The sequence below is a fragment of the Schistocerca piceifrons genome, chromosome 2, assembly GCF_021461385.2.
Source record: "Schistocerca piceifrons isolate TAMUIC-IGC-003096 chromosome 2, iqSchPice1.1, whole genome shotgun sequence".
NCBI classification, from domain to species: Eukaryota; Metazoa; Arthropoda; class Insecta; order Orthoptera; family Acrididae; genus Schistocerca; species Schistocerca piceifrons.
In genome coordinates, this window is record NC_060139.1 from 193,401,247 (window position 1) to 193,545,425 (window position 144,179).

General features: G+C 42.0%; 1 pseudogene; it reads left to right on the forward strand.

The window, feature by feature from the left end:
* The first annotated feature begins 28,201 nt into the window (after nucleotides 1-28,201).
* LOC124778300 lies at nucleotides 28,202-28,318 on the forward strand (annotated as a pseudogene).
* The last annotated feature ends 115,861 nt before the right edge of the window (nucleotides 28,319-144,179 follow it).

A 144,179-nucleotide genomic window follows, 5' to 3' on the forward strand; every position in this document is an offset into this window, starting at 1 on the left:
GAGTAAATCTCGGAGATGACGGGATTCCACAAATTATCCATCTGGTAGCCGCTGTCACAGTTCACTAGATTTTCCGCGATGCGTATTTTAACGGATTCTTTTATAATGGAGTCCCAAAAAGATGTAGCTGTGGCTACAAATTAATGTTTTATCATACGCCATCGAATGTCCGTTGGAGATACAATGTTCCGAACTTGAAGCCTTGCTGGGTTGCAAAAGGCGAGTACAACGTTTATGTTTTCTTGCACTGTGTGTGTTGTTTGTCCTTTATAGGCCATATCATACTGGCAAGGTATTTTGTAAATTCACGCCTTCCGCAACAACAAATTATCCTTCACTGATACCAGCGGCTCAGAAATCTTAGATAGTGGGAGGAAAATCACTTTCACCTGAAAATTGCTAAAGATTCTGGCTATTTTGAAGGAAGTATTTACAACAAGAAGGGAAAAGCTAGGGACGATGATGTCGCGTTTTCCTCTTTATCCACTTCCCGGTTCTTAGTTTTAGCTGAGAATGTGCTGTTAATTTTCCGTATAGAGTATCCTTTCTGAACACTGTGTTAAAATGTGCAAGCTCTTTAGGCAAACTATCTGCTTCCGAAACTGTATGGGCTCTGTGTGCAAGGGTTTTAAGCACATTCATGGTTTGGGTGGGATAGGTGATGGCAACTTGAAGAGCGGAAATTCATATTAATGTGAGTGGTGCGCTGTTAATTTTCCGTATAGAGTATCCTCTCTGAACACTGTGTTAAAATGTGCAAGCTCTTTAGGCAAACTATCTGCTTCCGAAACTGTATGGGCTCTGTGTACAAGGGTTTTAAGCACTTTCATGGTTTGGGTGGGATAGGCGATGGCAACTTGAAGAGCGGAAGTTCATATCAATGTGAGAGGACTTATGATAAACAGAATGTCCCAGAGAGGCGTCACTCTTCTGTCTAAGCGAAACACTCAGGATTGGGAGACAACCGTCTTTATCTAATTCCATAGTGAATCGAATGGAGTTAAGATGATGTAAAAATTTCATTAACTTATCTTCTCCGTGGGGCCACATTATGAAAGTATCATCCCCGTAGCTCCAAAAAACGGTTTAAGAACCCCTGATTCAAGTGCTCTTCCCTCAAAATCCTCCATAATATTGCCTTGGCAATCCCTATGGGAACGATAGTTAGGGGGCTGTAATATGTTCATGACTTAAGGTTGAATGTAGATACCTTCGAAGTAGGTTTCCACGGTAGTCCGCCAGTTCACTTCTTTCAGCACCTTCATAGCACACTCCTCGTGCGTCAAACAAACCTGTGATTGACACAAGAAAATTGGACGGATGCGAAACAGGACTCGCCGTCTGGGGGTTCCGTACAAATTTATCATCTGTACAGACAGTTCATCCATCCTGCGAGTCGAGAATCTTGACAGTTTCTGACAGTTATCGACATTGATACTGGCAAGATTTCGGTTCCGGGAATGTTTTATTTTTAAGCTTAAAGTCAGATAACAAACGAGAAAATAAAGAAAAGTGCGAAATTAGCAAATATCTGATTTTTTTCTTTATTTGTACTCCGAAACCTTGCTTTTTACACTCTCAATGGATCATAGGCCTTAGCATGTGATATAAATTTCAAGTTGATAGTTCTACCCTTTCATAAAGAAAAGGGGTCTTGGAAGACGGACGGAGAGACACGCAGTCGGAAAACAAATGTTTAAAAAAATTCATGTGAAACGTCCCCTTAGAAAAATTATACATCACTGTGCTTAAACTGACACACAATATTTTTTTAGCGCAACGCAATCTGACTTTCAGTAATCTCTACAAGAGAATGGCCCTGACTAAATTAACCTATACGTTTCACAAATCACTTACCTCACAAAAATCTTCGTTACTCGAACTACTGCAATACAGCGAGCGCCACTACTGCCAGCTAAATAAAAGATTCTAACTACTGAAGGCACTAACTACTGATAGGCATAGTTAGCAAATGAAAGATTTTGATAGAGGACAAACAATGTATTTACCTTAATAGTGTTGAAAAATCATAATATACATGGCAGTTCATGACATCCAGTCTTACAAATTTCAAAACTCCGCCATTTCTCTCCCCACATCCACCACTGCTGGCGGCTCACCTCCAGCTGCGCAACGCTACGCGCTGTTAACATCCAGCTGCCCAACACTACAATGGCAGACAACAATGCAAACTAGCCACAGACTGCACACAGCACAGCCAGTGATTTTCATACAGAGCGCTACGTAACGTTGCCAATAAGAAAACATAAACAGCCTACTTACACATGTAATATAATTACAAATTAACGATTTTCGGATTTTTTCCTTCAGTTGCCAAATTTCATGGTTTAATATCAATGGGAAGTAACCTACAGGTTTTGAGGAGTGAGTTTTGGAGTATCGAATAAAACGACACAAATAGTGGTATCTTTTGATTGCATTTTTCTAGAAGCTTCAATTTTCTACACCACCAAGGGACCATAGACCTTCGTTGTGACATAAATTTCAACTTGACACGTCTACCATTTCCAGAGAAAAGGGCAGACAGACAAACAAACAAACAAACAGACTGAGAACAAAGTGATACTACAAGGGTTCCATTTTTACCAGTTGAGGTAAAATATGCGAGGAACTGCTGACAAATAATTTATTCATGTCACCTGATCTCATTAGGGCCATCAAGCCACCACATGTATTTATTCTGTTCTGAATACTAGTTGAGGTATTACATGTCATGCATATTATGATGACACAAATTACTAGGGGCGATGAGGGATGAAAAATCAATCAGTTTATCAGACAGAACCTTGTTACGGAAACGACTGCTTCGAAAGATACTAATCCAGACGTGTTCTGAAATAACTCACAACGAATAAGATGCCCGTCATAAAGTTATTTGTACGATGTTGTAAACTGATTTATTATGGATATAATTGCAAACTGTAATTGTTGACTGTAGTTGCTAACTGTATTTGCTGACTACGTAATGTAGGAAAACGTGATCAAACATAGGCCAATACTATAAGACCAAAAAACATCCGGAGACCTATTAGTGGATATTAATATCGTGTGTCAGTCCTCCGCCTTTATGATGGCTTTACCTCTGCCGGAGCCGGCCGCGGTGGGCTAGCGGTTCTACGCGCTCAGTCCGGAACCGCGCGACTGCTACGGTCGCAGGTTCGAATCCTGCCTCGGGCATGGATGTGTGTGATGTCCATAGGTTAGTTAGGTTTAAGTAGTTCTAAGTTCTAGGGGACTGATGACCACAGATGTTAAGTCCCATAGTGCTCAGAGCCATTTGAACCTACCTCTGCCGGGGACAAGTTCAGTGAATGTCTGCGGGGGAATGGCAGACAATTGTTCCTCAAGAGCCGAACCTGGAGAAGGTGGAAAAGTTGCACACTGGGACATGAAGCGAAGTCGACATTCTGACGTATTCCAATCGTGTTTCACTGGTTTCAGGTGGCGGCGAAATAAATAATGCGATTGCTACTGTCATTTTGAATAATTGTTTTGCAGTCCAAATTACTCTTCTGAAGCGCGGCAGATCCGAGTCTGTGCTTGGGATACGGACAAAAAATTTTCTGATTTTTAGCAGATAAACGTAATTCTCCGCCCCCGCCCTCCCCCCGCTCACCGTGAACCACGCCGTTGGTGGGGAGGCTTGCATGACTCAACGATACAAATAACCGTACTGTAGGTACAACCACAACGGAGTAGTATCTGTTGAGAGGCCAGACAAGCGTGTGCTTCATTTAGACGGGCAGCGGCCTTTTCAGTAGTTGGAATGGCAACACTCTGGATGATTGACTGATCTGGCCATGTAATATCAACCAAAACGGCCTTGCTGTACTGGAATTCGATAGTAGGAAAGTGAAGAGAAGGGAAAGCAGTAGGGGAATTTGGACTGGGGGAAAGGAATGAAATAGGAAGCCACCTGGTAGAATTTGCACAATGTAAACACAGCTAACATTTGGTGTAAGAAACACGAGAGAAGATCGTGCACGTGGAAGAGACCTGGAGACACAGGAAGGTTTCAGAGTGATTATATAATGGTAATGGTCAGACAGAGATTTAGAAACCAGGATTTAAATTTTAAGACATTTCCAGGGACAGATGTGAACTCTGACCACAATTTATTAGGCAGGAATTTAGGGGGATGGGACCTGGATGAACTGAAAGAACCAGGTTGTAGAGGGTTTCAGAGGAAGCATTAGGGAACGATTGACAAGAACAAGTGGAAATGAACGCAATAGGAGAAAATTGGTAGCTTTGAGAGATGAAACTGTAAAGGCGGCACAGGATCAAGTAGGTAAGAAGACGAGGGCTAGTAGAAATCCTTGAGTAACTGAAGAGACACTGAATTTAATCGAGGAAAGGAGAAAATATAAAAATGAAATAAATAAAGCAGGCGAAAGGGAATACAAACGTCTAAAAAATGAGATCGACAGGGAGTGCAAAATGGCTATGCAGGAATGGCTCGAGGACAAAGGTAAGGATGTAGAAGCATATGTATGTCACAAGGGTTAAGATAGATACTGTCTACAGGAAAACTAACGAGACCTGTATGAATATCAAGAGTCCAGATGGTAAAACAGTGCTAAGCAAAGAAGGAAAAGCAGAAAGACAGGAGTATATAGCGGGCCTATACAAGGGAGATGTAGTTGTGGGCAAGGTTATGGAAATGAAAGAGGACGTAGAGGAAGGTGAGAAGTGTGATATGATACTGCGTGAAGAATTTGATAAAACACTCAAATACTTAAGTCAAAACAAAACCCCGGGAGTAGACAACATACTGTTATAGCTACTGGTAGGCTTGGGAGAGCCAGCCATGACAAAACTCTTCCATCTGGTGAGCAAGGTGTATGAGACAGGGGAAACACCCTCAGACTTCAAGAAGAATATAATAACTCCAATTCCGAAAAAAGCAAGTGTTGACAGATGTGAAAAGTCCCGAACTCTCAGTAGAATGATTGTCAGTTGCAAAATGCTAACATGAATCTTTTACAGAAGACTGGAAAAACTGGTAGAAGCTGACCTTGGGGAAGTTCAGTTTGGTTTCCGGAGAAATGTAGGAACACGCGAGGCGATACTGACCTTACGACTTATCTTAGAAGACAGCTTAAGGAAAGGCAAACCTACATTTCTAGCATTTGTAGACTTAGAGAAAGCTTTCGACAACGTTGGTTGGAATACTCCCTTTCAAATTCTGAAGGTGGCAGGGGTAAAATACAACGAGTGAAAGGCTATTTGCAATTTTTACAAAATCGAAATGGCAGTTATAAAACTTGAGGGGTGCGAAAGGGAAGCAGTGGTTGGGAAGGGAGTGAGACAGGGTTGTGGCCTATCCCCGATGTTATTCAATCTGTAAAGGCAACAAAACAAAAATTCGGAATAGGATTTAAAATCCATGGAGAAGAAATAAAAACTTTGAGGTTCGCTGATGACATTGGAATTCTGTCAGAGACAGCAAAGGACCTGGAAGAGCTGCTGAATGATGGACAGTATCTTGAAAGAAGGATAAAAGATGAACATCAAAAAAAGCAGAACGAGGATAATGGAATGTAGTCTAATTAAATCACGTGATGCTGAGGGAATTGGATTAGTAAATTAGACACTTAAAGTAGTAAACGAATATTGCTATTTGGGAAGCAAAATAACTGATGATGTTCGAAGTAGGGAGGACATAAAATGTAGACTGGCAAAGGCGAGGAAACCTTTTCTGACGAAGAGAAACTTGTTGACGTTGAGTATGGATTCAAGTGTCATGAAGTCCTTCCAGAAAGTATTTGTATGGAGTACAGCCATGTATGAAGTGAAACATGGAGGGTAAATAGACAAGAAGAGAATAGAAGCCTTTGAAATGTGGTGCTACAGAAAAATTCTGAAGACTAAATGGGTAGATCACATAAGTAATTAGAAGATGCTGAACAGAACTGGGGAGAACTGAGTAAAAGAAGGGATTGGTTGGTATGACACATTCTGAGGCATCAAGGGACCACCATTTTGTACTGGAGGGAAGCATGGGTGGTAAAAATCGTAGAGGGAGACCAAAAGATGAATACAGTAAGTAGATTCAGACAGTTGTAGGTTGCAGTAGTTACTCGAAGATAAAGAGACTTGCACAGGATAGAGTAGCATGGAGACCTGCATCAAACCAGTCTTTTGACTGAAGACCACAACAACAACAAACGTTATTTGACTTTGGACTACTTTGCGGTAGTGTGCCCCTCCTAAGAACCTTCAGGCGCTTTTCTCTGCTATTTCGGTTGATATCTGTAAGTTCACTTCTGTAGTGGGTATATAGTGTCAGGCCAAATAAATAACGTCCGATACGTGTTTCACACGATACCTAATGACAACGGAGAACGCCAGTTTATTCGTCGTTAGAAATAAAGGTTTGTTCAAATGGGATTTTATGTGGCCATACGATAGAGAGGTCTCAAATTAGTGGGATACTCGTTTTAGCGACATGAATTAACAGTGATAGAAAAACTCGAAAAAGGAGTGGTATACTCCTGCAACGACTGGGTAGTGTTGCTGCGTGGCTGTAGCAGAAAACGCGACGCAGTCTGGGCTTCGAGACGTGGGAGATCACCACCACCTAGAGACAAGCTGGTGGTGGGGAGATCGGGCAAGGGGTGCGTCCAAATAAGTTTTTACCGAGATGAACATTGTTGCTCTAGAGACAGCTGTTTTATTTGTTTATTTAGTAATTTTTAATCACAAAATATTGTAAAATGCAAGAGATATTACCGTGTTAGTGGTGCTGAAACAAACACCCGCAAAAATTATTGAAAGTTATACTGAAACGGGATGTATTAGAGCTGTGGTTCCGTGGCTTTCTCTCTATGTGTCTCTAATGTCACTGCTTCTAAAGATCGATAAATGTTTGTCCGATACGTTTTCATAAACGTGTACACGGTTAACTAAGGTGACAAGAGTCATGGGATGGCGATATGCACATGGCGGTAATATCACTTACAAAAGGTATAAAATGGAACTACATTATCGGTGCTGTCAGTTGTATTCAGGTTATTCGTGTGAAAAGATTTCTGACGAGACTGCGGCCGGACGACGGGAACTAACAGGCTCTGAACGCGGAATGGGCTTGGCGATAGAGGCATGGGCATTTCGTTGCGGAAGTCGTTAAGGAATTCAGTATTCCGAGATCCACAGTGTGCCGAGAATACTAAATTTAAAGCATTATCTCTCAACACTAACAGGCGATTAACGACCGAGAGCAGTGGCGTTTGTGTAGAGTTGTCAGTGGCAACAGACATGCAACGCTGGGTGAAATAACCGCAGAAATCGCTGTGGGACGTACGACGAACGTCTCTGTTTGAATACTATGACGGAATAGGGCGTTAATTGGGTATGGCAGCAGTCGAAACAGCACGTAATCATCTGCAGCGCCTCTCCTGGACTCGTGACCATATTGGTTGGACCCTAGACAAGTGGGAAACTGTGGCCTGGACAGATGAGTCCAGATTTCAGTTGGTAAGAGCCGATGGTAGGCACTGAATGTGGCCCATACCCCACCAAGCCATGAAACTGCGAACAAGACACTGTGCAAGCTGGTGATGGCTCCATAATGGTTTGGGCTGTGTTTACATAGAGCAGACTGGGCCTCTGGTCCAGCTGAACCGATCGCTGATTGGAAACAGCTATGTTTGGCTACTTGGAATCCATTTGCAGCTATTTATGGACTTCATGTCACCAAACAAAGATGTAATTTTTATGAGTGACAATATGCCAAGTCACCAGACCACAATTGCTCACGATTGGTTAGCAAAACATTCTGGACAATTCTAGAAAATTATCTGGCCACCCATTAAACAATTGATGGGACGTAATCGAGAGATCAGTTCCTGCACAAAATCCTGCATCACTTCCGCAATTATGGACCGCTATGAAGGCATCATGGCTCAATATTTCTTCAGGGGAGTTTCAGTGACTTGTTGAATCCATGCCACATCGAGATTGTGTAACACACCGTGTAAGAGGTATGCGATGTATGCGCTGCCTGCAACAGGCAAGACTTAGGAGAGTCTCTGACCAGAGAGCAGTATGTAGTTAGTTGTTGCTTGTCGTGAGTCGGCAGTAGTCTGCGTGAGTCGGCAGTTGTCGACAGTAGTTTGCGTGAGTCTGCAGTAGTGTGCAGTAGTCTGCGTGTCGGGAGTCTGCTCTGGTCGGGACTCTGGAGGATGGAGTGTTATTGTAGAAGGTAAAGAAGCAGCCTTGCGCATATCTGGTAATGTATTTTAACTGTCATCCAATTTCTTTCAAAAATGCCCCAATAATAATTTTTATAATATAAAGTAATTTTTTTCAAAAAAAAGCATTCATTTCAATTTAAAGATTTTATTCAATGGATTATCTTTCCTTTCATGAATCACAAAGCATAGGCCAGCATTGCACGGAGCTGCGCCGAAAATTTTTTGTGTAAGAGCAGATATATTCGCAGTTTTTATTGAGGTAAGAATTTTTGCTTTTTTTATGCAGAGTACAGGGCCGAGGCGCAGAGCTGCTGTCGTCATAAAATTTACCAGGTTACTGAATTTTTTTATTATTTTGGTGTTTAGGAATTTTTCTGTTTCGAACTTAACATTAAGTGAGAAAAGAATTTTGTGGGTACATTAAATGTGAATGCATTTCTGCACGGAGATTATAAATGGGAACTAATTTTGTTCAGAGGTTACATTAAATAAGAATCACATTCTTTATTCATCTTTTATTTTTTTGTGGGGAGGTTACACTTGGTTCATGGTTCATATTCATTTTTATATTTTTGTGGGGAGGCTACACTTGGCGACATCCGGCCAGGACCGTATTTCTTTGTGAATCTTCTGATAAGTAGTCATATATCTGCTCTTACATAAAAAATTTTCGGCGCAGCTCCGTGCAATGCTGGCCTATGCTTTGTGATTTATGAAAGGAAAGATAATCCATTGAATAAAATCTTTAAATTGAAATGAATGCTTTTTTTTAAAAAAAATTACTTTATATTATAAAAATTATTATTGGGGCATTTTTGAAAGAAATTGGATGACAGTTAACATACATTACTAGATATGCGCAAGGCTGCTTCTTTACCTTCTACAATAATACTCATCCTCCAGAGTCCCGACCAGAGCAGACTGCCGACACGCAGACTACTGCAGACTCACGCAGACTACTGTCGACAACTGTCGACTCACGCAGACTACTGCCGACTCACACAGACTACTGTCGACTCACGACAAGCAACAACTAACTACATACTGCTCTCTGGTCAGAGACTCTCCTAAGTCTTGCCTGTTGCAGGCAGCGCATACATCGCATACCTCTTAACCGGACAAAAGGAGGTCCAACACGATATTAGGAGGTATCCCATGACTTTTGTCACCTCATTGTATAGACTAATGGTAGCTATTATCTAAGGTCTTACGCTTACCATAATCTCTGCGTCACCTTGTATGAGCTCCTGCCATGGGCGCCAGACCGTATAAGGTGGCAGATTAAATGAAGTTCAATTTCGCACCTTACATGAGAGTTCTTATACATCGTAACAGGAAGGTGAATATAACCTAACGTACTTTGGTGCAAATGAGTAATTTTCCTCTAAGTATGTAATGCAAAGCGATGACACTCAATTGACGGTATTAACACACCGTTCCTATATACTGCATGTTAATGAGCAAGAGGTGAAACAGGTAGAGGAAACGTTTTGTTTGAAAGCAGGTGCGAGCAGGCGTGAAGGGCGCACCACGGGCAGTACAACGGAAAGCACTTCGGTGTCCCATGGTGAGAGTCAACGAACGGGCACTCGGTGACTCATGCAGAAGAGCAAGTAGCGGGCCACCGGAGTAAGATGGAAACAAGCTTTAGAAATCTGTGTTTCTGAATTTCCAAATGGATACGAACAAACCAGTGATGCAGTTGATCACGTGAACAGTGTGTGGTAAGCTCATGCTGTACGCATGTAACTTTTAGGCGTCTGGAGCAGGCACAAAATGTCCAGTTGGCGGAAACGAACTAGGAAGGAGTACAGTGCCGAGATTTCGACGCAGTTTAATGGTAGGGCCTTAGCGATTGGCAGAGAGAGTTTCCACAAAATAAGAGGAACGCTCCTATTGGTTGGAAAAAGCTGTGATGTGGAGCACGAAAGGACCCAGGTGGGGACAGTTTTGCTGCGAGAAAGACAAGACCGAAATTTTCGTGGACACTCTCCTCTGAACTGGCGTCAAGTGCAGAACGGGGCACATAACACTTTTTACGATACACAGGAGAAATTTCTGTGAACACTGGGTTCACTGCGAGCTGACATTCAGCTAGGTATTAGCGTCGTTGAGCTCCAATTGGTGAGAAACTAAGCAGCCACTTAGTTAATTGTTCTTGTTAAAAGTGAGAGGGCATTGTAATATGCACGCTGCTCCAGCCATGCGCATGCATATCGCCGTATTCCAAGACAAGGGAGGCGTGCGCGTTTTCTCGCCTCACGAGAAACATAGGAGAATTTCTCCTGACAAAATCAGCAAAGATTTTGGTTAGCTTTCATAGGAATTTCAGAGGACGAGAGCAGCCGTGAGGATGACACCTCATCATAGCTGAGGTAAATACTGCGAGCAGAGGTGTAACTTGCTGGTTCGCCAGCTTGCGACCACTATGAACTCGAGGGACCCTTTGCTCAGCTTGTCGCTAAATTAACCATCCTCTGTAGACTTGATTATCATCCTAAATAGTACCGAACTTAGAACCGGAACCGGATGATTTGCCATAATATTGGCCAACTTCATGACGTATTAGTAAGAATAATGTTGTAAAGAAACCTCTAGTTAAAATTTGATATTGTTGTGTTATTTCACTTACTCAGGACGAGATGCGTTATCTTGACAACTATCCTAACATTGTCAATTTGCAAACTGTGTAAATTCGTTTATTTCTGTGAAAAAATTTCAGCATTAAAAACCAATTTGTTTACAGCTTAAACACCGTTGTGATCTGTCATAGAATAAGGGTCCACTCCTTACTCCAGTCATTTATTCTACAGACGAATGCGCACTCAAAGAGTCTTTATGCTGACTTCTGATGGAGAAAATGGTTCAAATGACTCTAAGCACTTTGGGACTTAACATCTGAGGTCATCGGTCCCCTAGACGTAGAACTACTTAAACCTAACTAACCTAAGGACATCACACACATCCATGCCCGTGGCAGGATTAGAACCTGCGACCGTAGCAGCAGCGCGGTTCCGGACTGAAGCGCCTAGAACCGCTCGGCCACAACGGCCGGCGACTTCTGATGAACGAGGAAAGGAGTGAAGTGTCAGAACCTTTATACGTTTGATCAACGTTTTCACTTGGTGTCGGGAGGGAACTGCGCAGAACATTTCAACTGAAACAGAAAAAGACATAAAATTTATTTTGTATAACTTAATTTACAATTCTTCAGTTAAAACTTCCGGGCTGAGAGGCCGTGGTCGATGTATAAAATTTCCACCTGACGTTTCGTCTCCATCTGCGGGTGACATCTTCTGAGGTCGTCCGGCTACTGCCACTGAGGGCACCACCATTCGTCACGTGATGCCGACGGTATGCCTATCTTTGGAAGGCGTCATCATTCTCGATTAAGAGTAATCGATTGTCATTCTGCTGGCGCAACGTCGACATCCATATTTTGTCCAACTTTAAAACTTCCTCTTTTCTACTGAAATTGTTGTGGTGTTTGTGAAATTCTATTGCTTCTCTATACATGCGCGCATGATAATGGGATGTTCGTGCTAGAACGCTTGTCTCATTAAATTTAATTTCATGATTCCCATCCCGAAAAACATGCTACATTGTATGATTAATTTACAATTAATTGTGAGTTAAAATGCCCAGTGAACTGAGGATCGCTTGAACAACATCAGAAGTGTAGAAGTGCCTTACGTGGTTTACCATTTGTGAGGAATTCTGCTGCTGCTGCGGCTACCTGAGTGGGTCCTTTTTCCGGCCCAGTGTGTCAGTGGTCCGAGAAGTGAACAAACAGTGGACCTGCACTCGGTCGCTAGAGTCTGGTGTGTGTCTGGTGACTGCGTGCTCGCCAGTCACTGCCTTCAGGTCTCAAGTCCGAGCCATCTCATCACGTGCAACAGGTTTCGCGGGTACATTACGTGTTTCCACATCTCGCTATACAAGGCTACGTCCAGCATCTTGTGAACAACGTTTTGGTGCTCCAGGTGTATTGGTGAGAGGAGGCAAAATTTCGAATGGGTGTACCGATCTCCAAATTTCTGAACACGGTACACTCATCGGCCGACGTTGTTGTGACGCTCTACTCTCTCTCATCGTGTGGCTTCTCTGGAGTTCATACGGCTGTGACTTCATTTTTATGGATAACACATCGAACTGTGGAGGTGAAGAAGCTCTTGAAATGAGAGGGTATTCGGCGAACTGACTAGCCGGCTCCTTCCCTCGACGATGAATCCCATCGAGCACATTTGGGATGCGTTGGGGAGACATACTGCAGCGCCGGCCGGTGTGGCCGACCGGTTCTAGGCGCTACAGTTGTAACCTCCCCCTCACTTATCGACCTTAATGACAGTGAAAAATTAAACCGCGTGTACCTGACGGAAATTTGGGAAAAGCAATCGTCACCGAAGTTAATTCGTCGGTAAAGAGGGAGGAAAGGGTTACATCTAAATGAAAGGAAAAATGCAAAAGAAACTGGTGGAAATAAATTTTGAAAAGGGGTAAAGTTAATAAAGAAAGTAAATGTGCGGCCGTTACGTTAACAATCAACTAGCGATAATTAGATATTTGAGACTTGGGGAAAATTACGGTCGCCAGTCCTATGGAAAATTACTATAGTAACTGAAAAAGAAGGGTTATTGCACATATAATTAGCACTAGAAGCGTGGCAACTGAAGGTTGACACGTGTAGTGTGAAAACTGAATGTTTGTCAGAAGTAATAAATTTCGCGACACTCTGACTTAATTTAGCAAAAGAATTAATAAAACCGGAAAATTGAAAGTTAATTTAGTGACTGAAATTAATTGTGAGCTTTGTTTCTGAAGGACATCGAAATTCAGTAAAATACGGTTAGTCTTGGGCTACCTCAACAACCATTTCAAAAGCTACTTGAATCTACGCAATTTAGAAATAAGGGATTTAACTTCGAACTTGAATTAAATGATTCTGAACAATTAACAATAATAAAATTTAGTACGTACCAAGCTGAGATGCAGTCACAGGTAAGCTAAAATACGGTAACAAAACTCGCACTCTTAATTTGTGCTTGTGTAATCTAAATATTGTAGCCAGCTATGAATACCTTAACTGAACTTTGAAATTAAAGTAGTGAAATCGAATGATATTACTTTAATGGTGGCGTTTGAATTTCAACAACACTCGCGTTCATTCCTGAAAAGGAAGGGACCCTGCTTGGTAATGTAATTGGGACAATGAGCAACAAAGGTTCATGCTACGTTGCTGTAATTTAGTGAGAAAAATTTAACAGTTTGAAAAGCTGAAGTCTGCCATACAGTTCTAAAACTTTACGTGCTACCAGTCTTCCTTATTGGTTGATTGAAGGTTTGAAGTCGTCGATCGAGGAGGTGGCGACAGTCACTCATTGTCGGCCGTCGCTGTTGCAGAAGCTGGATGTTGGCGCGCCTTCTTCTCGACACGGTCTCGAGCCGAAACGGGCTCTTGATGTGTGCCAGCTAACGCTTCCCGTCCGCGACACCATGTCAGAAACTAACATAGCAAGTCGAGCGCAATTACATTCTGCCAAACCCCGAAAGCGCGGCAACTCGCGGGAGCGTCAGACAACACACCTCCTCAATCGCACTACTCCAGCCAGACTCTGTCTGCTCTGCCCGCGCTCCACGCAGCAGAGTTAACACTACCAAAGAACCTAAACACTTTGGTTCTCCACACGACCTATCGATGTATTCGTTCGATAGCATCGTTTTCCCTAGGCAAGACCCAGCGTAAAAATACAAATAGTATTTACAAAACAAACCAATTATACATCGACATAAATGCATATATATATATATATATATATATATATATATATATATATATATATATATATAAACAGTAAAACAATTACAATATATAAAGAGACAGAAAAGTCTTATCTTCAGGTGACAAAATAAGGAAAAATATTTATAGTAGAATAGATGCATTTCCGGCGTTACACAGTCTGGAACCGCGCGACCGCTACGGTCGCAGGTTCGAATCCTGCCTCGGGCATGGGTGTGTGTGATGTCCTTAGGTTAGTTAGATTTAAGTAGCTCTACGTTCTAGGGGACTGATGACTTCAGATGTTAAGTCCCATAGTGCTCAGAGCCATTTGTACCATTTGAACGTACTGCAGCCCGCTCACGAGCACTAACGACCATCCAGCTGGAGGAATGAAATGCCTCACCACATGAACTCCTTACCAACGTTGTGGCTAGCATCGTAGCACGTTGCAGAGCATGCATTGGACAATTTCCAGCCTCTGGCCGGTTCTGTATGGAACATAGGCCTCTCCATCGTCTTCTGTCTTGCCACCATCTCTCCGTCTTCATCTTGGTCCAGTCTTCTCCTTTCTTCTGGACGCATTCCTCTATTCCTTTCAGCCATCAGTCTCTCGGTCTCCCTCTTGGTCTCTTTCCTTCCAGTTTCATCTCGTTTACCCTCCTGGGTATCCCCATCTCCCTTTCTGAGCCCCGTTCTATTTTTGAAAGCAGAAATCATAATCCACTACTGGCTTGCTGGGACTATCGTGGTAATAACACACCCAGTTAAGAACTACGTCCCACCTTTTGTAACGCCCCGGGAATCAGCAAGGATCGTTGTGACATCCGTTTAATTACTGTCTTTTAATAAAAGTAACGTTTCCAGTGATGAAATTTACTCACTGGTCAGCTGAGTGGTGGCGTCATCTTGTCGTGATGTTTCAATGAGAGTCGTACCTGAATACGCAGAGGAAGCTCACAATGACGGTGTCATTTTCCTTCGTCTCCTTACGCATTTATTTCACTTGCTTTCTGAACTATACTGAAGCAGCCCTGGTTTTAGTTTCATAGAGCTAGTTTTCTATGCATAAGTTTTTCATAGAGCTAGTTTTCTATGCATAAGTTCCTTTCGTCCTTAAGTATATACATAAAATCTTAATGACATTTACAAAGCAGCACAATCTGTAATTGTTGGTCCGCGATGCATGGGAGTGGAGAGGAATGTAAGTATTTCAACGCCACTGTTTCTAAAAATTCATCGGACTTCGAAAATCATATTCTGGAATGAGCGTGGGCTATTTTAGGAATCATGCAATATCTGCTTAAGGCTGCCACAATAGCATCTGTGCATTAGTGACACAATTCCGTAAAATACATTCAAAAATATTCTAAGGACAGGAAATATTAGTAAGATTAAACTAAATTAATTAAGCTTTAGATCATATGTAATGAATCTGAACTGTACAACAGCATTACCCTCTAATGTCCGTTCAGACAGATAAGGCGGCAAGAGATAAGTGGTACAAGGAGAAGTGGGTTAGACATATCAAATGATTTTTCAGACAAAATAGCAACGAGAATATCAGAGAGATTCTAATTTCTACAACAGATATAGTAGAATATATTACATATATTGTATGTGTATTATATATGTTACAGAAATTAGAATCTCTGTGATATTTTACTTGTGATTTTGTCTTTAAAAAACATTTGAAACATTTGATACGTTTAGCCCACTTCTCCTTTATATATGCCGGGTATCCAAAAAGGCAGTATAAATTTGAAAACTGAATAAAACACGGAACAATGTAGATAGAGAGGTACGAATTGACACACATGCTTGGAATGACATCGGGTTTTATTAGAACCAAAAAAATACAAAAGTTCAAAAAATGTCCTACCGATGGCGCTTTATCTGATCAGAATAGCAATAATTAGCATAACAAAAGGAAGACAAAGCAAATATGATGTTCTTTACAGGAAATTCTCAATATGTCCACCATCATTCCTCAACAATAGCTGTAGTCGAGGAATAATGTTGTGAACAGCACTGTAAAGCATGTCCGGAGTTATGGTGAGGCATTGGCGTCGGATGTTGTCTTTCAGCATCCCTAGAGATGTCGGTCGATCACGATACACTTGCGACTTCAGGTAACCCCAAAGCCAATAATCGTACGGACTGAGGTCTGGGGACCTGGGAGGCCAAGCATGACAAAAGTGGTGGCTGAGCACACGACCATCACCAAACGACGCGCGCAACAGATCTGTCGGACATTTTGTGAACTTTGCTTTTTTTTTTGGTTCTAATAAAACCCCATGTCATTCCAAGCATGTGTGTCAATTTTTACCTCTCTATCTACATTATTCCCTGGTTTATTAAGTTTTCAAATTTATACTGATTTTTTTAATGTGTGTATGTTTTTTACAACTTACCTCCACGCATTCAAATGATTTCCTGCGTTTCGAAGGTATATTCACAGTGAAACTCAAGTTACGTGCATGTGGTAGCGAGAGAGGGCTGTCGCGACATTCTAACACGGCCAAGGTGCCTTTGTCCGCGGCTGGCAGTACCTGAAAACATGCATAAACAGAGCACAACCGGACGTGTGGTAGCAAAGTGAAGAAACATTGCATCTGTCTGCGGCTGCGTCAGCTTCCTGGATTACGAAGCGGGTGCATAACTGCCTGGTACCGCAGAGATGTGAATCACCGCTTGTACAATCCGCTTCTTGCTGTTTATCCTCTTACTTGTTAGCCGCGTTACTCTGTTCTTATCTGCTTTTAACGCAAACGATCACTCGTTACACCCGTCGGAATTCTATCCTAGCTCATCTTCGCTCACAGTTTCCTGGAACACTGTAAATAATAGCATTCTCTGAGGAAGCCTCTTGTAGTCAGAAATACCTAAATACCTCCAGAAATCGTGAAGATATGTTTTTATCCACACACACACACGCACACACACACACACACACACAAGATCTCTCCGACAGGATTTCACGTCATTCGCGTGTTTAATCGAAGCATCATATACGAGATAACTAGACCAGTTCTGATTCTCAAGATATCCTTTAACACAAGTCGAAGTTCTACTGAAGCGTGTTTCCGTCGTCGGTAGACAGCAAAGAAGCGAGTCGAAGAAGTTACCGAAATGATAAGATGATGTCTATCCGTAGAAATGAGAGTCATCTGATTTTTGTAGGAATATCATCAACAGAATAATAACTGACTCATGAAATTTCTGCTTTTGACTCCCTCTAATGACGTTGCTGTCAATTTATTACTTTTCTTCCATAGGGAAGAAGTCGTTTCAGGCGTGTGGTGAAAGAATTTTACAAGCCTATCGCCGACTGGCGCCAACTGCGCAAATTGGAGGCGAGACCCAAAAGTAGCAAAAATTCGCCTATGGACTGAGGGCCTATAGTGAGTACTTCTTTTCGCTCTAGCTACCTTTGCTACACACCGGTTTTAATCAGTTGACCGACTGTCGTCATCTGTGCAGAAGCATCGCTTATCTGGGCTCTTTATTTTCCTAATCACTGTTGAGAGGGTCGCCTTTACAAACTATCATTAAATGACGCTGTTAAGATGATGTAATCTGCCACTCCTTTCAAAACCATACACGAGAGTTCGCGCAAAGCGAGGAACACAATTTATGCCCTGAAATACTCTGTCAGACAGAAAATGTGATCCAATGATACGGTGATTTGACCTTTTAATACCAACAGAAGATGGCAAGAGCACGCAAAGTGCAACGAATAAGTGAAGCTGTTGCATGTTGAACACATACATGACCTGCTAACTGCGTGCTACACAACTTCATTGTACATTAAATCCTACCTTATAGGTCCGATTTTTGAAAACACAAATATTTCTGTCGTTGACCGCATACATTACCTAATAACCTCTCAACATATGGCATGTGCGGTGAATACAACGAAATGAAATTACGCAGTCTCAGTCGCAAGAAATCCCGGAGAAACTGCATGAGCACCAATTTACCCAGTTTCCTGAAACTTGGAAAAACAGGAAATTCCAGTATGGAACCCATGTGCATCGTAGCCCTAAATCAAATGCAATACAAGTCTGGGAAACACACAACCCCATGAAAATAAGTAAGAATTCCAACATGGAGACAAATACACGTTGCGGAAATCGTAATCGTAAGAAAAGATGTAAGTTAATGAATATGCGAATTCGAAATGCAACAGAAATTCGGTATAATTTACAAGTAGATATTGCATACAATCTCACCGTGGTGATTGAACATCGAGTCAGAGTACATCATATCTCTTCCGAACAACCTCTGAGAATAACAAAAGACAAAACATTACAAATGACTTGAAAACATCATCGTGAGTTAAAAATCTGCTTGTAAGTCACTTCAATATACAGGTGTATGGTACACAGATGGATTCAGGTTACTAAGTGTTCTCAATCAACTGCAAATGTGATCAGAGATCATATATTTTGAACGCTAAACCCTCATGTGAAAGACAACGCGGAAAAGGCACAACATTACTTTACTTCAATTTTATCATAGTTACTATTACATTAAAGTTACTGCAAAGCTCACAGTTCGCTTCTGTCTCATCATTGCACTGAAGATTGCTGGATATTAAGGCTAGACAACTGCCTGAAATACTGATGACTACCATGTGCTAGGCCGGGTGTAAGAAAAGCGTACTGGAATCCAAAAGAAATCTGCCGCATAGCGTTTTTAATCGCTGGACCAGTTCAAAGCGATTGAGTGAGGGAAGATTTTGTTTAACGTCTCATCGACATTCAGGTCACTAGAGACGGAATACAAGCTCGGATGTGTCAAGGTTGGGGAAGGAAATCGACCGTGCCCTTTGAAAGGAATCATCCCGACATTTGGCTGGAGCGATTTAGGGAAATCATGGAAAAACTAAATCTGAACGGCTGGACGCGGATTTGAACCGCCGTCCTCTGCTAGCTACTGCGCCACCTCGCTCGGTCAAAGTGTTTGGCCTTCCAGCAAGATACAGTAGTGCTTCCTTGTTTCTACCGAAGGTGAGTTCCTCTCGTGGCCAGAGGAAGCTCATGACTGGCTGCAGTGATCAACAAGGGACTCAGGCCAAGCGTGGTGCACTTCTGTGCTGTATGAAATGCGCTCGTCCCGAAGTGTGACATTGCTATTGTTTCAAATTTGTGCTTTATTACTGGAATGAGCAAGTTATGCCCCAAGGAATTTCTAAGAAGGGAAGGCTTGCCTCTTCGGATGCTAATCTGTGAAAAATGTGCAAAAATTCATTTCCTGCAAAAAATATGTTCAGAAATTTAGATCAATAATCATACACACATCACCATCACATTTTAGAATTTTCTGAAAATTTTAATTAAATGCGAAAATTTTGGTGGAGCAAAATCATAAAAATTCAGGTTTCTGGTAAATTGCAAAAGAAGATTTAGAAACTTATTAGCTAAACTCTATGTAACTTTAGAAAATACAAGCTGCAAATTCCTGTTGGCCATGTGTCTTTTTATCCTCCATACTGTTCATCTCCTTGTTTATCCCAGTCTCCTTGGTAACAGCTTCTGCTGCTTTCTTCACTACAGTCACTGACAGCCGATCAACAACAGTTAGAACATAAAACATATTCCTTACTGTGTGACAGCTAATGTTTCCAGAACATTTATCTTAGAAATTACACCACCGTCGAAAGTTATTACTAACTATTACACCTATCTTCAACAAAGTCAATTTAACATAAACAGTTTTCGGTATTCGTTCCCTACGCAGCTGTTCAAGCTTTGGTTGGGATACTTACAGATATTTCCTAGGAAGACTTGTACTTGTCAGATCCCTTTATTTATGCATAAGAGCTTCCATAATAGCAAGGAGTGCTTTTGAGTGTATTATACGCCTGTACACCCAATTTCTGTTGAACTAAATGATGTGTATTATTCGATGTTGCTTTGAACCAGTTGCCTCGAAGCCTCCATTTGGTGTTAAATTTCTTTATTATCAGCATTTATAACACAGAAAGCACATACACGGACGTAGAACAACACAGCATCAACTATGAAACATGGTGTCTAAAATTCCGAAAGTAAGAAGTAAACGATTATACATAAGGTCTTTGGTTGCAGCTAAGCCACAGCCTTCTAGATACGTCAGTGCTTATAGGCTATGGTAGTCAGAGCCTTCTACAATACACCTGTGTTTACGTTCAATCTCTAAAATCCGAAAAAAATAGGGAAAAGAGGAATACATCATATTTTATGACTGAGTTTAAAATTACAGAACGGCATGGCAATTGGCACCTATGAGGCTTTACGTTTAAACTAATTTTACGAACAAATGAAAAATGAAAATGTCTGTAAACTATACATTTTGCCAATCAGCATGAAATACTCTTCTCCATAGAGTAGAAATATTTTTTTTTAATTTTTTGTCATTTTTCACGGGCAGGTCCCCTTAACGCCTGAGCATTCAGAAAAATACACTCATACAGTTTTACAAGAATTAGTATTCACACTCAAGCGTAGTTACACCAAGTATGTGCGTATGGGAATGGTGGCCGGGAGACCCCTCGCTGGGCGGTTCGGCCGCCGCTACACAAGTTCTCTAACGCCACTACGGCGGCGACTTGCGAGTGAATGAGGATGAAATGATGATGAAAGACACAAACACCCAGTCATCTCGAGGCAGAGAAAATCCCTGACCCCGCCGGGAATCGAACCCGGGACACGGTGCGCGGGAAGCGAGAACGCTACCGCAAGACCACGAGCCGCGGACGTTACACCAAGTAATAATGAGATTTGAACTACGCAAAATATACGCCTTTTTACGAGAGTCATACAAACTTGAGCGTGTTCCAGTTATTAAGGATGCTGATCACCATTTAAATCACAAGCCAAACTGATGACCACTATCGAGCCGGCCGTAGTGGCCGAGCGGTTCTTGGCGCTTCAGTCTCGAACCGCGCGACCGCTACGGTCGCAGGTTCGAATCCTGCCTCGGGCATGAATGTTAGTTAGGTTTAAGTAGTTCTAAGTTCTAGGGGACTGATGACCTTAGAAGTTAAGTCCTATAGTGTTCAGAGCCATTTGAACCATTTTTGAACCACTATCGAAAGATACACAAAGCTATAGGCGAGAACCCAAAATAAATTTCAGTGACAAGGGGTTTTCGTAAAGCACACCCAACACTTAATCCACGCAAGATAAGGTGCTCGCCTTTTATTTCAGTGCCGGCTGTTGGTGAAATGAGGACTGCAGACAGGACCATATCAACCAACCAAGGTAACAGAAATAGGGACTTTGACGTCTCATAAGACGAAATCTGCGATCACCAAGGCAGAGGAAAGCAGTGATTCTTCAAATGGCGTAGGCAAACTCTTCATGGTAAACAATCACCACCTACAACAAGGCGATCGGACCTCCTCGCAGGCGAGCGTCCCTGTTAGCGTCCGGAATAGCCAGCAACACAAATTCGCGCAGAGAGCCACATGTGCGACTAAATGTTTTCAAAGAGTCGCTAGGTTGCCCCCTCACGAGACGCCAAGGAAGACGTCGCTAGGAAATGAATACCAGAGAATCAGAATCGATTTGAGTACGTGCATGGCTAAAAATTTATTCGAAGAATTTCGTCGTCGTGGTTTAGCAATACGTTTCGTGATGGTCGATCAAAAACGGTCGCTGTTTCAAAAATATCGATGCTGTGTGTAATATGATTGAAAAGAATATGCAAGTGATAACGTGACATATTGGCAATTCGAAGACTGCAGTTCTACATTCGATTTTGGACTGATATTCAGCTGTCAAAAGGTCTACTCCCGATCGATTCCGCATTATTTGACCTGAGTCAGAAACAGGCTCGTGTGAATTAGTTTAAAGATGTACTGAAAATATGTCCATCAAAGAAATGCAAAATACATACACAACATCGCAACAGGAGAATAAATTTTAATTCAGCAGCATTCAACAATTTGCACTCCTAGGATGTACAGAAACCAACAAAAGTGATTGGTTCATACACAAATCACGAAAATGGACGCATGCTCCTTTGTTTATATTGTCGTGCCCACTGCTTTAGAAGGCAATGGCCTTTCCGCAGTGGATACAGCAGTAAATGTTTCTAATCACAAATCTCAAAAAGTTTTTTATCGAATGCTTTGAAATTTTGACACAATGTTGCTCTGGAATACGCCGGTGTTTTCATATACCACTTTTTTAATACATAGAATATATAATTTTTTGTAAATTTAGTATTAGGGAAACGTTGTTACATAAAACATCTCAAAAAGTTACATGTATATTAATATTTATTTAAGAAAGAGTTACCTAAAAATACGCATGTATTAATATAAAGCGTTTTGCCAGAATTTCAAAGCAATTGGTCAAGAATTTCTGGCGATACACGATTTTGAACATACGAACATTTATATTTTTATTTGTGTAGATGTACAGATGGTGCGTGCAAAATCATGTAAACTTAAGGGAGAGTGTTTTCGGAAACAGTAAAACAATTTTAACAAAAATGAGTTTTCCCATTGTTAACCCAAAAGATTTAAAGTTTGCCTTCGTTTCATTTCATCTACGAACAGAGAACTTAAGTTCTAAATAAAAGAAGATAGCCGCAAGCTGCAAGATTTGGCGATTAAGGCCAGGCAATACTGCTGTCATTTTGTTTTCAGGCAAAAACTGTATGACAATCAGCGCTGTGTGATCGAGCGCGTTGTTGGTTAAGAGCCAACACTTTGGTCGCCACAATGCAGGTCGTATGTTGTGTAGCTGTGTTACCTCGGGAAACAAATTGATCGATTCAGTCGAAAAAAAAACCAAATTTCTTTTGTAAATGACATCTTAGTCGCCTTTGAGTGTAGAATTGAATAATAATTTGTACAAACCCATCATCATCATCATCATCAGTGTTCTGCCTAAAGGCAGGTTTTAACATGGTAGTTCTCCAGGCTGTCCGGTCTTCTGCCATCCTCTTCAGGTCTGCATGATTTCCTCTTCCCTTTATGTCGTCTATCACCTCGTATCTCCTTCTTCCTCTCAGTCTTCTCCCACAATCCAATCCTTCCAAAGCATCTACTAGCAAGCACTCCCTTCTCAATGAATGTCACAACCAGTTCTTTTTCCTTTCCCTTACAACCTTCAGCAGACATCTTCTCTCACCAACCCTTTCCAATACTTTATCATTACTCACTCTTTCCATCCATCTTATTCTCTCCATTCTCCTCCACATCCACATCTCAAATGCTTCTAACCTTTTTTCATCCTCTCGTCTCAGTGTCCATGTTTCTGCCCCATATAGTGCCACACTCCAGACAAAACATTTACCAAGCCTTTTCCTTAGTCATTTATCTAATTTGCCACATAAGAGTCTTCTCTTTCTGTTGAATGCCTCCTTCGCTATAGCAATTCGAGTTTTCACCTCCTGGTGACATCTCAAGTCTTCAGTTATTGTGCTTCCGAGATATTTAAATTCACTTACTTGGCAAATGGTAGATTGCCCTATTTTAATATTGGACAGTCTGCGTCTTGTACTGATGACCATACTCTTTGTTTTTGCTGTGTTTATTTGCATCCCATGTTCCACACAAGCTTCATTCAGATCTTTGAGCATGTTATTCACTGCCCGCTCACTTTCTGCCACTAATACCATATCATCAGCAAATCTTATACATTCTATTCTCTTTCCACCAAAACATATTCCTCTTTTCCCCTCTAAACTTTTCGCAATAATCTCTTCAAGGTATACGTTAAACAACAGTGGGGAAAGGCAACAACCTTCTCTAACACCTCGTCCAATGCTGATTCCTTCTGACATTTCATTTCCAATCCTTATTCTTACTTTCTGGTGTAAATATATATTCTGTATCAGTCGTCTCTCTTTCCAATCTACTCCTTTCCTCTTCAAGATATCCATCAGCTTTTTATTCTGAACTCTGTCAAAAGCCTTTTCTAAATCTATAAAAACCGCAAAGATTTCTCTACCCTTTTCCTTATATCTTTCCCCTATAGTTCTTAGCAGGCCAATAGCATCTCTTGTCCCTTTTCCTCTTCTAAATCCGAACTGATCCTCTGCAATAAAAAAAAAAATTTTGATGTATATAGTTTTTAGTTTTTGATACCTGCCGAAGCAGAATATAGTGAGCTGTGTGCATCAGTTCGTGTGCGTCTGACAGCTTAACAGTCTTGCTACTTCTCTGGTCAAATCCCACAATTAGACTCCAAATCAGTTCTGTTGGGTTCATATTGTACAGTATCAAAAGTAAAAATGCAGCATTAGTATGATGTGGTTGATGCTGTGAAAATGATTGTTTTTCACGTTACTACGACACTTATCTACCTCTGTGGTATAAAACGATGAACATAGTGCAAATAAAGAGGATTTGATTATTTTTGCCTTAAAAAATTAAATTATTATGTTTTCTTAATTTAAGCACCTTTTATGAACAGTCTTTCATAAAACATCGATAATTAAGAATTTGTATTTGAAATGAAAACAGGAATGTGCAATTAGAAACAAGAAAACGTGCATTATTCATAAAAATAATGATGAGTTTAATAATTACGCGATGTGGGATTTCAAACTGAATGAGGAAAAAAAAATGATAGTGGAGTGATTTGAACCAACGAGTATCTGAGTAAATTTATGAAAAACATTTAACGTAACTTATGAATAATATATCTAATACGTAAGTAGGGCCTACTTCCAAGAGCGTAACAACAAGGGTGTACGTGTGCTACGGCTTCTGACCAATCATCGCGTTTGTGTTTGTTTACATCAGGTTTATTCTTATGATGAACGGATTATAGTAATACCATTCACCAGTCCGAATTACAACTTTTTATCATTATCTGCTATCTTAAAACTAGAGATATCGAAAGTGCGTACTGAGATGAGTAAACTGTATTACAAGTACAATTAATATACGATCAGAAAGAATAACCTAGATGAGACATAATTACTTGTATGATCAGTCGCCATTACAGCTCTTCTTTTTTTATCACTTCCGGTTCTGCTGATTGCTACAATACGTCACAATAAAATAATACGTCACAGTAAATCTTTGGATGGATAGTTCACCCAGAATCTTACTTAAAATGAAAGCAATTTGGGTGTAATGAGAACTATATTTAGCCTTAATTAACTGTGCATTGAACATTTACGGCATCAGTCTTTCAGGAAGCTAACTGCTTTTTCTGCTGGTGACACCCAGATTTCTGTAGCTGTGATAGAATCATGCTGGCGAATGCCAAACGTCAAGCCAGTGCATAGGGTGGCCACATGCCGAAGCCAAAACAAGCCACCTCCGATTTCTTTTCAATCTCTCGTGTCGCAGTTTGGAGAACAGGTCTGTATAAGCACGAAACAAGGACAATGGGGAGTACAAAAAGAAACGATTAGAAGCCATTGAAGTGAGGAATTTGTTAAAGACCAGGTGGATTTATCGAGTAAGAAATGAAGATACACTGCAAAGAGTCAGTGAGGAAAAAAAGTCTGATAAAGAACGCGAAGAAACGAAGACTAGTTTGGCATGCATTATGACGTGAGCTGAAAACAGTAGTAGTAGGGATGCTAGCAGGTACGCAGGCCTAAACATATCTATGGAAGTTCGCCAGTGACGTGAGATCCAGCAGTTGAGCTGAAATGAAGGAGTTCAGCTGCCTGGTGTAAAGCTTTCTATTTGACGCCACTTTGGCGTCTTGCGCGTGGACGAAGATGAGACAAGCGACAGAAAACCAAACAGACCCTAGAGCTGCTGAATGAAACGACTGCACGTGTAATCCATCCACAACTAAAACGTACTGCGTGGTTATAATTAAACTGCAGCTGCCCTCGGAGGACCAGTGTGGGCTGTAATTGTCACATGGCAACGAGACTTAGTATATATGCTAACACGATAATGCGGAACCGATTTATGCTGGAAAAAATTAGTTCCAGTTTTGACCACCAGGCGTCAATCTGGCGCTGAACACTGTATGACGATATCACATCCACGCTGTCATTTGACAAGCCATAACGTGAGTGAACAGTACGGCTATCGGGAAGAGAGACCGTGCGCTGTTAGTGAAACTGTTTTAGGTGAACAGCATCAATTACAGTGCTGCGCTGACAGAATCGCCAAATGAAAGAGTTGAGGAGATGCCATTAAATGATTTAAAGAGGCTGATAATGGAATTCGAAAACACAAGTGAACTTGGTGTGGCACCTGCAAGAGGAAGGCGACCAACCTATCCCGGGAGAAGTTACTGACAAGGTTGCAGTTGCAACAAACTCAACACGCACGCCAGGTTGTGCTAAAGTTCGTGCAGTATCACGAGAATTGTCCGTCCCAAGGTCAACAGTAAGGAAATTGGTAACTGTACACGAAAATTAGTCTACTTTGTTTATTTTCATTCGCTAATGTCGTATGGTATCATATTTTGGGGTAACTCTTCTCATTCTAAAAGGATATTTTTGGATCAGAAACGGGCGGTTCGGGCAATAAGTGGTGTTAAGTCCGCGATCGACCCCTATTCACTACTCTGGGTATTTTGACATTGGCTTCTCAATATATATGTACTTTACTGTAATTTATTGTTAACAATAGTAGCTTATTCCCAGGAATAAGCAGCTTTCACTCAGTTAATACCCGGCAGCAATCCAACATGCATTTTAATCGGACTTCGTTAACTCTTGTGCAGAAAGGTGTGCAGTATACTGCTGCATCCATTTTCAATAAGCTACCACAAGAATTCAAAAATTTTATCAGTAATCCACGCTCTTTCAAATCGAAACTGAAGAGTTTTCTCATGGGTCACTCCTTCTATTCTGTTGAGGAGTTCCTTGAAAAATTAATCTGATTCCCTTGTTATATTGTTGATTGCCTTTACTGAAACTTTTTTGGTTCATAAATATTTTATTCTTATCTGTTATTACTTTTATGTTGTAATTTCATGTACTGACACGTTCAGTGACCTTGGAGATTTGCTCCTCAATTTGGTCCTACGGAACTTGTGTAAATAAGTAAATAAATCCAGCTCTCGGCTTCGAGTATAATTTGAGTGCGACGGATTTCTTGGAGGGCGGTAATTTCAGGTATTTTTTTACGAATGCTTCGACAATTTATTGTTAAAATTTAGACATTCTAAATGCTTTTACTTTGAACGCGATCTGATTTCGCACTCTGCGTATCGCTTGGCGGGTTTTCGTCTGACGACCTCAAACTATCGCCTACCCTAAACAAGCACCATGCCCTCCACAAGTATTCTTCCATCCGAGTAGCTGCTTCTTTTGTGTAGTTCGCCCGCAACCTGTCCAGGGGAGTCTTATAATTCTCCGCTTCATAACGCAAGTCCAGAACTCTGCAAACAAGATCGTTACAGAATCGCCGGAGCTTCTGGTTGAGATATTCCACTCGACTCCAAACCGAAGGATCCCCATCAAACTTCTGAGTTCCATCTCTTATAAATAGAATGGGACTGCGGCTCGTCGATGACTTCAAGAAAATAGATACCAACAGCCGTAATTTTATGAATTATTTTATTGGACTATTAGTTTCGGTGCCTCATTGGCACAGTCTTCAGGCCACTGTATAAATCGACGAAAATCAAGCTCAAAACAGACAACGAATCTATTCTGTTTGCACACGTTTGTGCAGCGGTTCTAAGAGTTGACAAATATTGGTTCACATCCTGTCTTATTTATATTATTCAGTCTCTCTTGTTCCACAGTTCGTACACTCATATTTTGTTGAGGATCTGTTGTCATTATTTTAAGATATCAGTTTTCTTCATAAACTATTTTATTACTAGCCATTACAGCTTGTGACGACTGACAAGGTTTTTACTACAATAATTCTCATATTACATTGTATAGTGATAGCTACTGTAAGGGTTGACTGCGTTTTAAAGCTTACTTCCTCTATGCTTCTAAAGCAGCATTCACGGCTTGAGAGTTTACTTCGTTGAAGACTTCTGGTTTTATTTTCTTGCGTTTTATACCTCTTGTTATATTTTAAAATTTAGTTCTTTGTCGATAAGATGCAAATGTGATAGGGCATGTCAATTACAGCTTCATACGGGAAAAAATAGTTTTTCGATCGTAGGCTCCTACTTTTAACTAAATCCGTGGTTCATTTCTGGTTTTCTAGTCTTTTTTACTGTTATGACATTCCTTCACAGTTCTGTTAGGGTTACTTTGCTCTATTCGTTTATCATGTTTACGCAATCATTGTTTCGGTTCCCTTTCTTCAGTATTAGGCAACGGCCTTGCCGCAGTGGATACACCGGTTCCCGTGAGATCACCGAAGTTAAGCGCTGTCGGGCGTGGTCGGCACTTCGATGGGTGACCATCCAGCCGCCATGCGCTGTTGCCGTTTTTCGGGGTGCACTCAGCCTCGTGATGCCAAATGAGAGCTACTCGACCGAATAGTAGCGGCTTCGGTCAAAGAAAACCATCATAACGACAGGGTGAGCGGTGTGCTGACCACACGCCCCTCCTATCCGCATCCTCAGCTGAGGATGATATGGCGGTCTGATGGTCCCGATGGGCCACTTGCGGCCTGAAGACGGAGTGGTTTCTTCAGTATTTATATACTGAGACAGATTCTCTGTCTTCAAAACATTTTGTTACAGTACGACCACTGTATGTCATACCACTGTTTGTACAACATGGCTTAGAATATTTTTTCAATGAAGGTTTTTCTAATTACAACAGTTTGAGAACTGTTACCGTATTCCGTAATATTACTTTACCATTGTATTTCATACGGTTTTTATTAATGCGGTTAATGGGTATATGACAATCCTGTGACCAATGTTTATATGTCATGCATTTCAGTTTACCATCTTGATATCTTTGACCTATTTTCTTTTGCTTTATGCTAATGTATATCTATGGTTAATTTTATTTAAATAATTACAACTGAAGTTGCAGATCAGATTTGTTGTCTGTTTGATTTTGTCGATTTACACAGAAGACGGTGCCAATGGGGCACCGAAGCTGATAGTTCAATAAAATAATTATGAAACGTCGCCTTTGAACAATTTATACAGGACTGTCCTTCAACTGACACACAATATTTTGTTAGCGCAACGCAATCTGACTTTCAAAATTCTCTACAAAAGAATGGCCCTGACTAACATTAAACTATACCTTTCACAAATCACTTACCTCACAAAAATCTTCGCTGCTCAAGCTACTGCTATACAGCGAGCGCCACTACTGCCAGCTAAATAAAAGATTCAAACTATGGAAGGCACTAACTACTGATAGGGATAGTTAGCAAATGAAAGAAATTAATAGAGAACAAACAATGTATTTACCTTGATATCATCATGTATAAATATCAGTTCATGACAAATTACAAAACTCCGCCATCTCTCTCCCCACATCCACCACTGCTGGCGGCTCACCTCCAACTGCTCAACGCTACGCGCTGTTCACATCCAGCTGCCGCTGCCCAACACTACAATGGCAGACAACAATGCAAACTAGCCATAGACTGCACACAGCACAGCCAGTGATTTTCATATTGAGCGCTACGTAACGTTGCCAATAAGAAAACATAAACAGCCTACTTACATAGAGAAACCATAAACAGCCTACTTACATAGAGAAAACATAAACAGCCTACTTACATAGCCCCCATGCTCCCCACAAAAAATTTTTACAAATGGTGTTGGGCACTGGCCAATACAGATTTGACAAAAATTTTTCACAATTACAGTAACAAAGATATAAAATGCACACACTTATTGATACATTCTTGGTCAAAAGCTAAAATTGTCTCACAGTCCATAAAGACAGTCCTAATCGTACATAACAGGAGAATAGCAGTGTTTTTCTCAAAGTCTGAGCAGTAAAAGAAAATGCACACAGAAGTAGTGGATTTCCATGCAGTCTTGAAGAAGTAGTGTTGTCCTTCCAATGGAAAGACAGTGCTGACTCTCGACATGCATGCAGGTAATGGGCCACAACAGAGCAAACCCACAGCAGAGTCAGTCGTAGTTTGGAAGAATATTGTTAGGTAGGTCATCACAGAGCAGACCCACTGTAGTCCTGGTAGAGATTGTGGTATTGGTGGGCCACCAGAGGTGCAGACCCACTGCAGTCCTTGTAGAAATGGCCAGCAGCCATCTGTTGCGATTGTGCAGGTGCACATTCACCATCGAAGAGTCTTGCGGAGAATATAGCAAGTCCATAAACCACCACTTGTGCACTCACAAAGTTTCTGGAATTGTCCTTAGATCCAGCAATGCTGTTATCCAGTCCCTTGCTGAGTTATTAACACACGTGCAAACACTCACAGTCCCAACTTCTCACATATTATCCATATACTATGACCAACAGAAACGTGTGCAGTGAAATGTAACTAACAAGTTAATAATATCATGAACTGGTGACAATTACAATTTTATAACATAAGAATACAATAACAAAGGTACAAAATACATCATTAAAGAACATAATAATACAGATAACATTTGTAGTACAGGCTTTACAAAAGAATCGAAATAACATATACATCAGTGTTACAGGAATTATGACATAAGTGAATATATAAAATAATGAGAATAGTTTTCGAAACATTAATTTCACACATGAGCATTAAATCAGAACAGAATAAATAATGTCTAAACATCTTTACAAAGTAAATAACATATTATTAATGCCAATTATATTTGAGGATAACAGTAGTTCTCATCACAGTTCATGTAGCTGAGTATTAGAAAAATTCTACAACATAAGTCTTATCAGATAAACATATAAAGACAGGAAGAACATAAATACACAAGGGTACACAAACACATAGTGGGATAACACAAGGAAAGGACAGGGTTTGTTTTACTGGAGTATTTTGTAAACAAAACTTTCTTTACTTCTCGGAGATCTCCCTTCATTCTTCATTATTTCCAAAAAGTCCTATCTATACCTGCTTTCTGTACTTTTCTCGTATAACCTCTCAGTGCATTTCTTCAAATTCATCGCAACTCACTCTCTTATAGGCTACCCCCTCTTAAGCTAACTTAAATCTACTGAGCTCAGATGCTAAACTAAGGGACGAGGCAATGCAGCAGCACGTAAAACAATTATTATAAACAGCAATGCAAAAAATGCAAATTGGCAAAGCTAGCAGCATAAATGAGCAAAAGTCAAATTCAATAACACTATGCCTGGCAAACAGCAGCAACTTATACCTAAACATGACATAGTGCAAGCAGAAAAAATATTACACTAAACAACAATGCAGATAAGGGAAATGTATATTCACATCTTAATGTCTATGTAATTAAAGTGGTGCACCACAAGAAGTTATTCTACCAAAAAGTTACCAATTACTTGAAAAGAAAATTATGAATGCAGTTACTAGTTCCTTCTTATTGTTCTTTCCTGTCCAAGTGCTCCTTTTTTAAAGAATGTGGATCATAAAATAATTATTTAATAGATCTGTTGACAGAAAGAGTTCACATTAGCAAATGCATTTTATTTTATAAAAGCAATACTGCAACACAGCTGGAAAACAGATGTCAAATGAAATAAGCAACTATGAAAAGCAAAGCATAAAAATATCATTCAGTAGTCATGTGACATTTCGTAAGTTAGTAGAAATTCTCTCAACTCTCATAGAAAGACGCTTGTCATAATCAGGTGTGCAGATGTAAAAATATTTCTTGTCATTTTATTAGGCATTTCAGTAAATATCGTAAATTAAGAGCTAGTGTAATCATATGTTTTCAAGTTCGACCGTGTCGTTTTTGCGATGCTTTCTCTAAAGGAATGACAATGGCCAGGATAATGGCCTTCCCTTTCTTTTTTTTTTTTTTTGTGCTCTGAAAGGCACGCGCTAATGACTTTTTCTCCAGGCGTCTGACACAGCTGGGTGCCCGCGACGCATTACGTGTAGGTGGTCACTTAACTTTCGTACGGAAATATTTACGACAGCAATTTTCGCTAAAGTGACAGTCTCACATAAAAATACTTCACAGGTCAAGAATTAGCGTTGCAAATCTGTAGAAACAAAATCCTATGAATATAACAGTGTCCAAAAAATGTTCAGTGGCATTGTGATACATTCACACATGATTCACACATGTCATAACTCTTAAAGTACGATTCTTGGTTTCCAACATCCTTTCTCACAAGTCAAGAGTCCCTACCCACTATTCATTACTCCTTACCTCATTATACATATACATATTCGTCGACACTTCTTCAATATTTCATCATGAGAAATACGTAACATAATAAACATTCCTCAACAACATAATACACATCGTCGTCGTAATAATAACATCATAACACTTCAGTCAAATCTCAAAATCGTCGTAACTTCCTCCAATAATTTCTAAGCCTAAAAAAATTCTCTGCTCATGTCAAAAGTGTCAGCTGCCTCAAACGTACTTTAAAATCATGCTCCCTTACTAAATACATCATTCAAAGCTCTCACAGCATCACAATGGTTCCGAAAAAATATGAACAGTTTACAAAGTACAGACAAAATACAGTTTCATAAGTGTGAAGTTATCCAACGGTGTAATTGCGTAAACATCTGTCACTGATGTAGTAAAAAACATGTTTATCTCTCAGTTAAATGATCAGATAGCTGTGTAATTTGTGTGTTAGAGAAATATGGTACCAATGTGTAAAGTTGTATAAGCAAATACCATATTAGCTAGGGCTCCTTGTGCTTGCCAAACACATGGTACACAAAGTAAGCGTGTACCCCCCTGAGGATTAATGTAATTATACCCTCAGGTGTTACAGATTACAGCAATGGAATGAAATGTATCACGGAAAACTTTCTTTGTAATTCAAAAATCTTTAAAAATAAATGTTTTAAGTACACAATTAATCACTCAAATACGTGTACTGTAGCGCTAAATGTGCGTCTTGTTGCAACATAATCTGTGTGGGAGTGTCGTAGTTATCGTCCTCCAAAAGCTAAGTTCTGCAGAAGTCAATGTACTGACCTCGTGATAAACAAAGTGAAATGCTTTGCGTATAGATATCATACTTATTACGCTTATTGTCGTGATGAAGAAACTACTGTGCTGTAACGTATTGTTGTGCTACAGAAAAGGCTGTTTCCTTGTAGCTATACCACAATAGTCACCACTAAAACATGTCTCACTTTATAGAAGAATTCAGAAAAAACTGTGCAGATATAAAACAGATACACCGCAAAAGCAACATTGTAAATTGTCACGCATTAGCAGCGTCGTGATAAAATCGTGAAGCTGTCACATAAACTAACCACTGTGTCATCTGGCATTTCACAGAAAGCACCTCAAATCCAGGATCCACTCTCAAGCAAACCAAAATGTTGCATGAAAATTTCATTAGCAGTGCTGGTATATGTTCTAAGTATGTAAGCCGTATATTCATTACGTAATCGTGCAACTAACAAGGAGGAATGTATAAATAACAACACTGTGTCGTCTGTTCGCAATAACAGTGCATTAGCAATTACTTGTCTAAGTTACCTATGTTCTTGACTGGATGGTTAGTTAGCTTTTAAACATAGTTGCATGTTAACAGTTTCTCAGTGTGACAAATTGTACAAGTAGTGTGAAGTGAAAATTGCAAAGACTAAGTTAAAAAGCAGATTATCTGTCAATAAATGGTTTTACATGAGAAATGTGGTGTAATCCTTTACTCTTCCTAGTACTCAGAGTTTCAACTTCAACGCAATTATCATGTGGTATACGTCGGTGAGGAGTGCTAAAAATTTTCTCAAGGTTAACGTCTTATGTTATTTTTCTCGGAGCTAGCGGGCGCACGCGGCTGCCTGCTGCATGCGGTGTGAGTCATTGTCTGTCCCTTTGTTGGCGCGCGTCGTTATTGGGATTAGGAGACCTAACTTCTACAAATTCACGTTGTCGAAAGTGCCCTGCTCTGTTTGAATCCCGCCAGTTCTGATGAAATTCAGGTCTGTCGTTATGATTATCTCGTCTGTCGTCATGTCGGTAGATTTCATAATTTCTTTCTTGTCGGTCACGTGGTGGAGAGTTTCTCCCTGAATCGTAACTGTGCGCCGAACTGTTGCGTCTGAAGTTGTTCTGTCTCCCTTGATAGTATTTATTTTGGTTCCCATATTGTCTGTTTCTCTTATTGTCTCTGTGATAGTCATTACCACGGAAATGCGATCTTTCTCTGTAACTATTATTACTCTGCCAGCGGTTGTCATATGGGTGGTGTCTGTTTTGGTCACGATTTGCGTTGTAAGAATAGCCTTTTCGTGTCCAGTTATTGTTTCTGTCATCACGGAATTGTGACGTATGTGACCTGTAGTGATTGTTTTCCTGTTTTCGCATCCGGCGACTGTCTGTGTCAATTTCTAATTCTTGTAAGAGTCCCTGAAATGCTTCAATGTCGTCCTTGCAACGTCCTGCCAAAATAATGTGTCGTAAATGTTCAGGCAATTTGATTAAGCAAATGCGGATAAGTTCTGACGGGCTGTATGGGTTTGACAGGTATTGATTCTTGTGCAACATGTCTTCAAAATATTTCACAAGACTGGAAAATTCAGATTGTTCGAAATGTTTCATCGTTATGATACCATGTTTTACGCGGTCTTGTGTGGCTTGAGACCAATACGCTGAGAGGAAGGCATGGTAAAATTCTCCTTCACTGTGGCAATCGTGAATGACCGATCGCATTCTTACAGCTGGTTCATTCTCTAAGTAGCCACACATAAATTCTAATCTGTGCTCCAGTGACCAGTTGGGAGGAAAACAATGAGAGAATTGATGGAGCCATGCTTGTGGATGAATGTCGTTGCCAGAATTCTTAAACGTTTTGAATTTACGTGTAGTAATGAACAGCTTATAGTCAAAATCATCGTGTCGGCGAGTAGCATCTCGGTCATAGTTACGTCGTGTCGGCGGTTCCATCTCAAAATTCGGTGTACCTTGCCAATTTCTTTCATAATTACCGAAATGCCCTGTATTATTATTTTGTGGCTTTTGCGTATTTCTAAGTTCCTCTTCCCGTGTTGGAGCGCGAGTGTCTTCTGAAATACGTAATTCTTGTATTACCTGTGTCAGCTGACCTTGTACTTCCCGGATTTCTCTTTGGTGTTGCGTATCAATTTGATTCTGATTTTGTTTCAGTTTCCTAATTTGTTCGCTCTGTTCTGTGTCATTAAAGACTACCGGTTTTGCGTCATTCAGATTATCATCTACCTTCGTAGATAAATTATTTAGCTGATCCGAAAGTTCAACTACTTTCTCTGATAATGAACACATTTCCTCAGTGTGTTTTTCTGAACCAAGTTTCAGAGTGTCCATTTGTGTTGAAATCGAATCTACTGTGTTCTTTAAGTTTTCCTGAGTTTTTGCAAGTTGCGTAACCGAATCGGTAGATGCAACTGAGTCAAATTTAGCTTGCAAGGTCTCATGATTTTCATGAACAATAATTTGCAGTTCTTTTAAGGCTGCTTCGTGATTCTGTAATGCCTTTTCATGCCGCGAGAAAATAGGTTGAAAATGCTCACAAATTTGAGTTTTTACGTCATTACAGACTTTTTGACATTTCGATTCAATGTTATGTAACTCAGTAGTTAAATCTTCACGTGTTTGTTCAAGCGTGGTGTGAAGATTTTGTTCCATTGCGTCTAACTGTTGCTGTGTTTGTCTCTGATGTTGTTCCATTGTGTCTAACTTTTTAAGATTTTGTTCCACTGTGTCTAACTTTTTAAGATTTTGTTCCACTGTGTCTAACTTTCGAAGATTTTGTTCCATTGTGTCTAACTTTTGAAGCTTTTGCTGTGTTTGTCCCATTTGCTGTATTAATTGTAATAACAATGCACTGGTGTCTGGAACATGTTCCTCAGTGCTTTTCGGCAGTGAATTTGCACCGGCAACATTCACATTTTGACAAGCAGAAAATGTGTCTTGACTTATTTGAGAAAACGGTGAGGAACCAAAACCTGAATCTACAGTATTTGCGAGATTGTTTCCTGTCATTTCGGATTCCTGAGGCGAGCTGTTGCCGACCGATCGTTCGATAATGCGTCCCTCTTCACTAAATGTTTCACTGTCCACGCCATTGTTTGCCGCCCGCTCCATTTCCCTATGCACAGTTACCAAATTACTACTTTGAATGTCTGTTAATTCATTACTCTGCGGCGCTAACACACTGCTTTCGTCTTCACTGTCATTTCTCAGTTTACTTTGGAGCCTAGTATTACGTTTTTCACACGCCATTATTGTCACAGTATTTCACACGACAACACAGAAGAACACAATTTGAAGAGCAAAAATAAGAGAACACATTAACATAACACAGAAAAAATATCTAGTTAATTGCAGCTGCGAAATACTTGGTGCAAATCTACATGCATGCCACAACTGTTTTACTGTACAACAATGAAAGGCTACAACTACAAAGGAGATTCTCTCTACTATTACGCGCTAGCAATAAACAAAATCTACACTAATTACACAAACTACAAGAAAAAAAATCAGAAGATTCCAGTGAGGTATCCTCGGCTAAGGGTCGACATATGAAACGTCCCCTTTGAACAATTTATACAGGACTGTCCTTCAACTGACACACAATATTTTGTTAGCGCAACGCAATCTGACTTTCAAAATTCCCTACAAAAGAATGGCCCTGACTAACATTAAACTATACCTTTCACAAATCACTTACCTCACAAAAATCTTCGCTGCTCAAGCTACTGCTATACAGCGAGCGCCACTACTGCCAGCTAAATAAAAGATTCAAACTATGGAAGGCACTAACTACTGATAGGGATAGTTAGCAAATGAAAGAAATTAATAGAGAACAAACAATGTATTTACCTTGATATCATCATGTATAAATATCAGTTCATGACAAATTACAAAACTCCGCCATCTCTCTCTCCACATCCACCACTGCTGGCGGCTCACCTCCAACTGCTCAACGCTACGCGCTGTTCACATCCAGCTGCCGCTGCCCAACACTACAATGGCAGACAACAATGCAAACTAGCCATAGACTGCACACAGCACAGCCAGTGATTTTCATATTGAGCGCTACGTAACGTTGCCAATAAGAAAACATAAACAGCCTACTTACATAGAGAAACCATAAACAGCCTACTTACATAGAGAAAACATAAACAGCCTACTTACAATTAATAAAATTACAGCTGATGGTACTTATTTCCTTCATCCTGATCAAGCTGTGAACTCTGCTTGTACGCCGCGATTAAGGTTGGCCTAAACTAATAGAACGGCGTGATTCTAGGCGACGTCTTGTGACGACCTCCCAAGTTGACGTCGCGGCCCTGGCAAACTGCCCAATACAGTTTGTTCCGCAGAATTAGTGCAGGGCGTATAAACCGCCACAGAACAACAGTAGTCCATTAGTTCCGCCGTAAATGAGCCGCAGGATTTTGTTCCCTTGGTGGACCGCCAAGACTATAAAGGCTGCACGACCAACGCACCTAGCTCCAAAACGTATTCCGTCAACAAACATCTTCTTCCATATGCCGCAACCATACAAGTAAACGAGTACATAGAATCAGCTGTCAACGTCTATACATTTTTAGATACATGCAGTTTACCATTTTTATTCAATGCATACAGTATATTGTGGGCTAAGACTGATCCACTGCTGAAAATATTACATCTGCGTCAGTGACAAGTTAACTGTATTAAATATTCCCCACAATGTATTTCGACAGCTACACCATCAGAAGATGGAAGGCCTCTTTTTACAAGTCTTTTCTCAGTGGGAAGCATGTTACGTTATTTTACAACAGTATATGAGGTGCTAAAAATTAGAGATCTGCTTAGATGTGGATATCCACAGTAATAACAACATGTACTTTGCAGATCAAACACTTGGGCTCATGAGAATATCGTGAGTCTGCGTGTGGTTAGCCTTGGTTAATATACGGAGTGTTCGGAAATTGCCTTTACAATGTTCTGTTGACTGGAATACCCTCTTTCAGATTCTGAAGGTGGCAGGGGTAAAATACAAGGAGCGAAATGCTATTTTCAATTTGTACAGAAACCAGATGGCAGTTACAAAAGTCGAGGGACAAGAAAGGGAAGCAGTGGTCGGGAAGGGAGTGAGACAGGGTTGTAGCCTCTCCCCGATGTTATTCAATCTGTATATTGAGCAAGCAGTAAAGGAAACAAAAGAAAAATTCGGAGTAGGTATTAAAATCCATGGAGAAGAAATAAAAACTTTGAGGTTCACCGATGACATTGTAATTCGTCAGAGACAGCAAAGGACTTGGAAGAGCAGTTGAACGGAATGGACAGTGTCTTGAAAGGAGGATATAAGATGAACATCAACAAAAGCAAAACGAGGATAATGGTATGTAGTCGAATTAAGTCGGGTGATGCTGAGGGAATTAGATTAGAAAATGAGACACTTAAAGTAGTAAAGGAGTTTTGCTATTTAGGGAGCAAAATAACTGATGATGGTCGAAGTAGAGAGGATATAAAATGTAGAATGCCAATGGCAAGCAAAGCGTATGCGAATAAGAGAAATTTGTTAACATCGAGTATAGATTTAAGTGTCAGGAAGTCGTTTCTGAAAGTATTTGTATGGAGTGTAGCCATGTATGGAAGTGAAACATGGCCGATAAATGGTTTGGACAAGAAGAGAATAGAAGCTTTCGAAATTTGGTGCTACAGCAGAATGCTGACGATTAGATGGGTAGATCACAAAACTAATGAGGAGGTATTGAATAGAATTGGGGAGAAGAGGAGTTTGTGGCACAACTTGACAAAAAGAAGCGACCGGTTAGTAGGACATGTTCTGAGGCATCAAGGGATCACCAATTTAGAATTGGAGGGAAGCGTAGAGGGTAAAAATCGTAGAGGGAGACCAAGAGATGAATACACTAAGCAGATTCAGAAGGATGTAGGTTGCAGTAGGTACTGGGAGATGAAGAAGCTTGCACAGGATAGAGTAGCATGGAGAGTTGCATCAAACCAGTCTCCGGACTGAAGACCACAACAGCAACAACAATCGTCTAGGACTTGTAGAGGGAGTGAGTAGATGACATGATGACATTTTGAAATGGAACCCACGTCCGGAAACCTACCGTTTCCGTGTTACAGGCGTTTGAAAACATATCTAATTGGTCTATTGTTTTGTTTATTAAACTTATAGAAAAAGGCTACAATTTTTACTTACCAACGCAATATTTTTGCGTTTCGACGGCAATTAGTCCATAACAGCACGCATTCGTTCCTGATTTGTCGAACACCTAGACAACCGATTCGGTCTCGACTTGTCCGCTAAATCATTCGATCTGAAACCCATAACAAAAATTTGGTTCAAATGGCTCTGAGCACTATGGGACTTAACATCTGAGGTCATCAGTCCCCTAGAACTTAGAACTACTTAAACCTAACTAACCTAAGGACATCGCACACACATTCATGCCCGAGGCAGGATTCGAACCTGCGACCGTAGCGGTCGCGCGATTCTAGACTGAAGCGCGTAGAACCGCTCGGAAACACCGGGTGGCAAAATATGTCTGCTAGGTAGGTTGTGCAGCACCGTAGTCATGGTGGACGGTGCTAACCTAGGGTTGGCTGATCTCATTTTACGTCTGTCCTACTTCTCTGACCTGGTTCGAGCCTCATTCACGGGTTTGTGTTGGAGCAACATGACTGAGCACACGTTTGCAAAATGTACCGACATGATCCTTCTGTGTAGCGAAGATTACAGTAATGGAAGAGCTGCTCGTCCCCTTTATCAGCGTCACAAAATTTTGTAAATGGCTGCACGTTCAGAGACCGTGAGTAGTTATAATTGAAAGAAAAACAGCCCTCGGTCACTATTTTTAACGAATTAACCGGGTTTCGACACTGCTAGGAGTGTCTTCCTCAGAATTTAAATCAAAGGATGGTCTATAACACGGTCACGGAGTTATGACTAAAAACGAATGATACAGAGATTCTGTACTTATACTTTGCATCATGCGTTTTTAGTCTTAACTCTGTGACCATGTTATAGACCATTCTTTGATTTAAATTCTGAGGAAGACACTCCTAGCAGTGTCGAAACCCGGTTAATTCGTTAAAAATAGTGATCGAAGACTGTTTTTCTTTCAATTATATTTATCAACATCGTTTTCTACAACTCCCGACTCCACCGCATACCCTTTTCGCCACAATTACGCAACGGCTTCGTGAAAGGCTTAACTTCACCGTCATCAGGTGTGTCTGTGCTGACCAAGGACTCGCCCTCGCATCCCCAGAATTGGAAGAGGCGGACTGCGTCACGTTGAACTGAACCCGTCAACGAGTAGACAGTTGCGCGAGCAATGGATGTTGCTCCCAGCACCCTCTGGTTTGTTTCGGATGACCATCAACTACTGGGTGATCAAAAAGTCATTATAAATTTGAAAACTGAATAAATCACGGAATAATGTCGATAGAGAGGTACAAATTGACACACATGCTTGGAATCACATCTTGTCTAAATCATTATTTACTTCGTTCCGGTTTTCTGATAGCTGCCAACAATCTAGGAGGCGTACTCACATTGTCATCTAAATCGTTCACGCAGATTAGGAACGGTAAAGTGCCTGTAAACGCCATTAGGGAACGCCAGATATCACTTTTGTTTAAATCGATGGCTTTCCGTCGATTACTACAAACTGTGCCCTCGCTGACGGGAAATTACTAAGCCAGCCGCATAACTTTGACGGCACTGCGCAGACACGCAATTTAATTAGTTTCCGCCTGTGAGGAACGGTATCAAAGCCTTCTGGAATTTAGGAATATGGAATCAAAGCGAGAAAAAAAATTTGAAGGTCAGTGAAAAAATTACGATGTTATTCGATTTACATTACATGTATTATTGTGTAATGCCACTATTATTACGCATTGGGGAGAGTGACAGTGTACCGGTTTGAGGGAGCTAGTATCCTGCAGAGCGTAGATACGTTGCCGAAATTTACAAGAACTAAAGAATCTACCTACGCATTGCTTCGATCTGCCGTTAAGCTGACTACGTCGCATAAAAAGTCATACAGAGGTGAAGAATGACCTTATTGATCATAAAGTGACGAGTTTCGGAATTAATTCCATCTTCAGAGTCCTAAAACAAAAATATACGAAACAAATTCGTGTCCAACCAGCATTAAATAAAAGTGCAAACAGTCATTGCTACCTATCCTAGTGCAAAGGTAGCACAAGAATAAGAGCGTTCCAGTTGTGTTTGTAATACGATATGAAAGACTACTAAGCGAGTTCCCACAATACAAAATTGCTACTAGGTGGGAGTGGGGTAAACATGTTGAAGCAGTGTCGTATATACTACGATAATAAATTACATAAAATGAAAAAAAATGAAAAGTGGTACGTCAGCGCACATGGGAATACAGGGTAATTATCTATTTTAGTAACGTAATGCAGGAGATATTAAAAAAAAGTTACATACAGATCACATTACCTAAGTACGTGGAGCTATGTTGAAAGACATAGATATGTCATTGATCTCCAATAGTAAGAATGGTATATTTCACTGCCAAACGCTATCACGCCAACATTGACAATTTGCTGTGGCAATACCAGAAATAAGGCAGAAGAAAACCATTACAATAATAATTAATTTTACAAATACACCATGTACATGGATCTGCGAATAGCAGTACATTACAATAATAAAATGTTAACAGTGTAGGTATGAAATATTATACTACGGATTTAAAATACAAAAACAAGGTTTGAGTCTCTAAATTAAGAAATGTGTGGTCGATGGAGGTGGGTGAGCCGGCCGGCGTGGCCGAGTGGGTCTAGGCGCTACAGTCTGGAACCGCGCGACCGCTACGGTCGCAGGTTCGAATCCTGCCTCGGGCATGGGCTGTGTGATGTGTTTAGGTTAGTTAGGTTTAAGTAGTTCTAAGTTCTAGGGGATTGATGACCTCAGAAGTTAAGTCCCATAGTGCTAAGAGCCATTTGAACCATTTTTGAGGTGGGTCAGTGGGGGGGGGGGGGGTTCAGACGGGGGTAAGGGAAGGGGTTAGAGAGAACTGAGATGAAATAGGGTGTTGAAACAAGGGGACGGGGGAAAGAGAGGGGGGGGGGGGGGGAAGAGAGAAGGAGGAAAAATGGGGGAGAGAGAACGCAGGAAGGAAAGAGAGAGAGAGAGAGAGAGAGAGGATATGGTAAGGGCGGAAGGGGTGGTTACCGGAAGTAAGCAGTCGAAAAAGTAACAAGAGTTTAAAGCCTGCGAAGATCCCGTCAAATAGTCCCTTCACAAAGTACTTAAGCCCCTCCCCTGATGGGCAAGATGCTCCGTCCAGTCGGAACAACTACGAAACATATCAACGTCGCAGATATGTTCCTCTTAGGCCTAGAACCAGAAAAAGAACAGTTCTTAATGTATTATGCAAAGACTTTAAGTTTCAGGTATTAATGTGTTTGCAGATACGGCTCTGATAATAACTGTATATTGTTAATGAAGCAGAAGTATGTATCACTTAAAGTGGATTACTTAACAATATTTACATGGGTAATATGTAAGTACCTATAGCAATTGTGTGAGAAGAAAAAAATCACTACAATGTCGTCTAATTATCAAAAACTATCCGTCATTGGCTAATGTCCTTCAGGGAAATCGGTAGTGATTTAAAAGCAAAATCGCCAGGTAGACCAAGAACTTCTGAATATGTCATTGAAAAGATCCTTGTTTCGTGTGTTCGGAGCCAGGAGAAATCATTGGCCAGACGTGGTCTACAATTACGAGTGCCTAAAGGTACTGTGTATGATGTTGTGCGTAAAAGACTTCAGTTGCGCGCCTACAAAGTGACCACTACGAAGCCCAGACTTCATCTCAGTGGACTCTTTCTTTTGCGGTCACACAAAAAATGTGTACAGTGAAAAGATCAGAGACATCAATCATTTGCGGGAAAGAATCGTCGCGGCGGTTGGGACAGTTACACCTGAAATGTAGGTGCATACGTGGCGAGAAGTGAAATATCGTCTCGGCGTGTGCAGGGCAACAATGGATCCCAACGCCGTTTCCACTTCCGGAAGAAGTCTTGGTACGCCTCTTTCTGGATCGTGCAAGCGCCGTCTGCGAATTTTCTTTTATCTCGTCTATAGTTGCAAATCTTCGTCCTTTCAGCAAGGTTTTCGACTTTGGAAATAAAAATAACTCCGCAGGGGACAGGTCTGGAGAGTACGGTAGGTGAGGCACCAAAGTGATTTCGTTTTTTGTGCAATAGTCTCGCACCAACAGGGATGAACGCGCGGGCGCGTTATCGTGATACTAGAGCCATGAATTTATTGTCTCGCCCAATTTCGCTGTAGCGGTTTCCTTGACTTTCACGCAAAATTTAATACAGCCGCGTTGCTCCTCTAACTCTGCCATCTAGAAATTCGCAAACTGTGCGACACGACGTTCTACTCAATATAGCACTGAGCAAATAGCTAACAGACATACAGCAATTAAACTTCCAGCAGTTTCACAATAAACACAGGCGTGTGCAGGGATTCCAAATACATTTCGCTTCAGCAAAGCTTTGGTGCGAAATTACTAATGCTCTGGAATTTTTTGAACAGACCTCTTTCAATGTTCGAATAACGTACGGCAATGCAGCCGGGTGACATCGTCGGTAACTACCGATATTTCAACAGCAGCACACCCTGCCATTTTCAAGGCGTAAGTCTCGGCTGCGTATCCCTAACTTATTTGAACATTTTCGTCACTTTTACAAAATCAGTGGTCACCAGTGTGGATAGTTGCACAGTGTGAAACCTGGCACCCAGTCCTCCACAACTACATCGGTGGTTTCAAAAAGTCAGTCCCACTGCTGGTGCCTCAGCGACAAATAAATCTTGTATCTTTTCGGAAGTAAGTGAATTATGGGGATAACATTTTGCAATCAGATGAAACACCGATAGCTGTGGCTACACTGTTATATGGGATACACATATAACTTACGTTTTTTAAAACTTGGTAGCTTATACAAACAAAGAAAATATGTTTATCTTATTTTTCAGTGCTTCTCACTTCCCTACCTCTCGATAAATCACTAGATCATCAGTTCCCAACCTGTTTGGCCGGCCAGTGTGGCCGAGCGGTTCTAGGCGTTTCAGTCTGGAACCGCGCGACCACTACGGTCGCAGGTTCGAATCCTGCCCTGGGCATGGATGTGTGTGATATCTTTAGGTTGGTTAGGTTTAAGTAGTTCTGAGTTCTAGGGGACTGATGATCTCAGTTGTTAAGTCCCATAGTGCTCAGAGCCATTTGAACCCAACCTGATCGAGACCTTTACCCGTGAGCCACTGAGCGCGATCAGATCTTCCCCCCCCTCCCTCACCCCCCACGCTCCCCAATCACTAACAGTTCCCTTAGAACACTTTTATTTTTAAAAGGACGAAGCAGAAATGATATTTACTTTTTTTTAGGTTTTTACACTGACGGAAGAAAATTGCGACACCAATAAATAATTAACGTAGAGAAATGAAATTTCGGGAATACAATTCTCTAGGTAACATATGTAAGTGATTAACGCCGCAAGATCACAGGTTAATGTGAGCGATAGATAAGCCACTGCAAATGTGAAATGCTGGTACATTAATAACCAGTTGTAAATGGGCTGCTTCTGTGTTTGCAGCGCTGTGTAGCGCTTTGCATTGGATCTCTGACTGCGCTTTCTTTGTAAGAGACTCTGTGGCTGGTCGGACTCGTTGTTGGAAGTTAATCGCCAGTAGTGTTGGGCAGTTGGAAGTTAGTCGCCAGCAGTGATGGAAGTACTGTTGGGCGGTTGGAGGTGAACAGCCAACAATGATGGATGTTAGATGTGAGAAGTTAGCATTGATGGGGGGTAGAGGTCTGAAGTGTTAGCGTAGCCTAACGATCTGTACATGTTAGACTTGGAGACTGAATATTACTCGTGGTTGTATACCTTTGTCCTAGATTTCAATGACGATTTATATTAGTGTCTGAACTCATGTCACATTATTGAGGGAAAAAATACATTATTTGGTTTGCAACAATATCTTTCCTTTGCTAACAAAACGCCTATTCGTAGTTAGTGGCTTCGTAGTTAGAATCTTTTATTTTGATGGTAGTACTGAAGCTCGCTGTATTGCAGTAGTTCGCGTAATGAAGATTTTTGTGAGGTAAGTGCTTAATGAAATGTATAGGTTATTGTTAAGATTTCTTTTTAGTCAGGGCCATTCATTTGATTTAATTATTTTAAGTCAAGTTGTAACTTTTTTGAGCAGTCAGGTTGCGTTGCGCTAGGATTTTGTGGGTCTCAGTCATTCAGCAATTTAAGTACAGATTCACACATTTAAATAAAGAAGTTTCACAGTGTAACCGCCAGAATGTTGAATTCAAGCGTGCAAACGTGCATACATTGTGTTGTGCAGGTGACGTATGTCAGTTTGTTGGATGGAGTTGCATGCCTGTAGCACTTGGCCCGTCAATACAGGGACGGTTAATGCTGTCGTTATCCTGTTTAAGACACCCACTGGAGTACTGCTCATGAATGGCAGCACAATAGATGGAATCGCCAGACTGACATACAAGTTTGCAGTAAGGGTGCGTGGGATAAGCATGCGTGGGATAAGCACGAGAATGCTCCTGCTCTCATACGAATGTGCACCCCAGTGTTCCTAGCTGGCAGACAGTTTGGTCGCAGACCCTCAACTCGTCTCCTCCTAACCAACACTCGGCCGTCACTGGCACCGAGGCAGAACCAGCTTTCATCAGAAAACACAACAAATCTCCACCCTGCTCTCCATTGAGCTCTCACTTGACACCAGTGGAGTCGCAAATGGCAGTGGTTTGGGATCGGTGGAATGCGCGCTACAGGACGTCTGGCTCACAAATGTCCGTGAAGTAACCGATCGTCGTGTCGCTGTGGTGGCATCTGCTTTTAAAATTGCTGCTGCAGATGCAGTACGATGTGTCAGAGCCATATGCCGAACACTATGGCCTTCCCTCTCGGTAGCGCCACGTAGTCTCCGGAGCCCGGTCTTCTTGCGAACATACATTCTCGTGATCACCGGTGCCAGCAATCATGTACAGTGGCAACATTCCAGCCAAGTTCTTCTGCAGTACCGCAGAAGGAACATCCAGCTTCTCGTAGTCCTATTACAAGACCTCTTTCAAACGCATTGAGAGATGTTGATAGTGGTGTCTCTCTCGCCTTAAAGACATTCATGGACTATCATCATCTGACTACGTCCAATCTCAAAGGTAACTAGCGCTCGCGATAATTACTGTGTATATAAAAGTAAGCCTGATTTGATCCTCATAGTGGCGCTACTAGCACCACTCTCATGCGACTGGCGCGAAATTTGAGTATAAATAATCTTTGACATGTAGAAAGACGCCAACCAACTTTTGTTTATGATTCACATCTACTTCTTGGCGTTGCGATTTTGTTCCGTCAGTATATTAAATCACGAATTAATGAGTGAGAGACAATTGTTCATCATCTTGGGTGTTAATAACTGCTTCAGCTGTATTTAGTCACATCTTCAGGTTAACATGTGGCTAAAACCTGAAGACATCTTCAGGTTAACATATGACATCTTCAGGCGAACATATGACTAAAACCTGAAGACATCTTCAGGTGAACATATGGTATCTTCAGGTGAACATATGACTAAAACCTGAAGACATCTTCAATTGAACATATGACATCTTCAGGCGAACATATGACTAAAACCTGAAGACATCTTCTGGTGTACATATGACATCTTCCGGTGAACATATGACTAAAACCTGAAGATATCTTCAGGTGAACATATGACATCTTAGGGAACATATGACTAAAACCTAAAGACATCTTCAGGTGAACATACGACATCTTCAGGTGAACATATGACTAAAACCTGAAGACATCTTCAGTTGAACATATGACATCTTCAGGTGAACATATGACGAACACCTGAAGATGTGGCTTTTAGTGGCACGAAACAGGCAGTGATCCAGTAATAAAGGACTAAATACAGCTGAAGCGGCTATTAATACACAAGATGAATACTCACAGCTGTGGTTGCCCCAACCACAAGGTTGTCTACAGTTGTTATTGCTTAATTCTACCAATTACTTTTTATATTTATAGAAAATGACGAAGTAATTCCCAGTGCATCTGAATGCTAACTAAAACGTCACAAAAAAATAAAGCTAGCTACCCACGTTGAAGGTAGACACTTGTTACGAAAAATACTTCCTCTTCATCACTCTTCTCCCTAGCGACACTTTCTTCATCCATACTCTGTACCCCCACTTAAAATCAACCAAGTTAAAATCTCTGCGCTATACTTGCTGTTTGTAAATCATTTCATTACGGGACACCGTGAAAGTTATATAAATAAATAAAAATATAAACTGAAGGACTCTGTTTCTGATGAAGCATGAGCTGTGATAATAAATGAACTGTCGTAATGGAACTTGTACTATCGTAATGTGAAACCCAAGCAACACTGTATAATTAATTATTTGTCATAATGAAAAGGGAAGTATTTCATAATGCAGAAGTTAGCAATTTGAATGCAAGATTTTTTAACAGTATGAACTGCCTGAAAGACTTGGATATGAAACCTACAGTAATTGGATTTGCAAAAATTTGATCAAAAAATCTGTCGCTGAATAACGAAAGTTGGTCCTGATTGAATAAATAAAAAAATCAGTCTTTTCTCCTTACCGCTATTCTGCGCAAATCTGGATAACGCGTTGCAGTATGCTCTGTCTTGTGCGCCGCTATGCTAAAGCTGCAACATCTACACAGAGGAACTAGAGAGGTGCAATGAGTTCTCTGTTAATTGCAAATCGAACAGTTTATCGAACATACTTGGTTGGATGATCCATTAAAAAGAATTGTAAAAGAAAGGTCGGTAAGAAAATGAAATATGCGCAAAAATAAAAACACTGTTTCTTTTTTTTCTTTTTTTTGTATGTTGAGAAAAGTGCTCAAAGCAAATTTTAAATTTAATGACCTTCTCAACATCCAACGAGACACTTTGCTACCTCTCAGACCTAACAGCTTTCAGTAGAATAACCAAGTTAGCTCGATAGCGCAGCAATAGTGAAAGAAAATAACATCATTATTGTATTTACCTGACATTCCATTAGATTTCTTCCTTTTCGGATCAGTTTCATAACCATACTGATTGAACAAAATGATAAATTCAGACATTAAATGTGAATCATAATATTGCCGTAGCTTCCTCACTAATCCTGCTTAACATTATCAGCTTTACTAACACAGCTGATCTTCGACACTGTCTCCACCAAAGCAGTACAGTCTCTAGGTGTGGAAAGAGTCAAAGCTTTTTTTTTCCTCAGATACATGGATATTGTACAATTCTAATGCAGACAGAGTTATGTGCTATAATCCTTGTGAAGATATTCATCAATTGGCCAACAATAAGTTCTTTAATTCACTCTGAAACCGATCTTTATCACTTACAAGACCTTTGATATGCTCTGGTAAGTTACTGAATATATGAGTACCTATGTATTTGACTCCTTTTTGTACTAATGTTAAGCTTTTATAGTTCTTATACAGGTTGTTTTTATTTTTGGTATTATACAGTACACTAGATATAATTATATTTCACTCTCTTAATACCTTCTAATGTAATTAAGCAGTAGTATTGTATCCTATTAGTCCAAACCGATCGGCAAAACGACAACCCAAAGGAGACGCTGGAACCTGAAACTACTACGTGTTACGCAACACAGTCCACGAGCCAGAAAGTAGCCTACACTACAGATGGCATGTATCGAAAGTAATGTAAGAAAAGTAAATACACTGTGTAAGCTTACTATGTAATTTATCTATATATGAAATAATGAATATTCTTTTTCAAAAATTTTCTGCATCATGTAACGTATCCTAAAGATATCGTATACAATTATTCAGCAATACTGACTGTTCAAAAATGGTTCAAATGGCTCTGAGCACTATGGGACTCAACTGCTGTGGTCATCAGTCCCCTAGAACTTAGAACTAATTAAACCTAACTAACCTAAGGACATCACACACATCCATGCCCGAGGCAGGATTCGAACCTGCGACTGTAGCAGCAGCGCGGCTCCGGACTGGAGCGCCTAGAACCGCATGACCACCGCGGCCGGCTACTGACTGTTGGTTGGTCCTGCATTGCGCTTGTGAACAGTGTCCTGAAACAAAATGCTGAATTGTAAATAATCTAAATGAGTCTAATTAAATCGCAAGAGAAATTAACTGTATATCATTCAACTTGAAACGTCCCCTTTTGAAAAACTATACATGACTGTGCTTAAACTGTCACACAATATTTTTAGCGCAACGCAATCTGACTTTCAATAATCCCTACAAAAGAATGGCCCTGACTAACATTAACCTATGGCTTTCACAAATCACTTACCTCACCAAAAATCTTCGTTACTCGAACTACTGCAATACAGCGAGCGCCACTACCGCCAGCTAAATAAAAGATTCAAACTATGGAGGGCACTAACTACTGATAGGCATAGTTAGCAAATGAAAGATTTTGATAGAGAACAAATGATGTATTTACCTTAATAGTCATAATATATATAGCAGTCCATAACATCCAGTCTTGCAAATTTCAAAACTCCGCCATTTCTCTCCCCACATCCACCACTGCTGGCAGCTCACCTCCAACTGCACAACGCTACGCGCTGTTAACAGCCAACTGCCCAACGCTACAGTGGCAGACAACAATGCAAACTAGCCACAGACTGCATACAGCACAGCCAGTCATTTTTCATACGGAGCGCTACGTGGCGTTACCAATAAGAAAACCTAAACAGCCTACGTACATAGCCCCCATGCTCCCCACAAAAAATTTTACAAATTGTTTTGGGCACTGGCCAATACAGATTTGGAAAAATTTTTCATAATTACAGTAAGAAAGATATCAAATGCACACACTTATTAATACAATGTTGGTCAAAAGCTAAAATTTTCTCACAGTCCATAAAGACAGTCCTGATCATTCATCACAGTAAAACTGCCGTTTCTTTTCTCAAAGTCTGAGCAGTAAAAGACAATGCACAAGGAAGTAGTGGATTTCCATGCAGTCTTGAAGAAGTAGTGTTGTCCTTCCAACAGAAAGACAATGCTAACTCTTGACATGCAGACAGGTAATGGGTCACAACAGAGCAAACCCACAGCAGAGTCAGTCGAAGTTTTGAAGAATATTGGTAGGTAGGTCATGACAGAGTAGACCCACTGTAGTCCTGGTAGAGAGTATGGTATTGGTTGGCCACCAGAGGTGCAGACCCACTGCAGTCCTTGTAGAAATAATGGTACTGGTGAGTCAGCAAAGGTGTAGACCCACTTTAGTCCTTGTAGAAATAATGGTATTAGTGGGTCATCAAAGATGCAGACCCACTGTAGTCCTTGTAGAGATGGCCAGCAGCCATCTGTTGTGACTGTGCAGGTGCACAATCACCATTGAAGAGTCTTGCGGATAATATAGCAAGTCCATAACCACCACTTGTGCACTCACAAAGTTTTTGGAATTGTCCTTAGAACCAGAATTGCTGTTATCCAGTCCCTTGCTGAATTATTAACACACGTGCAAACACTAACAGTCCCTACTTCTCACATATTGTCCATACACTATGACCAACAGAAACGTGTGCAGTGAAATGTAACTTACAAGTTAATAATATGATGAACTGGTATCAATTACAATTTTATAACATAAGAATACAATAACAACGGTACAAAATACATAATTAAAAACATAATAATACAGATAACATTTGTGGTAATAGGGGCTTTACAAAAGAATAGAAATAAACATATACATCAGTGTTACAGGAATTATGACATAAGTAAGTACATAAAAGATCAGAGTAACTTTCGAAACATCAACTTCATACATTAGCATTAAAACAAAACAGAATAAATAATGTCTAAGCATCTTTATAAAGTAAATAACATAGTATCAGAAAAATTCTACAACATAAATCTTATTAGCTAAACACATACAGACAGGAAAAATACAAATTCACATAGCATAATAACACAAAAATACAGGACAGTGTTTGTTTTCAGTGTGACATTTGGTACTGCAGTCCACCCGAAAACTTCATTCCATATATCTTTCCTCTTATTTCAACATTTGTTTCCACCAAAGAAATTCTATCCAAGCATGCTTTCTGGATTTATATGTTCACACATTTCTTACCTCATTATTTATTTTCCGTTATCTTACCTCATAATTTATTTCCAAGAAAATCCTACCTAAACCTGTTGTCCCTAAACCCTACTTTTTTTGTTCATATCCTCTTTCAAAATACTTTTTTGGCCAAACCATTTTCTTATAGCTTCTCAATGCATTTCTTCCAATTCATCACAACTTGTTCTCTTATTTGGCCTACCCCATCTAAAGCTAACTTAAATCTACTGAGCTCAGATGCTAAACTATGGGACGACGCAATGCAGCAGCACAAAACAACTAACAGAAACAGCAATGACAAAAAAATGGAAAATTGAAAAGCAAGCTACAGTAAATCTAAATTACCAAGCAATGCAACATTACAACTAATGTGAGCCAATGTGCAGCAAGAAGAAAAATAAATCAGTAGTAAAACTAGTTTAACAGAGTAATACAAAGTGAAATTTAGTTGCACTATGCCTGGCAAACAGCAGGAGCAAATGCAATAACTTATATCTGAACATGACATAGCTCAAGCAGAAAAAATATTACACTAAAGACAACAATACAGACAAGGGAAATGTATATTCACATCTTAATGTCTATGTAATTAAAGTGGTGCACCTCAACATATTCTACCATAAAAATTACCAAGTACTTGAAAAGTAAATTATGTATGCAGTTCCTGTGAAGGGAAATGTCTTTGTGCTCCCTCATTTTTTGGGAAGTGTATTACAAAATTAGTATTTACTGGATCTGTAGACAGAAAATATTTATATTAATACATCTATAAAATTCTATTTTAACCAATGCTGCAGTGCAGCTAGAAACTAGATATTGAACAAAATGAGCAAATCTCTCAACTAGAAAAACAATAGATGTAAAATGTTTCTCATAATTTCATTAGGCATTTTAGTAAATATCATAAATTAAGAGCTCCACAGTGTAACTATATGTTTTCAAGTTTAAGCGTGTCGTATTTGCGATGCTTTTGACAAAGAAATGTCCTTAGCGAGGATAATGGCTTTTTTTTTTCTACCTGTGCCTCTGAAAAGGCACACACTAATGGCTTCTCCCCAGGCGTCTGACACAGCTGGCCGCTCAAGACGCATTACGTCAAGGTCACTTGGCTTTCTTACCGAAATATTTACGACACCAGTTTGCACTACAGTGACAGTCTCATATACAAAATTTCACAGGTCTAGAATTTGTGTTAGAAATCTGTAGAAACAAAATCCTATTGATATAACAGTGTCCAAAAAATTTTCGTCGGCATTGTAATACATTCACGCATTTACATACATTTCATAACTCTTAAAGTACGATTCTTGGTTTCCAACATCCTTTTCCACACATCAGAGTCCCTAACCACTACTCATTATTCCTTATCTTATTACACATATACATATTCGTCCACACTTCTTCAATATTTCATCATAACAGATACGTAGCATAATCAAATAACTCATATAGCATCAGCTTATTAATCATAAACATACCTCATCAGCATAATACACATCGTCGTCGTAATAATAACATCATAACACCTCAGTCAAATCTCAAAAAACGTCGTAGCTTTCTGCAATAATTTCAAAACCTAAATAAAACTCTCTGCTCATTTCAATAGTGTCATCTACCTCAAACGTACTTTAAAAATCATGATCTCATACCAAATACGTCATTCAAAGCTCTCATAGTATCACAATGGTTCCGAAAAAATATGAACAGTTCACAAAGTACAGACAAAATACAATTTCATAAGTGTGAAGTTATCCAACGGTGTAATTACGTAAACATCTGTCACTGCCGTAGTAAAAGAGTTTGTCTCTCTCAGTTAAATGATCATATAGCTGTGTAATTCTGTGTTAGAGAAATATGGTACCGATATGTAAAGTTGTATAAGCATATACCATATTAGCTAGGGGTCCTTGTGCTTGCCAAACACATGGTACACAAAGTAAGTGTGTACCCCCCTGAGGATTAATGTAATTATACCCTCAGGTGTTACAGATTACAGCAATGGAATGAAATGTATCACGGAAAACTTTCTTTGTAATTCAAAAATTTTTAAAAATAAATGTTGTAAGTATAAAATTAATCACTCAAATAGGTGTACTGTAGCGCTAAACTGTGCGTCTTGTTGCAACATAATCTCTGTGGAAGTGTCGTAGTTATCGTCCTCTGAAAGCTAAGTTCTGCAGAAGTCAATGTACTTACCTCATGATAAACAAAAGTGAAATGCTTTGCGTATAGATATCGTAGTTATTATGCTTATTGGCGTGATGAAGAATGTACTGTACAGTAACATATTGTTGTGCCACGAAAAAGACTGCCTCATTGTTGCTATACCACAGAAGTTACTACTAAAACATGTTTTACTTTCCAGAATAATGCAGAAAAACTGTGCAGATATAAAACAGAAACACCGCAAAAGCAACATTGTAAATTGTCACTCATTAGTAGCGTTGTGATAAAACCGTGTAGTTGTCACATAAACTAACCACTGTGTTGTTTGGAATCTCACAGAAAGTACTTTAAATCCAGAATGTATTTTCAAGTAAACCAAAATGTTGCATTAAAATCTCAATAGCAGTACCAGTATATGTTCTAAGTATGTAAGCCTTATAGTCATTACGTAATCATGCAACTAACAAGCAAGAATGTACACACACAATAACACTGTGACGTCTGTTCACTATAACAATGCATTCGTAATTTCTGTTTCAATAAGTTCTCTTGGTTCTTGACTGGATATTTAACTTCAAACATTGTTGCATGTTAACAGATTCTAAGTCTGACAAATTGTACTAGTAGCTTGAAGTGAAAAGTTTTATGGCAAAGACTAAGTTAAAAAGCAGATTATCTTTCAATAAACGGTTTTACATGCGAAATGTGGTGTAAACCTTTACTCTTCCTAGTGCGCAGTTTCAACTTCAACGCAATTATCATGTGGTATACGTCGGTAAAGAATACTGGAATTTTTCTCAAGGTTAGCATCTATGTTATTTTTCTCTGAGCCAGCTGCCGCACGCGGCTGCCTGCTGTGCGAGTCATTGTCTGTCTCTTTGTTGGCGCACGTCGTTATTAGGATTAGGAGACCTAACTTCTAGAAATTCACCTTGACGAGAGGGCCCTGTTCTGTTTAAATCCCGCCGGTTCTGATGCAATTCAGGTCTGTCGTTACGATCATATCGTCTGTCGTCATGTCGGCAGATTCCATAGTTTCTTGTCGGTCACGTGGTGGAGAATTTCTCCCTGAATCGTAACTGCGCGCTGGACCGTTGCATCTAAAGTTATTCTGTCTCCCTTGATAATAATTATTTTGGTTCCCATATTGTCTGTTTCTTTGATTGTCTCTGTGATAGTCACCACTACGGAGAGGTGATCTTTCCCTGTAGTTATTACTACTCTGCCAACGGTTGTCATACGGGTGGTGTCTGTTTTGTTCACGATTTATGTTGTGAGAATAGCCTTGTCGTGTCCAGTTGTTATTTCTTTCATCGCGGAATTGCGACGGATGTGACTTGTAATTGTTGTGTTCCTGTTTTCGCGTTCCGCGATTGTCAGTGTCAATTTCTAATTCTTGTAAGAGTCCCTGAAAAGCTTCAATGTCGTCTTTGCAACGTCCTGCCAAAATAATATGTCGTAAATGTTTCAGGTAATTTGATTAAGCAAATGCAGATGAGTTCTGAGGGGCTGTATGGGTTTGACAGGTACTGATTCATGTGCAACATGTCTTCAAAATATTTCACAAGACTGGAAAATTCAGATTGTTCGAAATGTTTCATCATTATGATGCTATGTTTTACTCGGTCTTGTGTAGCTTGAGACCAATATGCTAAGAGGAAGGCATGATAAAATTATCCTTCACTGTGACAATCGTGAATGACCGATCGCATTCTTACAGCTGGTTCATTCTCTAAGTAGCCACACATAAATTCTAATCTGTGTTCTAACGACCAGTTGGGAGGAAAACAATGAGAGAATTGATGGAGCCATGCTTGTGGATGAATGTTGTTGCCAGAATTCTTAACTGTTTTGAATTTACGTGTAGTAATGAACAGCTTATAGTCAAAATCATCATGTCGGCGAGTCGCATGTCGGTCATTGTTACGTCGTTTCGGCGGTTCCATCTCAAAATTCGGTGTGCCTTGCCAATTTCTTTCATAATTTCCGAAGTGTGCTGTGTTATTATTTTGTGGTTGTTCCGTATTTCTAAGTCCCTCTTCCCGTGTTGGAGCGCGAGTGTCCTCTGAATTATGTAATTTTTGTATTACTTGTGCCAACTGATCTTGTACTTCCCGGATTTCTCTTTTGTGTTGCGTATTAATTTGATTCTGATTTTGTTTGAATTTCTTAATTTGTTCATACTCTTCTGTGTCAGTGATGGCTACAGGTCTTGTGTCATTCAGATCATCATCTACCTTTGTAGATGAGTTAGTGAACTGATCCGAAAGTTCGGCTACTTTCTCCGATAGTGTACTTATTTCCTCAGTGTGTTTTTCTGAACCAAGTTTCAGAGTATCTAATGTGTCCTTTAAGTTTTCCTGAGTTTTTGCAAGTTGCATAACCGAATCGGTAGATGCAACTGAGTCAATTTTAGCTTGCAAGGTGTCGTGATTTTCATGAACAATGGTTTGCAGTTCTTTTGTGGCTGCTTTGTGATTCTGTAATTCATTTTCATTCCGTGAAAAAATATGTTGAAAATGCTCACAAATTTGTGTTTCTACTTCATTACAGACTTTTTGACATTTCGATTCAATGTTATGTAACTCAGTAGGTAAATCTTCACGTGTTTGTTCAAGTGTGGTGTCTAACTTTTGAAGCTTTTGCTGTGTTTGTCTCTGATTTTGTTCCATTGTGTCTAACTGTTGCTGTGTTTGTCTCTGGTGTTGTTCCATTGTGTCTAACTGTTGCTGTGTTTGTCTCTGGTGTTGTTCCATTGTGTCTAACTGTTGCTGTGTTTGTCTCTGGTGTTGTTCCATTGTGTCTAACTTTTGAAGCTTTTGCTGTGTTTGTCTCTGATTTTGTTCCATTTGTTGCATTAGCTGTAATAACAATGCATTAGTGTCTGGAATCTGTTCCTCTACGCTTTTCGGCAGTGCATTTGCACCGGAAACATTCACATTTTGACAAGCAGAAAATGTGTCTTGACTTATTTGAGAAAATGGTGAGGACGCAAAACCTGAATCTACAGTATTTGCAAAATTGTGTCCTGTCATTTCGGATTCCTGAGGCGAGCTGTTGCTGAGCGATCGATCGATAATGCTTCCCTGTTCACTAATTGTTTCACTGCCTACGCCATTGTTTGCCGCCCGCTCCATTTCCCTATGCACAATTACCAAATTACCATGTTGAACATTAGTTAATTCATTACACGGTGGCGCTAACACACTGCTTTCGTCTTCACTGTCATTTCTCAGTTTACTTTGGAGCCTAGTATTACGTTTTTCACACGCCATAATTTTCACAATATTTCACACGATAACACAGAAAAGCACAATTTGAAGAGCAAAATAAGACAACATAGTAATGGAAATAATGTCTACTTAATTGCAAGCGCAGCTCCGAAATACTTGGTGCAAATCTACATGCATGTCACAACTGTTTTACTGTACAACAATGAAAAACTACAATTACAAAGGAAATTCTCTCTATGATTACGCGCTAGCAATAAACAAAGGCTACACTAATTACACAAACTACAAGAAAATAATTAGAAGATTCCAGTGAGGTATTCTCGGCTAAGGGTCGACATATGAAACGTCCCCTTTTGAAAAATTATACATGACTGTGCTTAAACTGTCACACAATATTTTTAGCGCAACGCAATCTGACTTTCAATAATCCCTACAAAAGAATGGCCCTGACTAACATTAACCTATAGCTTTCACAAATCACTTACCTCACCAAAAATCTTCGTTACTCGAACTACCGCAATACAGCGAGCGCCACTACTGCCAGCTCAATAAAAGATTCAAACTACGGAAGGCACTAACTACTGATAGGCATAGTTAGCAAATGAAAGATTTTGATAGAGAACAAATGATGTATTTACCTTAATAGTCATAATATATATAGCAGTCCATGACATCCAGTCTTACAAATTTCAAAACTCCGCCATTTCTATCCCCACATCCACCACTGCTGGCGGCTCACCTCCAACTGCGCAACGCTACGCGCTGTTAACAGCCAACTGCCCAACGCTACAATGGGAGACAGCAATGCAAACTAGCCAAAGACTGCACACAGCACAGCCAGTCATTTTTCATACAGAGCGCTACGTGGCGTTACCAATAAGAAAACCTAAACAGCCTACTTACAAACTGAACTCAACACTGAAGTACTTCATGAAAAGTGAGTTACATGAAGTGCAATATCTGACTTGAAATATCCACAAAATAAAATACTTCTCAACTTGGAAGAAAATAACTGTTTGAGATTGCCTTCATTGTTCGCTGTCAATTAATCTGCTTGCTTAGCACAGTACCTGAACATTCTGACTACGAAATGTTTCCACAAAATAATGCAGAGTGAGATTTGTTCTGTAATAAAAGTGACTTACCTCATGCTCAACATGTTGTTTGCTGTCCAGTGCACTGATTTTCTTGAAACTAAATTGAAATCAGCAAATGCAGCAGCTAAATAAAAGTAATCTACTCATTACTAAGGTTTTCTTTGCTTGTCAGAAACAATTTGTGGCTGCTTCTGGCGTAAGGTGCGAGGCACAAACTACAAAATATTTTAAACTTTGCTAAGTTTGATGAAGGAGGCTTTTATTTTCAAGAAAAGCGTTGTTGAAAAATGAAATTCTAATTATTGTCAAAAAGACCGTACAACATAAGAAGAATAACACTCACGAAAATTACTCAATACAAAAATCATAGATCTTTAAACCAATTGTGACGTAATGAAAACAAAGAGATCGGATAAATACTCGATCATGAATATTATTAGTTATCTAAGGGGCAAAGATTTCCTTCAGTTAATAATACTGACAGACATGTCAGTCTTGTCCGTTCGTTGGATACCTTGAAATATTCCTCCAAAAATGTTAACCTTCCATGCAGTCAAGAAAATAACTTTGCAAGCAAGTCTTCATCTCCATAAAAAAGTATTCCAGATAATTTCTCCCACATTCACAAATATCAGATCTCCTTCTCTAAAATTCAACTGCTCGCTACTAAACTTCTAATAAAAATGTCACTTGGATGCTGTCGTACAGGATACCGAGCAGCATACATAGCACACGCCCGTTGGCCATTTTGATCACAACACCCATACATCAACACGATGTCGACCTTTTCCGCAATTGGTAAACGGTCAATTTTAACACGGGTAATGTATCACGAAGCAAATACCGTCCGCACTGGCGGAATGTTACGTGATACCTCGTACTTATATGTTTGTGACTATTACAGCGCCATCTATCACAAAGCGAGAAAAGTGGTCAACTAAAGCATTCATATTTCTTTACGTACTACACGAATATGTAATAAAAAATGGATGTTCCCATTTAAAAAAACGCAGTTGATATCCATTTGACCTATGGCAGCGCCATCTAGCGGGCCAACCATAGAGCCATCTGGTTTCCCCCTTCAAGCTATACAAGTTTCGTTCTTTGTAGTTTTTTCGTTTGACGCTTATTTCGTGAGATATTTGGACCGGTCACGATCAATGGACCACCCTGTATACATGGCGATGATGTCAATGATCCCTGCAGTTCAGATGCACACAAAGCTATGTCTGAAAGAATAAACACCACACATATACAGGGTGAGTCACATAACGTTACCGCTGGATATATTTCGTAAATCACATCAAATACTGACGAATCGATTCTACAGACCGTGAGGAGAGGGGCTAGTGTAATTGCTTAATACAAACCATAGAAAAATGCACAGAAGTATGTTTTTTAACACAAACCTACGTTTTCTTAAATGAAACCACGTTAGTCTTGTTAGCACATCTGAACAAATAAACAAATACGTAATCAGTGCCGTTTGTTGCCGTGTAAAATGTTAATTGCATCCGGAGATATTGTAACCTAAAGTTGACGCTTGAAACCTCCGACGTTCAGTTGCGTGTTGTATCAAACACGGGCCACGGTCGGCGAGCAGCATCTGCAGCGACATGTTTACGATGACGACCGTGTTTACGCGTGTGGCTGTAGTGCACTGTTGTGGTTTGGTCTAGCTGTCGCAGTGTCCGCATGTAGCGCTTGCTGCTATTGTTATTCTGCATTCGTCTCCGCACGCAGACCAACTGTAGTACACCGTGTTACCAGACGTCTGTGATAGTGTAGTGTTGTAGGAACTGTGACCATGGTGTATTCGAACTCTGAAAAGGCGGAGATTATACTCATCTATGGCGAGTGTCGACGAAATGCAGCTGAAGCCTGCAGGGTGTATGCAGAACGGTACCTGGACAGAGAGCATCCAACGTGCCGCACATTGCAAAACATCTACCGCCAACTGTATGCAACAGGTATGGTCGTAGCACGCAAACGGGTCCGTAACAGGCCCGTCACAGGAGAAGCGGGTGCAGTTGGTGTGTTAGCTGCTGTTGCCATGAACCCACACATGAGTACACGGGACATTGCGAGAGCCGGTGGACTGAGTCAAAGTAGTGTCATGCGCATACTGCATCGTCACCGCTTTCACCCGTTTCATGTGTCGCTGCATCAGCAATTACATGGTGATGACTTAAATAATCGAGTGCAATTCTGTCAATGGGCATTAACAGAGAATGCGTTGCCGTTCTACCTGTTTACCGATGAAGCGGGTTTCACAAACCACGGGGCAGTGAATCTACGGAACATGCATTACTGGTCCATGGACAATCCTCGCTGGCTCAGACAGGTAGAGGGACAGCGACCGTGGACTGTAAATGTATGGTGCGGAATAATTGGCGACCACCTCATTGGTCCTCACTTCGTTGCAGGGGCCCAAACAGCTGCAACATACATCGCGTTTCTACAGAACGATCTGCCAACGTTGCTCGAAAACGTCCCACCGGAAACGCGTCGACGTATGTGGTATTAGCATGATGCTGCACCTGCACATTCCGCAATTAACACTAGGCTGACCCTTGACAGGATGTTCGACGGGCGTTTCATAGGACGTGGAGGACGCATAAATTGGCCAGCCCGTTCTCCTGACCTTACACCTCTGGATTTCTTTCTGTGGGGTACGTTAAAGGAGAATGTGTACCGTGATGTGCCTACAACCCCAGAGCATATGAAACAACGTATTGTGGCAGCCTGCGGCGACATTGCACCAGATGTACTGCGGCGTGTACGACATTGATTACGCCAGAGATTGCAATTGTGTGCAGCAAATGATGGCCACCACATTGAACATCTATTGGCCTGACATGTCGGGACACACTCTATTCCACTCCGTAATTGAAAACGGAAACCACGTGTGTGCGTGTACCTCACCCCTCATGGTAATGTACATGTGCATCAGTGAAAACAGACCAATAAAAAGGTGTTAGCATGTGGACGTAATGTGCTGTTCCAGTCTCTTCTGTACCTAAGGTCCATCACCGTTCCCTTTGGATCCCAACGTAATTCGGTGCTCTCCGATACACCGATGGAACAGCGGAGGAGTGGTACTCAAGCGTCAACTTTAGGTTACAATATCTCCGGATGTAATTAACATTTTACAATGCAACAAATGGCACTGATTACGTATTTGTTTATATGTTCAGATGTGATAAAGGGGCTCCATTTAAAAAAAACGTAGGTTTGTGTTAAAAAACATACTTCCGTGCATTTTTTTTATGGTTTGTATTAACCAATTACACTAGCCCCTCTCCTCACGTTCGGTCTGTGGAATCGATTCGTCAGTATTTGATGTGGTTTACGAAATATATCCATCGGTAATGTTAGGTGACTCACCTTGTATAAGGCGATGACTACTAATGATCCCTTCGTGCAGATGCACACAATGCTCGAACTCTTACGGGAATCGGCGAGATGCCGCGAGTAATGAGGCTAATGAGCAGGGCACTACAGTAGTGTGTGGAATAAGGTGAGAATTTGTTTCTGCCTGGAGGCGTGCTACGGTATTCCGTGTGGGTGTAGTGATCACTGTGTGCGTATGACACACGCGCATCTGTCTAGTAAGCAGGTGACCCAGGTTCTATAGCGTCCCCAGTGAAATAATACGAAAAGACTTAAAAAACAATATTTATAAAGAAGAGACATTTAAAAATTGAATAATATACATTTTTATCATGTACCCGTATTATAATAATTTCATAATTTCTCTGTGTAAGTTTCGAGGGCAAAGAAATATAACAAAATGATCTAAAGAGACGACAAGACACGCTCTTTTGTTAACTTTTTAGTCGTCTTCACTACTTCTCTTGTCTTGGTTGTGTGTAGACGGACATCTTGCGAATGCTGGCAAATGTAAGCATATTTGTACTAACTAAGCAGATAATATATTGATTTAATATTATTGTGAACTTTTAATTGTAAGAGGTGATCCTGATTTCATGTCCGCCTTCCTTTGCATTAACCTGCATTCGAGTAATTTACAGTTCAACAATCGCAGCGGCGACGCCATTACGTAGCGATATTAACTTATAAAAATTTAGCGGAAGCGAAAAAACTCGCCCGCTATTAACATAATATACATTTTTCTCCACAGCCGCCCGACGTTGCAGAAAATACGTAGCTTTAAGATTCTTATTTTCAGTACCACAGCAGAGTGCCAGAGCCAGGACTCTGACAACAATGCAATGGTTAACGGAGGTAAGAAAAAATACTCTCGCGCGTATGTCGGCCGCAATTGTAATTAATAACTAAAGATTTTTTGCTTTAAAGTGAACCGACTAGCCGAGGAAATTAATATGAAAAGTTTATTCCATTGTTCAACTTATATGTTCATGCTTTAAGATTCAGTGAGTCTTACGTTCATTAATGTAAACAATAATTTATAATGAAGATTAAATTGTTAAAAAAAGAGAACTTCACAAAAGAATTTAATTGTAAATCAAAATTAAATGAAATATCAGTCTCATTAAGGCCCACCACGTAAGTCGGCAACAATAAATATTACCAATAAATTATAAATTAAATTACGACGGCCGACGGACGCGAGAGTTCGAATCCCGGTATGCCACAAATTTTCAACTTGACCTATTGGTGTAAATCTATGTCTACAGGCACATAATGTCTTTAAATCCTTTGCGTCTTGACTCACAGTGGCTGCAGGATGAAAATGGTTTCTGGCTGGCTCTGAGCACTATGGGACTTAACATCTGAGGTCATCAGTCCCCTAGACTCAGAACTACTTAAACCTGACTAACCTAAGGACACCACACACATCCATGCCCGAGGCAGGATTCGAACCTGCGACCGTAGCGGTCTCGTGGTTCCAGATTGCAGCGCCTAGAACCGCATGGCCACTTGGGCGGGCAAAATGGTGTCTATTCTTTCTGACGTTGTCCGGAACAACAGACACCACACGTATTCATACTTAACTCAGTAGATTTTTTTCCTCCCAGGAGCGGGCGTTCGTTAATGTGCGGGGCCCGTAGCATTTGCTCTTAATATGTGGCTAATCCGGCTTTGGCCTGGATGCTCGCTTGGTAAGCGTTGTCCACGAAACCAGCGATTCTCACTTCGAGTACTCATTAAACGCCCTGTTACACTATTACGAAATTTATTGGACCGTATATTATAGGCGTCGAGCGAGTAACCAGCTCTCACCCTCCAGAGTGACTCACTATACTATGAACTTCATGATTTACTTCCTGGGTAAACGAGCTCGCCTTTTGTTATTGTTTTTGTGCCTTAGTCACTCTGCTGCAGCGGCCAGGCACGCCCGCGCCGTGTAGGAGGGCAGATAGCGTATTTCGTGCGACGCAGCTGCTGCTATCTTATCTGAGAGCCGCGCCGGACCCCAACATTCGCCTATTGGAACCCCTGTTTCCGCGAACAGCCGGCGGACACGCCCGTAATACGTGGCATCATAACAACCGGATACGCGCAGCTGGCTTACTGCGCTGCGCCGCCAAGGACATCTACTGTCGGTGCCTTTGACGATGACTGATGTTCTGCAACTCTACAAGAGGACGTATTTCCTGTGGGGCATGAATAAAAAAAAAGATATTGGCTGGAGTCCTAGAAGCGAACACGTAAGACAATGAGCGCCGCACCACATAATAATGAATAACTCAGTTTTTCAAATGTTGTGCGTGAATATGACACAATCATCCTGCAACGACATTCGAAGTACAGGGTGTTACATACTGAATAGACAGGTTTTGAAGGCTTTGTAGCATTTATTACACTTAACTTACAACTATAAATAATACATCAAATGAAAGAGCAACTCAAACAGTTTTTCCTACAAGTTTTCAATGTGAGCACCATTAGTCACACATTGAGTTGATAGGCGAGTTCTTCGCAAACTTTGATCAGTGTGTCTGCAGTGATTGTTGCAATAATGCTATTTCTGAAGTTGGGTAGATCAGCTGATAGCTGATAACTTTATGAACCACCAAAGGTAAAAATCGCATGATGTCAGATCGCGGGTAAACGTGGAGGTCATGCAAGGTAAGCCCTGTGATCCGGCCCCTTGTGGCCAATCCAGCGGTCGGTTACAACGTCCAGAATGAGATTTTCACTCTCCAGTGGAGTGTGCGCTGATATGAAACATCCTGGCAGATCAAAACTGTGTGCCGGACCAAGACTCGAACTCGAGATGTTTGCCTTTTGCGGGCACGTGCTCTACCATTGAGCTACCCAAGCACGACTCGCGAGTCGCCGTCTCAGCTTCCGCCAGTACCACGTCTTCTACTTTCCAAACTTCACAGAAAATCTCCTGCGAACCTTGCAGAACTGGCACTCCTGGAAAAAAGGATATTGCGGAGACGTGGCTTAGCCATATCCTAGGGGATGTTTCCAGAATGAGATTTTCACTCTGTACCGGAGTGTGCGCTGATATGAAACACCCTGGCAGATTAAAACTGTGTGTCAGACCGAGACTCGAACTCGGGACATTTGCCTTTCGCGGGCAAGTGCTCTGCCAACTGAGCTACCCAAGCACGACTCACGACCCGTCCTCACAGCTTCTGTAAAGTATGGAAAGTAGGAGACGAGGTACTGGCAGAAGTAAAGCTTTGAGGACGGGGCGCCGTCACAGCTTCTGTAAAGTATGGAAAGTAGGAAACGAGGTACTGGCAGAAGTAAAGCTGTGAGGACGGGGCGTGAGTCGTGCTTGGGTAGATCAGTTGGTACAGCACTTGCCCGCGAAAGGCAAAGATCCCGAGTTCGAGTCTCGGTCCGGCACACGGTTGCAACGTCGTTTGACCAGTTGCGTCCTGAATCATGCCAGTGAGGCAGCGCACCATCTTGCAGCCAAATGAATTTCTGTGGTTCAGCTTCTTTCAATCGAGGAAACAGCCATATTTCTAAGGAATCAAGGTTAGAAAGACCAGTTACTTCACAGAAAACGAAAGGGCCATAAACTTTCCGGTACGATACGGCACAAAAAACATTCAATTTAGAAGAGTCTCGTTGTAACTGTACCATCTCGTGGGGATTTTCTGATCCCCATATGTCCACATATATGAGTTCACCTTCCGACTTAGGTGAAAGGCAATTCATCAAATGGTGCAAATGGCTCTGAGCACTATGGGACTTAACTTCTGAGGTGATCAGTCCCCTAGAACTTAGAACTACTTAAACCTAACTAACCTAAGGACATCACACACATCCATGCCCGAGACAGGATTGGAACCTGCGACCGCAGCGGTCGCGAAGCTCGACATTTCATCACTGAAGACAAGATCCAGAAAATCTTCATCGTCATGCAGCAGCATTTCCCTTGCAAAACTGGCCCGTTAACCGTAGTCTGTAGGCTTTACGGGTTGTGACAACTGTAAACGATAATAATGTAGTTCTAAGCGTCTCCTTAAAATTCTCTACACAAACGTCATTCGAACTGTTAATTCACGACTAGGCTTCCGAATTGATTTCCTGGGGCGACACGTGGAAGATTCTCACTGCTTCAACTTGTTCTTCATCGCTCCTGGTCGTTCCAAACTCCTGCCTTTGAACACAGCCACACAAACAAAATTGTTCGAGTTGCTAGTTCATTTGATGTATTATTTATAAGTTTAAGTTGAATGTGGTAAATAATACACAGCCTTAAAACCCGTATACTCATTTTGAAACATGCTGACAGTCTGCAGCCTTTCACGGCCGATGTCATTGACAGTAAAACCATCCGTGGGCTACGTCGTATCTCCCTAAGCTGGGATCATTTTCACAGAGAAGGATTTTTCCCGTGCTTATGCTGAGTTATTAAAAATTGCTTCTGCTGCTATTGGTCGGCCATCGTTATTCAATATAAGCGAAATGCGCAAAACTAGAGGGGGAAATGTTTGTCAAAAATACACTACTGTCCATTAAAATTGCTACACCAAGAAGAAATGCAGATGATAAACGGGTATTCATTGATCAAGTATATTGCACTAGACCTGACGTGTGATAACATTTTCAAGCAATTTGGGTTCATAGATCCTGAGATATCAGTACCCAGAACATCCACCTCTGGCCGTAATAACGGCCTTGATACGCCTGGGCATTGACTCAAACAGAGCTTGGATGGCGTGTACAGGTACAGCTGCCAATGCAGCTTCCACACGATACCACAGTTCATCAAGAATAGTGACTGGCGTATTGTGACGAGCCAGTTGCTCAGGCACCATTGACCTGACGTTTTCAGTTGGTGAGAGATCTGGAGGATGTGCTGACCAGGGCAGCAGTCGAACATTTTCTGTATCCAGAAAGGCCCGTATAGGACCTGCAACATGCGGTCGTGCATTATCCTGCTGAACTGTAGGGTTTCGCAGGGATCGAATGAAAGGTAGAACCACGGCTCGTAACACATCTGAATTGTGACGTCCACTGTTCAACGTGCCGTCAATGCGAACAAGAGGTGACCGAGACATGTAACCAATGGCACCCCATACCATCACGCCGGGTGATACGCCAGTATGGCGATGACGAATATACGCTTCGAATGTGCGTTCACCGCGAAGTCGCCAAACACGGATGCGACCATCATGATGCTGTAAACAGAACCTGGATTCATCCGAAAAAATGACGTTTTTCCATTCGTGCACCCGGGTTCGTTGTTGAGTACACCATCGCAGGCGCTCCTGTTTGTGATGCAGCGTCAAGGGTAACCGCAGCCACGGTCTCCCAGCTGATAGTCCATGCTGCTGCAAACGTCGTCGAACTGTTCGTGCAGATGGTTGTTGTCTTGAAAACGTCTCCATCTGTTGACTCAGGGATCGAAACGTGGCTGCACGATCCGTTACAGCCATGCGGATAAGATGCCTGTCATCTCGACTGCTAGTGATACGAGGCCGTTGGGATCCAGCACGGCGTTCCGTATTACCCTCCTGAAGCCATCGATTCCATTTTCTGCTAACAGTCATTGGATCTCGACCAACACGAGCAGCAATGTCGCGATACGATAAACCGCAATCGCGATAGGCTACGATCCGACCTTTATCAAAGTCGGAAACGTGATGGTACGCATTTCTCCTCCTTACACGAGGCATCACAACAACGTTTCATCAGGCAACGCCGGTCAGCTGCTGTTTGTGTATGAGATATCGGTTGGAAACTTTCCTCAAGTCAGCACGTTGTAGGTGTCGCCAACGGCACCAACCTTGTGTGAATGCTCTGAAAAGCTAATCATTTGCATATCACAGCATCTTCTTCCTGTCGGCTAAATTTCGCGTCTGTAGCACGTCATCTTCGTGGTGTAGCAATTTTAATGGCCAGTAGTGTATAATTGCTGGCAAAGGTAACTTCCTGGACGTTGTTTGTACTGGTCGCAAACTGCAGCTGCGTATTCGCTTTCTTGGTAGCGAGTAGCCACGAAGCAGGAAGCCTAGCTGTCCTATCTATTGAGTTTACATTCGTTCTTAGAAATCTCAATCGCTTCTCGGACTTTTCTTCTATAAATGTTAGTTTCCTTATCCAGCACACGTACGTTGTTGAAATCAGTGTCATGCCCGCAGTTCTAGTATTCCTCTAACGTAGATTTTACACTTCGCTTTAGCCGCGTGCTGTGTTCGTGTTCCTCAATACGTTCTTGAACAGTCCGCCCTGTTTGGCCCATATACGAGGGTAGTAACTTAAATAGTGGCAACTATCTATTCACAACCGATACAAAATAGTTACATGTTTGCACCTGTTACTGTCCTGCAAAGTAATCACCAGAGTTTGTGTAGAACCCGTTGCCAGCGATGTGGAAGGCGTAGTACACCGTTAGCACAGCCTGTCCTGTTGATTCGCTTCAGAACTGTTCCAGAGATTCGAGAGGCAGTAGACCGCTCCATTCGCACCATCAACAGAACAGGCTCTGCTAACGGTATACTACGCCTTCCACATCGCTGGCAACGGGTTCTGCACAACGCTGGTGACTACTTTGAAGGACAGTAACAGGTGCAAACATGTAACTCTTTTGTATCTGTTATGAATAAATAGTTGCCACTATTTAAGTTCCAACCCTCGTACACTTTTCTACAGTTTACAGCATTATGTGCGTTAGGCATGAAATACAATTATGCATTACTCATGAAACTTACGAGAATACGTAAAAAAATAAACCAAAAGTATAGTAACAAAACTATGTAACTATTGTAATAAAATGTGAATTTCTTTTCTGTTTTATTTGTTAAACACTTTATGTCATCAAAACGAAAGTAAAGCTTTGAGGACAAAAACTTTTGCTAATAATTCAAACGTCCAGAAATAAAAAGAACTCTGAGTAGCTTTTTGTAAAATAAATATGAAAAATTGTACTTCATTCTTTCTCGCCATACTTAAGTGCCTTTTCTCGTCTTGATCTTGTAACGTAAACATCTGTGTTTCTTTGTAATCTCGTCTTAGCTTAGGTACGGCATGTGCTGGAGGAGAAGCAGACTAGTGTTAAACGTCCCGTCGGCAACAAGGTCATTAGAGACGGAGCACAATCTCGGATTATTGAAGGATGGGAAAGGAAATCTTCCGTGCCCTTTCAAAGGAACCATCCCTGCACTTACCTTAAGTGATTTAGGGAAGTCACGGGAAACCTGAATCAGGATGGCCGTGCTAGGGTCTGAACCGTCGTCCTCACGAATACGAAACCAATGTGCTAAGCAATGCACCACCTCGCTCGGTAAGGCATATTCTGATAACTATGTGTAAGTAATTTATTTCATAATACTTCACGTGATTAATTCCCATGTCGATAATTTGTGCCTAACACTGTATGTTTTTTTCAGAGGCCGCCAAGAAAAAGTTGATGACAGTTGGTCGGTGATGTAGCGATCGTTATTTGTGCATCATCACTGAGCAAAACCTGCCTGAGATCGACTTAGATTGTTTCTACAGTTCCTTGCCTATATTTTTTACGTAAGAGCTTCGTTAGGTTGATCGATCAATCGTCATTGAACAATGACCTCGGAAAATACTTCACTACAGCTTCACAAAAAAAAAAAAAAAAAAAAAAAAAAAAAAAGAGACGAACTGAAATATTACGTTAACGTGTAATTATCTCATTTTATCAGCAATTTTTATTTTCTTTTATCTAAAATTTTGTATCAGGTTCTCCGCCATTGGGGAACTCTCTCCTGTTCCATACTCTTCATCTCAGAGTAGCACATGCAACCTACGTCCTCAATTACGTACTGGATGTATTCCAATCGCTGCTTTCCTCTACAGTTTTTGCCCTCTACAGCTCCATCTAGTACCATGGAATTCAGTCCCTGGTGTCTTAACAGATGTCGTATCATCCTGTCCCTTCTCTTTGTCAGTGTTTCCCACATTTTCTTGTCCTTTCCGATTCCGCGCAGAACCTCATTCTTCTTTACCTTATCAGTCCATCTAATTTTCAACATTCGTCTGTATCACCACATCTCAAACACTTCGATTCTCTTCTGTTCCAGTTTTCCCACAGTCCATTTTTCACTACCATACAATGCTGTGCTTCAAACGTATATTCTCAGAAATTTCGTCCACAAATTAAGGCCTATGTTTGATAGTAGTAGACTTCTGTTGGACAGGAATGCCTTTTTTGCCAGTGCTTGTCTGCTTTTGATGTCCACCTTGCTCCGTCCGTCATTGGTTATTTTGCTGCCAAGGTATCAGAATTCCTTAACTTCGTCTACTTCGTGTCCATCAATCCTGATATTAAGTTTCTCGCTGTTCTCACATCTCCTACTTCTAATTACTTTCGTCTATCTTCGATTTATTCTCAATCCGTATTCTGTACTCATTAGACTGTCAGTACCATTCAGCAGATCATGTAATTCTTCTTCACTTTCACTTAGGATAGCAACGTCATCAGCGAATCGTATCATTGACATCGTTTCACCTTGAATTCTAATTCCAGTCCTTAACCTTTCTTTTATTCCCACCATTGCTTCTTCGATGTACAGATTGAACAGTAGCGGCGAAAGACTGCATCTCTGTCTTACACCCGTCGCTGTACCATATTGTAAAAAGTACTCTGATGAGAATGTCCTACTACCCTAGCGCTCGCTCCTCGCTCGCGTAGACTGCATGGCCTGCAGAGGTTTTCTTTTTATTTAATCGAATTTTTTATTCACAAATTTTTTTCACAAATCGTAGCACCTTCTAGTCTTTTCCGAAAGTGCTTCTGACCAATAAGTGGTCAGAAGAACTTTCGGAAAGTGGCACTTTTAAAGCATAGCTAATAACACAGAAATTACAATCAAATACAAAATAAAATATCAGTATCGTCCAAATGTCGAGAAGGAAGCGCCATGTTAATAGTTTTTGACGAAGCGCTTACTCACTTCCCGCCGAACACCAGTGTGAAACGGAAAGCTGTTTGAGAAATACTGGCGTAAGTACTGAAGCGTTGGGGCTGATGGAACATTTAATGAGATCCAATGGCAGAACGCAACTGATGTACGAAAGAAAAGGATATTTAACTATTGGCTAACTTCAGCAGGTACCTACCCGCTGAAGTAGAGTGTACGTTTGGTATAGTGTCTGATAAGTGGGGGATGCTACATCGCCCACTAGATGTCAGTGTGGATTGTGTCGGACACAGTGTGTAAGATGTTACAGTATTTCACAGCTATGTTCGAATGAGAGACGAATTTAAACACGAAGACAGCGTAGAAGAAATGGACGACCCACGTCATCAGCGGGCTATGTTCGAGCTAAATTTACCAGTTACTTTGTTAGTGAAGGTAGCCTGAACATGTAGATCTTGTGACATGAACGAAAGTGTACAAAAATAAAGGTTTTGCTGACGACTATATAATTACTTTCTTTGTGGACTTCATCAAGACGGATATGTTTGCGAACTTTCCAGTCTTTGTGTGTTACGGTACTGCTTCTTACAGATGATAGGTCACCATTATGTACATTTCTTATAACATATGCATATTTCTGTATTTAGACCAATCTGAGGATGATTAAAATATCGAAAAAAATACAGAAAATACGTCTGTTCACGACGGAAACTTACTCTCAACCGAACAGCACAGGACCGCTGTGTATCTTTCTGACCGCGAGTTTGTCTGTCTGAAGGTTTTTTCCCATGAACTGCATTAACGTGTGTCAACGCATGTTAGGCGCCGTCATATGATCGGTTGTAAGTAGAATGTTAGATGTCTAAATCCACGATTCGGAAGTGCGTATCAAATTTCCGTCATCTGAAGTAAGTTTAACACTGCATACCTCACTGTCATCCCTGTCATAAGTGAAAACTGGACACCCACACTAACTGCAAACTTTCCGTTTCAGACGCACGCGAACCCATTTAGTTTACCGAAGTGCGGTAGGCGATTGTCATATTTATGTTGATTTCTTCTGTTGCCGATCTATTCATTGTCTTCAACAGTTCTAAACATGAAAAGTTATTAAATAGCGTTACGAAATTTTTAATTCGTACTTCTTGTGCCATAATTTCTGTTTTTCCCACTTCGATTCCACACCTCTTTATAAGTTTTTAGCGTTCTTCTCTAACACCACATTTCGAAAGCTTCTATTCAGCTCTAGTCCACGTTTTACTTAATTACAATGTTACGCTCAATGCAAATACATGCAGCAAAGACTACCTAATATTTAAATTTATTTTCGGTGTTAACAAATTTCTCTTTTTCATAAAATCCTGTGCTTGCAATTGCCAGTCTGCAATTTTTATCCTCTCTACTTCGGCCATCCTCACTTTTCTGCAAAAATAGCAAAGATTTTCTAATAATGTTTTATTTGTTTAGAATTGTCCCATTTTTTAGCAATCATGTGCAACCACTCATTCAACTGCACCTAAAGTCCGAAAAATTACAAAGGTCACAGCATCACAAAAAAAAAAAAAAGAAAACAGCAGTAATCCGATTGTTGAACTATATCTTTGGTATCGATTAGTGGTACAGATATATGTGCTCCAACAGAAAGAAAAATTAAGAAAACAAACACCACATCTGGTTTGATACACATTTATTATGCCACGACCGGTTTCGTTCGGAAGAACATTATCATTTTGCACTGTCAACAGGCTGCATAACAAATACCCGTAACTTAGGAAGTCTAGCTTACTTACGTAACGTTGAAGGTAAATTCTGGAATATGCCTTTAAGGTTACGTAAAAAAATTGGCACACTTCTGTGGGGATCTTTTATCAACACGTTGCCTGTCTAACCTGATGTCGTTCTTTTGAACGAAACCGGTCGTGATGTAATAACTGTGTATCAGTACTGCAATGGTAGCTTCTTATTAATATTAACAAGAGTCGGCTGTGGAGTTCAAGACGATCAATTCTGTTATGAAATACCTTAAAGAAAATCCTGTACTGACAGGTAAGTAGCACGAATCTAGGAAACATCGTTCTTATGAAACACAACTGGTTCTTTATTCGCACTAAGAAATGAGTGATATAGACGAAGAATCTCGAACTGAGTCCACATTGCCAGATTTGCAGGATGTTTTGACATTGTCTTCACAACCAGCTTCTACTCAAATTCCGTGTCTACAGAATATTGTCTGAGTTGTACGACAGAAACCGTGATTTCCTGTCATGAAGGTGACGTTGTTAGAGAATCATCTAATGAAACCGAAGCTATACCTGGGGTGCCGAAGGATGCGTTATTGCTCCTTTGCAGTTCTTGATTCATATGAACGATTGAGAAGACAATCTGAGCAGCCCACTTGGATTGGTCATCGTAAGATTAAAAAGAAATTACAAAATCATTTGGATAAGGTACCTGCATGGTGCGAAAAGGGCAACTGACCCAGAAGAATAAAACATGTGTGGCCCTCTATATGTTAAATTTAACTTCCGTTAAATTTCGGTTATTCGAAAAATCAGAAAAATTTAAAAGTTGTCGATTCAACTAAATCTCTAGAGATAACAATTACAGACAACCCAAATAAGAACCCTCAGGTAGAAAATGTTGTAGAGAAGATTGCATTTTATTGCCGGAACACCTTGAAGGTGCAACGGAGCTGCTTTCTACAGTACTGCTGTGCTGTACGGAGTCCTGACAGAGAACAATGAAAAAGTTTAAATCGGAGTATCTACCTTTGTATGTTCATCACTAAAAGGGGAAAGAGCGTCACAGATACATAATCCACTTGGGATGGCAGTCATTAATACAAAGGCCGATTTCGTCGCGGCGAGATCTTTTATCGAAATTTAGAAAACCAACTTTCTCCTCGAAATATGATTCCCACATATATAAGACGAAATGACCTTCAGAGCTCGCAGGGTAAGATTTAGGTTCTCATTTTTCCCACGTGGTAGTGAGAGTTGGACGATACAGAAACAGTCTGAAAGTAGCTCTGTGTATACTGTATCAAGCATACGAATTTCTGCCATAGAAGAAAACATAAAATGATGCCGTACAAGAAGACGTATATAACAAATTTTCCATGAGTGTTACAGTATTCAGCACCCACATTTTCAACCACACCTATCACGTCGTAATCCATTTGGTAGCCAGACCTGTTTGGTTAAGTGGGTAGGAGAATGTGCGATACGGAACCCGGATATCACAAAATTCAAGGGGTGTGAGCAACTCGGGTATCTGGTAAATAGGACTGGTACCCGAACAGGATATTTTAGATTGCTGCCTAAATTGGTGGGCTTTTGTTTTGCACGTTGGTATTCCGACTGCTATGGGTTTATTGGTCGATTATAATTTTTTATTTGTAGTTCATTGCTGCTTCTTGAGCTTGGATATTATCATTTCGACATTTGGAGATAATGAGTGGAGCTGTGGACGCTAGGAAATGGAGAGGCAAGTGGAGAAATCGGAATATTTCCAACATATTTTTCTGTTTGAGTTCAATAGAGGAGTGAAAGTAGCGGAGGTAGACAACATTCGTGCCTAGAATGAGATTTTCACTCTGCAACGGAGTATGCGCTGATATGAAACTTCCTGGCAGATTGAAACTGTGTGCCGGGCCGAGACTCGAACTCGGAACCTTTGCCTTTCGCGAGCAAGTGCTCTACCAACTGAGCTACCCAAGCAGGACTCACGCCCCGTCCTAGAGCACTTGCCCGCGAAAGGCAAAGGTCGCGAGTTCGAGTCTCGGTCCGGCACACAGTTTTAATCTGTCAGGTAGTTTCAACATTTGTACCGTTTACGGGGACAATGCCGGTGAACAGAGCGCAGCAAGAAAATTGTTTTCTCGTTTTAAGGAGGATCGTTTTGACATTAGTGATTCCCCACATTCAGGAAGATCTTTGGGGTTTGATGAAGATCGTTTAAACACATTAATCCACAATGATCCACGTTAGTGCACTCTAAAACTGGCAGATATGATGAACTGTGACCATTCCACCATCGTGGAACATTTGAGTGCTGTGGGGAAGGTTAAAAAATCGGACGTATGGGCACTGCATGCTCTAAGCCAAAATAACAAAAATCAGCAGGTGGCCATTTCTTCGTTTCTGCTTGCTCGTCATCAGTTGCCTCGTGAACAACATCGACCATTCCTATTCTGTAGCGCTACTGGTGGCGAGAAATGGTGTCTTTATGCTAACATTAGGAAAAGAAATGAGTGGTTGAGCCCCAACAAACTGCAACTCCCCATACAAAGACCATCCACAAAAGGTTATGTTATGCATCTGGTGGAACAGCAACGTGTGTTGCACTATGTATTGTTTCCCCGAGGTGTAAGCATCACTGCTGATAACTGGCGCGTCCTGCAGATGCAAACCAAGAACAATGGCGATGCTACTTTACGATAACGCACGCCCGCATTATGATACACTGACAAATAACACTATACGTGAGCTTGGTTGGGAAGCCATCCCGCACCCACCTTATTCACCTGATCTTGTATCCTCAGATTTTCACTTCTTCCGCTCTCTATGGAATAGGTGGCGTGGAGTTTTTGGCTAGGAGAAATGCGGTCACGGAGGTGTACGTACAGCAAGATTTGACAGAGATTTGCGGACATCACCTTTTCCAGAAAGTTGGGACACCGATCCCTGGGGACGAGGAAGGCATTCCTCGATATGGTGGTGTGACAAGGGCCTCCCGTCGGGTAGACCGTTCGCCGCGTGCAAGTCTTTCGATTTGACGCTACTTCGGCGACTTGCGTGTCGATGGGGATTAAATGATGATGATTAGGACAACGCAACCCCCAGTCCCTGAGCGGAGAAAACCTCCGACCCAGCCGGGAACCGAACCCGGGCCCTTAGGATTGACATTCTGTCGCGCTGACGTCTCAGCTACCGGGGGCGGACGAGATGGTGGTGTCCGCAAGTCATTGCTTTCAAGCCGTCGTGTCCGCATATTTCTCGACACTGCCAGACCATATACGGCTTCAACAGGTTCGATATTTATTAAGAATACTGTATTGTCAATTCTTCAATATGTTGAAACTACCTTCTCACCATCAACAGTTACGTCATTGTTTTCATTTGGTAAGGCGATTTGAAGAAGCCAAAGTGTCAAGGAACGATTAAGCGTTTGTTGCTGTATATTAAGTACGCCTGTAGAAACAATAACAAAAGAGAGAGTGCAACGTAAATGGTTAAAGTTTATGAAAAATTTGATGTTGGAATTTCTGTGCTGTACAGAAGTACGATGCAACGTTCCTTCGGACAAACGTACGTGTTCGAAGGAATCTTGCATTGGACTTCTGAACAGCACAGGCAGTGCAATATCGTATTTATCTGCCGAAACCGCGCCAGCGACTTTGAATTACAATGCCTCCCCTGTACAGGAATATACACAGTGGATGTACGAGTACAGGTTGTGGGGATACGGTTTATAACATATGGAAGTTTGAATGTGGCAATGAGTCGTGCTCGGATAGCCTACTGGTTAGGCGACAGCTCGTGGTAAGCGGGAAATCTAGGTTCACGTCCCGGTCCGGCACAAATTTTCACTGTCGTTCCATTATACAACCATCACGCAAATGCGAATACGTTACATGTACTATGAAAAATGATTAATGACGTCTTGGGGCAGGATAGAGAAGGGAAACGCGGTAACTAGGGAGGAAATTCTTGGTGAGAAAAAGGATAGTAGTCTCTGGAATTTCCGACGGCAGGAAGGTCACTAAAGTGATGTTTAGCGTTACAAAATCAGGAAACTCCAGCAGTACAATTGCCATGAAAACTTGCAAAGTAATTGCATCTGTCATGAAACATCAGTTTCACTTAATTAAAGAAAGGTAAAGAATTTAAATGTTTTGTGATTGTTATTTCGTACGAGATGAAGATCAAACAAGGATAAAAGTCTTACATACATATAGATTGAGATTTCGATCAGCACGCAATTAAATATTTCTACAGCTGCATGTCTAGATTTCTTAACCGTTTGTGATAATTTCGCGAGACTGACGTGTATTTTACAGAATGCCAGTTATTGAATAAATATAATGTGCTATTGGAAGTGCAAGCCATTATCCGCAGCTGCAGTGTGGAATATTTCTGTGATTTGAGCTAAAACTGTGTTTTAATATCGCATTTATTTTTAAAAGACTGCACTCACTCTGGGATTACTGGTATCAGCGACCGAACATTTACTTCCACTACAAAGCATTATCTTCTTCCCTAATTTATCATCTTCTAGAAGAAAACTACTGCAGTCAACCACTTTTGAGAGACATCCATGAAGCTGAATTTCTAAGCAGTTCTATAGCTGTTGTTGGTTCACCCACACTTGACTGGTGATAACGCGAGACCGCCGTCTTACTTCCTGAGTTAGGTATTTACGTAACGAAATCACAAACTTTATTACGAAGTTTTTGTTTGTCCATCCTTTTGAGAGGAGGTCTTGGGGACGATGACCGTTTACTATTGTAAGAAAATGAAACACCTACACCCGTCCTTGTGGTTTTATTTATTTTGCAGCTGCCAGTTTCGGCGCTTCAATGCGCCATCTTATTATGAAGATCCCCGTTCCATCCACGTATATCTCGGATAACTTAGTATCCTCGAGTTTTCTTCTTAGCCCTTTTCATTTGCTTCTTCAATTTCAGAGCTGTGTTGTTAGGTCATCCACAGATATTCGGACACGTAAACCACTCCTCAGTTATTCGAATGTATCTTTCCTTTACTCGCGTAAACACACTCACGTAAAAATCACATTCTTCAGCTTCCCTAAATTTGCGATAGCGTAACCATTGTAACGAGACGAAGGCCCACCACTGGTCGTTGTAACAACTTCCATGTTGATATTCACACCAGACCTTCGGAAGCAAAGTAAGCACAGGGACTTGTTTCCACCAGCCCACATTCACACAGCACTAAAGCGGAGGAAGGAGAAAGTGCCGAAAGCAGGGGAGCGGAGAAGGGCCTTTACTTAAATAACTGTTGTCGCAAAACCATTACATCCCGCCAACACCAGCTTCACTTCAAAGTAAAACTGTACCATCTTAGACGCTTACAAATGTACAGCGTGTCCCGTAAATATTGCAAACCAACCTGGATGTGTTGTAGTGTGTGTCTTAAGGAACAAATCGAGGATAGAAACTCGTGTCCGGAAATACAAGGGTTCTGCAGAAAGTCAGTTCCGATCGCTCGCGAAATGAACACCACAGTGAAAACCCGATGAAGCTTTGCACAGATGTGTTGGGTAGTGTCTCTAGTGTGCCTATCGATCGAAATGAAGACGTTTTTTTCAGTTGTGAGCGCACTGTAAGGGAGTAAAGGTGCCTAGGGCAACGATGTCTCCCGCCAAGTAGGAGGGTCCGCTGAGAGGCTTCGCCTTAATGAATGCAGCCCACCCAACACAACTGCCACGCACTTCCGTCTTCATGGCAATTCTCAGCCGCAATCTGCAGGGGCAGTGAAGACGCTCCTGCAGCCTTTTCGATGGGAAGTGTTCGATCACCCACAGCCCTAATTGGCTCGTCCTGAGTATCATCTCTGTTCACACGAAACGCTGGATACGAAGACAGCACTCGGGCGCAGGCTACGCGCTACAGACCAGCGAAGAGAATTGTCGGAAAGCACAGGCGGCTGCCTTCTATGGCCATGGTGTTGGAAATTTGGTATAACGCTCCGACAAATGCATAGGCCAGAGCGGCGGCTATGTAGAGAAGTATCTCGAAAGTGTAGCCAACTCTTCCAAATAAAGTGTTTCCGATTTTCACTGTGCAACTTACTTTCTGGATAACCCTTGTATCATCCAACGATGCTACAATGCGTCAAAGTTACAAGCGATGGCACCTCCCCGCTCAGCTACCCCTTCACCAGCTAACGTGACTTTGTACACTGGCGGACCGAATGCGGAACGCCTCACACTGTTGCCTGTTATTCAGTGATCACGACTGATTGCCACTATCACCAGTGGAGAGCTAACTGCTATGTAGACAAACCTTGTCTCTTATAAACGCGATTCTCTGTTTATAAACGTAAAAAAGGTCCACAGTAGGCGGTAATGTGACGATTATTTAAGTGTGCAAGTAGCTATATGTTACAAATATGCTTGACGACGACGCTTAGTCAAAATTAGCTAATCGCACGATTAAAAAAATATTGCATTACAGCGTACTACGGACCATGTTTAAGTTCATTAAGCATCTGGGGCCTGTGGACGCCCAGGAATATGGTTCAAATGGCTCTGAGCACCATCGGACTTAACTTCTGTGGTCATCAGTTCCCTAGAACTTAGAACTACTTAAACCTAAATAACCTAATAACATCACACACGTCCATGTCCGAGGCAAGATTCGAACCTGCGACCGTGGCGGTCGCGCGGTTCCAGACTGAAGCATCTAGAACCACTCGGCCACACCGGCCGGCACCCGGGAATACAAAATTTTGATGCTCTGTTGCCTTGGTGGATTACGGTTTCGCACATAGGTTTCCATCTGCAGTGTATTTTTCTCCTGTATAGCGGAAAACATTGGAGATTTAGGAGCTACTAGGAGAAAAATAAACCATGGATGGAAACCTGTGTTCGAAGCTGTCATCCACCAAGACGACAGAGCATCGCATTCATAGGAGTCAAGGCTTTTCTACACCACAGCTAGCTCCATCTTCTCCACTGGCGATCGTGGCATTCAGTCGCGCTCACTGAATAAAAAACAAAGTTTTGAGATGTTCCTCCTACGGTCAGTCAGCAGTGGCCTAGTAACAGGCGCTGGCGTCTGTAACTTCGACGCTCTGTGGCGTCCTTGGATGACGTTTCCGGACACGGCTTCCTATCCACGATTTATTCCTCGAGACACTTTTTCCAACCCCTTCAGTTTAGTCGCAACATCCTATAGAAGACTTGCAAGTGTGGTAGGATCGTTTAATCGAGCAGTATAGTATATGTCTAAAACTGTAATCCTTGCCCTGAGTTAATGATTTCACCATCTCATTATTATCAAGAGCAGGATCCTTTTCCTGTCACTATAATAATCGAGTGCCATATCATTAAAACAGAAAGAGACTATGATATAAAAATCTTGAAGGTGTTGGAGAATAAAACTTAAATTTTGCTGTTCCAAAGAAATGATCAAATATATTAGCTGACTGAAAATATTACATTAGCTATATATATATTACTTTCACACAATGTCTTTTGAGAGGAACTTCATTAAATACACTACTGGCCATTAAAATTGCTACGCCACGAAGATGACGTGCTACAGACGCGAAATTTAACCGACAGGAAGAAGATGTTGTGATATGCAAATGATTAGCTTTTAAGAGCATTCACAGAAGGTTGATGTGAAGAAAGTTTCCAACCTATTTCGCATACACAAGCAGTAGTTGACCGGCGTTGCATGGTGAAACGTTGTTGTGATGCCTCGTGTAAGGAGGAGAAATGCGTACCATCACGTTTCCGACTTTGATAAAGGTCGGATTGTAGCCTATCGCGATTGCCGTTTATCGTATCGCGACATTGCTGTTCCCGTTGGTCGCGATCCAATGAATGTTAGCAGAATAGGGAATCGGTGGGTTCAGGAGGGTAATACGGAACGCCGTGCTGGATCCCAACGGCCTTGTATCACTACCAGTCGAGATGACAGGCATCTTATCCGCATGGCTGTAACGGATAGTGCAGCCACGTCTCGATCCCTGAGTCAACAGATAGGGACGTTTGCAAGACAACAACCATCTGCACGAACAGTTCGACGACGTTTGATGCAGCATGGACTATCGGCTCGGAGACCATGGCTGCGGTTACCCTTGACGCTGCATCACAGACAGGAGCGCCTGCAATGGTGTACTCAACGACGAACCTGGGTGCACGAATGGCAAAACGTCATTTTTTCGGATGAATCCAGGTTCTGTTTACAGCATCATGATGGTCGCAGCCGTGTTTGGCGACATCACGGTGAACGCACATTGGAAGCGTGTATTCGTCATCGCCGTACTGGCGTATCACCGGACGTGCCATTGGTTACACGTCTCGGTTACCTCTTGTTCGCATTGACGGCACTGTGAACAGTGGACGTTCCATTTCAGATGTGTTACGACCCGTGGCTCTACCCTACATTCGATCCCTGCAAAATCCTACATTTCAGTAGGATAATGCATGACCGCGTGTTGCAGAATAGGGAATCGGTGGGTTCAGGAGGGTAATACGAAACGCCGTGCTGGATCCCAACGGCCTTGTATCACTACCAGTCGAGATGACAGGCATCTTATCCGCATGGCTGTAACGGATAGTGCAGCCACGTCTCGATCCCTGAGTCAACAGATAGGGACGTTTGCAAGACAACAACCATCTGCCCTGGCCAGCACATTCTCCAGATCTCTCACCAACTGAAAACGTCTGGTCAATGGTGGCCGAGCAATTGGCTCGTCACAATACGCCAGTCACTACTCTTGATGAACTGTGGTATCGTGCTGAAGCTGCATGGGCAGCTGTACCTGTACACGCCATCCAAGCTCTGTTTGACTGAATGCCCAGGCGTATCAAGGCCGTTATTACGGCGAGATGTGGTTGTTCTGGGTACTGATTTCTCAGGATCTATGCACCAAAATTGCCTGAAAATGTAATCACATGTCAGTTCTAGTATAATATATTTGTCCAATTAATACCCGTTTATCATTTGCATTTGTTCTTGGTGTAGCAATTTTAATGGCCAGTAGTGTAATTCCTTAATTCTGTCAAACTACAGTAAAAATTTTTACTCTGATTCAAAATTATTATTCAAGTATATGTGTTTATTGATTTTCTGTGTTGTTTTGACTTTATTTTTTCGATGTCTCATCTAATTGCTTCAATTTGTGACTTCTTTTGTGCTTAACTGTTACATTTCCTGAAACTGAAATTTCTACATTAGAGAGAAATGGTTAACAAAAACGTAATAGCAGTGTATGTTATATTGTGTTCAAATTTCTCTGTCATTACTTGATTATGTACAGCAAGATGAGTGAAGTGTCTAAACTCTGAAAATGATTTGTAAATTCAATTGAGCCCCAGGAGTCAACCACGTACATTTCATTAATATTGTTGCGAAAGTTCAATTTCAATCCAGCACAACCAGTTTCATAACTGTTGTCCTTAAACGGACCGGCGACCACGATATTTCGATAATAATTATAGTTTCACTAAATTCCAATTTCAATTTTAATGACAAATTCGATAGCTAATCAAAATTAATCAAGCTAATTACATAGTTTTATTTCTGATAATTATTAGTGCAGTACGTTTCTTTGCCATTAGAACCATCAGTAATACACATGTCGCCGTTATGTCAATTCATATTGCTTGCGATTCATACCTTATCCGAAAATTATGTACAACTGATTCACGGTGAACTGCTAATTACCGAAGAGTGTGGTGGTGATGGTGATGGTGGTAAGTTCCTATGGGACAAAACTGCTGAGGTCATCGGTCCCTAAGTTTACACACTACTTAATCTAACTTAAACTAAGGACAACACACACACACATCCATGCCCGACGGAGGGAGGGCTCGACCCTCCAACTGGAGAAGCTGCTCGAACCGTGGCAAGGTGCCACAGACCGCATGGCTACCCCGCGTGGCCGAAGAGTGCAGACAGTTTGCAGTAGCTCTGTGGGATCTAATCATCAATGAGTAGCTTCAGCTTCACTTGAAGGAACTTTGAGGACTCTACTTATTTTCAGTAGCTACAGAAAGTTGCCCACCGAAGTACTCGTACATTGTTCCGTCTACAAGTATCGTATCTTCCCCATTATCTCAGCGTATATTAAGTACTTGCCTAAATATTTACTGCTCTGTGTACCTGGGGAAAACCTCAGCCCAAAAGGTTGCTATATTGAGGAAAGCAGTATTATTCAAATTAACCTTATTACTGAGAAAATGAGACCTCATGTAGAAGGTGTGAAATCTAAAAGCATAACCCAGCCAGTGACTACACAGATAATTTTAATTACTGTGAATGCAGCTGATGGGTACTGATTTCAGAAGGTGTGTTCAGTCTTAGCAATGTGGATCCACTGTTACTTTATGAAGGAGCTGGTGTAGAAAACGAATCGCCCTGAAGGCGACCGCTGCAAAGGCAGCAGAAATGTCGTTTGTGTAGTTGTTTTTAGTGTTTAATAACGACACGGTCTAACAAGCATAACGATTCTATGCAAACTGGAATTATGTTAGATTAGATTAATTCTTGTTCCATAGATCATCAGTACTACACTTCGAAACGATATAGAATGTGTCACTTTATCAAAAGTTTTCTTTACATATCTAAAAATTCATATATTGTGTAGAAGGAGTTGTCATTCAGGAATACTTTTAATTTGGTTTTAAATGTTGGTTGGCTATCTGCCAGACTTTTGATGCTATTTTCTAAGTGACCAAAGATATTTATGGTAGCACAATTCACCCCTTTCTTGGTAAAAGCTTAATTTAATCCAAAGTAGTGAAGATCAGCCTTTCTCCTAGTCTTGAAGCTCTGCACATTGCTATTGTTTTTGAACTGGGATGAGTTATTAATAACAAACTTCATAACTGAATATATATATATTGCGAAGCTACTGTGAATATCCCTAGTTCCTGAAATAAATATTTGCAAGACGGTCTTGGCAGGGCTCCCGCTGTTATTCTGATTACACGCTTTTGTTACTCCAAAATATTGTGCCACACAAAAGCAATGAATCCAAATAGGCATTGTAAGCTAATTAACTTACAAGCTTATGCCAAAATTTTCAATAACCCTAATAGATAATGTGTTTCTTCTAATTCAATCTCTCATCAATGCACACCCCAAAAAATGTGGGATATTCTGATTAACATTGTTGTGCCATTTACTGTGCAGAGCTGTATGTACTGTGTTTTATCAAAATATAATGAAAGACCATTTGCAGAGACCCATTTAATACCTTTCTGAAAGACATTATTTGCAATTTTCTTCGCTAATGCTTAATTTTTTCATGTGATTACTATACTTCTATCATCAACAAAAAGAACTAGCTTCACATCTTCGTTATTACAGAGTGGCAAGTCATTAATATATATTAAGAACAATAAGGGACCCAAGATTGAACCTTGGGGACCCCATTCTTGATAATTTCCCAGTTTGTGGAATCTGCTGATTTTTGCTGTGAAAGCCAGTTTGCGTACATACAGGCCTTATCATTTATAGACTTAAGGAAACTACAGAGGAATCGAAGGAAACCTCTTCAAATAAAGCATGTCTGCTGTTATAAAACATGGCGCTTGGAGCAAGAGGAACAAAACTTACGTGTGACATGCACATTACTGTGTGGAAGCTAAACTTGGGGTAATTGAAGAATCTAGAGATATTTCAAATGGGTTGCTATGGATGAAGGTTAAAAATAAGTGGAGTAAAGTAGATCTTTGAAAATCCATAGCAAATGGGTAACAGACTGGTGAAGGCTGAACCTACGCATCCAGGACTGGTAATGCAGGAAGTTGCACAAAGAAAGAAATTCAGGGGATGTCAAGGACTGAAATACGAATTAGAAATCATCCGAAGCGCTGGGAACAGGAAACATGAAGAGGTTGCAATAGGACAGGAAGAAACCGAGGGCAGCCTCGAGCTAGTGAGAATCTAAAAATGAAACAAATAAAGAAACATGTTAATGATGTAGAGGATCGGTTAAACATCCCAGCCTTGAAGTTCTGAACTTCATATTCGCTGCACTCTGCACAAGTAGCAGCGTGCAAGTGAATGGCCTTAAATCCATCAACTTGCTTGCTGGCTACGACACGTTACTTGGGCAGTTAGTGTTACGCTCACCTGCGAACGTCTGCTGTTTATGAACGGACAACGTAATTAATTCCTTCAGCACAGGCGATGTTAATTACAATACCGAAGCTTACTTGTCTAACAATAACTGAATATAATTTATGTCCTGCAAGGATACTATTAACGTTGGAGATTATATGCGTTCTTCTTACAGTGCCTATGAATCCAATAAGTTGAAGCAACAAACAATATATTAAATATCATGAACGGCTGTGAAGACACATGTTGATTTCTAAAAAAAAATATTTAGCAGTGGAGGGAAATAGTGACGTATAAATCAATAAAAGGGCAGCCAGCCACGACATAGGCAACTAAGCAACCTTACTACTCGAAAGTTTGGGAAAGGGCTTTTATGCATAACTGATAGTGGTGGGATGTGTCTAACTGAAGGCAATGTGGATAGGCTTCGACTTAAGAAAATTACCGTCTACGAACTGCAGATTAACATTTTACTTTCTAGTGTAGACTTTCACAGCCATCTACTCATACATCCTCAATAAAACGTTTCTCGGTATGTGACCACATTATCATAATGTTGTACTGACCAGTTCCCCCCATCCTTACGAGGAAAACTATTAACAGTGGCCCAAACGTTGGTCGATATAACATATTTAAGACGTGGTCAAAAAAAGGAAATTTAGTATTGAAGCCTTTTATTTCCTTCTCGTTCACCCAGTTAATTTTGTACCCTGCAACAATATCATGTTTCAATTAGTCCTAACACATTTCGATCCATTAACATGACTATTCATGTAAAATCCGCGGACTTTCTTCAGCATACTTGTTAATCATGTTCATTATTAACGCTTGGATATAAACGGGTAGATACGCAACGGAGTATGTAGAGTGCATGAGAAATTGAAAGATGGTACAGTAGGAATAATTATAGAGCTTTTAACTGTCTACGACTATATGAGAGGTAAATGTCATGTACAGGAAAATTGAGGAATAGCAGAGAAGAGAAGCAGCTGAAAGAATGTCAGTAGCATAGACGGCAGGTCTATAATACAGTTAACGATTAAAAACTGAGCAGAGAACGATAACTAGTAAGGACAAGATGAGAATACAAGATTTTAAAATGTTGTACCACAGCTCTCCGTTGAAGAGTGAGTAGACAGATCGGATAACTAATGAAAGCTACTGAATCGAAACAAGGAAAAAAGAAATTTATGGTACAACTCGACTATAAGACGGGATCGATGTGGAGCGCAAGTTTATACGAATCTATTACACTGTGAGGCTGATACGAACAATAAAATTTCCATACTTTCGAGCGTTCTTGCGATTTCACCTGGATCCAAACCGATCCTGCTTTATGAACTTTGACTCCGGTTTATTTTCGAAAACTAAACCGTACCGAAATTCTTTCACGAGGTTTATTTTAGAGGACGAGTATGCTGAAGTTAAGCCCATCCGGCTAGCAGTGTGGTCTAACGCACTGCTTTCCGAGCGGGAAGGCGTGCCGGTCCCCGGCACGAATCCACCCGGCGGATTAGCATCTACCTCGGCGAATGCGGGCTGGTTCCCCTTATTCCGCCTTAGTTACACTATGTCGGCGATTGCTGCTCAAACACTGTCTCCACATACGCGTACACCATAATTACTCTCCCACGGAAACGTTAGGGGTTACACTCGTGCGGAATGAGACATTCCCGGGGCGTGGAGGGGGGGGGGGAGGGGGGGGGGGGGCAACCGCACATTAACCCTTTAACCCTGGGTTCCATGTGTGGCTGTGGTAGGGTGAGTGGACTGCTGTAGCCAGTTGTGGGGTTGTGTACCACTGAGGGCTACAGCGGGGACGAAGCCTCTCCGTCGTTTCTAGGTTCCCAGTTCCATACATACATACTTGCTGAAGTTCGTCGAAACAGGTAAAAAAATTTTTAAGCCGTCTTCTGATTGCTTTGCTGCAGCCAGCCACGAATTCTCCCCCTGTGCTGAACTCTTCAACCCACAGTAGCACATGCATCCTACGTCCTCAGTTTTGCTGGATGTCTTCCAATCTCTGTCGTTCCCTAAAGTTTTTGCCCTCTACAGTTCCCTCAAGTGCTTTGAATGTAATTTCTTGATATCTAGAAACATGTTCTATCGTCCTGTCCCTTCGTGAGGTGCATGGTAGATGGTACGTCTCATTGTATCACTTATAAGGTTTGCTTCCCGTTCTATTCATGTATGGAGCGCATGAAGAATGGTCAGTGCTTGCAGTAATTATTGTAATTTTATCCTCACGGGGTATTGTCACGGGGTAGCCGCGCGGTCTAAAGGCGCCTTGTCATGGTCCGTGCGGCTCCCCTCGTCGGAGGTTCGAGTCCTCCCTCGTGCATGGTTGTGTGTGCTGTCCATGGTGTAGGTTAGTATAAGTTAGATTAAGTAGTGTGTAGGCTTAGGGACCGACGACCTAAGTAGTTTGGTCCCATAAGACCTTACCACAGTTTTTTTTTGTCCTTACGTGAGCGACACGTAGGCGGTTGTAATTTGAAGACGGTTCTTGAAACTTTGTTAACAGACTTTCTCAGTATAGTTTACGTTTATTTACAAGAATCTTCCAGTTCAGTCCGTTTAGTATTTCTGTGACACTCTCCCACGTGTCAAAAAAACCTTTGACCATTCGTGCTGTCCTTCTCTGTATACGTTCAATATCCCCTGTTAGTGGTACTTGGTACAGGGCCCACACATTTGAGCAATATTCTAGAGCCGGTCACATGAGTGATTTGCAAGCTATCTCCTTTTTAAACTGATTGCACCTCCCCAACATTCTACCAATAAACTGAAGTCTACCACCTTATTTACACACAACTGAACCTGTGCAATCATTCCATTTCATATCCCTACAAAGTATTAGAGCCAGGTGTTTATATTAGTTGGCCGATTCCACCAGTAACTTATAGATATTGTAGCCATAGGACATTACATTCTTTTAGTTTTGTGAAGTGTACAGTTTTACATTCCTGAACATTTGAAGCAAGCTGCAAATGTTTGAACCACTTTTTAGTTTTGTCTATATTTGGCTGACCCGCAAGGTCAATAATATACAGAATGAACAGGAAGGGTCCCAAAAATCTCCCTGGGACGCACCTGACGTCACTTCTACATCTGACGATGACTGTCCAACCAAGATAACATGCTGCCTCCTCCCTACCAAAAATTGCTCAATGTAATCACAAATCTCACTTGATACCCCATATGATCGTACTGTTGACAATAAGCGTAGATGTGGTACTGAGTCAAATGCTTTTCGTAAATCAAGATATACTGCATCTACCTTACTGCCTTGATCCAAAGTTTTCAGTATCTCATATGAAAAAAGTACGCATTGGCTTCAGATGCTCGATATTTTCGGAACCCATGCTGATTGGCATTGAGGAGGTCAGTCTGTTCAAGATATCTCATTTTGTTTAAGCTCAGAGTATGTTCTAAGATTCTACAACAAATCCATGTCAAGGATATTGAACAGTAGTTTTGTGGATCACTTCTGCTAACCTTTTTGTAGACGGGTCCGATATGTGGCTTTTTCCAAGAACTGGGCACTGTTTTTTGTCCGAGAGATCTACAACAGATAATAGTTACAAGAGAGGCTAATTCAGCCGTAAATTCAGTATAGAATCTGACAGGGATTTAATCAGGCCGTGGAGCTCTGTTCAATTTTAACTATTTCAGCTGTTTCTGCACATCAGTAACATGAATACTTATTTAATTCATCTTTTTAGTGGTACGAGGATTAAATTGGGCAACTCCCCTGTTTTTTTTTCTTTGTAAAGGAACATTTGAAAACGAAGTTAAGTATTTCAGCTTTTGCTTTGCTACTCACAATTTCCTTTCGCACTCGATAGGGACTGGACACTAACTTTGGCGCCGCTAACAGTCTTTACATGTCACCAGAATTTATTTGGGTTTTATGAAACATCATATGACAATATTATGCTACGGTAGTCACTGAAGGCCTCATGAATTGCTCTTTTGACAGCCTAACGCATTTCATTCAACAACTTGCTATCTATAGCCCTACGCTTTGTGTTACATCTAGTATGCAGTAATCTCGATTTCTTTAGAAATTTTTTTACGGTGACTTTATACTACGAAGGTTGCCTCCCACTATGAAATGTTCTACTGGGTACATATCTATGTACATATCTATCCAGGGCATGGTCAACTATTCTTTTAAACTTGAGCCACAATTTCTCTACATTCTCCTGCCTTGTGCTGAAAGTTTCAAGTTCCCCATTGAGATATGATGCTACTGCACTAATTTTTTTATCTAGTTTACTGAACATATATTTCTTTCTGCTTGGTTTCATTGTCATTTTTACTTCGGTAATCGTTGTTGGCAGAACCACGTCGTGGTCACTGCTGCAAGTTTCGATGCGAACGTCCTCAAAGAGGCCAGGCATATTTGTTGCCATTAGATCCAATACATTTTCATCATCTGTGGGGTTCCTGTCTCTGCTAGGCAGTTTTCAGAGAAGGCATCAGTAATGTTTCACAGGATCGCTTATCACGCCCACCACTCACAAAACTGTAATATTCCCAATTAATTGTTGGATGATTAAAGTATTCACCGATGATTACAGTATGGTTGACGAACTAACGTACATTTGAACTGAGGTTTTTTCTAAAGTTTTCGGATACATCAGGATATGAGTCTATTGGGCGATAGAAAGATCTAATTATCATATTATGCCCACCTCTAACACGGTGTCTTGACCAAACAATCTCACATGTAGGTTCAATTTCTGTCTCGGTGGATTTGAGTTTCTTGTCTCCTGCGACAAATACAACACTTCCTTGTTCCACTGCCTATCCTTTCGGTATACACTTAAACTTTCGTGTTTCAACCAGGTTTTTGTACCTAGTATTACGTGGGCTTCACTACTTTTCAGGAACGCTTCAAACTCTGACACTTTGTTGCGAATGCTTCGGCAGTTAACCATTAGAATTTTAATACTTTCACCTGTGTGAGGCATTTCTTTCGATCTTCCACTGATACTTCTGTGTTTCCTGCAGGTATCGTTACCTGGATTGGATGGAGAGTCGCCTAATCTAAAAAGCTCTTGTGTGCACCCCACACACAGTCAGCTACGTGACGTGTAGTGCATACTTGATCCATTTAGGGGGACCCTACAGTACTCAGCCGTATGGCGCGAGTCCAGGAAGTCGCAGCCTAGTTTGCCCCAGCCCTTGAAGTCTCTGGTTCAGTCCTTCCTCTCGACTCAGAAACAAGAGCCACGGTCAGTTCTGGGAAGTTGTGAGTTTCGTTGAAACTCCATGCACAAAGGTGGTCTCCAGAATCTTCTCTGCCAGTCGCTGGAATGATCCAAGTATGACATCAGAGCCCAGAAAGCAGGTATCATTTGTTCCAATGTGCGCCACAATCTGATGGCACCCTGCCCCTCAATAGCTGCTGGAATAGCCTCCTCAGCATGTTGAATGAGGCCCACAGATATACACACTGAGTGCACCTGCTGCTCTTTCCTGTCCCTTGCTGCCCTTTCCCTCAGGAGTAGGAGTACCATTATTCGCAGTACGACTGTACCGCGGACGATTAATAGACCACCTACCCTTTTGCTTTTGCATTCTCCTAAAACTGGACAAAACATGTTTCCCCAAAACAGGTGAAGAGAGTCCCACTAGCACAGCTTCAGTTACAGTGAAAGACAGCACCTCCGACTTGTTAGTTACGGGGATTGGTACAATACCATGAGTCCTCCCTGGTCCCCGTCCAACCTGTGTAGGACGCCTACATGTACCTGTAACACCCCACTCACGGCCAAGTGGATCAGTAATGACAGATTTTCTGCAGAGGACTTTCTGCAGAGGAGAGGATCGACAGGAGAGGACACTACTTGTGGCATGTCTGGTACTGGTATCACAGGTACATGCCGCTGTGCAGCTCCACCAACACAAGGATTCGCCGCAGCTGCCATAGTTTGACAGCAGTCACGGCGATTTCCAGCTGCTTCCCGTTCGAGAACAGCATTCACAATGAGGCTGGTGCAATGTATTGCAGGGCAGTGAACAAATAACTTTAAACTAAGCCCGCTGGTTATCTTTTAATCTGTTGATCTAAAAAGTTGCTAATTCCCTATAGGAATACAAGCAAATACACAAAACGAGATTTCTGTTAAGGGAACACAGAAACCTGTGGCAAAAATTACTAGATTCCTAAATCGTTTTGAGGTTAGTTATAGTTGTTAGCAAACTCAAAAAATAGGATTAATTTACTATAAATGTAGATAATATTTAGGGTTATTCCTCTTTAAGGGAAAAGATGTAGCACAATATGTTAGAATATCTGCTACAGCAACTAATTTACTACAAATTACTCTTAGATTATGAAAAGGACAGTAGTAGCTTCCAAAAGTTCTCAAAAACAAACATTTCTTTACATTGATGTCCAGGGTGATTCTAATTAAACTTTCAAAACGCTATAGAAATAACACCACTGCTCAGGATGACGTCAAATTGCAACGGTTTATTATCGGAGAAGGCGAAAACATATGGTAGAAGAAAAAAATTGTGTGGAAATTGATCAATATATGGCACTTTGTGTCAGAATACGTAAATGAAGACACCAGTCATGTGCACGAGCAATTGAAGTTGTATAAACAGTCCGGGTACCGGTTTCTCCTCATTCTGCATCTGCGACGTTCGCCATGTCTGTCTCAAAGCAGGATAGTGCTTGCTTGTGAAGCTGTATTACCAGAATGATGACTGTTGTGAGGTTACGGGCGATATGTGGCGCCCTGAAAATATTATAAGTTCGGAGTTGGAATGGCCGAGCTAGGGACTCTCGGTGGGTCGTGGGCCGGCAGCAACATCGTGGTGCCGAATGTTAGCTTAGCAACAGGGGTAGCCCCAGCGCGTGGTCCAGCCACGTGGCTGGGAATTCCATGGGTGACGCTGTGTCGATGAAGGAGACATGCCGGGAGCGCCACAGATGGCGGACTTTGTGAAATCTTTATGGCAGACATTTCACAGTTCATATAGAAATTAATAGTAGCCAGATGAATCATGATACCTCAAAAAGAAACATGTACATTACCATATGACGATTGTGATGGTATAATCAGATTTTCAATATCTTTATTAGTTTAAAGTTTAGTATCTGATGATAAATTATACAAGTAACACTCACCAACCAATTTCCAAAATTTAAACGGTTCATCCGTTTTTTGTCGATCGACCTGTCATTAGAAAGCTATTTGTGCAAACCTAAATTGGTAGAAATTACAGGCACGTAACTTGAATAGTACATGAGTTATTGGAGGTCAACATGGCTGATTACTATTGATCGCGTCAGGCCATAAGTACTCCACAGTTACATGAAAAAACGGTAGGAGCATGCTTATAAATCCATCTATGTCTTTGTTTATATCCGATATATACTATTCATGAAGAAATTGGTCAAATATTTACTGTGTTTTAGAAAGCACAGAGACATTAGTCTACTGGCCTACTTTTGCTTGCTATTCCTTTGCTATATGTTTATTTAATTTGTTTGTGTATTTAACTATGTATTTTAGAGCGTGTTTATGGTCCAGCCGTAGGAATATTTATTCAATTTCAAGTTATTTACGTGTAAATCCAGTATTTTGTATTTATTTCAATATGTTTGTGAGTGTACACTGGCTTGGAGACATGGAGGGAGTGCTCCAGCCAATCACAGCGCTCGTGAATGGGATGACTGGATGGTAGCGGGAGAACGGTACAGGAGAGGATATGGGGAGGGGGGGGGGGGGGGTGTATAGCACACGACACAGGAGGTGCTGGACGGCGCGACGGACGCAAAGTCGCACGAAAGACTTCGGCAGGGGAGCAGTTTGCGAGTGGTCGCTACTAGAGATAGAAATATTTCGTAGTGCCGATTTGTACACTTGTGAGATTTCCGTGGCATCTACAGTGAAGGTGTAATGTGCCTTTAGAAGTGAATATCTCGCGAGCTATGTTGTTGTTCATAACTAATGACGTGCAGTAGGAATCTATTGTTTCCCTGTTATTCAACTTATGTTTTGTGTAATTGCTGGGCCATCGAGACCAATAAGTGTTTTCCAGAAATATACCACATTCTCAAAAGTACTTCTGGTATCGTACTCATAATTTAAAGTACCTGCAGATTTTATTTAATTTCAATCTTTCATTTATAAATTACAAATTCGCAATTGCCGAGTGATAGGAATCGTCGACCTTTCGATTCATGTGCATATTCATATTGTATACTGTAGACTCAGCAGTATTTGGCTTGTAATGCGGCAACTACGTATCCCAGTCCTTAGACAACGAAACCAGCCAAAACTTCTAATATTTCAACTTTGAGTCGGAGGATACGTAGTTGAGGGCCATCACATCATTTCACATCATATTGGAAAGCCCGCACTGTGCACACGTCGCTCTGCATAAATTCCAGACACTGCAGGGTTTGAAAAAAGCCTTGGTCTGATGAGTGCCGTGGGACTGGAGAAAAAGATTCGGAAATTCGAAAAGACGGGTTCTTTTGGTGTGCAACCTGGTAGAGAGCGAAAACGAATTGATTCGACGTCAGTGGAAGCAGTGACCACACAATGCAGGAGCAGACGAGTGGTGGTGTGCAAACGTGTAGTGCACAGAGAATTGCCCGGACATTGAACATATCGTTGAGCACGGTGCGTAAAATCCTTCTTTGCTATCAATTCAAAATCACTCATGTGCACGAATTGCTTTAGAAATTCTTGCTCGCATGGAAGTGCACAATGATCGGCCGTCGAAGATTTTGTGGACAGACGAAGCACACTTTCATCTGACAGGATATGTCAATACACAGAATTGACGAATATGGGCAACGGAAAATCCACTTGCAAATCAACTAGTACCACTTCATACTGAAAACGGCATTGTGTGGTGCGGGTTTTTGACATCTTTTGTCATAGGGCATATTTTTTCGAAGAGAGAGGTGCTCCCGGTCCTGTTACCAGTACCGTCACTGGTAAGTGCTATTGAGTTTCTTTTGCGCAACCACGTCATTCCAGCTCTCCAGCAGCGTGGATGCGTGGATGGGATCGGTTTCATGCAAGATGGCGCACTTCCGCACGTTGCAAATCAAGTTAAGCAGCTGCTGAAGCGCCATTTCGGAATTTATAAAATTATCAGCCGCCATTTCCCTGCAGCCTGGCCGTCCCGAAGACCTGATCTTAATCCGTGTGAATTCTAGCTGTGGGGCTACCTGAAAGATGTTGTGTTCAGTGTTCCGATTACAAACTTAGCTGCATAGAAGGCGCGCATTGCGCAGCACGTTCTGAACGTGACCCCGGGAACACTTCGATCAGTCGTGGAACATGCTGTTTCTCGATTTCAACCTCAGAAAACGGTGGGCAGCATATTCAACATGGTTTGCGCTAGTCACACGGAAATTAATAATCTGATTTGATTTTGATTGATGCTTTTTATGCGGTTTTTGCCTCAGGACGATTAAAAACCGACGTGAGTGATGCTTTTTATGTGGTTTTTGGCCTCAAGACAATTAAAAATCGATTTTTCCCATCCGATGTGATATGACCTTGTCGTGGTGGATGGGCTTATGTAACTAACAGTATCACACCTGTACACCCATGCACACTGAGTAGTACAGTTTTTTTAACGTCAAACGTACACCTTAGACATTGTTGCATGATTCATTTGTCATTTACAGTCGACCACTATTAAATTATGATGCTTAAGCGCCATTTATTGCTGCATTTTGTAACTATTTATTTATCTTCTGCCATTCGTTTTCCCCTTTTTCCGATAATATTCCGTTGCAATTTGACGTCATTCTGACCAGTGGTGTTATTTCTACAGCGGTATGAAAGTTTAACTTTAATTATAATTAGCCTGTAGAATGAGATTCAGGGGTGATGTATTCTTCACGCTAAAGTTTTCCACATGCTGCTGTCCTTGCAGATTCTGTGGAGAACCTCCCTGTTTCTTATCACTTCACCTAATTTTCAATATCCTACTACAGCATCGCATCTCAAACCGATTGTCTTCGTATCAGGTTTTCCACAGTCCATGATTTAGTACCATACAGTGCAGCTCTTCTTCAAGGCTGATGTTTGATACTTGTATTGGCCTTTTTTGGCCAAGAATGCTATCTTTTCCCTTGCTAGTCTGCTTCTTGCGTCCTCCTTGCTCCATCCATCATGGGTTTTTGTGCTGCCTAAGTGGCAGAATTGCTTAACTTGTTCTGCTTCATGGTCCCCAACTTTTGTGTTATTTTTATCACTCATCTCGTTTCTGTTACTTCTCATTACTTTCGTCTTTCTTCGATTTACTCTCAGTTCACACTGTGTTCTGAGTAGGCTGCTCCTTCCAACAGGGCCTGCAATTCTTTCTCACTTTCACTAACGATAGCAATGTCATCAGTGAATCTTATTGTTGATAGCCTTCCACCCTGAGTTTTAATACCACTGCTGAACCTTTAATTTTTTTTCCATCATTGAATTTTCCATTTATGCAGTGGTTTCAACGGGCGGAGATATCGAATCTTTGTGGAAGATGTGTTGCCAGAACTGCTGGAGGATGTACCTCTTAATGTTAGGCAAAACAGTGAGCGCCAGCCAACTTCAGCATCACTGTCTGGAATCATCTGAAGGCCGCCTTCGGGAATCGATGGATCGGACAAGGCGCCACTGTTGCCTGGCCACCCAGGTTACCTGACCTCACGCATCTGGATTTCTTCCTGTGGGAGCATATGAAGCAACTGGGGTATGAAACAGTTGAGGAAACGGAAGAAGACCTTTTCGTTAGAATTGCAGTCGCTGCTGGTACCAATGCGGACACGACAGAAATCTTCGAACGGACACAAAAGTCAGTGTACACTGCATTCGAGCATTTCCTGTGAATGACACTGCTGTACTTAGTGAGCTAGACTACCTTCTGTTTAAATCGTCCCTAGCACCAGAAATTTCCATCAGGGACCATATGTACCATAATTAAGTATAATTGTTTGATATTCTCTAACTCCTGCATTAATTTGAACCCTATAGCCTGAATTAGCAATCCCTCTCTTACACTGTTATTAATCCGAGCGGTAATTTATTGGTATTTGTCTTATTTTTTCCCTCTTGGTTGTTGTACATATTGTAGACTAAACGTCTCTTTCCTATTTTTCTGAGAATTTTACATTTTCGACTGCATTTTTTTCGGTATACAAATCTTGGCTCATGCTTCCACTATCAAGAGCAACGTCAGTGAGCCATCTCTGGCTCATGCTATGTGTTGGATTAAACCTTGGTTGCTATTCTGTGTTTAGTCTCCTGCGGTTACCGCAATTATGCTGTTATTCTCTCCTTCCGCAGGTGGCAGCAGCAGTGTGTATCGATATTCGCACCTTTGACTATCTTTGGCCTGTGTAACGCCGGAAATGCATATCCTCCTATTTCCATCTATTGGACTGCAAATTTTTTTCCTTATTTTGTTACCTGAAGATATAACATTTCTGTGTCTTTATATATTGTAATTGTTTTACTGTAGATTAAAACTGAAGAAACTGCAAAAAGGTGGGAATTTAAGGAGATGGGACCTGGATAAACTGAAAGAACCAGAGGTTGTACAGAGTTTCAGGGAGAGCATCAGGGAACAATTGACAGGAATGGGGGAAAGAAATACAGTAGAAGAAGAATGGGTAGCTTTGAGGGATGAAGTAGTGAAGGCAGCAGAGGATCAAGTAGGTAAAAAGAAGAGGGCTAGTAGAAATCCTTGGGTAACAGAAGAAATATTGAATTTAATTGATGAAAGGAGAAAATATAAAAATGCAGTAAATGAAGCAGGCAAAAAGGAATACAAACGTCTCAAAAATGAGATCGACAGTAAGTGCAAAATGGCTAAGCAGGGATGGCTCGAGGACAAATGTAAGGATGTAGAGGCTTATCTCACTAGGGGTAAGATAGATACCGCCTACAGGAAAATTAAAGACACCTTTGGAGAAAAGAGAACCACTTGCATGAACATCAAGAGCTCAGATGGAAACCCAGTTCTAAGCAAAGAAGGGAAAGCAGAAAGGTGGAAGGAGTATATAGAGGGTCTATACAAGGGCGATGTACTTGAGGACAATATTATGGAAATGGAAGAGGATGTAGAGGAAGATGAAATGGGAGATGCGATACTGCGTGAAGAGTTTGACAGAGCACTGAAAGACCTGAGTCGAAACAAGGTCCCCGGAGTAGACAACATTCCATTGGAACTACTGACGGCCTTGGGAGAGCCAGTCCTGACAAAACTCTACCATCTGGTGAGCAAGATGTATGAAACAGGCGAAATACCCTCAGACTTCAAGAAGAATATAATAATTCCAATCCCAAAGAAAGCAGGTGTTGACAGATGTGAGAATTACCGAACAATCAGTTTAATAAGCCACAGCTGCAAAATACTAACACGAATTCTTTACAGACGAATGGAAAAACTAGTAGAAGCCGACCTCGGGGAAGATCAGTTTGGATTCCGTAGAAATACTGGAACACGTGAGGCAATACTGACCTTATGACTTATCTTAGAAGAAAGATTAAGGAAAGGCAAACCTACGTTTCTAGCATTTGTAGACTTAGAGAAAGCTTTTGACAATGTTGACTGGAATACTCTCTTTCAAATTCTGAAGGTGGCAGGGGTAAAATACAGGGAGCGAAAGGCTATTTACAATTTGTACAGAAATCAGACGGCAGTTATAAGAGTCGAGGGACATGAAAGGGAAGCAGTGGTTGGGAAGGGAGTAAGACAGGGTTGTAGCCTCTCCCCGATGTTATTCAATCTGTATATTGAGCAAGCAGTAAAGGAAACAAAAGATAAATTCGGAGTGGGTATTAAAATCCATGGCGAAGGAATAAAAACTTTGAGGTTCGCCGATGACATTGTAATTCTGTCGGAGACAGCAAAGGACTTGGAAGAGCAGTTGAACGGAATGGATGGTGTCTTGAAGGGAGGATATAAGATGAACATCAACAAAAGCAAAACGAGGATAATGGAATGTAGTCGAATTAAGTAGGGTGATGCTGAGGGAATTAGATTAGGAAATGAGACACTTAAATTAGTAAAGGAGTTTTGCTATTTGGGGAGCAAAATAACTGATGATGGTCGAAGTAGAGAGGATATAAAATGTAGACTGGCAATGGCAAGGAAAGCGTTTCTGAAGAAGAGAAATTTGTTAACATCGAATATAGATTTAAGTGTCACGAAGTCATTTCTGAAAGTATTTGTATGGAGTGTAGCTATGTATGGAAGTGAAACATGGACGGTAAATAGTTTGGACAAGAAGAGAATAAAAGCTTTCGAAATGTGGTGCTACAGAAGAATGCTGAAGATTAGATGGGTAGATCACATAACTAATGAGGAGGTACTGAATAGGATTGGGGAGAAGAGGAGTTTGTGGCACAACTTGACCAGAAGAAGGGATCGGTTGGTAGGACATATTCTGAGGCATCAAGGGATCACCAATTTAGTATTGGAGGGCAGCGTGGAGGGTAAAAATCGTAGGGGGAGACCAAGAGATGAATACACTAAGCAGATTCAGAAGGATGTAGGTTGCAGTAGGTACTGGGAGATGAAGAAGCTTGCACAGGATAGAGTAGCATGGAGAGCTGCATCAAACCAGTCTCAGGACTGAAGACCACAACAACAATTGTTTTACTATTTGTATATATATATATTTATGCATTTATGTCGATGTATAATTGGTTTGTTTTGTAAATACTATTTGTATTTTTACGCTGGGTCTTGCCTAGGGAAAACTATGCTATCGAACGAATACATCGATAGGTCGTGTGGAGAACCAAAGTGTTTAGGATCTTTGGTAGTGTTAACTCTGTCGCGTGGAGCGCGGGCAGAAGACAGTCTGGCTGGAGGAGGGCAGTGGAGCAGGCGCGTTGTGTGACGCTCCCTCGAGTTGCCGTGCTTTCGGGGTTTGGCAGCATATAATTGCGCTCGACTTGCTATGTTAGTTTCTGACATGGTGTCGCGGACGGGAAGCATTAGCTGGCACACATCAAGAGCCCGTTTCGGCTGGAGACCGTGTCGAGAAGAAGGCGCGCCAGCATCCAATTTCTGTAACAGCGACGGCCGACAATGAGTGACTGTCGCCACCTCCTCGATCGACTGCTTCAAACCTTCAATCAACCAACAAGGAAGACTGGAAGCACGTAAAGTTTTAGAACTGTATGGCGGACCTCAGCTTTTAAAATTGTTGCATCACAAAATTACAGCAACTTAGCATGAACCTTTGTTGCTCATTGTCCCAATTACATTACCAAGCAGGGTCCCTTCCTTTTCGGAAATGAACCCGAGTGTCGTTGAAATTCAGACGCCAGCATTAAAGTAATATCATTCCATTTCACTGCTTTAATTTCAAAGTTCAGTTAAAGTATTCATAGCTGGCTACAATATCTACATTACACAAGCACAAATTAAGAGTGCGAGTTTTGTTACCATATTTTAGCTTACCTGTGACTGCAGCTCAGCTTGCTACGTACTAAATTTTACTATTGTTAATTGTTCAGAATCATTTAATTCAAGTTCAAAGTTAAATCTTTTATTTCTAAATTGCATAGATTCAAGTAGCTTTTGAAATGATTTTTGAGGTAGCCCAAGACTAACCGTATTTTACTGAATTTTGATGTGCTTCAGAAACAAAGCTCACTATTATTTTCAGTCACTAAATTAACTTTCAATTTTCCAGCTTTATTAATTCTTTTGCTAAATTAAGACAGAGTGTAGCGAAATTTATTACTTCTGACAAAATTTCAGTTTTCACACTACAGGAGTCAACCTTCAGTTGCCACGCTTCTAGTGCTAATTATATGTGTAATAACCTTTCTTTTTCAGTTACTATAGTAATTGTCCATAGGACTGGCGACCGTAATTTCCCCCAAATCTCAAATATCTAATTACCGCTAGTTAATTGTTAACGTGATGGCCGCACATTTACTTTCTTTATTAACTTTAACCCTTTTCAAAATTAATTTCCACCAGTTTCATTTGTATTTTTCCTTTCATTTAGATGTAACACTTTCCTCCCTCTTTACCGACAGATTAACTTCGGTGACGATTGCTTTTCCCAAATTTCCATTAGGTACACGCGGTTTAATTTTTCACTGTCATTAAGGTCGGTAAGTGAGGGGGAGGTTACACCTGGCGCTTATAGTTTCCGGCTGGGCTGTATGCGGGCAGTTGGTCGGTTGGCGCGGAGCAGCGAGGAAATCTGCGCGGCACGTGGTTTGGCCAGGCCCGCTGGCGGCCTCTGTGCAGCGTCAGAGTGTGTGGTGCTGTTCCCATTGCTACGAGCTCCGTGGCTCACCGATCCTGGACATGGAAGATGAGTTTTGACTTAATCTACCAGCAAGTCACGACTATTCACATTGTGTCGTTTGGAGGTCGTTGTCGACTGTTGGGTTATTCCCATGAGCAACAACATGTGTTTTCAATTGGCAAATTTTATCCACCCTCCGGTGGAGTTTAGCTGTAGCTGGTTATTTGAACTGAAGTGCACCAGCGGAATCTTCTTCCTTGTGGTCGTTAACGTTCCGGTTACCTTACCTGGCCACTGACGTAAATTCAGGCAGCCGGCCGGTGTGTCCGAGCGGTTCTAGGCGCTTCAGTCTTGAACCGCGCGACCGCTACGGTTGCAGGTTCGAATCCTGCCTCGGGCATGGATGTGTGTGATGTCCTTAGGTTAGTTAGGTTTAAGTAGTTCTAAGTTCTAGGGGACAGATGCCCTGAGATGTTAAGTCCCATAGCGCTCAGAGCCATTAAATTCAGGCAGTGTAATTTCCTCATCGTGTTGTCACTGTCCAGAACGGTGTGCTGTTTGACAGCTCAATGTATAATTGGTTGTGGGCGCCAATACCTTCCATGTTGTTCCACTGAACTCCCTGTTGTGTGCTGGCCGGGTGAAGCGGGGGGTATCTTTTTGATGGGTCTGTTGACTGTCTGTCGGTTGGGTTGTCGTCTTATCGACAATGGTTGGGCTGACTACCTGTCTCACCTAAGCGAACGTTAGTGTTGGAATTCCAGGCCGCCTCGAAACTTTTGGGCGCCCTTGGATGTACTGCCTTTTCTTGTTTGTTCTTGTTGTTTGTACTTGTATGGCTTCTAACCGATTTTTAGATTAAGGTTGTTTTGCCCTTAAGGTGTCAGATGGTTTCGGCCTTCAGCGTAATTTAAGAACTGTTTTACATAAAGCCTTTGGCATTTTTAAAATTAATGTTATTGAGTCTTAAGTGTTGGGTCTTCAGCCGATTTTGAGTTTAAGTTGTTTTGCTCTTAAAGTGTCAGACTCTTTGGGCCTTAAGCCGATTTTGAATTAAAGTTGTTCTGCTCTTAAACTGTCAGATGGTTTGGGCCTTCAGCCTAATTTAACAAGGTGTTCTACATAAAGCCATTGACATTTTTAAAATTAATGTTATTGAGTCTTAAGTGTTGGGCCCTCAGCCGATTTTGAATTTAAGTTGTTTGCTCTTAAAGTGTCAGATTCTTTGGGCCTTCAGCCTAATTAAGGAACTGTTTTAAGATAAGGCTTTGCCTTTTAAATTTCTGATTTTGGTTCAGCTTTCAGTTATTGGCTTTCAGCGTTTTTAAATTAAAGTGGTCTTGCCCTTAAGGCACGAGATTGGACGGCGCATTCTGCCACTAATTAAGTTCCAAAACTAAAGCTGTGCTTTTTTTAAAAAATTTTCTTGACTCTTGTAGTGTTTGATCAAATGAAAAGTTGTATATTCGAGTGTAATTGACAGCCGCTAATTTTGGCCCCTCTCCACAACTTAAATTATCTGTCCTGTCCTGCCTGTTTAGCAGGGCGTCTCAGTCAGAACTGCATCTCTTGCGCCGTCACATTCTACATCTATATCTGTATAAAGACTCCGCAAGCCACCACATGGTGTATGGCGGAGAGTACCTTATACCAGTACATCATTCCCTTTCCTGCTCCACTCGCAAAAGGAGCGAGGGAAAAACGATTGTTCATATGCTTCCGAACAACCGTAATTTCTCTTATCTTGTTTACACTATCCTTAAGCGAAATGTTTTGCTGGTTACGTAGAATCGCTCAACAGTTATCCGAAAATGCCGTTTCTCTAAATTTTTTCAAATTGTTTGGCGAAAAGAAAGTCGTTTTCTATCCAGGGAGTATCTACAGGGTGTTTCAAAAATGACCGGTATATTTGAAACGGCAATACAAACTAAACGAGCAGCGATAGAAATACACCGTTTGTTGCAATATGCTTGGGACAACAGTACATTTTCAGGCAGACAAACTTTCGAACTTACAGTAGTTACAATTGTCAACAACAGATGGCGCTGCGGTCTGGGAAACTCTATAGTACGATATTTTTCACATATCCACCATGCGTAGCAATAATATGGCGTAGTCACTGAATGAAATTACCCGAAACCTTTGACAACGTGTCTGGCGGAATGGCTTCACATGCAGATGAGATGTACTGCTTCAGCTGTTCAATTGTTTCTGGATTCTGGCGGTACACCTGGTCTTTCAAGTGTCCCCACAGAAAGAAGTCACAGGAGTTCATGTCTGCCGAATAGTGAGGCCAGTCCATGCCGCCTCCTGTATGTTGCGGATAGCCCAAAGCACTCACACGATCATCGAAATATTCATTCAGGAAATTAAAGACGTCGGCCGTGCGATGTGGCCGGGCACCATCTTGCATAAACCACGAGGTGTTCGCAGTGTTGTCTAAGGCAGTTTGTACCGCCACAAATTCACGAAGAATGTTCAGATAGCGTGATGCAGTAATCGTTTCGGATCTGAAAAATGGGCCAATGACTCCTTTGGAAGAAATGGCGGCCCAGACCAGTACTTTTTGAGGATGCAGGGACGATGGGACTGCAACATGGGGCTTTTCGGTTCCCCATATGCGCCAGTTCTGTTTATTGACGAAGCCGTCCAGGTAAAAATAAGCTTCGTCAGTAAACCAAATGCTGCCCACATGCATATCGCCGTCATCAATCCTGTGCACTATATCGTTAGCGAATGTCTCTCGTGCAACAATGGTAGCGGCGCTGAGGGGTTGCCGCATTTGAATTTTGTATGGATAGAGGTGTAAACTCTGGCGCATGAGACGATACGTGGACGTTGGCGTCATTTGGACCACAGCTGCAACACGGCGAATGGAAACCCGAGGCCGCTGTTGGATCACCTGCTGCACTAGCTGCGCGTTGCCCTCTGTGGTTGCCGTACGCGGTCGCCCTACCTTTCCAGCACGTTCATCCGTCACGTTCCCAGTCCGTTGAAATTTTTCAAACAGATCCTTTATTGTATCACTTTTCGGTCCTTTGGTTACATTAAACCTCCATTGAAAACTTCGTCTTGTTGCAACAACACTGTGTTCTAGGCGGTGGAATTCCAACACCAGAAAATCCTCTGTTCTAAGAAATAAACCATGTTGTCCACAGCACACTTGCACGTTGTGAACAGCACACGCTTACAGCAGAAAGACGACGTACAGAATGGCGCACCCACAGACTGCGTTGTCGTCTATATCTTTCACATCACTTGCAGCGCCATCTGTTGTTGAAAATTGTAACTACTGTAATTTCGAAAGTTTGTCCGCCTGAAAATGTACTGTTGTCCCAAGCATATTGCAACAAACGGTGTATTTCTATCGCTGCTCGTTTAGTTTTTATTGCCGTTTCAAATATACCGGTCATTTTTGAAACACCCTGTAAATGATAGTGAATTTTCTTTTCCATTTTTCTGTTCATCTGTCTTGTCAGCAACTTGGATACATGAGCTAATAACATGACTGTGCGATAGTTCTCACATAACTTGGGGGTTGCTTGGATGACAATTTTCCGAAAGTGTGATGTTATGTCTCCATACTCCTAGCGTCTAAAGGCCAACTTGAGCTGTCGTTGGGATGCCATTTCTCATATCGGCACGTAATCAAATAATATTTATGTCCTCTTCAAAGTTACATCTTTTTATGCAAGCAGGAAGACGCAATTTTTTATTAAGTGTTAGATGTTGGAACCATTGTTGCCAGAAAAATACGGGTGAAGTTGCTTTGGCTAAATCAGTACCCACTCAATTTAGATAGCCAATCAACACGCAACATTCGTTAATTTACGGCATGTGTTACATAGACGGTAGATGGGAGAGAAGAATTCGGCGTAAGTGCGCTTACCTCTGCCCGGATGTGTGATTTACGTGATATTCCACTGTTACTAACAATCGTTTATACGAAAGTACCTGTTCAAGACTGAGGCGCGATTTAACCCGGGGAAACAAATGTGTGGATTGAGTTGTACGTAACAGATTTCGTATACTGTTAGCTTTGAGTCTCTATAGAGTGCAGATTTTGAGGAGTCGTTCTGAAGCAACATCCGACTGCTTGTCTTTCGTCATCGTCTTAACACCCGCGAGGAACAATGAGTATTTGCCCGCTGCGCTTTGTATGATAACGAGATCTGGTGACCGCGATGACAGTGCTACAGGGACAAAGAAGGGCGTTGTGTACGAGCGCCTCCACTATCAGAAAACAGTAGCGTTGCATAAGGATGAGGACAGAAGGGCGCCGACCTGCAGCAGGAGACTTCGAACGGAAAAATAACCCACGGCCACACACTTCAAAGCCGTATCAACAGCGGTGCAACTCACTCGGCCTAATAATGGCACGGATAAACTCACCGGATACGAAAACAGCTCTGATTACTCGAGTATAAAGTCTTCCACGAACTAACAGTTTCATCGTTTTGTTATCTCACTGTTATACAAGATGAATCATCTAAAACTTGCACCGCAAATACTGCGGAAATGGAAAGTGCTATTGATGTGCGGTTTTCGCAGAATGCATTGGTCGTCAGGGACTCGGATTGATAGCCGATTAACAGTTTTTAATAATAATTAGAAGGAATATTTTTTGTGCAAACACATGCTTCTTAAATGGAACAACACCTGTTAACACTAACAGATTAAAAGTGGGGCAAATCAGATTGTCAGTGGTGGTTGTTGCAGGATTCTAGTGCGAGTCGTTTCAGAGTTATCTTATTTTCAAAAGTTCCCTCACCAACACATGTTCGATACCTATGGTAGCACACAGTAGGGAACAACAGAAATGCCTACAATAGTTACATGGTTTTTGACCAATAACGAGACAATGACCGACACAGGTTGTGTTCAAAATGGTCACCAGCAGCGGCAATAGTCCAGTCTGGTATGGAACGACTTCTGCACAGGTGTCGGATTAGGTTGCAGTAGTACGTCATTGTATATGATCGAGTGTGGTTGGTGTGTTCTTGTAGACAGTGTCCTTCGGCTTTCCCCACAGAAGAAACCCTACAGGCGTCACATCCGGGGAATTAGCCAGCCATGGTACACGTCCCCTGTGTCCAATCCAACCACTTGGAAACAATTAGTGAAGACATGCTGTAGCACGTCGTGCATTAGGGGCTGGACAGCCACCATGTTGGTACCAAAGGTCCCTCCTAGTCTACGGAAGAGCGTCTTCTAGCATCCATGGAAAATGGCCTGTTAGGTGGCTGCAATACTTGCGCGTTTTCAGTGTTCAGTCTTTGAAAAAGGGGCCTATCAGCTGCTCGTTCACTATCCCGCACCACACGTTTACTCTCCATGGACGCAGACGTTCTACCTGACGAAGCCAACGGGGACTGTTGACAGACAAATATTGAATGTTTCGGTGGATTACCTGGCCATGACGGTATATGTAGCTTCATCGCAAAGCGAAGTACATGATACAGATGGAGTATCCTGTCTTAATGCTGAAGTACAGAAGTTAACGCGAGTCTCATAATCGTTTTGATACAGCTCCTGACGGAGAGAGATGTGATAGGGATGGGACCTAAGTCGATGGAGAATGCGTGGGGCATTTTCCCTACTCGTGCCATTTCCTGGCGCGATTGCTGGAGAGCTAATGGGCGGATCAACTGCTACAGCAGCAAGAACATTAATTTCCCGCTCCTCTGTTGGCACTTCTGTTACGTTGTATAGGTGTTACACAACCACTTTCTCGTTACTGGTTGAAGAGACTGATAAATAATCGCCGAGATGGTTGACGTCTATTGGGATATCTTGCGTATATACCGTAGAAGTACGAACTGTATTCTTCCAGGACTCTCCATACTACACATACACCATGGGTATGTGAGCTTTTTCTGCAAATGCAGAATATCGTCCATTCACGACATACTGCTAAAACTGTCGTACGCTGACTGCCAGTCGCAGTGCACTCAAGGAACACGCATGCACACTGTAAGCAAACAAAGAACATCGTACCTAGCAACTAGGCAGGTTGAATGCCACAAAGAAGTGTCGGTTTTGATAAACGATATCTTCTAAATGATTCGCACTACACCACATCGTCACTACGAAATGTTATCATGTTATATGATATACATTCACTGTAATGTTTACTGACCTTATGATGAATGTATATCATATCGTCACATGATATCATTTTGTGGATTAAGCACATATGAATATCTCAACTACACTGACGAAAAAAATAGCAGTAACAAAGAAAAATTAATGTAGTGTAATGAAATTTCGGGAGTACATTCGTGTAGGTAAAACATTTCACTGATTAACTGCTGTTTCGTCCGAACACGACACAGCCAGGGCATAAGCACCACAGGCGCAAAGATGTGAGCCGGTGCCGGTGCCATAGAGACTCGCCACTTGCGCGGGTTCCACGAGCACCACGGGCGTGGCTGAGGATGAAGACATCAACTTCGCTCGGCCAACTGCCGGCCAAGTACGATCTGCCAGTGACCGGACGACAACGGACAGAAGCCTACTCAGAAGATAGAAGAGCAGCTCTCGCCCACTTGGTTACAGATTATCGCCCAGGGCTGACGTAGGCAGGGAACGTCGTTTAGTAAACCCTTAGAAGTGAACAGACAGTTGTCGCAAATTGCATTTGATATGTATTGTGAGGAATACAAACGTCTCAAAAATGAGATCGACAGGAAGTGCAAAATGGCTAAGCAGGGATGGCTAGAGGACAAATGTAAGGATGTAGAAGCGTATCTCACCAGGGGTAAGATAGATACTGCCTACAGGAAAATTAAAGAGACCTTTGGAGAAAAGAGAACCACTTGTATGAGTATCAAGAGCTCAGATGGAAACTCAGTTTTAAGCAAAGAAGGGAAAGCAGAAAGGTGGAAGGAGTATATAGAGGGTCCATACAAGGGCGACGTTCTTGAGGACAAAGTTATGGAAATGGAAGAGGATGTAGATGAAGATGAAATGGGAGATATGATACCGCGTGAAGAGTTTGACAGAGCATTGAAAGACCTGAGTCGAAACAAGGCCCCGGGAGTAGACAACATTCCATTAGAACTGCTGACAGCCTTGGGAGAGCCAGCCGTGACAAAACTCTACGATCTGGTAAGCAAGATGTATGAGACACGTGAAATACCCTCAGACTTTAAGAAGAATATAATAATTCCAACCACCAAGAAAGAAGCTGTTGACAGATGTGAAAATTACTGAACTATAAGTTTAATAAGTCACGGCTGCAAAATACTAACGCGAATTCTTTACACACGAATGGAAAAACTGGTAGAAGCCGACCTCGAGGAAGATCAGTTTGGATTCCGTAGAGATGTTGGAACACGTGAGGCAATACTGACACTACGACTTAACTTAGAAGATAGATTAAGGAAAGGCAAACCTACGTTTCTAGCATTTGTAGACTTAGAGAAAGCTTTTGACAATGTTGACTAGAATACTCTCTTTCAAATTCTAAAGGTGGCAGGGGTAAAATACAGGGAGCGAAAGGCTATTTACAATTTGTACAGGAACCAGATGACAGCTGTAAGAGTCGAGGGGCATGAAAGGGAAGCAGTGGTTGTGAAGGGAGTGAGACAGGGTTGTAGCCTATTCCCGATGTTATTCAATCTGTATATTGAGCAAGCAGTAAAGGAAACAAAAGAAAAATTCGGAGTAGGTATTAAAATCCATGGAGAAGAAATATAAATTTTGAGGTTCGCCGATGACATTGTAATTTTGTCAGAGAGAGCAAAGGACTTGGAAGAGCAGTTGAACGGAATGGACAGTGTCTTGAAAGGAGGATATAAGATGAACATTAACAAAAGCAAAACAAGGATAATGGAATGAAGTCGAATTAAGTCGGGTGATGCTGGGGGAATTAGATTAGGAAATAAGACACTTAAAATAATAAATGAGTTTTGCTATTTGGGAAGCAAAATAACTGATGATGGTCGAAGTAGAGAGGATATAAAATGTAGACTGGCAATGGCAAGGTAAGCATTTCTGAAGAACAGGAATTTGTTAACATCGAGCATAGATTCAAGTGTCTGGAAGACGTTTCTGAAAGTATTTGTATGGAGTGTAGCATGTATGGAAGTGAAACATGGACGATAAATAGTTTGGACAAGAAGAGAATAGACGCTTTTGAAATGTGGTGCTACAGAAGAATGCTGAAGATTAGATGGGTAGATCACATAACTAATGAGAAGGTATTGAATAGAATTGGGGAGAAGAGAAATTTGTGGCAGAACTTAACTAGAAGAAGTGATCGGTTGGTAGGACATGTTCTGAGGCATCAAGGGATCACCAATTTAGTATTGGAGGGTAGCGTGGAGGGTAAAAAACGTAGAGGTAAACCAAGAGATGAATACACTAAGCAGATTCAGACGGATGTAGTGAGATATGCCTCAGAAGGATGTAGGTGTACTGGGAAGCTTGCACAGTACAGAGTAGCATGGAGAGCTGAATCAAACCAGTCTCTGAACTGAAGACCACTACAATAACAACATGTACTGTGAAGTTTACTTATGGTCATTTCCACTTAACCGTTGAGGGTCCTTTTTGCATTGTATTACTTGCAGTGTTCCAGACCTCAATATCCGACAAGTCAGAAAGATAAGTAAACCTTTTTAACTCATTTGTGTGACTTTGTTACTAGTTTGTTGGAGTGTTGTAGAAACTGCGTTCTTCGATCCTGTTACCGGACCCTGGGACATAGCTGTTTAATAGTGGCAGGGAGAAATTGTCTTAGCGGTGTACTGCACCAGAAGCCGCTTGACGAACTCACAAACTCGGCCTCCACTGCAGTAGTGACGAGGTCTTTGCAAAACTTGCGACGACGGTTTACAAAATTAACACTGCAAGATCACAGTCTGATGTAAGCGTGAGATAAGCCATTGCAAATGTGAAATTTTGGTACATTAATAGCCGGCGTAACTGTCAGACTGTTGGATCCTAGCATACAAACGTGCATGCGCTGTGTTATACAGGTGTCGATGTCAGTTTGTGGGGTGGAGTTCCATGCCTGTTGCACTTCGTTGGTCAATACAAGGATGGTTAATGCTGGTTGTGGACGACGCTGGATTTGTCCCGTATATGCTCGATTGGAGACTGATCTGGTGATCGAGCAGGTCAAGGAAACCTGTCAGCACTGTAGAGCACGTTTGGTTACAACAGCGGTACGTGGGCAAGCATTATCCAGTTGAAAAAAAATACCCCTCGATTGCTGTTCATGAATGGCAGCACAACAGATCGAATCACAAGACTGACGTACAAACTTACAGTCAGTGCTCCCACTGCCATACGAAATCGCACCCCAGACTATACTTTCTGGTTAATTCCAGTGTGTCAAGCACGCAGACAGGTTGGTTGCAGACCCACAACTGCCGTCCTTCTAACCAACACCGAAGCAGAACCGGCTTTGATCAAAAGACACAACAGACCTCTCCCCAGCCCTCCAGTCGCCTCTCGCTTGACGACAGTGGAGTCTCAAATGGCGGTGGTTTGGGGTCAATGGAATGCCCGCTTCAGGGAGTCTGTCTCTGAGCTTCCTTGATGTTCCACGGTCGGAGGTTCGAGTCCTCCCTCGGGTATGGGTGTGTATGTTGTCCTTAGCGTAAGTTAGTTTAAGTTAGATTACGTAGTGTGTAAGCTTAGGGGCTGAAGACCTCAGCAGTTTGGTCCCATAAGATTTTAACACGAATTTCCAAATTTTCCTTGATGTACCCGATTAGTAACAGTTCTTTGCGTTACTGTGGTGCCAACTGATGGTCAGATTGTTGCTGCAGATGCAGTGCGATTCCCCAGACCAGTAAGCCGAACATGATGGTCTTCCTTCTAAGGTAGGACCACGTGGCCTTTCGGATCCTGATCTTCTTGCGAACTTACATTATCGTGACCACCGCTGCCAGCAATCATGTGCAATGGCTACATTCTGCCAAATCTTTCTGCAAAATCACAGAAGGAACATCCATCTTCTCGTAGCCCTATTACACGACATCGTTCAAACTTAGTAGGGTGTTGATAATAGCGTTTTTGTCGCCTTAAAGCACTCTTGACTAAGATCAACTCACCATGTGAAACCTCAAAGATAACTAATGCTCACCACTGTTACGGCGAGTGTTTAAAGCAAACCTGATTTGCATCCTCATCACTCTTATGCGAATAGCGCTAAATCTGAATAGATATCATCTTTCAAATGTAGAAACATGCATAGCAACATTTGTTTATTTTACTCCACTCCCTCTTGCTGTTGCAAATTTTTTTCCATCAGTGTATTTGCCGAAACCGGTTATATATTTTATACATTCAAGCAATCGGTGTAATAAATTATTATACAAACATTACAAACGTCGTATACCTCCACTTCGCAATATGTCAGTTTTAAAAAAACGTCTATGGAAGTCAGGAATCACGTGAAATCCAACTCCCGTTCATCACGCGCGATACCCAAAACGCCATCACAGCGCGGAATCGGATTGATTAGGTGTTTCCAGACTTTCGAGTCTTTTTTCTTACACACCGATGTCTACCAAAGAAAATATGTACGTAAGGGTGCGGTGGCGCTATGCATTGAATATTGTATAACGTTCCACTTACCTCGTGGTGCATCTCTTGTTAAACGCACCCCTCCTTGAAGTTACTGACACGCGGTTCTCACACGGACGAAGCTACAGAAAAAATAGCTGTACACATCGTAAGCACAAGTCGCACCAAAATTGTTTTGTTGGTGGAAGGGACAGTTAAATGAAAGTATTTATGTACCTAAAATTTCAGTTAGTTACGGTACGTTTGCATACACCACTCACTACGCCTTACTCTAAGCTGTACATAGTCTGAAAAGTCCATAGGCACACATCAATCATAACCACAGCCAATTTGTGGTAATTATGAATTATCCTTCACAGAACGTTTAGAAACGGATAGTTTCTTTTAGAATTGCTCATTCAGATGAAGCTATAAACAGTCATGTTCGCAAGTAAATGAGCCACGCGGAATTTAGCTATTTTGAATGTCACCAAAAGTTCCGAATTTGCCACTGTGCTTTAACTCGAACTTCCCCTCCACACTTCACGAAATTATCAAACATTTTGGTACCGAATTATCACTATACTAATAATTTCGCTACAATGGAAGAATAAAAATCGAAAACTGACGGTTATGTGAAGTGCATCTTGTAAATCTTGTGAACAGCCGTCTGATGACGAATTTGTCAGTTCGAAACCGGTTACGGCGCTATTTACGTAAATAAATAGCAATATTAATAGTGGCTGGTTGCTGTCTTCTTCTTTGTAAGAATCAGCCTACAATAAACACAGCTATTCCTGGCAAGTTCACTCTTCTGTTACTGAAACGCGTATAAAATCAGCATTCGTTCACTTGCCAAGGCAATATTAGTGTCATCAATACAGTAGATTAGTAATTTAGATGTCTGGAAGACACAAGACATTAATCAGAAGACATTGATACATTCTCGTGCTTCCTATCAATGTTGGGCGTCTTGCGCGCCCCTGTTCTGATACTGTTCAACTCCTACCTTTCATTAATTGCTCCAACATGAGGCGTAAGCTTCCACAATTACACTGCTGCGACATTACTAGAAACTTGAAACTACCTACCTATCATCAGCCGGTAACTACAGCTCTTCCCAAGTTAATTCTATTTTTATGTGGATCGGATGACCATAGGGGTCTAGGGGTAGCGTCTTCGATTAGTAATCAAAACGTCCTCCGTGTTCCAACACCTCTATCACTTAAAATTTGAATAAAAAAATAGGCCCTGGCAGCCTAAGAATTGTGGCATTAGAAGTCGCCCTCATTCAGACAACGACCTTATCAATGATGGCGGAGAAGCGGACAGAGGTTCAGGACACTCTCTTGCCCTTGGGGTGGGAAACTGATCTCTAAAGGCGGAAGAATCAGCAACGATCAACGGCATGAGGTCACAGAAAACAATGGAAACCACAGCATTAAGGACACATAATATATACCGACAGGACATGTGGCTTGCATTTGGAAAAGTGTCCTGATGATCTCTCCATTGGCAAAAAGTTCTGGACTAGTCACTCATTCTATCGTCCGGGAGGGGACTGAGAAGGGGGAGGTGATCATGAGAAAAAGATGGAATAACCAACGAAAGGATAGCATTCTAGGAGTCGAGGCGTGGAGTTTGAACTTCGTAGGGAAGCTAGAAAATTTGAAAAGGGAAATGCTAACACAGAATTAAGACATGCTGCGGGTAATTGAAGTAAAAAGGAAAGAAGATAGGGCAGAGAGTGAGGTACTGTGAACAGTTCAGTGACAGGATTGTTCTCATCAGAATCGACAACACACCAACACCGACAACGATGATTCAGATATACATGCCGACGTCGCAAACTGAAGATGAGGAGAAAGAGAAAGTATGTGATGATCTTGAAAGGATAATACAGTACGTAAGGGGAGATGAAAATCTAATAGCCATGGGGGACTGGAATGTGGTTGTAAGGCAAGGAGTAGAAGAAACGCTTACGGGAGAATACGTACTTGGTACTAGGAACGAAAGAGAAGAAAGAGTGACTGGGTTCTGCAAAACATTTCAGCTTGTAATAGTGAATCACAAGAGGACGAGGCAAATTTGGAAAACGCCGGGAGATACGAGAAGATTTCAGTTAGATTCCATCATAGTCAGGCAGAGATTCCGATATCAGATACTGGTTTGTAAGACGTACCCAGCAGCAGCTACTGACTCAGGTCACAATTAAGTAGTGACGAAGATGTGACGCAAACACCGATCGCCTTATACGGCAATCGATGCCAACAATATACCTCTGCGAGGAATTTTTAAGTAGTTGTAACGGGGAGATAACCTAATGGGAACAGAACAATCAAACTGGGATTCGTTTCCGAAACACTCCAGTAGAGTACAAATAAACGGTGGGTCTGGAGCAGGTTTCTCCAAGCATAAAAGCAAGTTTTAACATTACATATTAAAACAGGTCGCCCGCCTAATTAGGCATTCTTGTGTCAAGTAAAATGATAAAGCAGGGAGTAGTGCTAAAGCTAACCTAACCTGACTTACACACTAAACTCTTTCCTCATATCTGTTCATAATTCAACACAGTAAACTAACCTTGCTGATAAATGTGCTACTAACAAACAAATGGCCATTAAGATAGTAAACAGTAACAAATGCCTCTCAACAACAAGTACCTAAATGAACTAGATGTGATAGTTCAAAAAGCCAATTACCGACACACATGAAACTAGTAGCAATACTGATCAGGGAAAAGCTTGAAATGATTTTGAATTTAAATCAGCTGGTCTGCTAATGATCATAATCTATGAAAATGCTCAAATGTGTGTGAAATCTTATGGGACTTAACTGCTAAGGTCATCAGGCACGCTGTGTGGAACACGAAAGACACAACCGTCTGCGGCAACCTTTAAAATCAGCAGTGGCAGAACACCGCATTTCCATGGGACATTCAATGGCATACAGTAATTCCAAAATTTTAGCACCTGTTTCCAGCTTCTGGGACTCTGTAATTAAAGAATCCGTGGAAATACGTCTTGCTGATAATTTAATTAATCGTGATGACGGCTTTCAGCTGAATAAAAATTGAAGTTCAATTATTAAAATTATGCGGTCACAACAGAATCGACACGCTCAGTCGATACTCAGCGATTAGTTTGTTCTTACTTCACCACTGAGGGCAGCACACACTATTTGGCTGCCTCGCTCGTGTCACCTCCTAACGCATGCGCCTTAAACTGCAAGTACAGTTCGCATGTGCGGAATTTGCTATAAATACCATGACTCCATCAGGTCTCTTCAGTGTGGCTTTCGACCTTCCTTCTCTGCCGAAGACCAACTCCTATGCCTCACTCATCTCCTCTCCCTCCAGCTTAACTCCAGTCGCTCCGCCATTTTTGTCTGCCTCGACCTTGAAAAGGCCTAGGACCATGTCTAGCATCTCGGTCTCCTGTTTAAACACCAGACCTACAGCCTTCCTGTCAACTACGTCCGTCTGACTGCCACATTCCTCTTCCGCCGCCCCTTCTATGTTACCGTCCATAACTCTGATTCCCGCACCTTCTACCCCTCTGAAGGTATGCCCCAGGGCTCTGTCCTCTCCCCTCTCCTCTCCATCCTGTACGCGGCAGATATGCCCCAACCCTCCCTCCAGTACACCTCCTGCAGTACGCCGATGACACTGCATTCCTTGCCTTCGCTCCAACCCTCCAGCGGTCCCAACGTCTTCCCCAGAATCACCTTGACCTTTTTGTCACATGGTGTAACCAATGGCTCCTGAAAATCTGTCCTTCCAAGACCCAGCCAATCATCATAGGTCGTACCACTCGCTCCTTCCATCTCCTTGATTTCTCCCTTACCATCTACGCCCGTCCTGTCCGCCTCTCCCCCACCCTCACCTACCTTGGCCTCACCATTGACCGTCACCTCACCTGGACCCCTCATCTCCGCTCTATCCAATCCAAAGCCCACAACCACCTCCGACTCCTCAAACTCCTCTCTGGCCAGACATGGGGGTTGAACCCCTCTACCATTCTCCATACCTACAAATCCTTAACCCATCCCATCCTCTGTTATGCCAGTCCCATTCTATAAGTCTCTCCAGATCCTCGAGCACCATGCACTTCACCTCACTTTCCATATATGCCTCCCGTCCCCCAAGCGGATCTTCTATGACCTGATTCCTTTCCCCCATCTGCTTCTATTCCTCGAACATATCCGCATTCTCTACACCTCCCACCACCTTGATCCACCTCATCCCCTGGTTGCTCCTCTCAACCCCTGCCCTCTGCTGTGCCTTCACTGTTGGTTCTCCCCTACCCTCCATCTCTACACCGTTCATCTCCTTTCCCAAGGTGGCTTCTGTCAACTCCCCCTCCCAGATGATATCCTCTCTCTCTCCATTTGTCCCTCCTGTCAACTCCCTCCCCCTCCCTTCCTCTGTCCTTTTCCTGGGCTCCCTTTCCCCCCCCCCCCATTCAATCCTCTTTCTTTTTCCCTGCCTACCCTCTGCCACCCTCTCTCCTGGGAGCCCTTTTGCATTTCCCTCCTCTGCTTTTCCCCATTCCCTCTCGTGTCTGCCCTTCCCCCCCCTCCACCTCTCCCTCTGTCAGTTCCCCCCCTTTCGTTTTTTCTCTCCTCCCACCTCTTTATCCCCTTTCCCCCCCCCCCCAACATCTGCCCTTGGCTGTGGTGTGTCATCTATGTGCCGACTTTTTAGTGCAGTGTTTCCAGTGATTATTAACTGTGGTGCGTCTTTTCCGAAGTGTTACGAACGGACGTAATACTGTCACTGGGTGTGATTTTTATATCTCTTGCGAACAGAAACCAGACTGTCGTCGTGTTTTTTGATCGTCCGCCTACTATTTTACCTGCCTGCTTCCTGTGTATTTTATTAGCATCGCCCACCCTTTGTTTTGTTTTAACTTTCTACAATTTTCTGCCGTTCTACAATTTAAGTCGCCGTTTTACCGCCTGTTTTTATTGTTTATTATCTTGTTATGTTTTAAAAATTCTGTAGGCTGAAGAGCAGCGTAATAAGCTGCTGCCAGCCCACACCCTTCGGGGTGGCATCGAAATTCAATAAAGCAAAAAAAAGGGGGCAGGTCTCTTCAGTACTTCGTGTACTCATCGAGAATGGCCAGACGTCTCTGGGCCGAAATATCGTGGCAGCATGTTGATGGGATCCTGCTGCAAACGCGAAAATTACTGGAAGAAGAAATACGCCGAGAAAATTTTAGAAGTCAAGACCCACCTATACTTTTTCGTACGAACTCTGATTTCCCTTACTTTATCATGGTGATCGTTTCTTCCTATGTTCATCGGCGTCAACAAAATATTTTCGCATTGGGAGGAGAAAGTTGGCGATTGGAATTTCGTGAGATGATTCCTCCACGTCGAAAAACGCCTTCGTTTTAATGACGTCCATCCCAAATCCTGTATCATTTCAGTGAGACTCACCCGCCTATTTCGCGATAATACGAAACGGGATGCCCTTCTTTGACCTTTTTCGATGTAGTTTGTCAATCCTATCTGGTAAGGATCCCACACAGCGCTGAAGAATTCTAAAAGAAGGCGGACAAGCGTAGCGTAGGCAGTCTCCTTACAAGGGAACCTCCCCATCACACCCCCCTCAGATTTAGTTAAAAGTTGGCACAGTGGATAGTCCCTGAAAAACTGAATACAGATCAATCGAGAAAATAGGAAGAAGTTGTGCGGAACTATGAAAAAATAAGCAAAATATACAAACTGAGTAGTCCATGTGCAAGATATGCAACATCAAGGGACTGTGAACTCAGGAGCGGCGTGGTCACGTGGTTAGCGTGAGCACCTGCGGAACGAGAGGTCCTTGGTTCAAGCCTTCCCTCGAGTGAAAAGTTTAATTTCTTTATTTTCGCAAAGTTATGATCTGTCCGTTCGTTCATTGACGTCCCTGTTCACTGTAATAAGTTTAGTGTTTTGCGACCGTGCGATTAGTAGATTAAAGGACGTGCCTCTGCAATGGGAGCCGAAAACATTTGATCGCAAGGTCATAGGTCAACCGATTCCTCCACAGGAAAACACATTTGATATATTCTATACGACACTGGTGACGGCATGTACATCACATAATAGGAATATGTTGTCGACTCACCTAACTTGTACACTTGGCGAATGGGTAAAAAGATTCTTCTACCTCGCCCGATTTAGGTTTTCTTGTGGATGTGATAATCACTCCCAAAAAAGTGATGAAAACATAAGAGTTCGTCGCATACACTGAAAATAAAAAATTAAACTTTTCACTCGAGGGAAGACTTGAACGCAGGACCTCTCGCTCCACAGCTGCTCACGCTAACCACGGGACCACGGCGCTCCTGAGATCACAGCACCTTGATGTTGCCTATCTTGCACATGGACTACTCAGTTTGTATATTTTGCTTATTTTTTCATAGTTCCACACAACTTCTCCCAGTTTTCTCGATTGATCTGTGTTCAGTTTTTCAAGGCCTATCCACTGTGCCAACATATAACTAAATCTGAGGGGGGTCCGATGGGGAGGTTCCCTTGTTAGTAGATCTGTTACATTTCTTAAGTGCCGTGCCAATAAAACGCAGTCTTTGGTTACCCTACCTCACGACATTTTCTGTGTGTTCCTTCCAATTTAAGTTATTCGTAATTGTAATTCCTAGTTATTTAGTCGAATTCACGGCCTTTAGATTTTTAATGATTTATCGTGTAACCGAGATTTAACGGACTCCTTTTAGCACTCTTGTGGATAACCTCCGACTTTTCGTTATTTAGGATGAATTTCCAATTTTCGCACCTTACAGATATCTTTTCTAAATCGTTTTGCAATTGGTTTTGACCTGCTGATGACGTTACTAGTCATCTGTAAACAACCTAGGATGACTGCTCAGTTTGTTCCCAAATCGTTTATATAGACGAGGAACAGCAAAGGACCTGTAACACTACCTTGGGGAACGCCAGAAATCACTTCTGTTTTACTCGATGACTTTCCGTCAGTTACTACGAACTGTGAGCTCTCTGACAGGAAATCACGAATCCATTCACATAACTGAGACGATATTCCATAGGCACGCAATTTCACTTCAAGCCGCTTGTGTGGCACAGTGTCAAAAGCCTTCCCGAAATCCAGAATTTTGAAATCCCTTGTCAATAGCATTCAACATTTCAAACGAGTAAAGAGCTAGTTGTGTTTCACAAGAACGATGTTTTCTAAGTCCTTGTTGACTGTGTGTCAGTAGAGAGTTTTCTGCGAGGTAATTCATAATGTTCGAACACAATATATGTCCCAAAATCTTGCTACATATCGACGTTAATGATATGGGACTGTAATTTAGTGGATTACTCCTACTACCTTTCTTGGATATTGGTGTGACCTGCTCAGCTTTCCAGTCTTTGGGAGTCCTCCACACAACCATACGCTGTAACTGACTCCGCCTCACTCCGCACGTTCTCTCGGCAGATCCTGTCTCGTTCACCTCGAGGTCGCATCACGAGCCGGAAGGGTACGATCTCTGGAGGAGAATCGATAGGACCAAAGCATGCACGGCTCAACATGTGCGCTCAGCCATATGTGGCGGTTTCTATTCTCTCATCCAGCCTGATAATGATAATGATGATGACGCATTACAATTGTAATGTGCAAATGAGATAATGTTTCAATACTGTGCTGTGTGATTTTAGTCAGTGAAGCATATCTATTGTGTATCTTGCAACATTCAAAATGGTTCAAATGGCTCTGAGCACTATGCGACTTAACTTCTGAGGTCATCAGTCGCCTAGAACTTAGAGCTAATTAAACCTAAGGATATCACACACATCCATGCCCGAGGCAGGATTCGAACCTGCGACCGGAGCGGTCGCTCGGCTCCAGACTGTAGCGCCTAGAACCGCACGGACACTCCGGCCGGCTCTTGCAACATTCCGAAGCTTTTTAATATAAGTACTGCAACAAACATCATCAAACATCACCTGCATTCTTCGTAATATCTTCTTCCTCGGCGACTTCTGAAGCCGATTGTTCGATTAATATTACTGAACATAAGTGGTGCAAACACAGTTTAATTTATCGAGCAGTTGAAACGAAAATTTTCGACAGTCATTTCAGACTAAGCTGTTCGTCCCGACTCCACAACAGTCAATTACAAACGTCCCACAACATACCCAAGAGCTGGTAATGAAGTCGATGAATTCGCAGTAAAATGTACTATCATGTAACTGTAACGTTGATAAATAGCGACACAGAATGCAAATCCCGCCTCAATGCTGTCTCCGTGCGTTGCCTCTAGAATGTGATGCTCAATTAATTATCGATGCTCTCGGAACTTCTTACCACAGCTTTTCATTTTTAATTAAAATTCCCGACAGTCCCCCAACCCCCAAGTCAACCACTTGGTTTAAACTGTCGCTGATGAGGCTACGGGGAACGTCGCTGTATGATTAATTAGAAAAAAAGGAAATACCCTCAGACTAAAATTAAACGCTCTTCATTTTATTTTACCATGATCGATTTCGAGGCGTCTGCTGTCTGAGGAAGTTCCTTTCTTACCCCTCTTCATCTACTTCTACATGAATATTCTGCAAATCACGTTTAAGTGCCTAGCAACGGCTCATCGAACCACCTTCATAATAATTCTCTGTTACTCGACTCTCGAACAGCACGCGGAGAAACGAAGACCTATATCTTTCCGTACGAGCTGTGACTTCCCTTATATCATTATGGTGATCCATAAGGACGCGTTCCGAGGTTAAGTTTATTACTGTATCCTTAGTTTATGCGGCATCGTCATAATAATAATAGTAATAATAATAACAACACTTATAATAATAATAATAATAATTATTATTATAATTATTATTATTATTATAAGATTAGGTTTACCCTGTAATTCTCCTTGTTACATTTGTGTAACATCGGGAACCCATCACATTATTTCCGCAATAAATTAATATTTAAGAGAGTTTCTGGTTTACAGTTACGTAACAACGTTTGGAATACATTTGATTTCGCTGCAGCAGAAATTTATTGTGCCAGCTTGTTTTTGTTCTAACAATGCTAACAACAGTACCGCCACCCCACTGAGCAAAGGTTACATGGCGTCAGACCTTCGATTTTCAACAGTAGCCTACTTCTTTTTTTCTTTTAGCAAATGCAGTAAGTTGTCAGTTGTGTATCACAATTGTTTCCATTCACATTAAAATGGGTAAGTGGTTGAAAAGTGAATTTTGAAGAGTAAACAGGGTTTAACAAAATCGCAAATTAGTGTTGTGTCAACAGGTCATTCAGCTTCTATTGATATGTGTCAATGGGAAAAAAGTGAACCGAGTTTAAAGAAAAGAGAGTACGATGATAATTACATTAGGTTTGGATTTTCATGTATAGGTGACAAGGACTGTCCATGAGCACAGTGTATTGTTTCCGACGACATTCTTGCTAACAGTAATCAGAAACCTTCTCTACTTAAACGCCGTTTAGAAACTAAACACGTAAACAAATCTGTTGAGTTTTTTTCTCAAAAAGCTAACGAGTGGAAAAAAAGAACAGCTTCTTGAAGTTTCCACTGATATTGACTTACTGGTTTTTTGGTTAACTTTAACAGAGTTTCCAGTGTTAGCGAATAAAGCCATAACTGCTTCATTACCCTTTTCATCCGTATATTTATGCGAAAAGTTTTCCGCGTATGCCCGTTTCAAAAATAAATACAGAGACAGACTTTGTGCTAGAAGTGATTTCAGACTTTATTTAACTTCTGTGGTTCTGACTTCAAAGTTCTGTAGCATGGAAAGCAGGTGCAACCTTATCATTGAATTCCAAGAAAGAGGTGAGTAATTACAATGAAAACTTGTATTTATTACTGCAACTAGGACTACACGTTCCGTAACTTTTGAGCCGTAACTAGAGTAACTTTAGGTTACTGCTAAGTGTAAAGTTGTTTTAAGGTTACTAAACCTTTTCCTTGGAATTAATTTTATGCACGTCTATTGTATATATATATATTTAAAAGTCAGCGATTCACCTAACTCAGAGCGTTTTAGAAGGGGTTCGCGAGTCGTAAAAGGTCGGGAACCACCGTCATAACCAATCAAATACTTCTGTTTTTAGTGGCTTCTCTCACAATTGTAAGGAAAAGAAGAAAGTAGCTATCTAAATGCGATGAAGTAGGCATTTATGTGATAGTTTATTTTTACCTTTCATGAAGAACATGATTTATATCCTTCTCTTGCCCCCCCCCCCCCCTCCATCATACCCCCCCCCCCCCCTTCACAACAAAAATTAAATTTGAGAAAATCACTAAAACTGAATAACCCGTTGACAACACAAATTCCCTCCAACACACTTATATACAGTAGATAATGTTCCATTTCTATTGACTTTAAGCCGTCGGAAGATTTCATTCCGTCGCATGGAAAAGCAGGCTTTAAATATGGAGATAGTATCTGTTCTTTCGGACATGTCAGAAAGAACCGATACCATCGGTAATCTTGGAGTTCTCGAAGAATGAAATTACAGTGAAGTCCAGACCATTAGCTGCTTATAGGCGTTGATAATTATCAACGGGGATAGTTGAAAGTGTGTGCCCCGACCGGGACTCGAACCCCGGATCTTCTGCTTACATGGCAGACGCTCTATCCGACTGAGACATCGTGGACACACATAATAGGGCAACTGCAGGGACTTATCTCTGGCACGCTTCCCGTGAGATCCACATTTCCAACTTACTGTCCATACACTACATTTGTAGTGCCCCTGCCCACTATACTCATTACTCGCGACAGTCAATCTACCAATTCTCGTAAAATTTCTAGCAATGTAAGTGCATCCTCACTGAAGAAGATGCTCTGCAAATCGCAAGTGCATGACAAAGGGTTCATCGAACCACCTTCACAATAATTCTCTGTTGTTCCAGTCCTGAGCAGCGCGCGGAAAAAACGCACACCTTTATCTTTCCGTGCGAGCTCTGGTTGCCCTTATTTTATTATGATGATCGTTTCTTCCTATGTAGGTCGGCGTCAACAAAATATTTTCGCATTCGGAGGAGAAAGTTGGTGACTAAAATTTCGTGAGAAGATCCCGCCCCAACGAGGAACACCTTTGTTTTAATGATGTCCACCCCAAATCCTGTATCATGTACGTTACCCTCTCTCCCCTGCTTCTCGATAATACAAAACGTGCTGTTCTTCTTTGAAGCCGGCCTTTTGTGGCCGAGCGGTTCTAGGCGCTTCAATCCGGAACCGCTCTGTCTCTTGGTAACGTATTTGCTATATATCTTCACTACACTAAACAGATTCAGAAGGATGTAGGCTGCAGTACGTATTGGGAGACGAAGAAGCTTGCACAGGATAGCGTAGCATGGAGAGCAGCATCAAACCAGTCTCAGGACTGAAAACCACAACAACAACAACATATCTGCAATTGTTATCGATACTATTTCTTTGAATTCAAGCCACATCTGGTTTACACTTACATTGTTAATATGGAAGGAGTGGAGATTGCCTCTGAGGAAGGCGCCAAGCGAATTTTTATCTGCTTTTTGAGTAGGTGCATTTTTTGTTTATTTTTGGTAGAATTGGGAGTTACGGTGTTAATTCTCGCTACGACATTCCTGTGTTCAGTGATCCCTACATCCGTTTTGATGCTCGGTATTAGCTCAGGATTTTGTTGCCAAGTGCGTTTTCACAACCGTTTACTATTCGAATGGGCTCATGAACTAACTACTCGAAATAATTTTCAGAGAATGCGGTTAGTACAATTTCGGACAATGTTCTGATGCTTACCTCCGGATTTAAAGATCTGTCGAGGGTAGATTAAAATCACCACCAACTATAATTATATGAATCGGGTACGAGTTTGAAATTAGAGTCGAGTTTTCTTTGAATCTTTTAGAAATTGTATCACCTTAGTTGGGAGGTCGGTAAAATGTTCCAATTATTGTTTTATTCCGGTTGCCAAGAATGACATCCACCCATACTGACTCTCAAGAACTACACACTTCACTTTCACTAAAAGAGAAACTACTTCTAACAGCAACATCCACGCCACCACCAACTGTATTTAGCCTATCCTACCTGAAAAGTCCTTTGCAAAAATTTCGGCTGAACATATCTCCGGCTTTAGCTAGCTTTCAGCGCATGTAACTATTTGAGCGTCAGTGCTTTCTATGTGCGTTTGGAGCTCTGGCATTTTCCGGATTCGACCCGTACCCTTTGACACTGAAGCCCTTTTCGTGTTTCTCCAAGACCCTCTAACCTAAAAAAAAAAAAGTCCAGTCCCAACCACACAGCCCCTGATAGCCGTGTAGCTGTCTCCTGTGTGTAATGGACTCCTGACTTATTTAGCGGAACCCGAAATCCCACCACCCTATGGCGCAAGTCCAGTAATCTGCAGCCTACACAGTCGCAGAACCGTCTGACCCTCCACTCGGCTCTGTACCGGAGGTACGCAATCGGTTCTGTCGACTAAGCTGCAAATCGTGAGCTCTGTTTGCATCTTGGAAACAAGACTGGCAGTCTTTACCACTTCTGATAGCCACCCGAGACCAGAAAGAATCTCTCCCGATCCAAAGCGACACACTTCATTGGTACTGTCGTGAGTCACCAACATCAGTTGGCTGCATCCTGTGCTCTTGATGACATCCGGAAGAACCCATTCCACATCTGGAATGACTCCATCCACACAGAATGCACGTTGGCTTTCTTTGCATCTTTGGCAGCCATGTTTCTAAGGTGCCCCATAATGCACCTAACATTGGAGCTCCCATTTACCAATAATCCCACCCTCTCTGACTGCCCAGATCTTACAGGCTGAGAGGTTTCCTCTGAAACAGGACAGGTGACTACATCTGGCTGAGCGACAGTCTCACCCGCAGACAGCACCTGAAACATGTTCGTCAGACTAACTGGGGAGGCCTTACGTTCGACCCCTGGGAAGTCTTTCGCCATCTGTCACGCTCTGAAGCGATTTCCCACACGACTACTGGAGAAGGATCAATCTCACTAGGAGCAGTAACTGGGATGGTCACCGGCGCTGACCAATCGGCAGTCTCGAAAGTCATGCTAGATGTACGTTCGATCCCCACAGCTGGCCCCAAACAGTGATGCCCATCCACTGCAGCCTCAGTCTCTGTACACGAAGCCATCACAGCCTGGAGCTAAGAAGAAAGTGTCACTAACTCGGCTCGCATCCGCATGCATCAATCACAGTCCCTATAGTACATTTTTTTTTTTTTGGTTATCATTCTTCTGAATGGTCTGATGCAGCCCACCACGAATTCCTCACCCGTACTAACCTCTTCATCTCAGTTATTTGCTGGATATGTTCGAATCTCTGTCTTCCTCGACACCTTTTGCCCTCTACAGCTCCCTCTAGAACCATGGAAATCATTCCCTCAAGTCTTAACAGATGTCCTATCGTCCTGTCCCTTCTTCTTACCAGAGTTTTTCACATTCCTTTCCTCTCCGATTCTGTGCAGAACCTCCTCATTCTGTACCTTATCAGTCCACTTAATTTTCAACATTCGTCTGTAGCACCACATCTCAGATGCTTCGATTCTCTTCTGTTCCGGTTTTCCCACACTCCATGTTCCACTACCATACAGTGCTGTGCTCCAGACGTATGTTCTCAGAAATTTCTTCCTCAAATTAAGGCCGATATTTGATATTAGTAGACTTCTCTTGGCCAGGAATGTAGACTTCTCTTGGCCAGGAGTACCCTTTTTGCCATTGCTTTTAATGTCCTTCTTGCTCCGTCTGTCATTGGTTATTTTACTGCCTAGGTAACAGAATTCCTTAACTTCATCTACTCCGTGACTGTCAATCCTGATGTTAAGTTTCTCACTGTTGTTATTTCTACTGCTTCACAACACTTCATCTATCTTCGATTTACTCTCAATCCATACTCTGTACTCATTAGACTGTTCGTTCCGTTCAGCAGACCATGTAACTCTTCTTCACTTTCACTCAGGATAGCAATGTCATAAGCAAATGGTAGCATTGATATCCTTTCATACCCTTTCACATTAAAATTTTGATTCCACTCCTGAAACTTTCTTTTATTTCCATCATTGCTTCCTTGAGGTACTGATTGAACAGTAGGGGAGAAAGGCTACATCCTTGTCTTACACAATTCTTAATACGAGCACTTCGTTCTTGGTTGTCCAGTCTTATTATACCATCTTGGCTGTTGTACATATTGCATATGACCCGTCTCTCCCAATAGCTTACCCCTACTTTTCTCAGAATTTCGGACATCTGGCAACATTTTACATTGTCGAACGCTTTTTCTAGGTCGACAAATCCTATAAACGTGTCTTGATTTTTCTTTAACCTTCTTTCCATTATTAACCGCAACGTCAGAATTGCCTCTCTGGTGCCTTTACTTTTCCTAAAGCCAAACTGATCGTTATCTAGCGCATCCTCAATTTTCTTTTCCATTCTTCTGTGTATTATTCTTGTAAGCAACTTGAATGCAAGAGCTGTTAAGCTGATTGTCAACTCTTACTGTCTTCGGAATTGTGTGGAAGATGCTTTTCTGAAAATCAGATGGTATGTCGCCAGACTCATACATTCTACACACCAACGTGAATAGTCGTTTGGTTGCCACTTCCACAAATGATTTTAGAAATTCTGATGGAATGTTATACATCCCTTATGCCTTATTTGATCTTAAGTCCTCCAAAGCTCTTTTAAATTATGATTCTAATACTGGATCCCCTATCTATCCTAAATCGATTCCTGTTTCTTCTTCTATCACATCAGACTAATCTTCCCCCTCATAGAGGCTGTTAATGTATTCTTTCCACCTATCCGCTCTCTCCTCTTCATTTAACAGTAGAATTCCCGTTGCACTCTTAATGTTATCACTCTTGCTTTTAATGCCACCGAACGTTGTTTTGAATTTCCTGTATGCTGAGTCTGTCCTTCCGATAGTCATTTCTTTTTCGACGCCTTCACATTTTTCCTGCAGCGATTTCGTCTTAGCTTCCCTGCACTTCCTATTTATTTCATTCCTCAGCGACTTGTATTTCACTATTCCTGAGTTTCCAGGAACATTTTTCTAGTTCCTCCTTTCATCGATCAATTGAAGTATTTCTTCTGTTAGCCATGGTTTCTTCGCAGTTACCATCTTTGTACCTATGTTTTCCTTGCCAACTTCTGTGATGGCCCTTTTTAGAAATGTCCATTCCTCTTCAACTGTACTGCCTACTGAGCTATTCCTTATTGCTATATCTATAGCCTTCGAGAACTTAAAACGTATCTCATCATTCTTAGTACTTCCGTATCTCACTTCTTTGGGTATTGAGTCTTCCTGGATAATGTCTTAAGCTTCATCACTACTGTATTGTGATCTGAGCTATGTCTGCTCCTGGGTACGCCTTATAATCCAGTATCTAATTTCGGAATCTCTGTCTAACCATGACGTAATTTAACTGAAATCTTCTTGTGTCAGCCGGCCTTTACCAAGTACACCACCTTCTCTTGTGATTCTTGAACAGATTATTCGCTATTACTAGCTGAAACATGTTACAGAACTCAATTAGTCTCTCCTCTTTATTCCTTGTCCCAAGCCCACATTCTTCTGTAACCTTTTTTCTACTCCTTCCCCTACAACCGCATTCCAGTCTCCCATGACTATTAGACTTTCATATCCCTACATACTGTATTACCATTCCAATATCCTCATACACTATATCTCTTCATCTTCAGCTTGCGTCGTCGGCATGTATACCTGGGCTATTGTTGCCGGTGTTAGTTTGCTGTCGATTCTGATAAGAACAACCCTATCGTTGAACTGTTCACAGTAACATACTTTCTGCCCTACCATCCTATTTATGACGAATCCTACTCCCGTTATACCATTTTCTGCTGCTGTTGATATTACCCTTTACTCATCTGACCAAAAATTCTTCTTGCCACTTCACTTCACTGACCCCTACTATATCTAGATTGGGCCTTTGTATTTCCCTTATCTGATTTTCTAGTTTCCCTACCACGTTCAAGCTTCTAACACTCCACGCCCCGACTCGTAGAATGTTATCCTCCCGTTGATTATTTAGTCTTCTACTCATGGTAACCTTTTCTTCGGCAGTCCCCTCCCGGTGATCCGAATGGTTTTCTTCTAAAATGAACCTGTAATTAATTTTAGTTTGTTTTACTACTTTTAAATGTCAGTTGAAAATTATGTTCTACTGTGGAATGTTATGATCAATAAAGTTAAAAAAAAGGGGGGGGGGACTGTACTACAGACAGACAAAGGGCTGTTGACACGCGCTACGGAACTCCACTGTAGACACTAATGAAAACGCAAGCACTGTGTCTAATAAATTCGATTAACAGACAGAGATTCAAAAATTAAACTGCCAAATCACTCAGGTGAGACTAAACAATTTGTTCCTGATAAGAAACTTGTAATATGTCACAAAAGCGACTTACTTTCCGATACAAACGTAAGCAAAAGGAATAAGGAAGTCGAAGAATCGAAGCTACCAAAGCACTCTGATGAAACCATATATTTGGCTCCTGGTTAGGAACTCATAACATGTTACAAAATCGGCTACTTTGCTGTTGCTGCTTGTGTCTCTGCCGCTTGCTGCTGCCTGACTTGGTATCACAGTTGAACAATAGTAAACAAATCCATTATCAGTTTCATTTCTGTAGAGAAGGATCTGTTACCGAAACGCATGCGGCAGCATGTTCCACTTAATACGTTCCAAAACGCCGCGCATTAAAACAGGATTGTTCCGGGACTCATACCTCGAGTTCTGTTGGTGACAGGAAGGTAGTGCGAAGTGTTTTGGATAGCCCTTGGGCGGGAGACCATTTATATACCCAAAACAAGGATAGTCTTAGCGTCAATACCCTACAGTAAAGGGTCAAATTATGAATATACCACACATCCTCCTACGTAGGCAAATGGAGCAAATCGGTTGGTTTGTTTTGCATTTGATGTGGTCTGTGGTGGGCCTTAAGTAGCTTATGGAGTTACCATTAGTTCATCTTTCAAATAAATATTTTTATGTTGTCTTAGGCTTTGATCTCCCTCTTCTTCTCTTTCTGACAATAACTAACATTAATTTCGTATGAAACTGTTTGAAAGTTTCAGTAACGCCTTGAGCCATGGGCAGTATAATAGGGAGATTACATTAGGTGGAAGAAACATCGCTTTTATGGACTCGTCCATTACATTTAAGATATCATACTGTATGAAGGATGAGTTGGTGCGTTGGCAAAGTGCGGTAATGATTTCTCCCCTTTACCATTTGAGCCACATCGCTGGTCGATCATCAGCGATCGGCTTGTTACCTGTGGCGCGTGCCCGGGCATGAGCACCTTTGGGTTTTCGACTGGGGCGCGCGGGACGGCGAGAGGCAGTCGGTTTGGTGCGGCCGGTGAGAATGGCGGAATTGTGGCTCGGGCGTAAGCACATGTGTGATGCCTGTTACGCTGGGGCTGTTTGCTAATCGTGAAACTCCTGCGGCGGTTACTGGTTGCCTGGAAGACATTTCATATAAACTGTGCCAAGCCTCGCAGTGGGAGGGGAGTCCGGAGTTGGTGTTGGCCTAGATGTTTGTACAAACTGAGGTACCTGTGTGAGAAGCACGGCGTGGGCCTGTTGGTTGCTTCGTCCTTCTGCCAGCCACCGCAAGCCGATGTTCGGCCGGAATGTCTACAGTTTGTGGTGAGCATAGTGTGAACAAATTCTCGTAGGATGTGCTCCCAGCCTGACTCTGAGCCTGTGTTATTTGTGAGTGCCGACCCCTTGTCTGTTACTGCTTCCGGGTGTCCTGTAAGATTTCACAGCAAAACTGTGTTTTTTTGGCATTATGTGTTTCTGGCTCAGCCTCCGCCTAGAAGGGGGAAAGATTTGTGCCTCAACTGAAAAGGGGGGCTTCGATTGGACATCTTTTGGAATTCCTTAATGCTGTAATTTAAACATATATAAAAAAACTGTTCTTTCAGAATAAGCGCCTGTTTCTTTGGGACACTGCAGTTCAAATAGGAGTGGCGTAATGTTAATGAGTATTTGTTATTCGTCAAATGAAGTTTTCTGGCGCACGCAGCTGTGTTATTGAACTCATTTTGAAGTGTTCTGTCGGGTGAATGACTGCTCCCCACTTCAGTGTATTCTTTTGAGTAGTATTGTAAGGTTTCTTTGGATATTTGTCAGTGTGGTGTATTGATTGAATTTTGTTTTTCTCTTTCTTTTGAATTACGGAGAATTGTTTAGTTTATCTGGTTATTGGCTTAACTCGCGCTTCACGCACTAAATCAGCTGATATTGAAATTGTTTCTTTTTGTATTCTTTTTTAATGTCAGACTGATTCAAATGTAATTTCATTTATGTTATTTGAAAGAAATGTGTTGGATTGACCTTAATGAATTATGTGCAATCGAAGTAAGGGACCCAGTCCTTCATTAGTGCTTAACAGTGGTGTGTGGTTCGGGTTGTGAGCCCCGTGCTCAGATCACCATTCTTTAACTGATCAACTTTCACAAAGGTTAGAGTAACTTCCATTCTGGGATAATCGCATTATTTGTCCAGGCGCTGTTACGCAAGGCGTGTGCAATAGGTATCGCCGACATATAACGTATTTAAAAGAACGCTGTTCCTTACTTTTACCAATGACGAGAACAGACGGTGGGTGGCTACAACTAGCATTAGCACAAGCTGACGCAATAATACGGTCAATACGGCTCTTGCTTCCTTTAGGGCCAGTTGCTGATAATTCACGACGTTTTTTCAAAGCTTTCCAATTGAGCCCAATTTTGTCGACGTTGTAAACGTTTTCGAGTGCATAATCTTGTTTCCCTCAGTATGCTGCTTAATTTGATTTTGAAAGAATAAGCCTCTGAAGATTCAGCAGTCAGTTTTTCTCATTGTGTTTGAAGCTCACGAATGCCGTGTCCTGACAAACGTTTTAACCAGCCCGTGCTTGCTTTAAAATCTGATGGCCCTCGTAATTTTCTTTAGATTCGCCTTTTCACATGGACTGGGATCAAAGATAAGTTCTCCTTGTGATTTTTTTTTGTGCAAACCACTTGTAAACAGCATCATCTGGCTTCGTGTTCGTGGCGAGCTACTTAGTTTTACCGATAGTCGATCCATCAGTGGAATGAAAGTGTGATGATCATCTTTTGTTTCTTTATATCCATAACTACCGACATACCAACCTTGTACTCATTAGATAACTTATTTGCAGATTCACTTTTCTCTAGCCCTTTATTAGTGGATTTATCTCTCACAGAAAGGACAACACATCTCTGCTTAGGCATTTTATATCGCAAGTTTACTTTACGCGGAGAAATTGACAGAAGTGATCGTAACAAAGTGCAAACGATCACTATTGTCGGCAGCCTGAAATTGGTGTGTGATTGGAGGGCGGGGGGAGGTAGGTTTCGGAAAGGGGTGAACCTTATCTGGAGGAGGAAGCCATGCGCGAGTGATTAATAGTTGGGTCAAGAGGTCGTTTGGTTGACCGTAGTCCGCATAATCGACTCTCTACTATGTGTCTGTTGTAAGACAAAAAAACGACGCACCATGTAGGAGTTACGCAAACTGGTCACAAATCGATTGTCAAACAGGTATCGAGGGAAATAAAAACCGACCGATGGATGAATGTGTGATGCTGCAGCACAATCTCTCCTTGCGGCTGGCAAGGATAGTAAACAGGAGTCATGTCGATACCAGGGCGTAAAGTCTATGCGAATTTCATTCTTCTGTACTGAGCTGAACAGTAACTATGCCTCGCAGGCAGACGCGTGAACAATTTACGCAGAAGTCAGCATTTGAGAGAGGACGTATAGATGGGTTCAAAATAGCCGGTTGGTAGGAGTGAGTGAGCCATGTCCGAACACAGCGTGAAGAACGAAGTGGTCGCTTAGAGAGACGAGATAACTTGAAGACCGAGCAATTGTCAGAGAGGCACTCAGAGCCCAGGACTCATCATTATCATAGAGCAGACTAGCAACTGGTGCTTCAGCGACCACAAGGACCATTAATAGGAGGCTGACAGAAAGGGAGCTGAGCTCGCGGAGCCCCCTGCGCCGCCTACCGTAGACATCTATACACCAACAAGCCCATTTGTACATTCAGCCTGGAGTCTCACGGACTGGGATAGAATTGTCTTCAGTGATGAGTCTCGCTTCGAACAGACTCCCGATAACCAGTAAAGACGTGTCTGAAGATGGGCTGGACAGCGGTAGCGTACCAGTCTGACTGTCGCCTGTCATACGGCATGAAAACCAGGAGTGATGGTCTGTGGTCCTTTTTCATTTCATAGCAGGAGTCATTTAGTTACCATACGCGGCACCCTTACGACAATGCGTTTCGTCAACGTTATTGCATGCCCGTTTTGTTATCCTACATGGCACGCCATCCTGGGCTAACATTTCAGCTAAATAATCCCCACCAGCATGTGGCGAGAGCTTCTACTGCTAGTCTTTGTGCTTGCCAAACCCTTCCTTTGCCAGAAAGGTCGCTGGAACCCTCTGCAATTGGGAACGTTTGGAGCATTATGGGCAGGCACCATTAATAGGAGTCCTTTAGTTACCATACGCGGCACCCTTACGACAACGCGTTTCGTCAACGTTATTGCATGCCCGTTTTGTTATCCTACAAGGCACGCCATCCTGGGCTAACATTTCAGCTAAATAATGCCCGTCCAAACGTGGCGAGAGCTTCTACTGCTAGTCTTTGTGCTTGCTAAACCCTTCCTTCGCCAGAAAGGTCGCTGGAACCCTCTGCAATTGGGAACGTTTGGAGCATTATGGGCAGGCACCGCCAACCAGCTCAGGATTTTGACGATCTAGACCAACTCAACAGAATTTGGCATGATATCCCTCAGGAGGATAGGCAACAAATCGACCAGTCAGTGCCAAATTGAATATTTGCTCGCATAAGGCCAGGTGTGAACCACTAACTTATTAACTTGCTCAATTCTCTTGAATAACACAGCCAATTTTCTGAAACCATAATCATGTTTTTGTCTGTACATGTGTTTCACATCTACCGAGTTCCATCCCATTCGATAATTTCTTTGTGGTGCTTAGTTTCCTTGTTTTCTTTTTTGTGTTAAGAGTATATATATATATATATATATATATATATATATATATATATATATATATATATATATATATATACCGCCGGGTGATCAAAAAGTCAGTATAAATTTGATAACTTAATAAACCACGGAATAATGTAGACACACATACTTGGAATGACATGGGGTTTTACTAGAACAAAAAAAAAAAAAAAAAAAAAAAAGACGCGTGAAAGATCTCTTGCGCGCGTCGTTTGGTGATGATCGTGTGCTCAGCCGCCACTTTCGTCATGCTTGGCCTCCCAGGTCCCCAGACCTCAGTCCGTGCGATTATTGGCTTTGGGGTTACCTGAAGTCGTAAGTGCTTCGTGATCGACTGACATCTCTAGGGATGCTGAAAGACTACATCCGACGCCAATGCTTCACCATAACTCCGGACATGCTTTACAGTGTGCTGTTTACAACATTATTCCTCGACTGCAGCTATTGTTGAGGAATAATGGTGGACATATTGAGCATTTCCTGTAAAGAACATTGTCTTTGCTTTGTCTTACTTTGTTATGCTAATTATTGCTATTCTGATCAGATGAAGCGCCATCTGTCGGACATTTTTTGAACTTTTGTATTTTTTTTGGTTGTAATAAAACCCCATGTCATTCCAAGCATGTGTGTCAATTTGTACCTCTCTATCTACATTGTTCCGTGATTTATTCAGTTTTCTAATTTATACTGACTTTTTGATCACCCGCTATATATATAGCTGTGTTTCAGACTGACAGCTACTTCCTACATACACTGCTTCTGACAGTCAGCACGAAGAGAGGCTTATCTATTCCTGCTGCTGCTAGGTGGGGTGGTGCTTAATGTCTGTTTGTTCAGGAGTCCAGCAGTAGCCCTTAGCGTGCACTCACACTGGCAGTTGCATAGCTTTGCTTTTAGAAGCGTGGTGGTTGGGGGGGGGGGGGGGAGGGACAGTCAACTACGCCAGGCTTGTTGCCTACACGCCAGGCGGCGGCACTACGTGGACAGGCACACTGACAGAGAGAACCATGTGGGAGAGGCCATCATGCTTGTTGTTCGTTTTAAATAAAGATGTAATTGCTCCTTTCCATCTCCGTGTTTTGATGACTGCTTAAAAATACTTGTGGTAATAGTTGGAACCGGGACTATCAGCGTAGTTTGTTGATGTAATTGCTCCTTTCCTATCTCAGTGTTTGTGATGACTGCTTAAAAAAAAAAACCTTTGGTAATAGTTGGAACCGGGGCTATCAGGGTAGTTTGTCGATGTACTTTTACAGTGTGATTTAGTAACGTCTTGTGCCTGTGACCAGCAGTGTCATTTTTGTCATGGAAATGTGTGGAAAAACTTTCTTGAATAAATTGGCTTGCTTTTTTTTAATTTCTCGCCGTTTTTACAAATGCACAGCAATATCATAATGTCGGACATACCTTAAGCAGCGTTATATTGACGTCGAAGTGTGTTGGCCGTACTCTGTCATAAATTATAATATTTAAGATAAGGGTATCTCAGACAAATGTCTGGTGGCCGCACTGGGTCATAAATTATAGTGATAAAGATAAGACTGGCATATACATAGATACAGCTATGTTCTGAATGTTTCATGCGTTTTTTGATTACATATTTTACTAACCAAGATTAAGCTAAATACAAATGGTTGCCGACTTGCGTTATAAATTAAAGCCTTAAAGATAAGGCTGGTGTAAACACAGAGGTAGCTATACTGCGACACTGGCGTACATACTGGATCACAAATTATAACCGTAAACATAATTGGGTCATAATTTAGGTGCTAAATATACATGAAAACTCTGGCAACCATGTAGGCTAGGCCAGCTCTCCCAGCCAATAGGACAGCTCCCCATCCCCCATTTCTGAACTTCTCACCATTTATGCCTCACCCAAATGGCCTAGAAAGGTGGGTGGACGGAGAAGTGAGAGGGAGTGTGGGTTGACATTGGTAGTTACCATTGGGGAGTTATGATGACCAAGCAGGCTGTGCTCGGATGCAGTCAGCCAGCCTCCTTACTGCTAGCAAAGTATATCTTTCGTAGGGGTCAAGAGAAAAAGAGAGATTACGATGCCTACAGATGCGTAAATGTCATTTCTGCCTCCCTGAATATACAAATAGTCCAGTCAAATACTAGATATACACTACTGGAAATGGAAAAAAGAACACATTGACACCATCCACCAGACTTGCTCCGGACACTGCGAGAGGGCTGTACAAGCAATGATCACACGCACAGCACAGCGGACACACCAGGAACCGCGGTGTTGGCCGTCGAATGGCGCTAGCTGCGCAGCATTTGTGCACCGCCGCCGTCAGTGTCAGCCAGTTTGCCGTGGCATACGGAGCTCCATCGCAGTCTTTAACACTGGTAGCATGCCGCGACAGCGTGGACGTGAACCGTATGTGCAGTTGGCGGACTTTGAGCGAGGGCGTATAGTGGGCATGCGGGAGGCCGGGTGGACGTACCGCCGAATTGCTCAACACGTGGGACGTGAGGTCTCCACAGTACATCGATGTTGTCGCCAGTGGTCGGCGGAAGGTGCACGTGCCCGTCGACCTGGGACCGGACCGCAGCGACGCACGGATGCACGCCAAGACCGTAGGATCCTACGCAGTGCCGTAGGGGACCGCACCGCCACTTCCCAGCAAATTAGGGACACTGATGCTCCTGGGGTATCGGCGAGGACCATTCGCAACCGTCTCCATGAAGCTGGGCTACGGTCCCGCACACCGTTAGGCCGTCTTCCGCTCACGCCCCAACATCGTGCAGCCCGCCTCCAGTGGTGTCGCGACAGGCGTGAATGGAGGGACGAATGGAGACGTGTCGTCTTCAGCGATGAGAGTCGCTTCTGCCTTGGTGCCAATGATGGTCGTATCCGTGTTTGGCACCGTGCAGGTGAGCGCCACAATCAGGACCGCATACGACCGAGGCACACAGGGCCAACAACCGGCATCATGGTGTGGGGAGCGATCTCCTTCACTGCCCGTACACCACTGGTGATCGTCGAGGGGACACTGAATAGTGCACGGTACATCCAAACCGTCATCGAACCCATCGTTCTACCATTCCTAGACCGGCAAGGGAACTTGCTGTTCCAACAGGACGATGCACGTCCGCATGTATCCCGTGCCACCCAACGTGCTCTAGAAGGTGTAAGTCAACTACCCTGGCCAGCAAGATCTCCGGATCTGTCCCCCATTGAGCATGTTTGGGACTGGATGAAGCGTCGTCTCACGCGGTCTGCACGTCCAGCACGAACGCTGGTCCAACTGAGGCGCCAGGTGGAAATGGCATGGCAAGCCGTTCCACAGGACTACATCCAGCATCTCTACGATCGTCTCCATGGGAGAATAGCAGCCTGCATTGCTGCGAAAGGTGGATATACACTGTACTAGTGCCGACATTGTGCATGCTCTGTTGCCTGTGTCTATGTGCCTGTGGTTCTGTCAGTGTGATCATGTGATGTATCTGACCCCAGGAATGTGTCAATAAAGTTTCCCCTTCCTGGGACAATGAATTCACGGTGTTCTTATTTCAATTTCCAGGAGTGTACCTTGCAAAAGATGGGGTAGAAGAGTTTATTTTCTCAACTCGTTCATATGGTTGGAAAGATTAGAAAACTGAGTTTTGCCAACAAAATTTCGCTTGGGGAAACTTTCTGCAGTCAAAAAACTTCGAAAATTTCTGACTTTTTTCAGTTTTTTCAAAATATCTCAGTTCCATTTGCTCCTATCTCTTTAACGTCTATTTTCTTTTTTAAAGAGCACAAAATTCTCTACAAACTTGATTTTGCCATTTTTTTCTACTTCCAATATCTAAGACGCTACAGCGCCTCAAAAAATACCAATTTTTCAAATTTTGAGCATAGTGGCATGATACCTTATTTTTGAACACTATTTTATCAGTTTCTGTTTGTGTAGCATAAATACATTATACATCTTGTTATAAGTTGGAATTTACCACCTCACTTTCAGATATTCAATTTCTCTGTATGCAACATGAGGATTGCTGGACACCCAACTATTGTGATTCTTACATCACTTCCTGAAGTTCACTATGGGCCACCTCAGCCCTGGTATTTGTGAAACTATAAATATAAATCATTAAGAGACATAAACACACACACACACACACACACACACACACACACACACACACACACACACAAATTGTCTCAGGAAACTGAACTATTATTAGCTGCAATAGGCAACCTAATTAGGTAGGTAATTATTCTTGTGTATAAAAGCCACACAGTTGACATTAAAAATAAGTAGCTTTATTACAATTAAAATGCATTGTGAGTTACTAAAAATGTTGACAGTTCTGGGTGTATAATACTTGCAACATTGCACTTAAGCGCACTTGAGACAGATATGAGCATCACTTCCAACGTTTTGATGGGCCAGGTTCCTCAGTGTCACAAGACACTGTACATAGAGTTGATCCCAGATTGACCTCTTCTTTAAACAGCGAGTCAGCCTCAGCAAGTTCGTTGGTTTCGGCAGCGGTTTCCTCAACATCCTCCATAACATCTTCTTCACTGTCTTCATATAAAAATTTTGGCACGTTTTCACAGTTGACCCCAATACATTTCTTGCAAATTGAAGAACATTTCAAACCCACTTTTCTGCAGGAGCACGCTCCGCCACATTTCAGCTTGCATGAGCATGAAACAATGTGAAGAAGTGCTTCAGGTGCTGGATCTTGGCTCATTATAACGGGTGTTGGACCGTGATTCCAGCCCCATTTCTCAAGAGGTTCCCAGTTTCCCATCCAACTTTGGACTTGTTGGTAAGTCCGCAACGAATGATGTTGTGTAACAACTTGTGTAGGTGGCAACCGTGCAAGATACAGTTTGCTTTTTGTGGCAGGCTTGGCGAATAGCTAGTACTGCAAATGGTCTAGTGTGTGGGAACTGCTGACACCTCCACTATACAATGCGATAGTAACCTGTTCTCCTGCAGTTATTATTTCTTCACGGGTAGCATGTGGTTTATTGAACGTGCCAAGCGCTGAGGATAGGTGTTCATTTTTGACAACAATATTGCAGCACTTAATTTTTCCTTGACCAAAAAAAGCAGATGTTGTATCACATCCGCTAAAGGCGTGAGTGAACAGAATATATTCACTGTCAAACTTGTAAGATGCAGTGGAAAACCACTTGTCTTCTGCATTTCCTCTTCCTGGCTTTAAGAAAAATAAGTTTTCAATGCCTTGCCCCAAACCGGTCATGAGCACAAGCAGGTCAACATCTTCGCCTACAATGACAACACTTCCAAAATCTTTGGTTCTTGAAATGGCAGATGTTACAATTATAACGTCAGCATCTTCTTGTGCCTGGTGCACTTCAATGCTACAATCCAGAAATTCCATTTTAAGAAGTGTTATCAAACGCATTTTGTTTCGTTCGATGTACAAGAACTTGTCCTGAGGGACTTGGTTCACCATCTGTGATTCAACCATAAAGTCAACCGAAGACTGCTGTTTGGACCTACGAATCCTCACAGCACATTTTGTGCTACATTTGTCTCCCTCACATGGATACCCATAAAATACAATAGCAAATTGAGATCCAAAATGACGTTGCAGGCAAGAAACATAGCTTTGGGCTATTGCCTTGAAGCAAACATTTCGAGTCCAAGTCACTTTGTGGATAAGGTACCCTCCATCAATGACAAAAAATTTACTCGTTCCACCTGACTTCACATTTTCCACTGGAACGAAGGCATTGTAGAATGAAGATTTTGTTCCTTTTCGCATGCCTTTTTCTGAGAATAGGGACATGGGCTAAGGAGCTAGTTCATATTTCATAAAGGCTTTTAACTCTTCTTCACTTTGTTTCATTAAACAAATCCTTTGGAAAAGAGTTAAAGGATCAACAATAGTAATTTTAGTGCTCCCAGCTTTTACAGAATTGAACGCAGAAAGGAGAGTCACAACTTCATCTTTTCTACGGAACTTTACATCTTGGAAATTGTCACCAACTATTCTTTGCCCGAAATTTGAAAAATTGGTATTTTTTGACGCGCTGTAGCGCCTTAGATACTGGGATTAGAAAAAAATGATAAGAATCGAATTTGTAGAGAATTTTGTGCTCTTTAAAAAAGAAAATAGACGTCAAAGCGATTGGAGCAAATGAAACTGAGATATTTTGAAAAAACTGAAAAAAGTCCGAAATTTTCGACTTTTATTGACTGCAGAAAGTTTTCCCAAGCGAAATTTTGTTGGCAAAACTTGGATTTCTAACCTTTCCAACAATATGAACGCGTTAAAAAAATAAAATCTGCTACCCCACCTTTTGAAGGTACAGGCTTTTTTTCTGACAGTTTCACTGGACTAAAATGGATTTGGCCCAAAAATCTACAACAATAGTACAAAATATCGCTCACCTTACAATGAACAGTGGCTTGTGGAGTATGTATGTAGCGTAGGTGATCTTGTGGTGGTATAACCTCCTCTTATTCTGAACTTTGAACTGACTTACGACGTTTACAAAACATATGTTTTATAATACATAATAAACTTGTAATGTTCCCTACGATTATGCTACATAGAGGAAATCTGATTTGTTTTTATATTATCACTTCATTTACGGGGGGGGGGGTCATTGCAGACGTGAAAAATTCATGATACGAGACGGAACCGTCCCCCAAAAATATATCTTAATCACATATTCTTTTCTTTTCGCATCCAGCTACACTGACGAACATATACAGGAAATATCTCTTTAAGACATTTGTTTAGACTGTGTTGCTATACAGAACTGAAACATGGACACTCGGAGAAACAAAAAAACATATAACAGCCTTCGAGATCTGATTCTATTTCACAATGCTGAAGAATTCCCGGATAGACAAGATATCAAACAAAGAGACGCTCCACAGAGTGAAGGAAACGAAGCCATGTCTCTCGAAGCTTATCCATCACAGAAGGCACACATCGATCGGCCATATGCTGAGACATGATTGTATCTTTCAAAGTATTGTGTCAGCTAGTGTGGGAGTCAGCACCGACACAAACAAGGAAGGAGAGAAGTTGCAATGGCCAGTGGCAGGAATCCAAAATGACCTGTACGTAACATTTGGAGATTAATATACTACCTTACTTCTGAAAATGAAAGAAACATACCTTAACTTCTTGTCATGACATGGCTTGATATGCTTCCTGCACCTCTTGCAAACAGTTACTTTTACACTCTATTACCACTCTCTATCACTACTCGCAGAATGTAAGATAAGTGTCGTCTTCCTATCACTCACTACTGATGCTCTCGAAGCCTGCAACCGAAACGGGCCAGACCATCGATTGGCTGTTGGTTATGTCAGCGTTACAGGAGGAGCTGAATCCTGTCTTCCTTGAGGTATGGCGCTGCCGCTCATTCCTTTGGCTCGCAGGTCAGCGCCTTTTCGCCTTTTTGATGACGTTTCGCGGCGCTGCCCTGATCGGTATGCAGTCGATGCTGTAGGATGGCACATAATCACTGAAAGGACAGTAGAAGGGAAGAATACAAGAGGCACACCGCGACTAGATTACATAGACCACAATATGGAGGATACCATATGAACCACCTATACCACCTTCAAGAGGAGGACAGAAATGCATGGCGAGTTACTGCTAATCGACCTGATGATTGAAGGCCTACCAAGAAGAAGAATTCTACTTGTGAATCACCTCGACATACACTGGCACTCGTTATAACTGGCATTTTCCCTCACAAACAGTCGAATCAGACGCATCTCCCCAGCAGTGGGTAGCACCATCCTTCTCCCTGTTGAGGCTTGATCTCCAATAACGCGTTAAGAAGCTTTTTTTGTTGAATTTATTCTAATTTCTGTCGTCCTCTGTGGTTTTTACCCTCTGCAGCTCCCACTACTTTCATGGTAGTTATTTCCAAATCTCTTAAAACCTATCCTACCATCCTCTCCCTCCTTCTTGACAATGTTTCCCACACATTGCTTTCCTTCCCGATTCTCTGGAGAACCTCCTCATTCTTTATCTTATCATCCCACCTAATTTTCAACGTTCTTCTGCAGCACCACATCCCAGATGCTTCAACTCTCTTCTTTTCTTGTTTTCCTACTTTATGTTTCATTACCAAACCATGCTGTGCTCCAAACGTATATTCTCAGAAATTTCTTCCTCAAATTAAGGCCTATGTTTGACACTAGCAGACTTCGCTAGGGTAGCAGTGCCCTTTTTGCCAGTGCTAGACTGCTTTTTATGTCATGAGTGGCATATGATGTTTGATTTATACAAGCTGCAAGAACAATGCATCCGCGTTTACTATGCACTTAACAACGAACAACACTCGAAATAGCTAGTAGCCCTTAATGCAGTCTTATAAAATATATTCATATTCAGAAAAAACAGACCTCTAAAACGACTGGAGATAGGACATTCATATCCACAGGACATATTCTGCGGAAATGGTTAGCATTTCAGTCACCTGGGTTCAGCATATTGCCCAGTAGGCATAGGGTCCGCCATGGGCCTGATAACTTGTTCCATGCGCTATGCCATCGACGCATATAAGGTGCGAATGGCGTCATGTGGTATAGCGAACCACGCTGCATTCACCTGGTTCCGAAGTTCATTTGTGGTGGTCGGCATTGGGTCACAGTGCTGCACACATCGTTTCACAATATCCCACATATTTTCGATGGGTGACAAGTTTGGTGATCTGACGGGCCAGTGCAAAGGGCTGACATCTTGTGCCATCAAGAAGGTACGGGTTCATGCAGCAACATGTGCCCGTGCATTGTGTTGCTGAAAAATGGCGTCTGGTATGTTGTGCAGATGCAGGATGTCATTCACGTAGGTCATACTGGCCACAGTGTCCTGGACAAGCAGCACCTGTCATTCGTGGTTCTACCCAATAGCACGCCACACCATAAGCATTTGAGGTGGCTCTGTATGTCTTGTTTTGATGCAGCTTCACTTGTCTGCGGTGAACCAAAATGTGGCCGTTATTTTCAAACAAACAGAACTTGGATCCGTCCGAACATATTTTCTCATGTCATTCCTGTCCCCAGTGATGTCGTTCCACACACCATTGCGTCTGGCGTGTTTCTGTACATTCGTCAACGGTAGGTGGAAAAGTGGACGACGCACATGTTAACTATGCCGTAATAAACGGCGACGGACTGTCACCACCCGTAGTGTACGGCGCGTTACACCGTTACACTGTTGCGCCAGAACCGTGCAGGACACAGATCTATTCTGCAATGCCATTCGGATGAGGTATCGATCTTCTAGGAGGGCGGTCCGGGTGGTGCCACCTGACCCACCGCATCCCGTTCTACGGCTTTCCGTGAACCATTCGGCACACACCCGTTGCACTGCCGAAACACTTCGTCCCACACCAGTAGCAGTTTCCCGAATGATGCATCACATCCTCTCATGTAGTAATCCGCCCTCTTTCAAACTCACTAATTTGACGTTACGGTTCGCGCATTCGCTTGCGAGGCGTCCTGCACGTCTTCTCAAGTCACACTGATCCATTACTTTCGGTTTTTAGCGACAACGATAGCCGCAGGCACATTTTACCTGTAGGCGGTGTTGCGCCGCGATATCCATGTTGACCTTGAATCCTAATGGCTGATGTGGTTCAAATGCTAATAATTTCTGCAGAACTTACTAACATACATGTATTGTGAATGTGAACATCCTGTCTCTAGTCGTTCAAGGTGTCATTTTATTTCTGAACATGAGTATAACATGAGAGCTTCAAAAAGTAAATTACACATTAGTATGGCAGGTCAAATAAGTTTTATTAGGTGCTGCATTACATTTCAAAGTGGTACAGGCACATAAATATTTTCACACACCACGTGTCTATAAGTGATGGTAAGAAAGCTGGAGCAGTCGTTCACTTCCTCGCCGTGAGAAAGCCGCTCCTCGGTTGCGGAGCCATTCGTGAAAAGCTGTGTGAACGTCGTCATCGTCGGAAAAACTGCGACTGGTCCGAAACAGGTCTTCGACTGCCTGGGCACTGTCGTCTGTGGTCGATGTCAACGTCGATGACCTTCCTTCTCGATTGCCGTCACCCATGTCCGTGGAGCCCTGATCAAATTTTTCGCACCATTTCACTACGGCTGAACGCGGTATTGCATTTGGTCCACGTACGAACAGAATTTCATAATAAATCTGTGTGCAATTTAGAAGTTTTTCCCACAATAATCGCACAGTTTCGCGTACATACCGTTGCTCGGCCTCCATTGGCACGACAGTTTCATAACAGGCAAAGAGCAACGAGGCCCTATGGTATTAGGGCACAGGACTGCCTTTTCGAGATGGATATGAGTGATCTTGATGTTTTACGTCGTGGTTGGAGGAGATTTCCACCTCGGCTCCTCCAGAGACCCACACTTGTTTTATATTTGACTAATTTTAACAAAGATAGTAGGCAAGATTCTACATTCCAAATGGTTCAAATGGCTGTGAGCACTATGGGCCTTAACTTCTGAGGTCATCAGTCCCCTAGAACTTAGAGCTACTTAAACCTAACTAACCTAAGGACATCACACACATCCATGCCCGAGGCAGGATTCGAACCTGCGACCGTAGCGGTCTCTACATTCCAATTTCTATTTTTTAACGTTTTAGATGTGCATTAAGGTTTTACTGTCGTTTACACTGATGGCTCCAAACAAGGGAATTCCCTTGGCTGTTCTGTAGTGTTCCCTGATGATGTTACCAGGATTCGCCCCCCTGACGAATATATCTTTTCCGTAGCGGAGCTCCACGCAGTCCTGAAGGAAATGGAGCAGATGCATCGTATTCAGGGCAATCGGTTTCTCATCTGTTCCGATTCCCTTACTGCCTTACAATCGTTGAAGAATCTGTACCCAGCTAAGGAGTTGGTCCAGCCGATATACGAGGGCAGTTCAATAAGTAATGCAACACATTTTTTTTCTGAAACAGGTGTTGTTTTATTCAGCATTGAAATACACCAGGTTATTCCCCAATCTTTTAGCTACACAAGACAATTTTTCAACGTAATCTCCATTCAATGTACGGCCTTACGCCACCTTGAAATGAGGGCCTGTATGCCTGCACGGTACCATTCCACTGGTCGATGTCGGAGCCAACGTCGTACTGCATCAATAACTTCTTCATCATCCGCGTAGTGCCTCCCACGGATTGCGTCCTTCATTGGGCCAAACATATGGAAATCCGACGGTGCGAGATCGGGGCTGTAGGGTGCATGAGGAAGAACAGTCCACAGAAGTTTTGTGAGCTCCTCTCGGGTGCGAAGACTTGTGTGAGGTCTTGCGTTGTCATGAAGACGGAGAAGTTCGTTCAGATTTTTGTGCCTACGAACACGCTGAAGTCGTTTCTTCAATTTCTGAAGAGTAGCACAGTACACTTCAGAGTTGATCGTTTGACCACGGGGAAGGACATCGAACAGAATAACCCCTTCAGCGTCCCAGAAGACTGTAACCATGACTTTACCGGCTGAGGGTATGGCTTTAAACTTTTTCTTGGTAGGGGAGTGGGTGTGGCGCCACTCCATTGATTGCCGTTTTGTTTCAGTTTCGAAGTGATGAACCCATGTTTCTTCGCCTGTAACAATCTTTGACAAGAAATTGTCACCCTCAGCCACATGACGAGCAAGCAATTCCGCACAGATGGTTCTCCTTTGCTCTTTATGGTGTTCGGTTAGACAACGAGGGACCCAGAGGGAACAAACCTTTGAATATCCCAACTGGTGAACAATTGTGACAGCACTACCAACAGAGATGTCAAGTTGTGCACTGAGTTGTTTGATGGTGATCCGTCGATCATCTCGACCGAGTGTGTTCGCACGCTCCGCCATTGCAGGAGTCACAGCTGTGCACGGCCGGCCCGCACGCGGGAGATCAGACAGTCTAGCTTGACCTTGCGGCGATGATGACACACGCTTTGCCCAACGACTCACCGTGCTTTTGTCCACTGCCAGATCACCATACACATTCTGCAAGCGCCTATGAATATATGAGATGCCCTGGTTTTCCGCCAAAAGAAACTCGATCACTGCCTGTTGTTTGCAACGCACATCCGTTACAGACGCCATTTTAACAGCTGCCACCTGTCGGAAGTCAATGAAACTATACGAGACGAAGCAGGAATGTTTGAAAATATTCCACAAGAAATTTACGGTTTTTTCAACCAAAATTGGCCGAGAAAAAAAATGTGTTGCATTACTTATTGAACTGCCCTCGTATGACCAACTGTACTTGCTCCTACGGTAGGGTAAACAGGTGTCATTCTGCTGGATGCCAGGTCATGTCGGAATATGGGGCACTGAACAGGACGATCGGGCTGCCAAGGAGGCCTGCAGAGAGCAGGATGTGGCACAGAGTCCTACTGCCTTGCAGGCAATCGTTTCTGCACTCCAGAGGAAGTACATGCACTTGTGGGAGGAAGAATGGATGGCGGTGACAGCCAATAAGCTGCAGTTGATGAAGTCAACAACTCGGCCAAGGCGTTGCTCCTGCCAGTTGCTCGGGCGGGATGAAGTGACCCTCACACGTCTTCGGATTGGGCACTGTCCTCTCACACATAGCTTTCTATTACGGTGCGAGGATCCCTCATTTTGTGAAGATTGTGCTGTGCCCATCTCTATCCGCCACATTTTAACGGACTGAATTCCATACCGTGATGCAAGGGCAGATGGAAAAGTTGGTGGGGATGTGCCCTCTATTTAAGCTGATAATGAGACAGGTGTATCTAGGATTTTAAGGTTTTGCGATGTGTCTGGACTCTGGCCTAAACTTTTGCGCTAGATGTTTTAGTGGGTTGCAGAGTGGCTAGTTCCTCCCTCTTTTTCTTGCGGTTAGCCAGCCACATCCATCTGATATATTGTTTTAACTCCATCTACCACTTTCTTCCTGTGCCGTTCATGTTTTATTACTAACGCAATGCTTCGTACCATGCTCCGGTGTGGGCACGCACATAGTTTTACAACTTATGTTACCTATGTTTTACGTTCTGTTTTATCTTTCTGTTCTGGGTATTTACTGACACTCGTCTCAATCTGTTTTGAGCTGGCGCTAAAGACCTTCCCGTCGTGCGCAAATACAAACATATCCAGCACCTCACCACCACCACCATCACCACCATCACCACCACCACCATCACCACCACCACCACCACCAACTTTGGAGTAAGTTTTCACTTACCGCAGCCATTTCATTGCCATCTGCATCTGTTGCCCATACCACTGCAGAAAAGTCTGCTGGTCTCACAAAAATCTACTTTCTTGTGACAAAGTGCCACTCTTGATTCACAATGGTCCTAGCGTGTGATAACATGCGTAATTTTCATTTCGAAGTCGCCTCGTGAAAGCCTGACGGAAACGATCTCGTCCATTAAAATTATCATGGCCGTTGGGTACGCCTAGAAGAAAATTAGTAAGATATAGAATCGTGATAAGCTGGTTTATTACGAAAGGGAAATATTCTACCGCGTCGAAGAATGAATAACAGGTAATTGAGAAACACGACTGCAGTGCCATAGAAGTAGAAAATGAGGCAAATAACGCGCAGTTTTTGATCAACTACGCAAAGTGAAACGGGGATGTCACATTGTATGTGAACACGCGTGACCTTGTTGCAACGCATGCCGTTCTGATCCGTAACGTGACCACAACATAAACACATCTC